General features: G+C 38.4%; 3 protein-coding genes across 3 annotated transcripts; all 3 read left to right on the forward strand.

Annotated features, from left to right (window-relative positions):
• Positions 1-48,491: 48,491 nt before the first annotated feature.
• On the forward strand, positions 48,492-118,594 carry RGS17 (regulator of G protein signaling 17). Its single transcript, XM_083856180.1, has 5 exons — positions 48,492-48,588; positions 89,891-90,034; positions 111,738-111,827; positions 113,667-113,901; positions 118,006-118,594. Exons 2-5 carry the CDS (start codon positions 89,916-89,918, stop codon positions 118,192-118,194), a joined length of 633 nt encoding a protein of 210 aa, XP_083712306.1. The 5' UTR covers positions 48,492-48,588; positions 89,891-89,915; the 3' UTR covers positions 118,195-118,594.
• Positions 118,595-124,835: 6,241 nt separating this feature from the next.
• On the forward strand, positions 124,836-135,960 carry MTRF1L (mitochondrial translation release factor 1 like; the record flags this gene model as incomplete). The annotated part of the gene is made up of 7 exons (XM_083858188.1): positions 124,836-125,118; positions 126,462-126,541; positions 127,745-127,928; positions 131,242-131,405; positions 131,979-132,096; positions 133,888-134,024; positions 134,615-135,960. 7 exons carry the CDS (start codon positions 124,836-124,838, stop codon positions 134,828-134,830), a joined length of 1,182 nt encoding a protein of 393 aa, XP_083714314.1. The 3' UTR covers positions 134,831-135,960.
• Positions 135,961-139,040: 3,080 nt separating this feature from the next.
• Positions 139,041-143,046, forward strand: FBXO5 (F-box protein 5; the record flags this gene model as incomplete). Its single annotated transcript, XM_083858113.1, has 4 exons — positions 139,041-139,762; positions 140,062-140,152; positions 141,298-141,462; positions 142,758-143,046. The coding sequence occupies 4 exons, from the start codon at positions 139,041-139,043 to the stop codon at positions 143,007-143,009; spliced, it is 1,230 nt and encodes a 409-aa protein (XP_083714239.1). The 3' UTR covers positions 143,010-143,046.
• Between the last annotated feature and the right edge of the window lie 1,133 nt (positions 143,047-144,179).

The raw sequence follows: 144,179 nt of genomic DNA on the forward strand, positions 1-144,179 counted from the left end.
ATTTGTTTTGTATAGTTTGGATTGCTTTGTGATTTTTTAAGTTCTTGCCTTTTTTTTTTTTTTTTTTTTCCTGAAATGTGCTGGAAAATAAACATGCACAAAAGACAGCCACAGAAAATCTTGTTCCAAAATCATATAGTTTGACAAAAATTTTGACAGCAGGAAAGTTTGAACAAAAGAAGGGACGAAAACAAGATTAAAACCCCCTGCTTTTCATTAAAGCTGTGGAAACATTATGGGTTTGGGTTTTTTCAATATTTTAAATCAATTGAATTAAGTGGTTTTTTTCCCTCATAACACAGCTGACTTACTGCTAGTTTGAAATTGAGAGCATGGAACACACTCATCCCATTTCAACCTGTCATTACCTAAACACTGAGGGTTCTTCACATTCCACCAAAGGAGCCCTAACATTTAATCTATTCCTTTGCTGTTTGAATCTCTAGGGTTACATTTTAACATAAATTGTTATGCTTGCATTGGCTTTCTTCATTTGTCAGTTACAGTTTGTCTCTCTAGTTCTTGGCTGTGACATGCTTTGAAATATCTGATTCTTTTCCAATATTTATTGCAGAGGTTGTACAGAGTTCAGCACTGTGGGAGAAGTACTTCTGTTCAGTATGTACATCAATGAGATTGATCTGCTTTGGGAAGGAAGGAAGGAAGGAAGGAAGGAAGGAAGGAAGGAAGGAAGGAAGGAAGGAAGGAAGGAAGGAAGGAAGGAAGGAAATTATTTGAACTGTAAACTTATACCTGGATAATCTGAAACCCGTATGAATAATGCCTGGCTCTGTCACTCAGCTAACAGTACCAGCAATCATTGTTTTTTTTTCTAGTTAGTAATTAAATGTACTCTTACCCAAATGTGCCATATGTCCTTACACAAGAAATGCAAGTCAGATCTGTCAGTTCTAGAATATTGTCAATTCAAAATGAAGGTGTCCAGACATTCTGTCTTTGCAAATTAAAAGAACACAGTAAGAGAAGGAGACTGAGTTGAAAAGGAAATTTCAGATAATTTGATAAGATTAGTTGCACCTTCTTTCCATGATTAATTCTGCATTCCAAATAAGAAGAAAATTCACAAAACTACAGCAAGCTTACCCTCTCTTGTGGGAAGGTGTGCAGCACTGCTAGCAAAATGATCAGAAACAGTCCTCTGCATTTTTTTCTGTGCCTTTGCCACAGAAAAAAAGTGTAAGCATCATCAGGCAAACTCAGAGCACAAAACATAGTTCAGTAGCATGACAGATATACTGGTACACTCTGGTGATTTCCTCCTTCATGGAAAACACAAAAAGAAAACACTGGAATATTCATTGCAATGCCTTTGCTCATGCACACTCCCAAGGCTTAACAGCCTCCCCTCTACAGAATAACAATTTTAAAAAATTTAAGGGAATTTAAGATCACCTTTGTTCTCTCATTCCAAATTCAAGTTTAGTAATAAAGGAGAATCAGACAGAGGTCGGTATACCATAGCTTCTTCTTTAGAGTATAAAGAATCTACTGGTATTAAAGGATTGTCTGGGAGATAAAAGGTTTGGGCGTTCAATGTATTGTCATCACATTGTAAATAAATACCAGCTTTTGCAAGGATTTTACTCCAGATATTTCCAAACACCAGTCTGTATTGTTGCCTGGTGCAAGTCAGCAGTAGCTTATCACTGACTTCTGAATGATATCTCATGGTCATGAGCTCAGTTCTAAGTCAGTAACCATGACACAATATCATTAGTTACCACTGTATATATGTTTGTTTTATTATGTAGAATGTATTACTTCTGAATACAGCCATCGTGATCTACCTTTGGTTCATAATTGCAGACCATTTTTCTCTATGCTTCACAGATGAAAATGTTTTAAAAATATTATGAATTCTTAATATCAAATCTGAAGTTTATTTCTCTAAATTTTTATCAAAGCCATTTTTAAAAAAAATCTTTCCTTTTATTGCATATTTTTAGCATTTTTGTAATATCTATCATAAATGGTTTTTTCCCAGGTTTGACAACTGCACAGGGCCCCTTCCAAAAAATACTGTATTTCTCATTGACTTTCTCATTGCCAATTTGTAATGTCAAATTTTTTTTGTTGTTTTTACCTTGCTTTCACTTATTTTGTTGTTCGTTTTTGGATTTTTTTTTTTTAACTAAAAGAGTAGGTCTTTCATATTTTTCTGCATTTTTACAGTCTTGTCAAATTAACACAGGTCTTTGAGACTCCATACCTTGTTCTGATTCAAATGCCTTTTGTCACATATATAACTCCACAGGAAAATCCTTTCAGTGCAGAATATCTATATATATTTGTGACAGGTTTCACATATGTGACGATTGCTCTTTATACATCATTGCATTTAAACCTCTTTGGGTATTTTTTTGCTCATCACATGATCTGTGTTGAACAGCTGTTCAAAGTTGGCTGTAGTTGCATGAAAATGAAAAGAGAAAGGTCATTACTTATAATGAAATTGAAGGTGAAAAATGTAAAGAAATCCACGGGGCTTTATGTCTGAAGGTATTAAGTCTTGTAAAATACCTTGAGGACAGCTGGTACCACACCAGCTTGGTAGTATTTACACTGTCTAGGGAAATCCATGAAGAAAAATATTTCAATTATGATTTACTCAGCTGTTGCTAAAGTCTAACTTAAAAAAAGCAAACTTTCATGAATTATCTTGGCAGCGATTGTCCCAACTTTTTATCTACCACAGCACCTCCAAGAACTCTCAGAGGCTGAGCAAACTCCATTCCCACTGGACACTACAGGTACTGCCTCTCTCTAGAAATGAAGATGTGCCCTGTTGGAGTCTTCAGAGCCTTTGAGGAATCCAAAACTAGGTTAATGAAAAGGAACGTGGAAAGATCCTATTTTCAGAAGTAATGAATCAGAAGAGGAAAAAAGCATTTTAAGTTTTATTCTTTATTTTTAGTATTTCTTCAGTCTCTTCAATAGAGTATGCAGTCTCAGTAGAAAAGGAAAAACTAAGGTACCTTCCCAGTATTGTCAAAGAGCTGGACTAGCATGAGAATTCAAGGAAAAACCAAAATTAGTGTAGAGATTTGAAGTTCAGGACTTCTACAAGGGCATTTGTAGGATATAAGGATAACAAGGAACTTCTGCACTGGGACAATATGAGTCCTGCTGTGTCTTTTTAAGCATACAAGAGTCTCTCAAAAAATGAGAACTGGATATTAATGATTGGCAGGAGAGAACAGAATATTTTTCATAGTTTTATTTCCATTAAAAAAAAATGAAGGAGGAGCAGATAGACCAAGTAATGCTCAAGAGCAATGGTGTCCCTTTGGGGAGCAGGTGACATTACATAAGAGCATTCATGAAGTCAGAATAAGGAAATGGATGACAAATTGTGACAAAAGCAAGTCCCCAGATTCACCTTTTATTCCTATCCTAGTTTTGATGCATGTAACAATGCACTGAGCTGGAAACCACAGTGGTCAACAGATTCACAAACTCACCAAAAGCCTGTGTTGAGCTTAATAAATATATAGTGTATTCACTTGAGCACCTTTTCTCTTTTTAAAATTGTCTTAATTTATTGATATCAGTTGATCTTTTATTGTTCTTGTTGTGATTTTTCTTCCTATGGGAAGTTCAGCAATTTTGAAAGCCAGGCCACAATTTTTCAGTCTTTTTCCTTAACATCAGTGAGAGTTCTTAGGATAGCAAATAATTTTGTTGACATTTATACACATCCATGTGTATAAATGTTCATCCATGTACATTAATTTTCTATCTACTGACTTCTAGTGCCTTTCAGAATCCCGAGATACCATGGCTGGCCTGCCATGTGGCTCCGTAGAAGCCAAATTTTCTTGTGGTTGAATCTGGCAGCTCTGTGCTGATATCTTGAGTATCCAAAGATGCTGCATTGGTTTTGGCCGGGATAGCATTAAATTTTTTTTATAGTAGTTAACATGGGACTATGGTTTGAATTTGTAGCTAAAATAGTGTGGATAACACAGGGTTTGTGGGGGTTTTTTTGTCATTACTGAGCAGTGCTTGAGCCCTTTTTTTTTTTTTTCAAGAGTCTGATTTATTTCCATTAGTTAATAACTCTTTTGTTATTATTCATCACTTATGAATTCCAATTTTAGTTCAGTGCAGTCATCCATGGAATATCTAAAACATGTTTTATTTTGTTTTGTTAAACTAACAAACAAGAATAACAAAACAAAACAAAGCTTAAAGTAGTTTTAGAAATAAACCACTCACAGAAAAATACCTTTATCTTCATTCACATTTTTAAAACTTCATTAGAGGTATCAATTTTCAATTTTTCACAGTTATTTCCATTCTATCAGGAACTAGATTAGCATTGCTTCATATCCTTTCAGATTACCCTTAACATCAGCAGTTGCAGCCTTTGTGCCCTCGTAGTTCATAGCAGTTTGTTCCTAATGATTTCTTACTTCCTCAAGCTTCAAATTTTCACATGCTGATAAATAATGCATTTCTTTTCATTTCATTTTTTGGGTGCTGTAGTTGATAATTGACATTTTTCTAATAAAATAGGTTCTCTCTCCATTCTCACAATTTCCATTGCAGAGACAAGTGAGATACTGTCAGACTACAGAGAATGAAAGGAGGATGCCCACCCTTTTAGACAGAGCAGAACTTTTAAAACAGAAGCTATTCAGTTAAGAGTTTGTAATGAGCTTCCTGGAGCTGGACTTTCCTCACCTTTGGCTGCATGAAATTGCTTTGGACATTGTTTCTTGGTGTAGGGATGTGTCCTACAGTTAGATCCTAAGCAAGTGAGGTCATCTGTAAGTGAGCCCAAACTAAGCCAAAATACCAGATAAATCTGAACTTCAAGAATAAGAGAAAGATGGTCTCTAAAACCTTTGCATTTATCTAGAGCCTCTGATAGAGCATGAAAGCCATACCCGTTGCCTGAGGGGAAAAAAATCCTTTCTGTAAAGAACAGAACTAGAACTGAAGCCAGTTGATTCAATTCCAAACTTGCCCTCAAGGGCTTGTAAACATATATAGATGATGGATGTCTTAATGAAAGTGCTTTATAACTCCATGTTTCAGAGTAACTTTGCATCAAATTATTTCACAACCGAAATATATTGAGATTACACAATAAATCATAATAGCAGCACAAAATAGGGTAAAGGTGAGCCACCCAAAAGATGCATCCTATACTCCAATTGTGACAAGCAAGGAAGAGCACTGATTTGCCTTGTTCTTCCTGTTCTCTCTGTATGGGCAGGAAAAATAATTGTCACTGAAGCTGCACTGCCTCTCTAATAGGTCTTACAGTTTGGTTTTCTGGAAGTAAATTGAGGTAATAAAGAAAGACTAGATATGTTAACAGCTCTGCACAAACCACCATTGCTATTCCTTCATTTTGTTTTCATGTCAAGAATGCAATGACTCATGATTTTGGCTTGACCCCAGTATCACTTGACATCTCCTTGTCTTTGATATAGTACTTTACATGAAGTATAGAGAGCTATGTCCTAAAAGGGGACGTGCTGCCTTTGTTCAATAAGCTGAATTTTTCAAACAGGAAAGACTAAAGGGTTTTTTCCACCCACCTTGTTGCGCATTGAGAAATAGAACACGAAAGAAGCTTAAACAACCCTCCATTACAGTGAGTCAGTGAGCACAAAGTTTCTTGGTGTCACTCTGTACAAAGTATATATCTTTCTGAAATTAAAAGCATCTCTGCTTTTGAATGACTTTCAAAAAATACTGTTCTGTATCTGTCAAGCATTTATCAAAAAACTGAACTGAAAGAGAAGACTGTATTTGTAGGTCAGAAGTTCAGCTCCTGCCTCTGCAGGTGACAAAGCTCCAGGTCCAAATGAATATTTGTACATGTACACTGAGTTTAGACAGAATCTTAACACTAAATTTGAATTTTCAATGCTCAAATACATCTAGTATCTCTACTCTGTAAGGCCAGTGCTAAAGTTCCCAGGAACCTTAAGATGTGTATCTTTTTGGGTTTGAAGTGCAGACATCTCTTGACAACTTTTCAACTCCTCAGTCCCACCAAGAATCATGATGCTCTTCACAATATTTCCGCAGGATTCAGGTTGAAGCTAGCACTCCTGAGGAATATCTCATGAGTCAACTACAATACACAGCAGCATCTTTCTTTTGGTGCAGCACTTGATGGACTGACAGAAGGGCCATAGGGCAGACTGGCTTTCAGCCTCATTTACAGCTTCAAGGTGACTCTCACTGCCAAGGGGATAACTTAATGGTGCATTTATTTAATTGTTTGTGGGGTGCGAAATTCTTCTGTCCAAATGTTTCTTCAAATGTACGGCATCAGACCATCACAAAATAAAGTATTGGACCACTGAAATCCCAAAGAGTTTCAAATAACTGAGGTTTGAGTGAACGACTGGCAATTGCTCTAATTTGGAGCAAACTATAGACTAGTTCTTGTGGAATTTTCATGGGAGGTAGGCCTCAGTCAACCTGCAAGGGTAGCAAGGGCCAAGTGAACCCCAAACTCCCCTGTGTTTGAAAACAGGACTGTCCCTCTCCTTCATGTATACTGAATTTGGGCTCTTGGAATTGGGTTGGGTTTTTCTGAATGAAAGGATCAGGTCTATAACAGCCTGAAAAGTGTCTGTAAACCTAAGGATTAAACTGATATCCACTCCTTCTCCCCAAGGCAGCTGCTGGTTGATTTAGCATCCCCCTCTGGAAGTTTTCTGGATTCCCTGCAGGATTTTTTCCCTGGCTTTGGGAGAGGGTGGTGAAGCAGGACATTCTATTTCACAGAGGGAGCCCAGGCCTCCTCTGGTAACACCTGGCAGCACCTGATGAAGGGGCAGCACTTTCACTATGTTATTGATGTAGGGCAGAAAGCTGTCCAGTATCACACCCCCAGTGAGAGGGAGGCCACTTGTGGCTTCTGAAATGCAAAGTATCAAGCATCAAGTTTTTAGAGGAATTAGCACAGACATCTGGCATCTGTCCACACACACAAAAAAAGCAGGGCCCTGAGAGAGAGGGGCCTAAGGACAAAGCATTCAGGATGATTGAACATGCAGTCTGACATTTTATTTCATTTATGACTGTTTCTATGAAAAAATGTATGAAACTCATGGTGACATTGGTTTCAAAAGGATTATCAACATGATTATACTGACTGGAGAATTAATTAATCACTGACATTTGTCAAAAAAGTCATTGAAATTCTATTACTCCATTATTAGCATAATGAAGAGATTGTGTTTGCCCTCTCTGGCAATCAATCAAGCATCTGGGATGCACTCCAGAGTCAAGGAACTAAATGTAAAACCAGAAAGTATTTGATTTTGAAAAGGGGTTATTTTGCTTGTTTGATGGATGCCACATACTATTTTTCAACAGCTAAGCATTTATTTTTGTCTTTTAGATGATAACTGGTAAAAGTCAGAGATCACAGATAACAAACTGAAATGGTTTACCTACATTAAGGGAGTCATTTGAACTAGAGATATATAGGGTAAAACTAGCAATTTCCTCCATGACTTTCTATCAGTAGGTCTCAGGGTGTTTTATTACAAAGATCAGGATCCTCTCTGTTTATCAGTAGTAAAAGTGACAAGAGAAGTGAAATGATGTGCCCTTAGATAAATAACAAAATCAAGACCTGAAATCAGCACTCCTGAGTTCACTGCTCTGTCATCCGAGTAAATCGAGTTAATGCCATTTTCAAAAAAAAGGGATGAATTTGTCCCTCACTCATTACTGAGGCAAAAAGGTATTTATCACAACACACAGCAACAGAAGCATAGAAACCAGTATCTCATAAACGTGCTGCTTGGCTGCCAGCTAAGCTAAATACCTTCAGTCAGAAGCAAGACAGGATCATCAGGGTAATTTGTCCTCTTGTTGTCTGGATGCAGACACAGTTACCATCTGCTGCTAACGCTCTGCTTGAATCACAATGCCACATGTACTTAAGGCATAGCCAGGCAGCAAATCCTGCAACTCGAGGTCAGGAGTTGTTGCTGAATAGCAAAGGCCCAAATGAGCCTGTTCAACAGCATTCCCTGAACATTCAATTGAAGCTCTTTTCCAAATATCAAGGGTTCAGCAGGACCTTATAATTTTTCATACAGCAGTAAGATGTAATTTATTTTTCTGGTCCCTCAAACACGTGGAAATCAGGAAAACTTGAACAAAAAATAGCAAGAAGTCTCTGGCTAATACGAGTCTCACTCGTATTAGTTATAGGACTGGTGGCTATTTTCTCATTCTGTGCTGGCTGCGATGGCAGCGAAGATTTATAGTTTATATATCTTTTTGCTTCAAATGTTATATTGAGGTGTAATTCAGGTAGTGGATAGGATGACAAAACTCATCTCACCAATAAAGGAAGATAAAACAGATAGAATGCTAGACATGGCTCAATTTTTTGCTTAAAATTAGTAACTTATGACTCAGCATGACTAAAAATGACAAACTCTCAGATTTCTTTTAGAGCGTAAGAGTAACCATCTTCTAGTACTGACAGGGTCCACAGGTCTCAAAGTTAATTTTTGAGCTATTTATTCATATCTATGTAGATAAATAGAGAGAGAGAGAGAGATATTAGATAGATAGATAGATAGATAGATAGATAGATAGATAGATAATGTGTATGTACATTATGTAAGACAGAAAGAAAAAGTATAGTTATATCATTAAGAGGAATCTTGGTTTTTTCTCCCTAAGGTATATTTGTAAATATATAGATAAAGATATGGAGATAGAGAGTCTTCTCCTAAGACATTTGCAAAGATTTCTGGGGCTTTTTGAATGTAGCAAAAATACCCATGGCCTCCTGGATGACTTTGAACAACTAATTTTTTTTCCTGTTTTTCCCATTTTAAAGTAGGGGAAATAATACTGCCTATGTTTGCAAAACATATGTGTGTACATCCACTAAGTGGGAAGGTATTTTGTATCACTGGGATAACTTGCTGAGCCATAGCTCTACCAGCTCTGGGTAACACAGCAGTTGCTGTCTCACACTGGCAGAAGCCTACCACACTGTGCTAACAGTACTGAACAAAAGTCTGCAGGAAGGGATTATGATGATGGCATGGTTGAGCAGGAAACACTGGAACAAATCCTCTATGATGGCCACGTAAACATTCAGTCAGAAACAGAAGCCAGACAGCAATCATGGGATTTCAAGGTCCATTTCAGCAGTTCCTGGTAGTAAAGATCTTCAGGCAGCTTGGATAGGTGTCAGAGCTGCTTCTCTCTGAGGTGGGGTCACAGCTGCTACAGCACCCATAGCTGAGCACAGCCCTGGAGCAGGGCATTAGCCAGCTGGACCAGCAGTGTGGGCAGCAGGTACAGCAGCCAGTGTGGCTTATCCCAGAGCAAAGCTTGCAGTTCAGGGCAGACCAGCAAATTATGGCTGTCAGCGGGATGTGTTTGCTACTGCAGAGTGATGTGCTGGATACTTACCAGTCCCCATTACTTGTGTTGCCTCTCTGCTGACTCTCACTTGTGCTTATTCTGCCTCTTGGCATGACATCTGATGCAGGTTGTCCCTTCTCCTTACAATCTTTTTGTTCTTTTTCTCCTTATGATCTTTTTGTTCTTTTTCTTCTATTCTCACAGGCAGGGCTTAACCCTTGACTGAGTTTTGCAGGTTGCTTTAGTATGGTTTTCAATTTTGCAATTTCATGACATAGGTCCCTGTAGCCTGGTGGTGAAGAGGATTCTTACTACATTTTACCATTGCGCAGTTCCATCAGCAAAAAGAACTCTGCACCACAGAAAGAGACATGAGGAAAGGATGAGGTGGAGACCTAGTACAAGTTAATTATGGTGTTAGAGTAAATATTATTTAAGTGTTCCACATTTTCTTAAGCCTTTCCTTTGAATTTTAACTTTGCACTTCAATTTCAAGCCATGAAAATATAATTTTTGTAGTGCATTCAAAAGCAAATAAGTAATTAAGCTTTGAAGTAATGAAGGCAGGAAAAAAATAACCTCATCGTATTTCCAACTTCTCAGGGTAAATTGATCACTTCCTATTCAAAACTCCAAGTTTTATAGCTTTTCATTTTTACAAAATTAAATGCCACTTCTTAAAAAATACATTCCAAAATGTATTCCAAAAGAGAGTGATCATAATAGTGATGAAAGTGAAGGGGGAATGTTACACATAATACAGCCCAAAGTTAACTACACACTTACTAGAAGCTGAGCAAATTTTCTTGTGGACAGCTGTAGTTACACTGTGGTTCTTGTTATGAGTGCAATCCAACGTCCTTATTTAACCCCATCTACCCACATTGCCAAATGGTCTGTGATATGGATAAACTTGAACTATGAAGACCAATGCTATTTTTGGAGGAGATTTTATCTGTGTCTGCAGAGACTCAAAGGCTCTCCTTGTGAGCCTCTTCCCCTATTCCCATAAATGGTTATCAAAATTATACTTCATACGCTTCTTTAAAAAAAAAAAAAAGCATATTTATGTACTATTTTTATTTGGTTTCACTGTTATTGATACTTCCTACTGCAGGATATATATTTTATAAAACCCTTGGAAAGATACTGCTGCCATCAGCAGTGGGTACAAGATATGGTTTCCTGGGCAAGACTTAGCTTGCTGATGGATCCCTGACACCAGTCTTCAGTTCCTGTTTGGTTTGGGAGTTTGGCTGTTTCACACATAAGTCCCCAGATCACCTGTGAAACCCAATCATTCCCACTACAACCCTGGCTACCACATCTGCTGGCTCCTCACATTTCTGCCTGCTATGTCTGGCAGCCTCTACCATCATGTTTGGTAGTTTAGTGTCCTCCTTTCTCAGCTCAGCCTCTGGCAGGGGCCCACAGGCCCCACATTCCATCCCTGGTGGAGCATTATCCATACCATTAGTCTGAGTGGCCTGGCTTGCCAGCTGCTGTACATTGCCATGCTCACCAGTCACCTGAGGGACACAGGCACTGGTTAGCCCATCAGTCAGAGTTGTTTTCTGCAGGCAGCCCTTCCAAACTTGTCATTGGAAAATTTGGCTCCTGTACCCAAATTCATAGAGATGCAGAAGTAGAATGAGGTATCTGAGTTTCATTAACCCATTCTTCTTGCTATTCACTTCTTATTTTGATTTTCTACTTAACCCAGTATTTATTCTTCTTTATTCAGAAATAAGGAAATGTTGTTGTCTTATATTCTATACTATCAGTCTTGAAATAATTACAGGTTATCCAGCTTCTGGCACTGGAATGCCTCCGGTGAGATATTTCTGAAGATAAGTTAGGGTTACCCTGAAACTCAGAGGTATTTTCCTTGTCTACTCCCAGCAAGATATTCAAAGACTCAGATTTAAAAGATGATAGAATAATAATAATAAAAAAATCTTTATTTCTGTGCTTGTTATTCCCTCTGATAATTTTCCCTGTTTCTGCATTATTTTTCCACATCTCATTAAACTTTTTCTAAGCCTTTATTTTGCTTTGTGAGCAATCACAAAGTCACAAATTCTCAAAGCTGTTACTAAGAAAACTATGCTCTTTAGCTTCCTTCAACTTCTCTCTTATTTTTTTTTTTTTTTTTTTTTTTTTTTTTTTTTTTTTTTTTTTTTTTTTTTTTTTTTTTTTTTTTTTTTTTTTTTTTTATGGCTTGGGGTCTTATTCACACCTATGTAGAGTTTAAAAAATTAACCTAGACCTCATTCCATGCTCCAAAACTTGAGACAAACGTAGTTAATTTTGTATCAATGCAGCCTTTTTTTTTTTTTTTTTTTTCTCTTAAAATATGAGCTTCTTTCTGGAAAAAAATAAGCACCAACCCTGTAAAAGAAAGATTTGCCAAAAATAAAAACTGACCTAATACATATGACTTTTTCTTTTTTCTATATACTCTGAAGGATCATTTTAATGTCACCGTATACCTCCAAATTAGTCTTTACTAAATGAGACATTGGTTTTCAAATCTAAGTCTTTGATGTATCAGTGACATTTAGGCTTTGTTCATATAAATAATATTCTAAGTCTACAATTCAGAAAATTATCTGCTATTCTAGAAATAAATAGGGGCCATTTCACCCATCTCTAAATTCTTATCCTATTTATCTCTATTTTTTTTTTTTTTGCTATGTATATATTTTCTCCCATTGCTAGATAAAGATAAAGCTCTTTGACTTTTTTTATATTGAGAAGAAAAAGATAAAGCGGTTTTTTAGGCCAAGAGTACATTTGGTATTTCCATAATTTTCTTATACCAGGAGGTTGAGTGCTCAGCTCTTTCCAGGGTACATATTTTCCCCCCAAGAAATGCTTAAAAATCACAAAATGATAGAATCATTTAGGATAAAAACACCTCTAAAGTCACTGAGTCCCATGGTTGAGCCAGGACTCTGAGTCCACTGCTAAAACCAGAAGTGTCATAAGTGTCACACCTACATATCTTTTAAATACCTTCAGGGATGGGGACTCCACCACTTCCCTGGGCAGCCTGTTCCACTGCTTAACAGCCCCTTTTCATGGAGATGCTTTTCCTAATATCCAATGTAAACCTCCTCTGGTACAACTTGAGGCCATTTTCTCTTCTCCTATTGCTTATTAGTAACAAGAAAAGAACTATTCTGGCTGTATCCTCCTTTCGGGCCATTGTTGAGAATGATAAGGTGAGTCCCTGAGCCTCCTTTTCTGCAGTCTAAATAACCCGAGTTCCCTCAGCTGCTCCTCATCACACTCGTGCTCCAGACCCTTCACCAGTTCTGTTGCCCTTCTCTGGACATGCTCCAGCACCTCAATGTCCTTCTGGAATGAGTGGCCCAGAACTGAACACAGGATTCAAGGTGCAGAGTAAAGACAGAGTGCTGAGTACAGGGACTGATCACTGCTCTGGTCCTGCTGGCCACAGTACTGCTAAAAGGCAGTATGCCTTTGGCCCTCTTGACTACACTGATGGCTTTGTTTCCACCAGGCAGATTTTCAAATCCTCTTCCCCAAGCCTGAAGTACTGCCTGTTGTTCTTATGACCCAAAAGGATCCAGCACTTTGTCTTGTTGAACCTCATAAATTTTGCTTCAGCCCATTGATCCAGCATGTCCAAATCCCTTTGAAGAGCATTTCTACTCTCCAGCAGATAAACATCCCCACTCAGTTTGGTGTCATCTGCAAACTGACTGAGGGTGCACTCAATCTCTTCGTTCATAAAGATGTTCTAAAGATCCACAAAGATCCCCTCATGGATAAAGCTGTTAAACAGGACTGGCCAAGACACTGAGCCTTGGGGAACACTACCTATGATCGGACTATGATGGCTCCCTGGGCCCAGCCATCCAGTCAATTTTTCACTGAGCAAACACTACACCTGTCTAAGCCATGAGCAGCCAGTAGAATGCTGTGACAGTGACAAATGCTTTTATAAAGTCTAGGTATCAAAAAATGCTGAAGAAGTTCATGTCTGTGGGAGCCAGAGAAATGAAGTGATGTTTATGAACTACATACAGAAGTTGTTGGGAAGACTTTATTATGTGTATTTCATCTTTTCAGGTGTTTTGGGAAAGATCACAATGAAACATGATTTCCATCTACCACAGGACAAAAAGATCTCAGAACTGTTGGAAGAAAAACATATTTTCTAGGGGTTTTTTTTTATCAACCAGAACAGAAAAGTAAATACAGCACAGTAGCACTCAAGTGATGTACCTTGGCAAGGCTGCTTTGACATATTGCAACTGTCTGTAAAGTCTCCATCGGCTCAACACAGAAACACCTGGGATTTCTGAATCTTTGTCAGAGGGTTGTGACCAAGAGCTGGGCTTTGGGAAATCATAGTGATTTATCTGATTGTTTTATCAGTTTGTGAAGAGGCTTGAAAGTCCCAAATCTCCATTATCCCCTCTGCTGTATGCAATGAGATAAAGCTCCTTTCAACAAGAACCATTGCACCTTCCTTTTCTTTTTGAAGAATCCAGTGCATTTTTGAATGCTGTAGAAACTGTAGCAGACCAGCCACTTAGAGATATTATCTTCTCCTTAGTTGCTTGCCAATCTTGTAGAGCAATCATGTCTCTGAAGATTAATGTCTGAAATTGAAATACTTCTCAGTAATTTTGGTCTAGACAAGTCCTTACTTTGTTAGACTCTTTGGTTTCAAATTTCTAGATTATCACCTCTCCAGGCTCCATACAGTTATTTTATTTGCTTGATTTATTATAGGGACAGAATACACACTGAATTCAGGCTGAGAACAAATTTTTCTATAAATGTAATTTCATATTTTCATTTAGTTTTCTGCTTCATCTTTTCTGTTTCTCAGCTGTGGTTTTAAAAATAAGAGCTTGTAAGCTCCCCAGTAGTCATTCAATGAAATCATAAGCCTTTCTTCTGTCAGAAGTCTGCTGCTGAGACAGAACTTAAGCACTGCCTTTTGCTGCACAGGTGAAAGGCAAGAACAGGACCTTGAAAATAGAACTCAAAAGATACTACAAACACCAATGATCTTTATAAAAGGTAAAGGGAATAAAAAACCAAAAATAGACACCTAGTAAAACAATAAAGATATGCTATGGATTTAAACTTGACCTATCCCTTAAAGACAGAAATCTCTGCAAATTACAAAAAAGGATTTATTTTTCAGTCACCTAGGGAAGGAATATCCATCTAAAAGATGGAGTTTATTGACTCTCCAGTCATAAACAAGTGGTACCTTCAGTTTCTCAGAGAAGATGTAGAGCTGGACAGCATAAAGAAGTTCTATTTTGCAAGCATTTTTCTCCATAGCCCTGTGTGGGTAACTACACTGGAATTAAAATACAAATGAACAAACAAATTAAAAGTTAACTATTTCCTGGTAAAGATTTGTAGAACAGAATGAAATGTGGTCTTTTTTCTTTATAGCATTTGGATCCTTATATATTTATAATTTATAGTTATATATGTGTTAAGAGCTTTTTTCTCTTTATAGCCTTTGCAGAGCAAAAGTTGTGAGTACTCCTCAGTTGCTGGTCTGACTAAAAAATGCTGGTCTTTGTTGAACTCCAGCAGAAGCTTTATCAGGCATTTAAGTTTTCAAGTCCAAAATGTGTCCTTGACAATAAAAATATATTTCATGGACTCAGTCTTTTTTTCTTTTTTCTGTCTTTTTCAATAGATCCATTAATCCATTTACCCATTCAAATTACAGAACTCTCATTTCTATTCCTATTGATTTGAGCAGTAATTTTCCCATCAGATTTAATGGTGCAGTACAAGACTACAGATTCTCATCAGAATTAAGTCCCCTGATGCAACAGCTTTTATAAATTTATATGGGATAAGTATAGCAGGCACAACACAGGGAAGTTACCAGGGTCACAGATTCTCTTTCTAATGAAGCTGCATTTTTTGTCTTCTTCTTCTCAAAATTGTTCTACATATGTAATTCACACAGTTTTACTGTGAGCACATTTTGCTCTCTTTTCAGGCCCTGAGTTACTTTAGAAATGACAAAATAAACAAACATCATAATTACATTCACAAAGAGTTTTTCTCAAAATCTCCAATATGTGAATTGTAGCATTTAAAACATACCTAAGCATCAAATAATTGGCTGGAGAGCAGCGAGCATTTGTTTTCAGTGTGTTTAGTGTGAAATATATATTCCTTCAAGCATTCTGTATACCTTATTCTATATACCCTTTCTAATATATATCTCAGTATTTGGGCATGGTATACAAGATTGCCTAATTAAGTCTATCAATTGCATTATATCACCATGCTGATGGCACCATTGATTTTCAAAGAATCTCCAAATTGAAATTATATATATTAATTATATAGATTCATGTATGTAGATATTCTTGATATTTTTGATGGCTGTTTATGATGATCTTGCACATCTCTGGGCATTTTTTAGAGTCTTCCTTTTAGTCTGAGAAATTAAGTTGTCACATGTCTATTCATGTCTCATTTTGTAGATATTATTACTATGTTTTTACAAACATTATTCTCTAACTCAACAAAAGGCAGAGAAGCAGCAGGTTTGAAAGGCCCACATCATCCAGAAAACATGTACATACCTAGAAGTATCTAAAAAACATAGTGAATTGAGCAATTTGCTTCAGGAATTCAGTGTTCAGTAGTTAAGGGGCTGCAACTCTGATTTTGCTAAAACCAATTCTTAAAAAAACCCCAAACACTAAAAACTTTTAAAACAATCCTTGAAAGAGAAATACATTTCTAGGATGCTTGAAGTTATACATTTCAAAACAACAACAACAAAAAAGAAACAAAAAACCCACACAGAAAATATTTTGAGAAAGAAACCCTTGGTATCTTATGCCAATATCAAAGATTAGTTATTGATAATTGGCATCAATCTGTCATTGTCTTCAATTTGGATATAAATTCCCAAGGAACAAGTTTCTCCATAGTGAAACAGAGAAATATATTGTCTTCTGTCTCCTGGAGCATCACATACTGGAAACCTTCAGGGAAAGACAAAAGACTCGGTAGATCAAGCTGATCTAATATCATAGCTTCTGAACCAGTATTGGAATCGTAGCTTGATGTCTGATAGTGAAATTTACAGAATAAATTGACTTTGCAATTTAAGAGGGTGCTGTCCTTCTCCTCCTTCTCCCAGTCACTGAAGTCTTGTCCTCACTCCCATTCAATACCCTGTACTGAACAATTGATTTTGCAGGCCATTCAAGTAGCACCCAATTTACATCTGATTTTTTAGAGGACTGCACAAAATTAATTTCTGAATCTAATATAACTTTTCAAATTTATAGACTAGTATATCTTTGAAAGTGCCTATGAATTTCATCTTGTCCAATTCCCTACCCATGTAAGTTATTCTGGAAGAGTTCATGCTGCTACACATTGTCTGGAGAGATGTTGGATTTAGTACTACTGAGAGCTCCTACCTCTTTGAAAAATTTTCCCTGTCAAGTTCATGTGGTGCATTCCCTTTTCTTGAAGAGCTGATGCAGAAAGAACATTAGTCTGAAATACTTCCCACATGTTCAGAGAATTTCTTGTGTTTTCAAAGTCAGAGCTCTGTGAGCAAATTTCCTTCAAAGTTTTCTGCCACTTGTACTGAGTTCACTAGATAGAGCATGAGATTGATTTCATCCCCACATGCCTTGAGCACCAGCACGGTAGCAAAGCCAAGTAAGATTTCTATTGTTATGTCTCCTTTTTCTTCTTTAAAAAAAAATAGCCCATGCTTGTCCCATGATTAAATATCTGAAATACTTTCTGCAAGCTTGTCAACATAAATTACGTTGCTTTGATGGGAATCTCATTAGCACCTGCTGCCCTTTGAAGTGCTAACACTTAGAAATCGTGGCCATCAAAACAATACAGAACCATTATTTCCCCACTGTTCTGCATCTCATATGCATTAGCGTAAAGTAAATGCAATATGAAATCAAATGCTACCACTGGTTTCATCCCCTTAAGCTCATCCAGATAGATTGCTTTGCTTCATCTTGCTGTGACTCTTCTTGGTTTATGGGGAGCATAACAGCATAAGACTTTGACCAAAGATGTTCTTGCTGGATAAATTAGTATCTCAAGGCCATATCCTCATACTGTTTGTATAAATAGAAATCCAAAATTATCCTATGAGTGTGAGATTGAAATATGCTGCTTCTTTTTTGCCTCACTTTCTTCTGTGTATTTAATTCTAAAACATCTTCATAATATGCAATAAAAGAATCACTCTGTTGTGTTCTTTTCCAGGCTCCATACCATTGCTTCAATTTTCATGGCAGTAGATGTTTTTTTTCCTTTTGATTATCCAACTAATTGTCTGTTTCACCAGGGAAAGAGGCCCAGGGACAGCTGCCTGCAGCTGAGCTTTTCTCATGGATCTACATGGAAAACCTGCACTTCCAAACACAGCAGCACACTGAGGGATGCTTCCACAAATGTAAATGAGAACTAAATGCATGATGCACTGAATAATAGCTTAAACAACACTTTGTTCTTTGCTGTTAGCTTGTGCAGTGTGTCTGTCTAGAGGAACATCAGCAGCAAACGCCTGTTAGACTGATGGATGAAGAACTGTAGTGTTTTAGTGCCTTCTTGTGCTGATGCCTAGAAGTGCAGGTAAGTGAAACAGGATGAATTTCGTTCTGCTCAGACATAATAAAGGAACAAACTGCTGCTGCATTTTTCAGGTCTTTGCTAATAATACCCAATAACCTAAAATTTCTCAGATAAATAGTTTTTCTCTTCAGTGGCAGAAAAGCATTTTAACTCGGTCAGAAGCCACTGTAATAGGTGGCTTGAAGAACCCAAAAACCAATTTTATACTAAAAATGTCTGTGCTGAAAAAAGGTGTTTCCTGGAAAGGTGTGATGCTACAGGAATTGCTCTTACTCCTTCAGACTCCACAAGTGTCTTGCTCAGAGTTGTACCCAGATGAAGTCAATCACATGGAAAAGCCTCCCTTTGTTGTGAGCTGGATATTCAGGTCAGTGATGTTCATGAATAGAATTCAGGCAAGCTTCATAACCACATAATCATGTGAGAGGAAAGAGTTGGAAGAGAGTTAGAAGAACTAAGGAAAGGGGAGCTGAACTGAATACACAGTGTCATCACATTGCTCCTGAAAAAGCAAAGGGCAGCACCATTTTCCTCAGTAGGCTCAGGATGCAGCACTTCATCCTCTCCTTTGGTCATAACCATGACAACTCCCAGCCTAGCTCTCTGCTTCCAGAGAAAGAACACAAACATCCAAATCCTTCTGGCTTCACCTTCTTTTTTCCTGTCCACTTGACTGGGAAATGCAGAGAAGTTAGAGTTATGCAGATTCATGCTTTCTTTGCAATATGAGAGCAAATGAGTCCTTCCCTCAAGTCCCTACCTTCTGGGCTCAGTATCCAGTCAGGTTTCACAAGAAGGTACAGTCTAAAGGCTTAAGAAGCAGATGGCATGTAAGATTACCAAATCCATTCTCTTTGTAACTTATTTTGAAATTTTCAGGCCACACATCAAGTGTCAACAGTGCCACTGTTTGAGAATTGTTTTATAGTCTGCAAAAGTACTTTTCTACCTTAGTTATTATGGAATTTTCCTTTTTCTCCTGACATATTTTGTAGGGAGAAACAGTGGTGTTAAGGTAATATATCTTTCTGAGGTATAAGTCTGCTACATACTGCATAAAATATAATGAACTGAATAATAGAAAAGAAAATATATACAGAATCTGGAAACATGGATCAAGCGCAAGGTCTGTTTATCTCTGGAACTTGCTCAAAGAAAATCCCAGAGGAAATTCCAAATCTTGAATCATTTCAAATGCAGCGGCATTTCAAAAAGCAGCTTGGTAACACATTGAAGATTGCTGAGGCTCAATTACTTCACAGGCTTCTATTCTTAAGATGTCCCTGACAGCTGTCAGCCCTGAACACTCAGCCTGAGAACTAAGGTACAGGCTTGATTATTTCCACTTTGCACATTGTCACCAGCAATGAAAATTGTCCCATGTGAATTATGTCCCCAGAGATACCTATGTCAATTCTGTGGCTTTGCACAGGTGCAGTTAATGAAAGCATTGGAAATATTTCTTCTTCTGAGCCACAAGAATTAATGGGTCCTACAGATCAACTTCCCTCCATATAGCATCCCAGGATCACAAGAAACAAACAAACAAACAAAACCAGGAACACAGGGTCAGGGGTTTTGGTTTGGGAAGGGTTCATTAATTATTTCAGTTAGCCAAGAAAACATCTATCTTTTCAAAACAGTAAAAGGAATGAACTGCATTTCTGTGCGGTAAAATGAAACTATTTTTACAGAGCCACCAAAAAATTACTCTAAATTAAATATCCTGACATTTTCCTGCACAGGAAATAGTAATTTGCTCACAGAAGATAGACATGAAAGACTTAATGCACATTTCCAAATCTAATTACTATTAAGTTCTCTACCCGTTTAGGATGGCTTTCCAAAGAAGTTTATAAAAAACCTTATTTTTAAAGGCTGCACTTATTTCATTGAGAGTATTCTGTCACTAGTTTTCCATCAGGCCTCCAGCAGGCTAATCAATTAAAGCCTCTTAGGAACAACAACAACAAAAAGTACCAATCCATTTGGGTCACTGTGTGAAATAAAAATGTCATTACTGTGGGAGTGCCTTTGTTCAAATGCAGAAATATGCCTCAGCCTGGAGCCAGTTTTCTGCAGGTCAAGACATCAGCTGATGTCAGTTTGAACCAAGTCATTTTATTTTGCAGTAAAATGGAAAGAGGAGATGCCAGTCCTCTTAACACAATGATTCTCTTCTTGCTCCAAATAAAGCCCCAGCTACTGGCAATGTACTTCACTACTAATATTCTTACCTTTTTCTTCAGCTCTGTTTTGCACCATGATAAGAAGTGGTTTCAAAACCAGGACTCAATCAATCACATTTTAACAAGTTTCAATGGAAGAAGTTCCTTTGCAATTTTGATTTTCAACAAGTTTATACTACTTTGAGGGTAACAAAGATAAATTAAGAACTTACCATTTCAGATGTATCTTTACACAAGATTATAGAAAAAATCAGAAGAGAAATAACATGTTTCCTACTATTGATCAAGATCATCCTTAGAAAAGTCTGCAGTAGTTTGCACATCTTATTTATATAAATATATATAATTATAGAAAGGACTAGCTATTGACCAGGTATGAGAGCTCTGTTAAATCTTGCATTCCAACCCAGTAGAGGGCATTGTAAGTATGCACTCAAAAGCCATTCTATTATGCAAAGCCAGAGATTTCCTACATCATCATTTGAGCTGCTAATTCCTTAGAAAGAACAAGCAATATTCTCCCTTCTATGAAAGAAAGAGGCAGGCTATGGAGAAGAGGGACATGCACCATTCTCCCTGTGTGTTGTAGTTAGAGCAATAAGTATTGGGTGCAAATTAAAGCAAAGTAAATCATTCTTGAGCATAATAAAATGTCTTCTAAGTGCAAGGACAGTTCAGCATCAGCGTAGACTTCCTCAATGTGGAATGTTTATCACTGGAGGTCTCTAAGAACTGATTAGGCAGATGTCTGTAATGAATGGGTTAGGGATCCCCCTTGGGGAACAGCATGGAATAAGCAAGCTCTTGATGTCCCTTACAGCCCTGTTTCCTATGACTGGTTCCAGTACTAAGGAGTTCCTCAGTCATACCATAAATATTTCCTAAATAGGCTATCGAAATTAGGGTACAAAAGCCCTAAACAACCTCTACTCCTGGTTTTGGAAGAGGAATGCTGTCACATAATAACAGAATGAATATTATATTATAGAGACATCCCTATATAGGTGAAGAACAGTACCTGTTTCAGAAATGGCATTTGATCTCTGTGCACACTTAGGTCAATAGGGTCACATTAAATTTATGGTTACATTTGGCAATCAAAAAATGATTGCTAAGGAAAACAGAAAAGTACACAGCTAGGAAATATAGTAAAATTGCTTTCATCAAAGGTTTTTCTGTTTAATCTTTTTTCTGTAAAGTTCAAATTATACTTGACTGATTAAAAATTTTGAAAGGAGACAAGAAAAAGAATGTCTTATTAATATTCTTTCTTTCAACCTGTACTTCTCTGTGGGATTGACCCAACCAAGGTGAAGGACCTTGCAAATCTGAAAAAAAGAAGTTATTCCGTGCAAAATAATCTTAAAAAATCTTCTGGAAGTATCACAATCAAACATCCAAAGCTGAAACTTAGCAAAGGGGAATGGTAATCAAAAGAGATATAAAACTGTATATGCTATACTTTAATCATTGAGTGAGTCTACACTCCTAAAGCAGAACTGGAAAGAATAGAGGAAAAATATGTTTTGCATTTACACCTGGGTAAAGTCCATTCTTCGATTTTGTGTTATTTTTTGCTTGTTGATATTCAGAGAGCCACAAATGCAGGCACAGTGGCAAAACAGGAGGAGACCTGAGGTTCAGATTAAGAGAAAATGAACAAGTGGATCTGAGAAAGCAAAGGGAAAAGGAAGAAAACAGCAGGAGATGGAAAGCACAGGAAAGTATCTGGGCTCACTTTAATTTATTCCATTCTAGAAGGTGTTCAAGCCTCTGAGGGAAACAGTAAAAGGGATTCATTGTAACAGGTATAGTTTATTAATCTAGCCTTGGAAGAAAAATTGATTTTTCTTAAAGAGGAAGGAAAAAGTGGTTTACAGAAACATATCTCCATGGAATACAATTCACACATGGAAATTATTGCTGCAGGCTATTCTATTGGAAAACTGTGCATGGAAAAAAAAAAAAGTTCTGTTGAAAAGATCAGCTTTGAAGCTTAATCTGGTATAGACAACACTGTGATAGTTACCTGTGTTTTTCTTCAGCCGGCAAAGCATATAATAATTATCAGCTATGTTTTTGTAGAAAATTTTATATCATGTGACACAATTATATACAAAATATTTGTGTTTCACATATCTGGAGCTTCCCTCCACCAGGGGAAGATAATATCAGATTTAGAGGAACCTGGAACTGGAGTAGTAGTAATAAGGTTTTTGCAAATTTATTTTTTTTATTATTGTTGAATCACAGAATTTTTAGCCTTGGAAGGGACCCTGAAGTTCTGACCCACTTCCCATGGCTGGCAACACCCTTCAATAGACTGCAGGGCCCAAAGCCCCCTGCAGCCTCACAAAGAACACTTCCAGGGATGGGGCATTCACAGCCTCTCTGGGCAGCCTGCTTCAGTGTCTGGGGATCTGTACAGCAGAAAGTGATGTTTATAATATATAAACAGCTTCATTATTTGGGTGTGACCCTTTGCTGTTCAGGCCATTCAAGGCAGTTATAGCTCTGATTTTTAGACATATATATGTAGGAAACTAGTCTGAATTAGTTTTGGTACTCAGACCAGCCCTGGGAAAGAGATAGGCAGAGATGCTCTTTCTAAAACTGGTAGCTAAAATACAAGCAATGCCTTTCAGGAGATGCCTGAATTACTCCCAGGATTATAGGGAGAGCCATAAGCATTTTAGATCAGATAACTTTAGGCAGTTAGAGAACCACAAAATCGAAGAATGGCAAGGTTGGAGGGGACCATGGTGGGTCATCTGGTCTAACCTCCCTAGTCAAGCAGGGTCATCCTAGCACACATGGCACAGGATTGTGTTCACACAGTTCTTGACTATCTCCAGTGGGGAAGATTCCACAACACTCTCTGGACAATCTTTTCCAGTGCTCAGTCACCCACACAGTAAAGTTCTTCTAAAGCAGTGAATCCATACTGACTGCTCCTGATCACCTTCTTGTTCTTCAAATGGTTAGAGACAGCCTCCAGAATGAGGCACTCCATCACCTTTCCAGGGATTGAGCTGAGGCTGATTGACAGTAATTTTCTGGGTCCTCCTTCTTGCCCTCTTTGAAGAGCAGGGTGACATTTGCTTTCTTCCATTCCTCATGACTGCCATGACCTTTCAAAGATGATTATGAGTGGCCTCAGTATAGTGTCTACCAACGCTCTCAACAGTTCTAGATACATCTCATCAGGGCACACAAACTTGCGGATATCAGGTTTGGCTAGATGTTCTCTAACCCAATTATCCTGGACCAAGGAAATCTTCCTTCTGACATTCTTTTACCCTGGTTGTTTCGGTCAGAGATCCCTGAGAACTGGTATTGTCCATGAAGAACAATAAAAAGAAAGGCATTCAATAAATCTTCCTTCCCTGCATCCTCTGTCACCAGGGTCCCCCTCCATTTAGTAATGGGCCCATGTAATTCTTTGTTTTCCTCTTGTTAGTGATGTATTTTAAAAAGCCCTTCTTCTTGTCCTTGACATCCTTGGCCGAATTTAAATTCAGAGGGGCCTTGGCGTTTGTTGTCTCATTTCTACTTACTCCGACAGCCTCTCTGTATTCCTTCCAAGTGGCCTGACCTTGCTTCAATCTCCTGTCTGTTCTTTGCTTGTGCCTGGGTAATGACAGTACTTTATTCATCCTGTCCCCTTTGCCCGAGTTCTTGCTCATCAGGATGCAACATTCTTGAGCCTAAAGGAAGTGACTCTTGGATATCATACTCCCTTGGACCCTTCTTCCTTGCAGCGCCTGTTCCCATAGGATTCTTTCAAGGAAAATTAAATAATTAAATTAAATTAAATTTGATCTCCAATTAGATGAAGATTAATCAGTCCTTTAAGGTCACATCCTCCTTAGTAACTGAATTAAATTTGATATATATTTATTAAAATATATAATTCTATGTATCTAAACATAATATGTAAAACAGACGTACAGTTATACTATATATATATATACACTATATAGCAGCTCCATTAAGAGAGAGCTCCAACTCTAGCCCAGTGACATTTAATCTACTTTATAAAAATCAGAGAGGTTCAGGTGTTGAGGATGAAAAAACTGTTTCGTGTGGCTGTGCATGTGTGCACCAACACCCACTCGAGTTCTGTGCAGAAAACAAGGTGACCTTAACTGCTTTCCTTGCAAGGACACTTAGTTGAAGACGTTTTTTTTCTGCATTTTCACCATGACTCTTAACAGTGTGATAATCCAAATAAATAGAGGGAAAGGAATATTTGGACATCTACAGTTCATGTCATGACAATGACAAACAAAAGGATGACTTGTCCAGGGTGCTAAGTCCTAATGCGTGTGACAGTGGAGGCATTCAATAGACATGGTACTTCCAGAACTTCATTATGCTTCTGTCTGATTCTCAGTTCCCAAATGTGATCATGCAACATTTTGTTGCATCTGTGAATACTCCTACCTTATGATAATGATAGTAATATTCAGCCCTTCTGCCCTTTTGAAAGAGCCAAGTCACACTTGTCAAAGCACTTAAAATGTTTGCTGAAGATGTAGTTCAACTAATGCTTCCAAAAAGTTCCTGATATTCTACAGATGTCAAATGACCCCTATTCCATTCACTTTTGAACACAGTGTCCAACAAGATTACTTAAGCACAAAAGGAAGAGGGGTATAGAAAAAGGAGAGAGAAAGAATTAAATTAAGTTATGTCACAATTTTAATGTAGAACCGTCCTGGAAAAAAACTGGTCATTTAGTAATTTTTTTTTTTTAATCAAAAACCTTATCAAGCAGAATAACCATTGTAACCATACTTCTGTTTCTCTCAGGAGAATAAGGAATATCACATTGACTGAAATCTTTCCCTCTGTTTCAAGGATAACACCCACAGGAATATTTTATTAATTTTTAGTTAATTAACCAAAGTCCACTGAGGACCAGAAACCAAAAAAAAGGCCATTTATAATCTTTTATAATTTTGCTCATTTTGTATGAAAGACAACAAAGCACTATGAGAACAGCAGTATATAAGAGTGCATTACACCATTAGGAAAGGGGTTAATATATGAGCAGAATGAGAGGTAAAGTATTTTCAGCTGAGCCTACTTACTGATCCACTCAAAAAATTAGCTTTTAATGTTTTTGAGTTAATTTTCACTCAGCTTTAGTTGTAGCTTTGCTCAGCTTTGTAAGACACTTGAATAATTAGAGATAAATTTTATAAAAATATGCTTGCCTTCCTTGGAAAAATGTTGCTGCTGTTACTTGCAAGAACTTCTACATACTTAACTCCTCTTGAAAATCTCAGGAGGTGCATATCTGCATATTTTCATACTCAGATACTTGTGTGAACTTGCATCATAATTAAATTTTCTAATGCTGAAGGAACTTTTTTAAAAGGGACAAACCATGAGTATCAAGTGCTCAGCTTGAATTATTGCTTATTTTTATTTACTATCTTTTCCAGATCCTCCCATTCTTTTCTGCCTTCTGATTTAATATTTAAAAATTGTTAAGCAATTATTGTTGATTTAGAGGAGAGCAGGCTGGTACAATACTGATGACCCTTAGAAGATTTCATTCTAGAATACCATGAATTTTTGGCACTACATGTACATATTTCTATAAATGAGAGTTATACACAGGTAATTCGTAGGTCCCTACCATAGTGTCTCATGTGACCCAAAAGAAAATCTTTTAAATTCTGGACATTACAACAGCTAATTCAAGAGCCAAATAAGTATGTTGTACTTGGTGAAGTAAGCTGATTTTCATGGTCTTAATATAGAAGGAATTCTTCTGTGTGACCCATTAAAAAAACTTTTCCAATATTTAGGAGTATCAGAGGGAGATCATGTCAAGAGCACTTAGAAATCTTGATGCATCACTGTAAGGCAACTAGGGCTGGATTTAAACAGCATCTTCATTGTGTTTATAGCTGAGGACTTGCTGAGATCATCAGAGCATTATAAGTACTCTATGGTATAGTTTTATAGCATGGTAAACACTCTATGAAATAGCTTTATTTGACACATTCCTTTACTTAAACATACTCAGTTAGAAGTGATCATGTTGTAACTTCTAAGAAACATTTTCTAACCAGAAAACTCTTCAGTGTTGTTAAAAATATGATGTACAGCTGATCCTATCTGCCTCAACTTTGGCTAAGAAACTGTAGCTTTAGTCTGAAATATTTTCTTTTAAAATGGTAATAAACTAGGAAGTCTTATGTGTCTGTGGCAATTGTTAATTATTGTGAATATGTTGTATTACACAGTTTAGTGTTAAATTGGGCATGAGTTTTGTTAAATGTGTGAGTCAATATCTCAGGTTCGATTTTCTTTTCTTTTCTAAAATGTATATTTTAGGTTTGTTTTGCTTTTTAACAGATAAATTTCCACTTATTTCTGTGGCTAAGTGCTTCATGTATTGAAATATTCAGTCATTTTCATAATTCTGGTGGCATTAACATCACTACTTGAGGCAATACATTTCAGAAAGCAGCTTGAAAGTGATGAATTTCCACTAAACAATTATTTTTCTAGAATTTTAAAATAAACTTATTGCAAGAACTTATCTGCTTGTCTGATGATAGCATTTAAGTCAATATGACTCACATCAGAAAAAAACAGTTTATAATTCTTAACAGTAATGGCCTGAAACTCTAGAGAGAGACATTTTCCCACTTAGCATGGAACTATAATATAGTATAACAGTAGGCTTAAAATTTCTTAAAGATCTGGCCCAGAACTTTGATAACTATAAATGCTGATTTTTCAGTAGGTCTTAGAAGAAAAGCAAATTACAAAGATTTGGAAGAAAAAGAATGCTGTTCGAATAACTGGGAAGTATAAATAGAAATTTTCTGCCTAGTGATGGGCCTTTCAATCCAATTTTGTTCATGTAAATGAAACTGAACTTTTCAATCTGGACTCAGTTAATTAAAAAGGTCAGCAGATCAATTAATGTGGTTCATTAAAAAAATTACAAAGTTTTATTATGTCAGTTAACTTCCAAGAAAAGGAGTTAGAACTAGAAATCTTATCTCTGTCTTTAGTAATGGTGTGGTTTAAATTCAGTTACTGTCCTCATTTTTTGACAGTTGCACTGCAAGGAAAGAATATTGCTACATTGGGAGAAATTTATAAAAGATCCACAAAGATGGTTAAAGGATTGTGAAACAAACATTTTTACCAAGGATTAAGAAAAGATAGAACTAGGAGAGGTAATATTATCACAGAGTAAAATTATCTATAGGCATTTAATAATACTGTCTTTAAAAACTGGCAATAAATACTTGTAATAGCAGAATGGGATATAGCAAAACTTGGTGATTGGGTGAAGAGAGAAGCTAGAGAAATTTACAAATGGGCAATAAAGAAAGTAACAAAGAAATCTTTGAGCAGTTGTATTCTATTAATCATCACAGTAATTTATCCATAAAAGATATCTGTTCTGGTTGAAAACCTATTTATTTCAGTATATACATTGATTTCATCTTATGAAAGGCAGCACCATATTGTGGCTTTATCAACTAAGTCAACGAGAGTTCCAAAGTGTCTCAGCTCTCTGTCTTGCAATTAATTTTCAAGATTCTCAGTGGTAAAAACCTCAAATGAGATCCCTCAACTCCGTTTGGAGATACTCCTGTTCACCTGAAAATACTTCATTAGAACCATTAGATTTGCCATGTGTTTATTTTTCCTCATCTGCTTCCGTAAAATAGCCTGCTTTGGTTGGAAGTGACTGACAAATACAAATGAACTGGGTTTGTGGTTGTAATGATTTCACCACAGATGGCAACTAAAAACTGTGTAGTTGCTTACTCACACTCCCCAGGTGGGATGGGGAGAACAGCTGGGAAAAAAAAAAAGATAAAACCCATGGGTTGAGACAACAGCAGTATAAGAACTGAAATAAAATAAAATAAAATAAAATAAAATGTAATTATAATATGAGTGGGTAATCAAGCTTAGGTCATACACATATTCAAAATTAACACACATAGCCTCAGATTGTTGAAAATACGTAGCAATATATGTATAGTAATTTGCAGTAATAATTTGGTTAAAAGGTGAAATTCAATTTAAAATGAAGATATTTGAAAATATATTTAGGTTGCTTTTGTCAGAAGAAGTCAACTTTCAGGAAAGTTGGATCTTTCGGCAAGAAAAAAATTTGATCTGAAATTTCTGCTTCACAGAAATCAAATTAATGCCTATTATTTATTTCTCTCATCCTATGTAATGTCATTACCACTATCTTTTCTATTGCATTGGTAAAATCTTTCTAGTAAACTGATAATTTTCCACGCTATTCTGAACAACTATAAAAGAATGCGTGATCAACCTTTATACTGAATTGATCGGAAATTCATAATATAAATAATTGGATTTTAATTAGTTCTTTCAATAGTCTATTTCTGAAATTTGCTACAGATAATCAGCCACTATACTAATGTAGACCAGAAATAATTAACATTCAGCTTTCTGGCACTAATTGCCAGAACCATGGCTTGCTTCCTAGTATTTAGGGCAGTCCTTGAAAATAATGTGATAAAGCACTCACGAGTGTTCCCCCAATTAGTGTGCTTGGATGAGTGAGCTTTCCAAGCCTTCTGATTTTAAAAGTGGGTGCCTCATGCTGTGGAATATTGTCTCTGCTGAATTTCCAAAAGACTGTTCCACTAAATAAGGGGGCTGGAGAAGAAAACTGGAATCAGAATATATTAACCTGAAATGAAATTCTGCTAGCTGGTCAAAAGAAATGGATGCCACTTTAAAAAAAAAAAAAAAAAAAAAAAAAAAAAAAAAAAAAAAAAAAAAAAAAAAAGTAGTGCCTGGCAGGAAAGGGTCTAGTTGTACTTATGATTTTTTCATCCCATTCCAAAAGCCAGATTTGCATTATGATAGCAAGCATATAATGCAAACTATTGGTAGGTAAACTATAGTTATGTTAGTATGAGAATTAACCTTTCAGAATATTTTGTGGAATCAAAAGGGTTACACTCTCTATGTTGCTTTCCTTATGATTTAAGACATTCAGTAGTCTCCGAATGTCATGTTCTTCTTAACATTTATTAAAAGGCTCACATTTCATTGAAAAAAAACATTCCATAAGTTTCAGGAAAAATGCCAACTTGTTCACAGGATCTAAAAGCAGGTAAAAATTCCTTCTGGTTAATACATGCCACTAAATAAACAAATTAGCTGTGTTTTCTGTGTCAGCTAAATTTGCAAACAGCACTCTAAAAATATATATCTATTATGCAAAGCCATGTTGTTAATCAAAACCTGCAAATTATGACCTGCTTATAATCAGGTAGTTTTTTATCTAATGTACTAGCCAAGTGTCTGATCTATACATTTGGGTTTGTTAAGTTTATAATCTACTAATAACATAGTACTTAGCAATTTTAGAAATTTTTTTCCCAAAGTGCCCATAAATTGTTAATCTCTGCTTTAATAGGAGGAAATGAGTTCTATAGTATATTATTAGAAAAAATTGAGCAATTTTAATCTAGACAATAGAAAAAATTCATTTATGTCTATGTTTTCTATGTGACATCTTAATTAGCTGTATGCAACTGTGAACTGCATTAAGTCCCACCCATACTCACACGCCTTCATTTTCATGTAAAGAAAATGTAACTACATGCTAGGGAGGGGACTCATTCATGGAACACATTAACCATTACATCTGAATACAAGCCTGTAGGCCCATCCATGGAGAGCAATTTCTTTTCCTCTATGTTGACAAGTGAGAAATTTCTAATAATATTGTGGCGAAAAGCTCCAATACACTTGTTCCATTTTCAGTGTTAGTTGCTCTGACCAGCAGTATTTCTTTCTGCCCCGAGTACGACATCTAAATTGCAAGGACTGTGTTTAAAGTTATGCAAGAGTCTGTTGGACTGGCTTCATCTTGTGGGAATCACATCATATACAAGCCCAGAATGCCTAAATTATATTCTCCAAATGCATACACAAAGCTGAGTACTGATAGTTCTCACTATGACTGTCATGTCCACCACTGAATTGAATTGGCTGCACATTTTTCTTTAAAAACAAAATAAACCCAAACAAGCAAACAAACAAAAAACAAAACTCAGAAAATGCACACCAAAAAACAAAACCAAAACAAAACCAAACAAAAAAACCCAACAACAAAAAAGTGTTAAAAATTGATTGGGAGAAATGACTGTGAGGAGCTAGTATGTGAGATGTCTACATAGAATTCTTTCGATAGATTTTGTCTTTCGGAGATGGGGAAGGTCACTTCTAGCTCCAAAAATAGCTTCTCAGTAGCTGCTGTGAAAAATAATAGAGATTAAAATGTCAAGGAACTCCCTGAGATGTAGAAGATCAAGAAAAATTTGCTGAACATTTCCCATGTTCTGAAGACTAAATCTTGCAAAAAGATATCACACAACAAATGGTAGGCAGCAATGTGAAGAAACATTAAAAAAAACCCAAACCCAGCAAACCAACCAACCAACCGATCAACCAAATGAACAAAAATTCAACAAAAAATAATCTCTTTCCAAGAACTATAGAAGAAAATCTCATTAGGAGATGTGTAAAGCTAAAGCTTTCTGCAGGAATTCTAGCTTTCTGGAATATGCTGTGATTTGTCACACACCTCCTCATCAAAGAAATCCAAACCAAGATTTCTACCTGGAGGTATTAGCCCAGTCCTCCTGCCTTCATTATGATCCATGTGGCAAATCTTTTTCTGCTTTTGAAAATGGAATGGATTGGTTTAGGATGTGCATGCTTCTCATTCTGAGCCCTTTTTGTGCTCACAGTCCTGCAGACCAAGGGGAGAAGGTGGTATGATGCTTCCTAAGCTCCTAACATAGTTCTCATTAATTTCTGTCCCTTGTATGCACTTGTGAAAAAGAGAAACACATGGGTCTCCTTTCCTACTTTAATCATCCCAATCAAGTCATTCCTTTGATCAACATCACAAATCGCAGTGCGTTGCATATTCTAGAGCAAATAGGAGAAAGGTGTGCTGTAGATTGATATTCAAATGGCACATAAAAGATCTGGCACACAGATCAAAGAGAAGAATGTTGTGTTTGGGCTTGTTGGTTGTGTTTTACTGCATTACTTATGTCTTTGGTTGACAAGGGTTCTGAAAACAGGCTGACTCAATGAGCTTCTAGGGGAAAACTCACTTTTTGTTGGCTATTCAGAGAGCTATCATGAAAAACTTTTATTGACTCTGTTTTCTAATTTGATTACAAAACAGCTGAAGAGGGATGAAAATATGTATCCACACAAGGAATATCTAAAACCTTTACTGTGCTTTGGGTCACACAACATCATTTTTCAGCCCATTAAGTCCTTATATACTGCTTCCATTATCATGCTCTCTCTGGCGAGACATGAAAATTCTGCTATCCCCTTCACAGATGGGTGAAGGACCTGAGTATCAAAAGATTAAGATCAACACTGAGCTTCTTTTGCCCAATTTTGTCTACAAGTTATGCTATGCCCTGCAAGCACTTCACATCAGCTTCCATTCTGCACTCCAAACACACACATCAGCAAGTCTGTTCTTATCATTGGTTGTCAGTTAGCAATTAGTCCTTTTTTATCTCTCAGAAAATCAATAACATGGTCTTATTGTTCAGTTCTGCTTCTTCCAAAGCACTTCAAGTCTTAATTTATGCATGTGAGTACTGAGGTTTTTTGCGTTGGTTTTGTTTTACTTTAAATTATTACTATTGTTGTGGCAGGGGTGACATAAGCATTATTTTTTTTGTTTGTTTTTCCTTAATAAACACAGAATCACAGAATGGGTGAGACTGAAAGGGACCACAGTGGGTCATCTGGTCCAACCTTCCTAGTCAAGCAGGATCACCCTAGTGCACATGGCACAGGATTGTGTCCAGATGGCTCCTGAGTATCTCCAGTGAGGAAGATTCCACAACGTCTCTATACAATCTGTTCCAGTGCTTAGTCACCCATACAGTAAAGTTCCTCTAAAGTGTTACCTATTGTCCTGTTGCTTGCCAGCACCAAGAGGAGCCTGGAAACATCATCTTGACACCATTCTTGCAGATATTTATAGACACTGGTGAATTCTTTTCTCGGTTTTCTCTTCTCCAGGCTGAACAGGCCCAGCTCCCTCAGCCTTTCCTTGTAGGAGAGGTACTTCAGCCCCTTCATCATCTTCACTGCCCTCTGATGCACATGCTCCAAGGACTCCATGTCTCTCTTGTGCTCAGGAGCCCAGAACTGGGCTGGACAGAAGCTCTTCACCTGTGGCCTCACCAGGATTGAGCAGAGGAACAGGATCACCTCCCTCAATCTGCTGGCAGTGTTCTTCCTAATGTGCCCCAGGATGCCTTTGGCCTTCTTGGCCACCAGGACCCACTGCTGGCTCATGGACAGTTTGTTGTCCACCAGTTCCCCCAGGTCCTTCTCTGCAGAGCTGCTCCCAGCAGGTCAGTCCCCAGCCTGTGCTGGTGCCTGGGGTTGTTCTTCCTCAGGGGCAGGACCCTGCATTTACCTTTGCTGAACTTCAGATATTTCTTCTCTGCCCCTCTCTCCAGCCTGTCAAGGCCCTTCTGAAGGGGTGCACAGACCTCTGGGGTATCAACCATCCTCACAGCTTTGTGTCATCAGCAAACTTCCAAGGAGGCATCTGTTCCTTTTTTCAAGTTACTGATGAATAAGTTAAGCAATCATGTGCACAGCACTGAATCTTGGGGAACACCACTAGCGACAAGCCTCCAAGCAGACCCTCTGCCACTGACTGTAACCCTCTGAGATTTGCTGTGTTTTATTTCTCAGAAATTCTATGCTTTCTTCCTCTTCTGTATATTTTAAAATTTACTGTCACAGATTGCCTACTGATATATGTAAAGTTCACTAATGAAATAGCCTATTTGCCTAAAAGTAAACACTAGCATATCTGTTCACAGAATCATGGCTTCAGTGTGCACATCATGGATCTGGAGAGGGCTGCCTGTGGCTCCAACTGGGCAGCTATACAAATGACTGGCAAATAAGGAGCCATCAGACACTTCCCTTTCCTTGTTTTTTAGGAGTGGTCTACATCCCAAGGCATATGCCTATTTAGTAAAAGAGAAATGCAGGCACTTCTTCCTGTGCTTCTATTTCTCAGATTGAGGTTTGGGAACGCTTACAGTGGGACAAGTAACTTGTGCCAAGTCACAGTGGTTATTTGCATTGGGATCATTCAGGGTGCAAGGGAGGACTGGATGGTGATTCTCAGAATTAAACACTCTCCTTTTCTTGGAGTACTCAGTAATGAATGAATAGCTAATTAGCAATTTGCCTTGGTGTTGTATGGTCAATGTAACTACTCTCGGGTTTGTCATTTCACTCAGTTGGCAAATAATGGGCCAGAAAGCCTTACTGGGGTGTTTTTTTGGGTTTTTTTGTTTTTCTTCCCTAATCCATTTCAAAGCCTTGAGCTCTTATACAGAGCCTTTTGGCATATCTGAATGCCTTTGTCTGGTTAGCTCTCAGAGAATGATTTCATGGGGGCATCCTTTTTACTGGGGTTCACAGTGACTTCATGCGCTGGTAACAAGATGCATCATTATTAAGCTTTGTATCTGCTGATGAATGAGTAAATGTTTGTGAAGGTGGTATACCAGCATGCTCCTCACCTTTTACTAAGCATATTTCCATATTTCTCTAAGGCTTTGTAAGTACTTGGTACAGAAACAGCTCTGTTTATTGGAGGTGCTTGTTCCCCAACCTCCTGGGACTGTGCCCAGTTGCAATCACAGCAGTGTTATAGCAGTTCCTTCCTGTCTCTTTGATGTAGCATTTGCTTTTTAAATCCCTGCTGCTTTCACTCATTTTTCTTAGTCTGCTTTTTGGCTTGATTTCTGAAGGTACTGGGGCTCTTTCAGGGACAAGGCTTTAATAGGGAGCGCATGTTTCTCCCACCTCACTGTTTTGTTAATTCATAGTGTTAAACCTTGATCTATTTAATACCTCAAACAACCTCTACGAGGACTGCAGAGAACTGCAAGGACTACATCAAATACAGCATCTACTACATAATGCTTAGAAGAAGTCAGCTCTAATAACCAAGAAACTGAACCCTGCTTATTTCCCAGTTTCTCTCTGTACTCCCTCAAATTACTTCAGGGGTTTAAAAAGTTTAAAGGGCTCTAGAGGAGGCACTTGGTGCTTGCAGGATGAAACTGTTACAAGTCAATTGCCTTGCAACAAAAAGTGTAAGAACATCACTATTAGAAAAACTGAATGGACTCTTGTATTCACTTTCACTGTCCAAGAAGACTAAGGTGCAGATGGCAAATCTGACATTAACACCAAATCTAAGTAGGTTATAAAATGTTTTGATTTAGACTGTCCAAGGTGTTTTATATAGTTATAAGGCTTGTTTTTACAATTTCTCATCATAAAATTGGCAGAGGTCTTACAGCTCAACACATCGTTGTTAGAGAAAAACTGGCACTTTTTTTTCTGTATACGGAAGGAGAAAGAAGATATAAAACCCTAAGTGAAAGCATTGAATCTAGTATTTTTTTTCCTACCGTTAGTGTGGCTAAATTCTAGCAAAATATGTACTCCAAGTATACCTGAAGTGATTTGTTTTCCTTTACACAATTCTTTTAAACCATATAATTTCCTTTAAAAAAAAAAAAAAAAAAAACAAAAAAAAAAAAAAAAAAAAACAAAAAAAAAAAAAAAACCAAAAAAAAAAAAAAAAAAAAACAAAAAAAAAAAAAAAACAACAAAAAAAAACCAAAAAAAAAAAACATGCGAGAGCTCAGGATTTCACAAATACACATACTATGAATTAACAGTGGGATTAAAATAAAGTGTAAATGGTGTATAATGGACTCAGTGTTCTTATTTTTCTTTATGTGAGCAGTGTTATCTCCTCATTCTTGTTTAAGAAACTTACCTTAATATTTTTAAAATGGAAACAACACTCATTTTCTTCCAACACATCCTACCTTCATAGGATAAAGGTCACAGTCCTCCTTCAATGAAGTCTAGAAGGAGAGGGATCCAAGTGAATTTTAGGAACTGTCAGAGAAATTTTGCCCTCAGTTAGACCCTATGGACTTCTGTGGGAGTAAGAGGGTGGCACAAGAAGCAGAATTACTGTGTTGTCCTCTCCTATTCATACTGTGCCAATCATCACAGCATCTGAACGCTTCCCCCAATTAAGACTAAACAAAGAAAACTAATGTCTGTGATGGGAAATTTCCTCTCTGTTCCTCCCCCACACAGAAAAGTTATGTGAATGCTGTGTAGGAGAGATGTTGTGATGATCACATAAACAAAAAAGATAAATGTGTATTATAAAAACAAAGGGAAAAACAGTAGACATGATTATTTACTGCTTGAAAGAAAAGCTTATATAAATGAGCTTTATAATTGAACCAGAAAGGCTTCTAGTTTATTGACATGCTGTTCTCTGAAACAGATTTTCAAATCCCAGACCTAGTTTTCACTCATGGTAAACTTTCAGTAATGAACACTGGGGTCAAAATGGGAATTCTACCAATGTGGACCTACAGTAAGTATCATTATTATACACTGAAGAGAACAATATAAATGTAAAGGACATCTTTTAATAACTTGAGTTATTCATGAAAATGTACAGTGATAATGTTTATATTTATTTAGTAGATTACAAAAGATAATCAGTGATCCATAGTATGGGGAAACTGCAGGATCTGTTCATTTTGGGGGCCACCAATATCAATGCAGATGAAAATCTTGTCAGTAATATTTCAAGCCATCCATCCCAATATTTGGACTTCCATAACCTTAGGTCCAAAATTTCTGCTGATATTAATTAACTCTGTGTTAATTAATCCCATGATTTCAATGTCCCTGTGAATCCATTGATTGATATCATGGTTGCATAGAGAGTTTGGTTTGCAGGATTGTAGAAATTTTGTGGGTTCAAGGGATAACATCCCACAATAAGGAGAAGACAATGCAGAGACCAGGACATACTCCAGGCCCATAGACATAACCAATCAGATTGCTGCACTAAACATGGAAAATGTTGGAACATTTAAATAGGATCTGGGCTAACATCTAATCGTACTGAAATAGCATTGTCTTAGCTAGGCAGAAAGCAGGGATGCTACAAAGTTCTGAGAGAATGAAAGCAGCCCTTTCCCTTTCCCTAAACTCTGCACTCTGCCTGGTTTCTGTGACCACACTTCCCACTGAACTGCTGAGTGCTGGATGTCCTGATTTCAGCAATAACAGCTCTTTCTCCATAAGACAAGCTCTGATGTTCACAGCTTTCAGTCCTGATGGTCTATGCTGGTTGTTCCTTGTGCTGATTTCAGATGGAATAGAGTTAATTTTCTTCATAGCATGATTTGGACTTTTGCTGAACACAGACTGCTAATAATATGGAGATGTTTCAGTTATGGCTGAGCAGGGTTTACCCAGAGCCAAGGCCTTTTCTGCTTTCCATACTGCCACACTGGTGAGGAGGCTGGGGGTGTGTGGGAGGTTGGAAGGAGAAACAGTGGGGACAGGTGACCCCAACTGACCAAAGAGGTATTCCAGACTGTATTACATCATCCTCAGAATACAGATTGGAGGGAAGAAGGATGAAGGGTGGGACCTTTGGAGTGATGGTGCTTGTCCTGACAAGTCACCATTGTGTGTAATGTGAGTCGGTTCTCCTGGAGATGGCTGAACACCTGCCTGTCCATGGGAAGCAGGGAATTAATGTCTTGTTTTCCTCTGCTTGTGTGAGTGGCTTTAGCTTTCCCTATTAAACTGTCCTTATTTCAGCTAGCTTTTAGCCCCCTGATTCTTTCCCTGATAGTGCTGATGGGGATCCGAGTGAGGGGCTGCCTGGGGATTGGCTCCTGTCTGGGGTTAAACCATGACAATACTTTATACAGAAATGTCTAGCTCTCTGCCATCAGCAAAGCTTGTCCTCAGCTTTTTTCCTCTCATTTTCTCGTCTCATCAGCAAAATTATCCCACTCCTACAATTCTGTTTCTTGTGTGTTGATCAGGTTGTTATTCTCTTAAATTGGATGTTCTCAACTCCTGCACTTTTATTTACTTTGAAAGGCAAACTTCATTTCCAATTCCAACACAATAGTTCTACAGAAAAACCCAGGGGAGCTCTGAGTGGGTAAAGAATAAAACACCAGATTCACTTTAGACATATATATTTTATAAAGAAATCACATACAATAGCCTTTGGTTTCACAGTCAGGATTTCTTTATATTCTCCTATATTTAGACTTGCTTCATCCCTGGAGTTGCTCGAGGCCAGGTTCCATGGGCTCTAAACAATCCAATCTAGTGAAGTGTGTCATTGCCCATGGCAAGGGAATTGGAACTAGATGATCTTTAAGGTCCCTTCCAGCTCACAATTCTATGATTTGACTCACAGAAAATTGACAAATGAGGCCAGGGCTTGAAAGTTTGGTAATTAAATTACTTCCCTGCCACTTTCTGTATGCACAAAGAGATTACATGGTGATGCACAGATTCTTACGAATTATAGTCCAGTTGTCAGCATCACCAGAAAAGTCAGACACCTTGCCTTTCATTAAGTTTCTTAATAGGCTATGATCTAAAAACCTCTAAAAGATGCTGTTGAAGAAATTGCTCCTAAGCCTGGTCGGAGCTGGGGAGGTAGGGTTTATTGAAAATTAGATGAGGTCTGGGAGGCACACATGAGCAAATCCCAGGCACAAAACCAGACTTATAAAAGCAGTTTGCTCAGTCCTGTGTAACTGAACTACATCTTCATCTTCTTGGTTGTGAAGCAGAATTGAGTTTGGCAACTGACTCCCAGATTGAGCTTGTAAAACTGAAAGGACAACTTTATCCAAGATCTGAATTTATAAAGGGCTATTAAAAGAGTGACCTGGATAGTTGCTTGAGTAATTTTTTTTTTATCAAAATGTCTTCACAGAAAGCCCACAGCACCAAAGGCATTGTGTCTGTGCATGCATGTGCAATACCATTTGTATTATATTCTCCTACAGCCAGTGATTATGTATGTCTCTCAGAGGTTGCTACTGCATGTAACACTGCGACAAACAGAGCAGAAATCATTTTTAAAATACACAGGCACTGCTTATACTCCTTTCTTACTCTTATTGCTCGTTATTGGCAATATCAATCCTCTACTAAAAAATAAGGATTTTATAGTTCATTGTTGGTTTTGTTGTTCTGTTTTGTTTTGTTTTTTAAGGTCGTATACCAAAGGGCCTTTTCTTGGGTTATGTTCTTATCCATTAGGGATTTATATGAAAAAGAAATGTTTCCATATTACTGACTATGGGACCTAAATGTCCTGTGAACTTCATCTCAATCCAAATTAAAATAACACCACTGTTCAATGAATTTTATTAAATATGGTGGTGTGATGTTTTTGGCTTTGTTTTTTTGGGTGTTTTTTTTTTGTTTTGTTTTGTTTTGTTTTTTAATTTATAGCCTTTTAACTGAGATCAAGCTATGACCACGATTTTTTATAAAACAGTAAGTGATTTAGAGGAACCAATTTAAGATGTTTCTAGAAGGTCAGCATTACAGAAACTCAAGAGCAAACAATGCTTCTTCCTTGTCCTCTCTCTAAACATGAGAGGCTTTGTGGTGTCTCAGGTTGTTGAGACAAAATAACGAATAGTTTCTGAAATATGATTATTTTTAATTTTGGCTATGTTATCTACCTGCTTTTGACAACATATCAGCCATGAGAAATACCTGGATCTCATAAATAACAGCTGGTCAGTATAAAAAAAGGCCTAGAGTTTAAGGTGCTTTGATGTAATTTCATTTTATGTTCTTGGATTTGATTCATGAAGTGGTGGTTAGGAATTCTTTGTAGTATTCTTTAGCTCAACTACATTTCCAGATGCTTTCCCTCCACTGTAGCTCTGATTATATCTTGGGAACAGTCTCTTTTTGATTAGAGGGTGCCAGTTTAAAACCTCCACTTTTCAGGCATAGTTTGCTGTTCAGGTTCTGGTCTGCTGCCTTCTGGGATGCGACAAAAATTGCTCTCCAAAAAAAAAAAATAATTCTCAAAAATACTTCCTTTTCTCTTGTTTCTTGTGTCTCAAGTATTTTATTGGGCAATATCAGCCACATGTAATTTTTTGAAATATTAGACTTCAGAGGGATTTACCAAACAAAGGATTGATCTTAAAAAGCTAGATTTTTATACTTGCAAACAGTGATGCTATCCACAGCATGTTTATAGATCTACCTTCTTAGTTCTGAGACAAACTAGAGTTGAAAAGATGTTGGTTTTCATTGTGGAGAAGAAGAAGAAACTTGGTGAGCAGATTTTGACTGCATACAAATTTCCCAGAGTTAATCAATTATCTTTTACTGCAGAAGATATAATGAAACTTAATTTACCACCCTATCATTCTGGATTATGTTAAATTAACAGTTTCTAAAGATTTACAGTAATATGCCTTAGATTAGATTCTACAATTTCAAAAGGGAGAGAAGGTGGTCACTGATTTCATTTTAGGAGCTTGCAGTGATTTTTCCTGAAAAAAAAAAAAGAGTGCAAGTTCACATTTCCCTGTACAATGTTATTGGGTCATGTTTATAGATTAGGTTTATCAAACTGCACAGTATTAAACAACTGATACAACAGCAAGCTCTTTCTCTTTTTTAAAGTGCTGTATGCATATGTTAGAAAGTAAAGATGGAGTCCTGCTTAAGAAAAATGACATGTGAATTCAAAACAAGGGTGACAGAAGAAGAAAATAAATACAGGAAATTTTTCAGGGAGGGAGGCTAAAAATTAAATAATGAGGTGATCTGGCTGTCTGGTTTTAACTTCAGAATTGCTTTATCATTTTTAAATAAATAAAGATCTGTCTAAAAGTCTTTAAATAAATAAAGACTAATACAAGGGTCTACTTAGGGAAGTGAGATTTGACAGATACATAATAACTATATATGAGAAATAAGCATATATGAGAGTAACCCCATGAAGCCTGTTGGCTTCCAGTCAGGTGCTCAGCTCATTGAAACACAATGACAAATTTGGGTGACAAATTTACAAGTCTTCTTATAATTTGGATGGATGTAATTCTGATATATTCAAATACAAATGCTTTCGGTTCTGCAAGTAAGGCAAATAACTTTTTTCTTTACCCTCTAAATGAACCATAGGTTTAGGACACAAAATACTACTTTAAAATTTAAGAATGAAGTCTTCAGGACTTTGTATCATTAAAAATGATACATAGCTGGAATAAAGGACCACTTCCTTTTCTTGTTAGTGAGAGTGTGCAGTTTCCACTCCTCCAGAGTCATAAAGCCAGAGGTCCATAAGATTGCAAGAGTAATAACAAAAATGAAAAGCTAAACAAGTCCAAATGGAGCCATAAAAATGCCATTTTGCACAAACCAGCATATTTTCAAATTAATTCTTTACAAATCACTGGATTTACACCCACTCCCTATTTTTCACCTGTAGATTTCCAAAAGCATTAGGGATGCTGTTGGTCCAAACCTGATGCAGTTTACATCAGTGATGCTGGGCAATGAAAGCTTGGTGTAAGTCACTACTTACCAGCCTGGGATTGCCACACAAACTGACTCTAGAAAAAGAAGAAATGGAACGCATCTTACATACCCTAACACCTGCAATTGAGAGAAGAAACTAAATTGGGAAAAGGAAGCTACATAAAAGTATTCAGAATTTATGCTAATTTTGGGCTGAGTGCGGCAAAACTGCGCAGGCACTGGGATGTTTCAAAAAATTCTCAATGGTCTTTAAGAGGAAAGTTTGAGAAGAACCATTCTCTGATCAGCTGCATATGTCACTTGCAGGTCAACACTATTCTATTGTTCTGTGAGAAGGACGTTGAGGTAAAAAAATGTCCTGATCTCTTAGCCTTTGGATAAAGCCATTTCTTTGCAGACTAAACAGCAAATTTATCATGCTAAAAAATTCATCAAGGAGACTGTCTCTTGATTTTCAGCAGAGTATTTCAGAAGTCAGGAAATTGCCACTAAGTTTCCAGTATCCTGCAGAGGACTTAAATTGGAAGAAAAAAAAAAGTTATTTTAGTAGAGATTTGACAAAAGCTGCTTTGTATTGGTTTTACTACCAGTTATTCTCAGTCAAAGCAAAAAGAAGAAAAAGGTGGCTGAGGAGGAACAAAACCCACAAAAAATACAGGTCCAAATTTTTTAGCTGATAACTGGAATTAAAGCCATAGTACTTGCACACGACATTCCCTTTCTGTGAGGAGGATTAAACTTACAGAAACAATTCTTGCTCCAGTAGGTGGAAAACATATTTCTGTTCTACCTGTGACTTCTCACCAAGTCAAATCCATGACCATCTACAAAGTCTGTTGTTGGCCAGCTGACCTATGGGTTGTATCTTAAGGTCAATTAAGTAATTGATTTTTAAAGACTTATGTAGTTTGCTTTCACAGCTTTTATTAAAAGGTTATTTTCAAATAGAAAATGTTATGCAAATTCAAAGTTGTTATGCAAATTCAAAGCTGTCTGGCTAGGGCAGTACCCAGTTCATTGTTCTTGCATCATATACAAATTTTGACATGGCACTGATTTTCAAATATTCAGATAAGTGATCAGAGAGAGTCAAAAGCAATTAGTTAAAAAAATGACACAAGAAGAACTCTAAATTTTCTTGTGGCAGTCAGACTAAATAAGCCCTTGTAGTACATTTTGAGGCCATTTGTTCTGGTTTTATAAAAAAATGCTCCAATCACTTTTGTCAGCCTTTGTTGACAAGTTCTTAAAACACACTGCATTATCTGAAAGTATTTGTATAAGTGCTTACAAGACAGAGGATTAAGTTCATATTTCCATTTATTATTGGCTTGAAGTAGGGATACCCTAAAAGGATATGTTACAGAATACATGAGGCATCATCCACAAGGACAATTTAATGATATTTGCCTTTTCTCTTGAGTACATCTGCTAACATTACCTACCTAACTCACTCTTTGTGGACTCTCTGTGACTAACACATTACTTCAAAAAAGCTTCAACTTATACAGAACAAAGAGGAAAAAGCAAGCATCCACCAGAGAACAGTGTCTACATGGTAGTCTGTGTGCAAATAAAAACACCATTAGGAAGATCTGACATCCTCTAAAGAGGAGTGTTTGAAGTAATCTACTGTATGGAATCACATAATTAAATTATTTGCCCCCACACAAAGGGCTTTAAGAGCACAAGGTAGAGTACAGTGGCCAGGCCCGGAGAGGGAGAGCTCTGCCTCCATCTCTTGGTGATCAAGAGGAAGGGCAGCCAGAGGAGACTTCATCTGGATTCTTCATTGACCCCAAAGCCATATGAACAGATGCTTGAAGAGAGAGGGCAGCTGTGCTGTGACACACAGGGAAGCACGACTAGAGACTCATTCATGTAAGCTTGTCCCCCAGGGTCTTCCCACCACTGCTGTGGGACCCACCATAACTGCAGTCAGAGGCTGTAGTGCTGATCCAAGAACTGAGGAAGAAGGTGTCTAGTTTGCAGAAAGGAATCTTTTCAAATTACTATCAGATGCTCATTCCTAACCATTAAAACCCATATGAATTTGGCAGGATTAGTTGATATGCAGTGACAAAGAGGGAATCAAGAACAGAGAAATGCCTTTGCAATGGGATATGGCATTTACTGCTGAAGCCAACTAGGTTGGCAGTAGAAGGACCAAGGCTGAATCATGGTTGCAGAGCTAAGGGGTGCAGCTGCAGATGATAAGCACAGGAGACTTCCCAGCTGCCTGGAACCAAGGCTACCACATGTGTCTGTAGATGGTGGGAACACACAAACCCTTGGCAGCAGCTTGTGACTGGCACCAGAGCCAGTGGGAAAGTTGCCTCCCTGATGGCAGCTGGCTCTGGGCTGAGTTAAAAAACTCCTGTCAAACCTAGTGGGGATGAATGACAGAGTGATACACCATCCATATCTCAGGAAGCTGCTCACCCTGCTCCTTTGAGTGTATAATAAAACTTCTGAGGCTGAGAGCTGTAAAGCTTTCCTTTACAGGGTGCTGAGGAAAGTCTCAGCCACAGATCAGACTCTCACCACCATGCCACCAGCTGCATAGCATAGGCAGAAATATACAGGATTAAAACCACATGAATTTCAAGAGCTTCATGTTAAACAACTTTTAAAGATATATCGTGACCCTTTATTTCCATAACATAAATTGTTGCTAGGGTATATCATGGCTTTTCTCCTTGAAAAAAACTTCTTGATTCTCTCAGAAACTCCAGGTGGTCACCTATATGTTCTCCAAATCCCAAGTCTTGCTGCTGCTACCAACTTTAGAAGAGGAATTAAATACATTTCAAAAGTAAAAATTAAAAGAAATGGGCTCAATTACTAGACATAAAATTCATTTCTTCACATTATACTAAGCACATTGCCTGTACTTATAATAGAGAACAGATACCACCCAAACTCATAAATAAGATAACCAATTTTATTGCAACACATCTACCTTGTTCTATATTTAGTTATAAATCTTCGCCAGAAATATTTGCCTCTTTTAAGAGGTGGCTTGTATTCACCCATATTTTTTGGTTTCAAATACTCAGAGGTTTTAAGTCAAACCATACCATATTGAATTTCAGCAGTATTAGCTCCTATAGGCACTCTTGTGCTATGAGGTGGAGGGGATTTGGGATTTTGTAACTACTATTATTTACATCTGACCTTTAGCTTCAGCTGAACTAAGATTTTAATGGAAGTATATAGTAGACCAATTAAGTAAAAATAATATATAAAGTGCAAGTCTTTGCGAATTCATTTTACCTTCACAAAAATATATGACATTATAAACTAAGTAAAACACAATGAAAATTACTAACTTCTACTCAAGAAAGCAACCAATGTGATATTTTTACAAAATTTTCTAAGTATGGAATTACTGCTAAATCTCTATATAAGTCTCATTTACTGAGAACAAGCATGTGCTTAAGGCTTTCTTGACTCAGGATCAATTTTTAAAAGTAATTATTTACTGATAAAAACCAAAATTTTGGGAACATCATTTTACAATAATCTCATGGCTTTTAAGGGTAGGAATGACACTGTGGACGTCAAAATTAAAAAGAAACATTAAAGATTTCTTGGATCAGCAAGCTAAGCAAAAACTAGCATGTCATTGTTTAACCTTAATCTTGATAATTTATTGTGAATTGGTCAAGATTCATAACCATGGGATTACCAATCACTAGAAACAGACATGTTCCAAATACTTCCAAATGTCATTTCTTGAGAGATACAAGTGAGGTTTATGACTCCTAGTCTTAAAATCTTACTATTGGTCCTTTCTGTTCAGTGCCACTTAATGACCAGAAAAGTTTTGCTGCAGAGTGCAAAGATCAACTGGTTACTGAAGCAAATCTCCATCTCCTGCTTCCGTGCAATGAAACATTATAAAATCTATTCACTCTAGCTGCTAAAGAAGAGGAATGAAATACATTTAGCTCTAGGAATCTTTGCCTAGCTTGCAATAGAAGAATATATTTGGTAAAATGGTAAAATGATACTTCATTACTGAGCTGTGATCAAGAGACCACCAGGGCAGCTCAAGCCCAAATGAAGCCATCTCAAGTATTAGAGATATAGTTCAGTTTGGTTTAGTAGCAGTGACATTTTTCTTCTGAGTCAACAGACTTTTGGAGTTTGGTGGCTTTTGGCACATAATACCAGCCTTTGAAACACTGATTGCTCAGCCAAAGTTAACAGAAACAGCTGCAAAACAAGATGCCATTATCTCTGGGTCTTGCTCTGAGTAAGCTACAAGAGCACTGCCATCTGTAAAGAGCAGTTCTTTAATAAGGAGACTTCTGAAGCCTTTGTTTCTCTATACAAACAAGCCAAATTATAAATGTCACTTGGGGAAATCTGAAAGTGGACTCTCAGAGACAGACTTTGTGTTTGCTCAATTTGCTGCTACTGAGGAAAATAAAAATGTCCCTACCACTGAGATACTGTAGCTCTAATCACATTTACAAGCAAGCTTTCTATCAAAAAAGCCAACTGAAGATGATAGTTTTTTTCAACTCACTTGCTTTGGGACAAAGAAGAGTTAAGTGTGGGGGTTGGTGGTGGTTCAGTTTCGGGGTTTTTTAATTTTCATGGTTTTATGTATAGCAGCACAGAAAGGTCCATTTAATGCTTTAAATATGTCTTAATAGCGTCAAGTAACTTTAGACAGCCTGATAGTTATAAAAAAACCCCCATGGCTGAAAAAGAACCACTGTATTGCACAGACATAGATAAGAAAGATTCAAGATTCATTATTTTGCATGAAGTAGACCATAAATACATCTCTGTAATGGCAGGACATTTTTCTTGCCCATTTCCCAGCTGATACTACAAACATAAGTGTCTTTAAGCTGCTACACTACTGCTGCTTACAGAGAAAAAATATGTATCTGATCTGTGTTTCAAACACATTCTAAATATTTCATTTTGTATCACATTGAAGTCATGCTGGGGCCAAAAAAGAAGACAATGAATTTATGATCAATATTAGGTCTTCAACTACTGAGTTGTTTTAGCATTAGCCTTTGATTTCTTTTATGTTGAAAATATGCAGGGAATATTATTAATACTATATATTGCATAAATACTCTTAACTGACTGTAATCTTGAAGAATTCATGACCCCCAAGTTTTAAATGCCTGGATTTCTACAGGTAGAATATGAAGTTGAATTATATAGTCAACTAACAATAATGTAGACTTCATACTGGAAAATAAGGAACCTAGCTTCACTCCCATTAAATTTTATAGGAATTCTAAATACATTTAACCTTACATTGTTGAAGTAAAATGACTTTATCAGATTTATTTGAACTCTTTGTTCCAGAAGACCTTCTCAAGGATATGTTAGAAATTTTCACAAGTTCTTTTATAATAAATTTCTCCATCCATTTCCTTTTTTTTCAAAAGACAGTGACAATTCTTTGGAAAAACGGTGCAAACAGGTTTTAATTAATAAAAAAAAAGAAGAAAAAAAAAAAGAAAGAAAATGGTAATAAGGAAACCATTTGGATTAAGAAATGCAAAGAAGCATGGAACAAAACCCATAAACCTTGGAGAGAGGCTAGAAAGGTCTGGAAGAAAAAGTCATTGAGAGCAATTGCAGGGCTCTAAAATAGGCACAAGGATTTAGGCAGTGGCCAGAACAGGGCAGCTGAACAGCTATTGAAAGGAAGTGGGTTTATAAACAGGAGTTCAAGCAAAAACAAGGAATGGCTTCAGTGCAAGAAACTATGGTAAATAGGAATTGCTAGGCTTGTTCAGAGCTGTGGGAAACATCAAGAGAGTAATAAAAAGCAGAAGTCTTTTGTTCATTTCAACATTTTAAGCATAGCATCTTCAAACTTGTAGAATTTGGTTTTACTGATGTATGGATAAAATTATTTTCCTTCAATCCTGCTCATTACCCAGTCTCCCATTACTGTCTCCCTTTTAAGCTGAACATCTCCATGTAGCTACTAAATCTATTAAAGATGCTTGCTTTGAATGGCTTCATAGTTTTTGACAGAATGGAGCTGTCTTCTTAATCCTAAGCAGGTATGGAGGCTCACAGTCTTTACTGTGAAGTATTTAACCTTCAACATATGAGTGTAAAGTTACATCTTGAGATTATTTCCTAAATACGGAGGTTTTTCCTAATCGAGGCCTTAGAATAGCATTGGTGTTCTTTAAAGCTGTCCAAAGATACTCAAGAAATATTTCAATCATTGCAATTAACTAATAAAAACACTGTTAATGCTTCAGAGATACATTTTATCCTTTATAATACTCTTGAGCACTGTTTCTAGAGATAGGGAATATAACTTAGATTTCCATAAAGACTACCAAATTGCCATGCCAATAACCTTTGGTAATCAGGCAGAGTTGGGGCTTCCAGTTCAAGGACTTTTTTCTCCACAAGGATCAAGATTAGAAGAAAAGAGAAGTCATGGTTTTATGGGAAGAGACTTTCAAGGAGATTAACACTGACTTTAGTCTTTGTGAGATCCAGAATTTGAAGCTTCTATCCCAGAAGACAAAAAGTAAGCCAGACAACCATGGCTGCTACTGTCATGTTTTAAATTAGTCGTGTTTTGAATGCAGATTCCCCAGAGCTGAGCTGGTTTTGATGTGCCTATCTATGCTCTTACAGCTCTCATGCAAGCTAACCCTTCTGGACTGCTTTCAATCCTTTTCATTTCAGCCCTAACACTAATAGATGTGCGATTTTGGCTTCAGTGTTTGTAGCCCTGCACTTTGGGCTCTGGATGGGAAGCAAAGGTGTGCTGACGGCTTTTGCAAAGGGAATTGATACAGGCTGATGGCAAACCACAGAACCACCTTAATGCAGCCTTATGCCTTGTAGTGCCATCTTGCCAGACTGTTTTAGTGAAGTGGGAAATGCAGCGTGTCCTCTCCTGAGATTAACATTTCTGGATTTGTGGCATGATTTAACAGGATCCAGGTGTCAAATATGTACTTTTCCAGTGCTGTTACCTGGAGGTGTATCAGGCTCCAGATTTCCAAGGTGCAGAAGGAAAGATAAACGACGTTCTCTATCGAGCCAAATTTTGGACACTGGAGTTTGGAGGTGGGACAAAATAAGTGGCAAGACCTGGCGGGATTCAGGATTCACAGTCGGGTTTTCAGAGCGTCCTGGTTGGATTCCCATGACAGATCCACACGGATCCACTCGGGTCCTGTATCAGAAATTCTGCTTCAGGTGCCAGACATCAAAAAGTTACTTGGCCACCAAACCCCCGCCTCTCCCTTGGCTTCAGAGGAGAACGAAGCGCTGGATGGTGGCTTACGGAAAATCCACTCGGACACACCGATGTGGGGACCAAGGTAAAAACAGAACCGCAGCGCGGCACCTCCAGCGCTTCCCTCCTGGGCACGGCGGCGCGTCTCTCCCGGCCCACGGGCGGGGATGCTGCCGGCCCGGCCCCGGCTGCCGGGGGTGTCCCTGAGCTGTGGTGGGGCCGGGCCGAGCGGGCCGGGCCGGGGCGGGCGAGCGGCGGGGCCGGGCCGGGCCGTGACTCACCCGCGGGGCCGAGCGGGGGAACTCCCGCCGCCGCCGGCACCGCGCATGTGCGGGGGCTCCCGGCTCCGCGCCTCGCACCCTCCCGCCCTTCCTCCATCCATCCCTCCCTCTCTCTCTCCCTCTCTCTCTCTCTGCCCCCCTCCCTCCCTTCCTCCCTCCCTGCCTGCTGCCCGCCTCCCTCCCTCCCTCTCCCCGCCGGCTGGTGCTGAAGTTGGGCGGATGGCAGCGAGGCAGCTGCGCTAGAGGGACCAGCCGCACCAGCCCTTGCCGGGATCGCTCAGCGCCAACCGCACGCAGCCGGGCGGGGGTGGGTAAGGCGCTCCTTTCAGCCTCAACCGTGATAAACCGCACCAAAATGTCTGCTTTATAGTGATGCGAAGGGTGTGTGTGTGTGGGGAAAACCACGCCAAGCACAGGGAGGGATGAGGCGGGGGGGAAGAGGAAAAGGAAGGAGGGAAACCCAGAGGGAGGATGGATGGATGGATGGATGGATGGATGGATGGATGGATGGATGGCAGGCAGTAGAGTGCAACAGAAGATGTATTCAGCGGGGGACAGGCAGTGTGTAAGCGTGCCCCTGTGTGTGTGTGTGTAACAACGGGCGGCTTCGGCGCCGAGGATCCAAGGTGGAGTGTGTGTGTGTGTGTGTGTGTGTGTGTGTGTGCGCGTGTGTGTGTGTGTCCTGCCCGCCATGCACAAAGGGGTGGGGAGAGGTGTCTCCGGGATCTCCCCGCGCCCCCCGGCCCCCGGTGTGTGCTGGGGGTGCCCCGGGGCGATGCCGCCCAGCCCGGGCACGGCGGGGATGGGGCCGGCCCCGGGAAGCCGGGGCCACTGCTGGCGGTGTGACAGCCGCCACATCGGAGGCGAGGCAGCGCTCCTCCTGCCTTTCCTCTTGACCTTCCCCTGCCTGGAACGTTGCTCTGCTTGGCGCGAGCAGAGGTGGTGTAATTTTTATTCATATTATTGCCGCTGTTGTTGTTATTTCAAATCCGAGCAGCCGGCGGAAGGTGAGGGTGAACAAGCCAGTCGTTGCTCTAAGATCAGGAGTTGCTTTCCCATCTCTCCCTCCCTCCCTGCGCCCCCTTTCCCGGCTGCCGGAGCGGGGCCGGGGAGCCCCGGGCGGCACCAGCCCAGCCTCCCCCGCCCGCCCTACCCTGCGGCACCGCCATCCCTCTGCCCCGGCCTCCTGCCCGCCCCTCCCCTGCAAATGTCGGCGGGAGGCGGGCGGGGGCCGCGGGAGGAGCAGGTGGCCGGACGCGCCCGGCGGGGCAGGGATGCTCCCGGTGGGGCAGGGATGCTCCTGGCGGGGCAGGGATGCTCCTGGCGGGGCAGGGATGCGGCCGGCGGGGCAGGGATGCGGCCGGCGGGGCAGGGATGCGGCCGGCGGGGCAGGGATGCTCCCGGCGGGGCAGGGATGCTCCCGGGGCGCCGTGCCCGGCCCCGGGCGGAGCGGGGATCTCTGCGCGCCGGGGAAACACCCGCGGTGCGGCGGGGAGCGCGCCCAGAGCCCGGTACCCGCCGTGTGCTGCTCCTGCGGGGCTGCGCCTCTCCTCGGGATCAAACCGCCCGCAATTAGGAATGCCGAGGTTGCCTCGCTCGCTCGGCTGCCGAACTGACATTCATCTCCAGCTCTTCTTGTTGATTTAGAAGGAAACCTTATTGGTGCTGTCAGGCTTAGAAGCAGGAGGGGTGAAATTTATGGGGTTTGGTATTGGTTTCTTCATTTCTGTATCTGGATTTTCACCAACGTGTGCCATAGGTTTGCAGCCAGATGCTTTTGCAAAATGGATGAAATCTGAAATACCCTTCTAGGTGAATATAAATAAGTTACATATTGGCTGGCAATGCTATCATGGGTAACAGGTGAAAAATAGCTTCCTACAAATATAATATATTCATGCATTACAAATGTGGGGAGCTCTATAAAGGAAGGTGATTCTTTTTCACATCACTGGACGCTAGTGTCATCATCCTTACATAAATCACTGGGAAATTTACCTGCGGCACAAGCCATTTGGGCAAACAAACTATCTCACCTTTACAGAGAAACAGTGTTGCACACTGTTATCACTGTTATCAAATACATATTTTTATTCTAGCTCATACCCAGAAAAAGCAAAGTCCTAATAAAAGATGAGTGAGCCCCACCCCAGTAAGTTTATGGCCTAAGACGCAAATGCTGTGATACACACAAGTACTTGCCTCCCTGAAATAACGTGAGCATTAAAGCATTTAAATGCCTTTCTCCATCAAGGTCTTAGAGCCTTTTAAGAAGCCAAAATAAGAACATAATTTAATTAAAAGAACACGATCAAATAAATTGCTATAGTGAGTTCACCATCTAGTCCAATATCCTGGCTCTGACTACAGTCATTAGCAGATGCTGAAGGGAGAAAAACGTAAGAAACAGGACTGGTATACAGGCATCTTTTCCTGGCATATCCTTTCAAGTTTCAGCAACACATAAAACATGGATTTCTTAAACTGGAGTTTGCTCTCAGACCATCATATTTAGTAAATTTTGAGTTTCCCTACTCCCTTTTTAAATATCTGTTTATGCTTTGGTCTCAATCCCGTTCTGTGGCAATGAGCACCACAATTTAATTACAATTTGTGTGAAAAAGCACTTCCTTTTGTTTGCTATGAACCTGCTGCCTGATAATTTCACTCCTTAGCTTTCACATGTGGCAAGGAGCACATACTGTGTCTATGTAAGGTGCCAGGAGTGTCCTCTCAAACCAGAGCAGGTACAGCACTGGCAGGTCAGGTCTCTTCATTTTCACTATCAGCAAGCTGAGGGGCCTGCCTAGGAGTGTAAAGCTATACTCAGCCCTTGGTCTTTCTCTTGAAACCTACAGATAAGAATAGTTATTCTTCTTTTTGTTATGCAACATGGACGCTTATGCACAAAGAATTGCCCTGAACCCATTAACTACTTTTAAGAAGGCTACTGAAATCTGTCTGTTGAAAAATACTCCCTGCACTATTGATTTGAATTGAAATCTGACTGACAGCTTGGTGAAAAATGCCCTATCCCAATGCAGGTTTTGCAGTTTTCTACTTACCCTGAAAAGAAGATGAAATATTTTATTCTTAACTGCAATTCTTATTTTTTAGCAACTATATTAAATACAAAATGCAAACTATATGTCAAGGGATATATATATATGAACTCTGTACATTTGAAGTAGCATCATTTTTTTATTGTTCTGTGTAATGCTCTTTATAAAGATGTGCATATTGAACAACATGTGCAGTTTCAAAAGGAAATTTTAAATGTCCTATAAAATGTAGCTGATTTGTAAGGAGCTATAACATAAATTCTTCTTCAGACAAGTCCTCCTGAGTTCAGTCCTGCTTGAGGAGGTATTGATCAGACCAACATTACAGAATACTTCCCTGATCTCAGTGGTAGCCCATCTTTGATTTTGTCATAAGAATAATAAAGGAATAAGAGACCAGGGAACTACAAAAGCACAGCCTGGGCCCAAAGACACAGAAGTTCTCACAGTTTTAATTCACCAGCAGACACAACCTAGAGCAACACAATCCACAGCAGAATGTGGTGAAGTAAAGACAGGTAGAAACCCATGAGTTGTGAAATTCTTCACAAAAAACAAAATGCTGGAAACCTCAGATGCGTTAATCCTCATTTCCCAAAAGACTAAAAGAAAGAGAGGCTGAGTGGTATTGTTATGGGGACAGAATAGGAGGAATGTCAGCCAGCCTCAGACTTAAGCCAGTCTCAGACATGATTTTCCACTTACAAGTGGCAAATATGTGTCTGTGTGTGTATATGAAGCAAAACATATATATATGTATACACACACATATATATATGGTATGTGCATTTTTGTTCACTAAAAATACATTATCTTAAATAAATTTTACAATCCTAGTACTTTTAAATAGCACTTTCTTACTTGTATGCTTCACATGCATGCCTTTACGTATGAACATATGGAGATTTTTATGAATAGAAGTGGACTAAGTGAAATGGTATTAGCTCTTACAGAGATGTTCATTACAGTTCCATTAGCTCCCTCCTGATCATGTCTTCGTGATGTCAGGGATTTATTTTGCACTCATACCAAGATTTCAGCTTTTTTTAGTGAAAAATATAACCCTACCATACTAGTAGTGCTTATTCTGTGATAAGCTTTCTAAGAACATAAAATTCATGTGTAATTGGCTTGAGCTAAAATTTGCTAAAAAACTAAATCCTTCACAAAAGTTAGCATTTTTGTTGACATACCCTTTTTTCTGAGTAGTTTTTATAATGAAATAATACAATCAAACTTTCCATACCATTAATTAATTAAAAGCTTGTGCATGGGGTATAAAAACAAATGAATAGATTAAGTTGTAATTAAGTTTATCTATTCGCCGTTATAACTAATGTAAGTAGACTTGTGGGAATAGCTGTGCTGCTGACTCCTGGGGATCCACTGAACCCCCCAAAGAAGCCCAGCCCTTCAGCTTGGCACCTCTGCAGGTCTTGGCTACAGAGGGTCTCAGGAAATGAGCTGTATGCATGTCTCACCCTGATTCTCTGGAAGTTTAACCATTTCAGAGAAGTCTTTTCTACAGAGATTTTGTGTCTCTGCTTGAAGTCAGGTATTTGCTCTCAAAAGGTTTTCCTTGGCATTGCTGTTGTCTCTAGCGTGCACAGAGGAAGCAGCCAAGCAGTGTGACTGTGGCAGGGACCTTGGGGAATGCTCAAAGCACACAAACAGATGAACTCAGGGTCTCCTCTGCCCCTCCTGCCCAGCCACCATGTAACCTGTGCCTCGACCAAACCGACATAAGGGCTTGATTCCCTAGTGTGCTTTCTCTGATTTGCACTGGTCCAGTGATGCAAAATAGGTGTAAACTCAATTTAAATTACTTTTGTGCTTTGAAAATTTTTTTGTTGTTCTGGTATAATAATGAATCTGGACTTAAATAAAAGTAATTTAATCAATTTAAGGTTGATTCTATCAAACCATCATAAAAATTTTGAACCATAGCTTATTCTTTAAGTTCTTTGCTTATAAAATATAAATGCATCTAAATGCATCTTAACTTCCATACAATAGAAATTTTCATACATTATTTACTTTGTAAGCAAATGGCAGCAAGTTCTTAGAAATCAGTGAATATCTAAATAGAATGTATGTGGAAAATTACAGGGAGATAAAACAGAAAGAAAATTTAATAAAATCTTAAATCCAGCAGCTGAGCATTAAAAACATGCACACACCTTAAACACTACATCTGTGCTGCATAATCTTTCTCCATACAAAACTAGTATATGTCTAGCTTAGGTTCTTCAGTGAAAAAGGGGTAAATTAGACAGAGATGCATTAACACTTCTATGGTAGGGTGCTACCAAAGCAGCTTCATTTAAAGCAGTTTGGCTGCTCTCATCTCTCCAGTGATGCCAGCTCTGTGCTTGCTGAAATATGAGAGATCACAAGCTGAACCACTGTATATAGCCCACCTCTGTACATACAGGCTAGCAGAGAGAATGTCACAGTAGCGCTGCCTTTAAAGGACACAGCCACTCTGTCTCAGATCCCTGATTAATGGGTTATGCCACTTTGCTAAGTTCAAGTCCAAACAAGACTTGTGGGGGTTTTTTTTGGGTTTTTTTGTTTGTTTTTTCAAGGAAAGCTGAGTACGGTTTGGGTGGTTTTGCTGTATTATGTTTTTACTGCATTATGTGTTGCTGTGCTGTGGTATGCTGTAACAATGTCTTCATTTATCAGCCAGTTAAAGTAAAATAATCCTGTGAGAGAAAGCAATTAAACCCCAGGGAGCATGGATGAAGGCTGTCATGGTATCCTTAGCCCAGCACTTTTATACCTACTTCCAAGACCAGGTTGGATATGGCTTTCAGCAACCTGGCAGGGGGGTTGAAACTAGATGATATTTAAGGTTTGTTCCATCCTGAGCCACTCCGTGATTCTGTGATTCTCTGATTCTGTACTTCAGACAGCTCTCAAGAGAGGGACTCAGAACAATGAGCACCCTTAGAGCAGCGTGTCCTGGGCACATTGCAGCTGTGGCAAGGAGCTGCAGGAAGTTCTGACATTTCTCACAGTACCACTGCCTGATTAGTATCGCCATATGTATGCTGGTCTCATAGAAGCTTAAATTGGAGGGAAGTCATAGAATGTCTGGACTGGAAGGGCCGCTATATATATATATATATTAGTTGCAATTCCCCTTTCCATGGACTGGGACACTTTCCACTAGACTGAGTTGCTCAAAGGCCCATCCAACCTTGAACACTTCCAAGGATGGGGCACCCCCAGCTTCTCAGGGCAACCTGTTCCAGTGCCTCACTAGCCTCATAGTGAAGAAATGCTTAGTAAATTTTTAATACCATTGTTATTTATGGTTTATCGTTTGCGTAATGGGAACAACCTTCTGAAGTAAGGAATTTCTTATCCAATCTGCCTTGACAGTACTGCAGGCAGCACATGCTCTCTGATATTCACATTGCACCAGACCTTTGGGTAGTGTAGATTCTGCTCTCTCAATGATTTGCATCATATGAAAATTGAGAACAGTGAATAATAACTTCCTGTACAAGAGCTTCACAAGTAGCCTTGATTTAATGAATGTAGGTGGGAAGTGTCATCCTAATTACTCAGTGTCCAAAAGGTACTTTTATTTCCAAGTCTTATTATCTTCAGAAATTACAAAGTCCTGAAATATTAATCAGATGCTTCATAGCTTTCAAGATGGGTTTGGGAAGAGTGAGATGCAAAAGTTATTTTTTTATCATTCATGTAGAATGGTTTAAAATATATATATATACTGTGTTTTAATGCAGTTGTCTTATAATGGTCTAATAATCTAACTGATACAGCTTGATGTATCTGATAACCTTGTAACTGGAATCTAATGTGTAGAATTTTTTCACTCTTATATGTATTACGTTTGTCCAAGTATTTTTATAAACGCTTACTGACCCTTACAATGTAAAAACCCCAGATGATGTTAATAAACAAAATCTCAGCTGTATGATAAGCATTATGCTGACCATAATAGACAAGACTGTTTTCAAATTTCTGATTATTTGATATGTAAAATTAAGTCACAGAGCAGCCACAAAAGAAATAAGTACTCTTGTGGTGAGAATCTTGAAAGGATAGAGGGAATACCTATACCCAGTGAATGCAGCCACTTCATAAACTATCAAGTTATGAAGACAGCAGCTTTGAGCTAGTATCTCATGTAGGACTGGGCACTGGTCAGTGATTCAGAATACAGAAATATGAGTGTTTATTGGATTTGTCCTCAGCTCTCTCTGCAGAACTATCACATATCCAGCATCTGTCTCAAAGCCTGTGCCTACACTGCTAACTGCAGTCTAGGATAGATAGCTGACAAAGTTCAGACACTCGAAAAATCTAGTTAAAGCAGCACTAACAAGAAAGTTACCTTATTTTACCTCTACTATCAGTATGTGATTTTGCATCCTGCAGTACAGACTACTCAGAAACCGAGAAATACAGTCCTGAAATTTTTCTATTTTTAACCTAAATGGCTTCTGGAGACATTTACCACCAATTATGTTCCATACTCCTTCAACCATTGTCTTAGCTCTACTTAACCTGCTTCAGTTAGTCACTAACCATCTAAGGAAATCGCAACTGTTGTTTCAATAGTAGTCAGTGCTAAAATACAGAAGTAACATGGCATTTATTGGCTAAGATTTCAGCTTTATCTAGCCGAGGTATCACAACTCCTGTAGGTGCAGGATTGCACTGAGCACTTCCTTTAGTTGCCAAGACTCTCAGTTTTTGTTTCAGAGTCCTGTGTTTTTTCTCTGCAAACTTACAAACAGAAGCCTGAGCTTTTGCACCAGAACTTGATTGTCTATGTATTGAGTTCTTAGAATGGAAGCAGACCTGACTGGAAAGTTACCACATTCCAGGGATCATTCCCAATCATACACTAATATGAGGCTGTCCTGTTACACAGAGCAGGTCACTCTAATTGTATGAATGAAACTAAATTGGCCATTTAGCCTTAGAGCCAGAGAACAAGCCCAGGAACTGTTTCGTTCCAGCACAGGCACATCACATCTCTTCAGAAAGGCCTCTGCCTTTGGCCTGCATTCTTTCTTCTCAGGAATATAGTATTAACCAAAGGGAACTGTGTTTGCTGAGATTTACTTCATGATGGATCCAGATCATCTCAAGTCAGTGACTTGTTTTTGTTAGCTTAAGTTGTTCCCTTGATACTCGCCTACCACAAACAAGAACACTGCAGGTTTTTATGGTTCCTTCTATTATGTTCACATCAGAGGGGTAGGTTGTCAGGTTTTGTAAATGAACATGTGCTTGAAGGATGCAGTTAGTAACACGCCACTTAATATTCTAATTTCAGACCAATATTTATCGGCTTTTAATAGATTTAATGTTTGTCATGTTGACTTTTGCCATGTTTATTCTAGAATTTCAATGTTGTATTCACTAACAGAAGTCAACATATTTATATTGACAATACCATCAATTTGGCAATCTGATATAAAATATTAATATAACCATCTCAAACCCATCTCAAATATATATGGTTTTTAAAGTTACATTTAACATAACTCATATTGAATGGCTTTAGCTATACTGAATTCACTCGAGTCCATGTATTTATTACCATTAATATTCTATCAAACTTGTGGGACAAAGAGGTTATGATTTATGTTCAATATTATTTTTTTTTCATACATAACAGGAGAGAGAATTGTTTGGACATATTTTTTAAGAACATGTAAAATTTAGGAAAGGTGAGTGGCTCATATCTGTATGTGCATGAGGTAATAGGAAAATTATATATCTTGTATGACCTTCTGCTGAGCATTTTTCTTTCTCAGGTATATAATGCTGTGGCAAATACAGTGTCCTGGTTTCATACAATGTGGCATTACAGGAACTTCTAAGAAAATAGAGAATCCGGAAAGATGAAAATAGTAAAAGAGGAGGTGACTACTCATCATATTATTATTATTCTGAGAATCTAGCAATTTAGCAAGCACTAAGAATAAATAAAGAAAACATTATGAAAAGACTATTCCTGTCATTCCAGATTTTTGGGATTTAGACCTAATAAGTGCTTTTTAATCGTTCCATCATGCTGTCTTTTCTACAAGCTCACTTTTCAATCAACTACTAAATTACCTTTGCATGTTAAGACAACAGCACTGCTTTTCACAGAATAGAAATGCAGATACATATCAATTAAGCAATTAGAGAATCACGCAGTAAAATAGTGGCAGATGCAGTAATTAAACATACTGGGCAAAATTTTTGTTGATTTCAAGGGTTAAAATCTAACATTAAGACTCTGTCTTACTCCAGCTTCCCTATTACTAAAGTAATGCTCATATATAAACATCAGAGAGAGCTTGAGATCCATAAAGTCCCCAGATTCAGAAAATCTTCAGGGCAAAATTGGGAATTTGCAGCTGACTGAGAAGTTAGTCTTTCTGATCAAGTATTCTTGCTCATTTGAAGATGACCAGAGTAAAACTTCTCCTGTATGCTCCAGTGAATATGTAATCTGAATATCAATCTGAAAAATACTAATTAGGGTCATGTTAGAAAAAAAAAATTGTGCTCAGTGAGCAAAACACTGCAAAACATGAAGTCTTTGGATGGTTGAGCAATGTAGACCTGCATTTGGAAAATGAAAAAGAGAGAATGGAAGCATTTGGCAAGTAGCATGGGATACCTTCTGCATATATGTATCCCATAATTTTCAGCTCATCAGTTCTTTATAAAGATATGGGATTTTGGGGATCCATTAAGCCACTACCTCTAGATCTGTCATTCTCAAAAAATGACTTAACTCCAGTATAGTCAACTCAGTCCTGTTCATAACAGAATAGCACCTGTTCTAGCTTTACCAAATTATGTGTTAAAAAATGTATGCACATTTCTTTTAGCTTGATTGTTTTTGTGACATAGGTTCCTGTAATATCACAGTTATAGTACAATAAAATATTTTTACAGGTTGCAAAGGGGAGTGGACTAACTAGTAAATGCATACCTAATTCTAATAATGAAGGCAGCACACTTATAATTACTCTGAATTTTAACATTTCAACCTTGATTGCAATCAGAACTAGGGGAGATACTTTACTCAGTCCATATCAGCATATACTTTATATATACTTATCAGCATATACTTTATATATACTTGTATATATAAAATATATGTATATTTCTTTGTAATTTAGCCTCAGATACTTCAAATTAATTGCCTTCTGGTTATCACTGTGAGATGATGCACCCATGGACTGTGGCATGAGTTACCATCAATCAGTTGCTCCAGCAAATTTCCCATTTCCCATCAGAAGTATGCTGATGGCCCAAGTAAATGCAATCTACTTTATTTTGTAAAGAAAATAAATAAGTTACTGTACGCCCCTTGAAAGATGGGGGAGAGGTCTCATTGAATTAAAGAAAATATGGTCTAAAAGAGCTTTAGTGTAAGAAGACTAAATTTATTGGGAAGCATAATTTATTGCAGATCCAGCTACAGATGGGAGACAGTTCATGGGGGGTTTAAGACTCCAAATCATTGAATTGCTATTAATGTTCAAGACATTTTCCATTAAATTGAATGGACTTCTATGGCAGAAACTATTCTTACACGCAATGCTAGTCATCATTCACATTTCAAACATAGAATTGTAAGGCTCTGTTTAGGCTCTGTCAAGTAGAAATTTTCTGATGGACAGTGGGATCATACACAACAGGGGCACTGAATGCCAGAGAGACCCTCATTTTAAACTGCTAATATTTGGTGAGGTATCTATCTGGAATAATCTGAAGACAGTATTTTATGTTTTAAAACTAAGTTGAGTACTATTCATACAGCAGACTGACTTTTTTTGTTGGTTTGTTTCTGCATTAAACCCTGAGCTACTTGGGTGAGATACTGTTTTAAATTGTGCTACAGTCCTGTCCTCTGAAGTGCAGAGTGTATCCAGCAGGGTGCCAAGGAAATCGGCTGCTGTTGAACCAGGCAGGCAGTGTGTGCTCAGCAGCACTCTGGGTTAGGCTGCTGTTAGGCATGGCTGATTCCAGCAGGTGCCACAGTAGCAACTTTAGGAATATTGGAAGATAGGAACAGATTCTGAGGGAAAAACCCTGGCTAATTTAATCCCAAACTCTGTCTGTTTCCATCAACCAGTTATTAATTTTTCTTTCCTTCTCTTGATCAAGTTGGTATTAAGAGTGGGAAGTCTGTTTTGTTTTGTTTTGCTTTGTTGTTGGTTTGAGTTTGTGGATTTTTTACATTTTTTCTAATTTCATTTGGTTTGGTAGTTTTCTTCTTTGTTTGTTTGGGGTTTTTTTACATCTATTTTTACCAAGAGGCTGTTCCAGATCTCCTGTTGAAAACCTTTTTCTCATTTCCAGCCACCTTCACTCAAAGACTGCTTATTCTCCATTTGCCCTTGTGCAATGGTCCATTTTAGATTGTTCTTCCTCCCTTCCGTTTTTTCACCTGACACATTCATATCGCTCCCCTTTAAACATTTGTCCCAGAAACTCTCTTTAGATCTTTAGGACATGAAAAAATGAAGAGAACACTCAGAATGCAGAATCCATTCCCCTTGTGGAACAAAGGGGCTCAAATGTCCTGGCAACAGCTCTCCTCCCAGTCACAAAACCCCTCCTTCCAGCCTTTTCCCTTCATAACTCACCTGTGGAGCTCCCTGGAGTAGGAAGACAATAAAGCCTGTGTGACTGGTCCATGAACATTCTCTCCTGCTTATGTAAGGGGGATCCCTTGGTAAGGAGTATTCAAGGTGAAGCTTACACATGAAGAAATCTTAGAAGTGTGCTGCTTGAATTTCAGTGCTGGGTGACTCAGTGGGATCCTCGCTGTGAATAGTGGCAGCAAAACACATAAGGTCACGTGTATAAGTAAAGATTCACCTACATGCCTACATAAACTTTGGAGCAACCTAAAGGATCTTTTTTTTTTTTTTTTTTTTTTTTTTGGTCCCTCATCAAAATAACATTTCCGTGTTGATTTGGTTACAAAATAGTTTCAGTATTAGTAAAATTTCTCTTCTCAGACAAAAAGATTCTTTCAGGAAACTCTTCTGTATGTCACTTAAAAGTGCTTCTCAGTTTTGGTATCCTGTGGAACTAGATAAAGATGCAAAATTTTAGTGTAGACATGTACTAGTCTAGAAGAGAAGGATTCCAGCAATAGCAACTGTGTTGCAAATGCATTGATTCACCTACATGAGATTGCACAGGACAAACAAAAATGTCATCATTTTGATTTGTTGTGCATGACTCACCTTCTAAAGAAAAGTCAGATCACAAGAGAAAATTAAACATTTGTCAAGGAAATGAAGAATCCGGGCCACTAAGATGAATTGGTGATTGCTGATGATTGTTCTCAGACTTTTGTTATGTTGACCCACTTGCAGACTTGAATGGAAACTGATCATTCTTCTTTATGAGGGTTTCAGAGTCACATCTAAAAAGTTGTTTTTTGAGCCAAGGAGAGGTTTGAAGTGACAATAACCATACTATATCCTTTATTCCACTTGTTAACATCCTACCTGTTATGCACTGTGAAAAATAGCACTATCTCAGGGCAGGCACTTCACTAGGAAAAAAAAATTGTCTGCACCCAAGCCCTTGGTGGCTGAATAAGGATCAAATGTTTAATGTGATCAGCAGGCAGTTCTGCCTCCCACACTCTCCAGCAATTATAACATTCAGTTTACTTTTTCTATTTAAAAATAATTGTACTATTCAAACAAAAAATAAAACCATTCAGAAAATGGCTAAATTTGGCTTTCAGACTCAGATTTTGAATGCCTGGTCACTGCTTCTGAGTGATGTATAATGGAAATAGAAAGGTCAGTGCTATTAGCACATTGCAAACATTTCCATCCACATCTCCTTCCTGAGATGTTGTATGGATGAAATATCAGCAGGCAACATGTGTCACGTGTATTATGTCTGTGTGTCAGAAAGCTGTTTCTTGATCAGAAGGAGCAGCCACTCCTACGTCGTAGGTATGCACACACTTTTTAATAAAGGCAGTGTGGAGCTCAGAGACTCCCAACAAGCCTGAGATGGCCTGGCCACCCAAGATTAGCACTTATCTTTTGAGGACCAGGGGATGGCCCTCCATCAGGCACTGCATATCCCACTTGAGTGCATGAGCCTCCCTGGCCCTGCTGCTGTTGTGATGCCACACACAGGCACAACTAATCTTGTCATCTTGTTCCCCAGAGAGCAAAAGGTTCCTCAGCACATGCTTATTCTTTCTAGGACTCCAATCTGCAACTCCTCAAAAAGAAATTTCACGTGTGTATTTAAACAGAATACTGTTGGCAAGGATATCTAACCTGTGTCAGTCTTTTCTCCAGAAGTTATGGGTCATAGCACAATTATAGCAATAAGGCTGTAAGTTAAAGCCAAGTGAAGCCAGAGAAAGAAACTTCCAGGAGTTTTGAGACATTTAGATTGTCTTTGAGAAGCATTTAAAAATATTGCCCATTAAAGAATCACAATACTTGCCCACAAGTCTGCCCCAGTGAGGAAATATGTTTGTCCAAGTGAGTAATTGCCAGGCAAAACTCCTTTCTGCATTTCCCCCCAGTGAAATATGAACACAGGCATTCAGCCTAGCAGAAAAATCTGCAAAATCTTACTTTTTGACCAGACATGCAGGTGGTTCAATTTAATTCTCACTAGTTCTTTCCACAAAGTTAAAAAAAAAAAAAATCCCTGAAGGAACAAGTGCTTGAGTCAGCTCCACAGAGAACAGAAGTTTATCCTATTCACTAACTGGGATGAATCTTCTATTGAGATGCTAAGTGTTGTTTCATTGCTTTCCATACAGCTTTTCCATAAGATCTAAAGAACTTTTTATGCCACATTTATATTCATTGTGAGTTTTTTGCCCCTGGCTCTCCAGCTGTTTCCTTGCTTACATCCTGAGGCAAGAACTGCTGAACTTGGGGAGCAGGAAGACTGAATTATTGACAGGGACAGACAATTTTGGAGTGTGTACACCTCAGAATTGGCTATCCAGATGTCCCAGGTGAAGGGACAAATCTCAAGAGCAGAAGTTATAACAGCAAAGACTGAAAGAACACAGAGAAGTTGAAAAGAACCTTTAAAGTCTGAAGGGGCAAAAAACAGACAGTGAGACTGAAATCTCAGTAGATAGCAGTGAAGGGTACCGAGTGTAACATGGATCTGGATGCCAGTTAGTGAATTAAAAGACTACAGTGATAAAGTCTGGAAGTATGGAATAGCAGAGACGGACACTGAAAAATAAATGTATTAGGGTCACTTTTTAAAATATAAGCTGATTTCCAATAGCTTTTGATTATTAGAGGATGTCTGTAGTATTTGAGGAATTCAGTCTTACAAGGACAAGTTTGTTCAGCCTGATTATTAAGAAGCATATAACAGAAATCCTGCCTTTTAAAAAGTGCTAAAAATTAAAATAATTCCTTTATGTGCAATAAATAATGGCATATGGGCAACAACAAAAGACCCACACTAAATCCAGGGTTTTTCTATTCCTATCTACAACTAGAATTTGCTCCTGAAACACTCAAAACTATGCTGTTCAACTAAAGTTCCTTGATCTAGGGACAACAGGAGATAAGAGCCAACAATTAGATGATGCTTCTATTCCTGCTCCTCCTTTCTGATCCTATACCATGGTCACAATGAGTAAAATGCCTCTGACTAAGCAAGAGCAGAGGATCTTGAAAAGAAAGGAGATCATTTTCCAAACACTGAGCATTCATTGGATCTGGAGAGGAGAGGAAAGAAGGCAGAAAGCTTTTGATGGTAATGAGAGGTCACACTATTTGCTGCATGTAGCAAATCTACTGGAGGCCTTTCTTACCTGCAGCACACTTTCTAATACAAGACTGTGTTCCTAATGAGGAAGGTACTGTTGAGTCAACTGCAAGTCTCCAGAAGATTTTATTGCTGTTACAGATAATTTGAAATTTCCTTGTATCCTGTTCAGTACCCTTAGCATTTAAAAACTAATTTTAACTGGTTTTGTCTTTTTTTAAAGAAGAGGCAATTTTCCACTATCCAAAATTTTCTTAAAATTATTTTCAGCAATTCTGTTTATGGGAGAAGCATAAATATTAGAGTAGCATACTTATTGGCACCACTCGTGTCTATTAAACAGAAAGTGGCCATTTCAGTAATGCCATAAATATATATTCAGGGATCAAATCTAAGAATTCCATAATTCAGAGGATACAGGCATTTCTGATAGCCATCTTCTTGAGGAAAGCACTGGGCTTAGATGAGAATTAAAAAATGCAATTAAAATGTTTCTCTTAATTTAAACATTTTCCGTAGCTCCTTCTTCCATGCAGCCTTCTAGGGTGAGGTATTTGTACACGGGTGGAACTGGCCTAGCATAGAGATGGACAAGGAGGAATTTATCTTCTTTACTGGGATGACAATAGCTGCTGTATGCACCTCTACCCCAAACTGCTACATATTCCAGGCGTCCAAACTAGGACTGAGTTGGCTTTCAGTCCTCTAAGAGGACACTGAGCTTTTAAGAACACACAATATCCCATTCCCCTCTCACCCTTAGGTACCCAAATTTCCCCAGTCAAGTGCATATAACTCATGCTTGAAACCACATCCTGCTAACTAGGTCACAACCAGCTCTCAGCAGGACATGTTGTCTGCCAGAGATCTCAGAGTAGCTTGGTCCAGAAGACATGCTGAGAGTGTACTTCTCATTTTCTAAAAGAGCTGAACTCATCACAAAACACTAGATGCAAATGAACTGTCATTCCAAAGCACCACCAGAGAATGAGGCTGGTCAGATGCAAGGGGTTATTTCATCCCTCCTGCCCTCACCAAAAATCTTGCCATTTTCTCAGTTTTTCTTTCATAAAATAGAGGAGGAGGGTAAGGTTCACCCAGGGTGTGATACGCCTGGGTTCATCCAGTTTGAAGCTGAGGGAATTCAGACCTTCCCCTCCCCACCACAAGAAGTCTGCCCTAATCACCAGTTTTGAAGATAGCCCAAGGCAGAAACATTGACTACCATTGACTCTATGCTGTTTTACAAAAAAAACCTACCCAAACCCCCATCAAAAAATTAAAGAGAAATTAGCCAGGGAGACAGCAGAGCATCCACCATTACAGTGTTCACCGATGAGTATGAACACCTTGGTTTCTGCCTTTTTCTAAGCACTAAAGAGTGTAGGAGCCACATTATTTAATCTTCGCAATATTAAATAAAAGCAAGAAAGCACATCCACCATCTCATTTTACAAAGCATGTTCTAGTCCATAATGTGTTTTTTTCTAATGAATGACTCAGGGTCCTAAATCTAGGTGAGAGCCATGCCTGCAAATCTCAGTCATTCTGCAATCCAGGCTGAGTTTCTCCATCCTGGGGAGGGACAAGGGCAAAGCACTCTCTTGATCACCAATCTTTGCTCCAAGTTGTGCAGCATTTTTTGCCGGTCTAAGCCAGAACTGCTGCCCCTCTCTCCCTGCCACATATAAATGACTGCAGTGAATCAATTTGGAGAGTTAATCCTTGTGACAGCTAATCATTGCTGCTAACAGAGTTAGTTTTCTGCCACAAAACCTACTTGATTCATGTTACCACATGGTAGAAACACATCAACCAAAAAACAGGAGTTGAAGGACTGATGGCTTGAACTTAATTTGACCAAAGTTGCCAAGGAATCTCATGCTTGGGAATGCTGCTTTTTGGAATTTATTCTGAGGTGTCTCATATTATCAAGGTATTGCAAGATGCCCAGGTACTTTACACAAGGCTGTTCTCTTCTACAAGAGGGAAAAAAATACAAATCCAGCAAACAACCTACAAAAATATACACACACATGTACACACCCACCTCCAAACTCACAAAAACCACTCTAAAAACAAATAGCTCATAGCCTCTCTGCACCCAGGGCTGTCTGCTCTGAGTGGGAACAGCTTTGGGGAGCCCAGAACTCCGCACAATGCGCACTAGAAGCAGAAGGAGCGTCACACTGGTTTTCTTATTTCCTCATTTTGGTAAAAGTGCACACGTAAACTGATTTTTTTTTTCTTCAGGTGTTTTATTTATTGAGCTCCAGTTATAAATTTCACAGTTATACTTGTGTTTAATATTTTTTTATCTTAAAAAAATATGATCATATGGAATAAGACTAACATAATAAATAACTGACTCAAAAGCTAAAAAAGGTGATCAACTTACTAAATGTTGTTCAAATAAATAGAAAAATGTAATTAGGGTGCACATTAAAACCAGTACAGTCTAGCTGCCTACATAGGACAAAGACTAAACCTACAGCAAATGTTGCTTAGAACAGACAGACTGCCAAGTTCTCTTCAAAGAACTGGACATCCTAAAAGGTGTTTATCCTTGCCTAGAAGTTTGGCAGCTCAGTGGTTTCCTAAACTTGTTATCCCATAGCTTCTTTCTCTTTTCTGTTTACTAGCTATGCTATAATTATATTAAACTTCACCTGGGTGAAAATACTCACCAAACCTGGATGCTGGGTGAAATGAAGGCAGACCTTTTCTAAGCATTTCATCTAACACAGCTTTTGGTGAGGGCAAAGATGAGCTCTTCTGAGAGTTGTGTCAGACAATTCTTAAATTGTTGCTTTCTGTAAAAAAAAATATTTTAAAAAAAAAATCTTTCAAGTGTCATTAGAACATCAAACAAAAGTGTAAGGAAATCACTTCCTGGGGTCAGGACCCATGCTGATGGAAGCAGAGTGTGGATGAATTTAGAAAACTCCACTTAACATTTCTGAATTATCTGTCAGTCCCTGGTTCCAGAGACCTGTGGATAAGAGAATGTTCCCCTAGTCCATGAAATAATCAGTATGACAGGTGTCATATGTGGGAGATAAAAGCTGTTGTTTAAAAGCAATTGTAGGACTGAAACAAATAATGTACATTAGTTTTGGTAATTCCAGGCAGGGCTTCCTTAATACAGACAGGTTCCTCCCACACAGCAGCTTAGAGAAATGCTAATAGTAAACTTTTACAAGTTAAAGTTTTTCTCTTGCCATTTACATTTCTTTTGTATCTGTCATTATCATCTTGTCCAAGTGCCTCAGAATCTTAAAGATCTTTGCTCAAGTCCAAGATGAACTTTTTGACTATCTAATCAAAAAGAAAAACTCTTCTCATCATCAGTCACTGATTCTTCCACTTGGTTTTAGAAAGCAAGGTTCATGATGAGCAGAAAAGGTACTTAGACCTACATCTCTTGCATCTTCTGTTAGCTTTGTATCTGCTACAGCCCCTTTGATGCAACCTGCACACAAGGGAGAAGTCTGGAGCCACTCACTTCAAACCTGGAAAAATTTTTTAAATCATATATATGTTTCATGAAATGGAAAAGTTAAGTTTCACGAGAATACATTAAATACATGATTTCATAACCTCTAGTATCCAACTCTTTTTGAAAGAAATAGCTTACTAAAAGACAATAAGCAACAATTTAGTTATGTTTCTTAAATTCTTGGATAGTCCTCAGCTACTGGATAATCTTTCCTCTCTCGTGTGTTGACTATCTCTGATCAATGGGCTTGCTACAGGCACAAGTGGAACTTCCTGTGTTAGCTATTAAAGTTGTGAATGGCCAGCTGTTCTAGAAAGTTTGATGCTTATGTTCTTTAGCAGAATCTGAACACTTGCTCTTGAAATGCCTCTGGCTTATCTACTGAGACACTGCCAGATGTGAAGGGTTGCAAAAGCTGAGAAAGTGTTCACGTCTCCATAACCAGATTTTCTATTTAGTTAACGTAAACATTAACTCTATGCTGTTGGATTTTTTTTTTTTTCCTTGAAGCAATGTTTTGTTTATACACTGCCAAATTTTAGGATGTGAAAGAGCAGTGAAGATGAACACTGAAAGACAAATCAAGTAAAGAACTGTGTGGTTTGTTAGGGGAATGCAACAGCAGAGAACGCTGCTAAAACCAAAGTGCAATAAGTGAGAGGGTTTTTTATGCTAAATTAAACTTTAATTATAAGGATTGCACCAGGAGCTCAGAATTTATTTCTTCAGTTAAAAAGCATGCAAGCATCTTTGTATGAATCTAAGAAGCAGACTGACCAATTTTTTAAAGGTTCTCATGGAAGTGACACAAATGGACAGAAATGGGAATAAATGAATAAATGAGGAAGCAATATTTCTATCCATTGCTACGATAACTTAGATGGAAAAGGACACACCATTAAAAGTGAAAGAGTGATAAAAGCAAATCTCTAGACCACTAAGTTTGCCTTGCACTTTGTTGTAAAAGCTAGGGATCATCAGTCTGAATGTTCTGAAAGCTTCTCCATTCATCAGGATTCAAAAAAAGCAGTTCCTACATTTTGTTATGAGTCAAGCCAGCAAAATGTTTTTAATGGGCTTTCAGGCTTGATTTTGGAATTATCATAGTGTCACTTATGGTAAAACTAGAAGAAATAATAGCATCTGTCTTGAATATAGCCATCTCAGCCCCATTACACCATAGCAATGCCATTAGAAGCAAACTGGTTTTCCTGTCTTCTCTGCCTATTAAATTATCTTCCCAAGTGATAGCATTCTTACCAGGAAAATTTGCCAAGCATGTCTAAAGAATGATTAACTGTTTATATATTACTTCAATTTCTCCATCTGTTGCAGTTTCTGATTTCCTTTCATTTATATCTTGAACATCACATCTAAAAAGTAATTTGTTGCCCCCATTTGATAAAAAATACCCTCTGTATCTGAAGGAAACCAGAGTTCAGCTTGCATCTAGGTTAGTATAAGATAGTTGGGAGATTATGGATCAGCAAATCCAAATTTAAAGAAATTCATCTTTTCAAGAAACTGTGGTATGTGAAGTATGTTACTGGACTTGGAGTTGGGGTTTTGGTGTTAGGGTTTATTTTAAACATCATCCTTCAACCTTTCCCAAAGGAAGCATACTGAAGTAACCCATGTAAACTGCAAGTGTGCCCACAGGGTAATTAACATCAGCTGTCACTGAAGAAAATGTTCAAGTGCACAATGGTGTACACCATTTAGCATGGGATGGAAAACTCTGAATCTCTTTCATATAATTTTGAGGACCAAATAATGACATGGTGCTGAAGAACAAAGTACTGTTCTCTTGAATTGAGTATTTTTCTCTGCAGCTCACCCTTCATAAACTCACTTGAACTAATGGACTTTGATAGCTAAACTACCAGAAAGGCATTGCTTCAGCAGAACACCAGACTGAGATTATTCCTGAAATCTGAGGTCAGTCTGTTGTGACTACATGGCTGCTGAACTCACTGACTCAAATCAGTTTCCTGACACGGTAAGGCATAAACCATCTTTCTTTTTGCCAAGTGGCTGTGAGCTGCTCACTAGAGCCTCTCAGTAGATATCTCTGTGACTGGAGCATAAGCACTCACTGGGAGGACAAAGAACAGAGAAAGGGATCTGAAAAAGCTGAGACAGCTGGCAGAACTGCTTTTGTAAAGGAAAACAAGGGGAGCACCTGCAAACCCCTGCATCATGGCATATGTCATTCTCTTGAGCAAGAGTGGGGAGTAAACTGTTCTCTGCACTCGCCCAGGAGTAATCCTGAGTCATTTAGGAGACTCAGTGTATCCAAGCTATTGCTTGGCTTTTGGTAGAAGTAATAGTTACTTTGAAGTAACTTTGCTTCTACTTGTTCTATAGCAATTTGATATCTTGTTATCAACCTTCTCGACTGTCAAGAAAATAACTCAAAAATGTGAGTCCTATACCATTTGCTCATTCTTTGTGGGAATAAAAAGTGCAAGTAAAATATCCATTCTGATTTAAGAACCTTGTCCCTCATTCCCCTAAACATAAAAAGAGAAGAAAAGAAGGAAAAAAACACCAAAATTTTAATTGTATTCAATATGAAATATATTAAATTCTATCTGGAGACCTTTGGGGGATTCAAGAAAACCTTGTGTTCTGAATACTTACTCAGTTATTTCCTGTATAACTCTGCAAAATATCCTACCAAACCCTTATGCACTTGCTTTTATGTTTAGATGGACAGTTACAGGAAACCAAAATTCCACTTCTTTCTAGGGTTATTTGGGAACCTGATGTGTATCTCATGTGGTTGGAATCTGATTGAAATTCTATGCAAATGCATAAACCTGTTTTCTTACCAAAATGTGTCTTTGCAATGGCTAAGATGGAGTTAAACCGGAAATACATCTGGGCAGCTTTATTGGGTCACTGGTTGAAATGATTATTCTTTGATCTACACTACAGCTGCTCTTTAAATTATGCTTCTCCAACAGCTCATGTAAAGCTTTTGCTCACTGTTCACTTTCTCATTTTAAAATACCAATTTATATAGCTTTTCCAGTTTATAAGTAAATGGATGGTAAATGGTACTTAATAATTTCTAGATGTATTTATGATTCAGCAACACTAAAAAAACAGCTATGCAAATAACAGAGAGAAATACCAGGGTAATGTCATAATCTTTGACCCAGAACTTTTCAGATACCAGTCAATTTGTATCATTCAGTTTTGCATCTCTGATACATTCAGTTGTCCAGAGAAGAAACCTTTCACCCAGTTCAAGTGCTGAGTTGCAATCAGGATGAAATATCTTGTCATAACATGCAGTAAATGTGATTGTGAGAGTGATTGTGGTCACTCTGTTACTTTATGCATGAAGACAAGTAATTTTTGTTATCACACATACAATCACATGATTTCTTTTTGCACAGGTTTACCATAAACATCAGATATTATAATTATTATAATATATCTGATATTATATTATTATTTCTTTACATCTTGACTATTCGACACTACCTGACTGTGTGAAGCTCTAGCTTTTCCTCTCCATTATGCTCAAAGTGTCCCATTCCTTCAGATCAATCATCTACTGGTGCACTCAGAAGGAATTGAGCTAACTAGCAGAGGTAGCCTAGATGTCTGTAACAGAAGAGATTCAATTGCCAGAAAGTTCAAAGTATTGTCTTTTTTTTTTCTTTCTTTTTGTGAGATACTCAGAATAACCAATTTGCTTCTAGCTGGCATTGCCTTTGTACATACTGTTGCTATTCAAGTAGAATTGCTTTATTAAGTGGAAAACTTATTTGCAACCTAAAAACCTTTCATTAGTATTCATTCTAAGCTAAATACTAAGCTTGCTATGGGGGAACACTTTTCTCCAGGAAAATAACCAGGTATACCCAACTGAATCAGTAGCAATCAGTTGATTAGAGACAAAATTAAGGTATTTATCTACATCATAAAAAGCAAGCAAATACAGTTTGGGTACAAGAAGAATTCTCAATGTATTCACTAAGTATTGGTTTAGCTTTTTTTCTTAACCAATAATTTATGAATTCTGTAGCTTGAGCTTTGCTTTCTCCTCTGAATTGTTAGCCCATTTTTAGCTATACTGCAGCCATTTTCAAAATTCATGTGGAAGCACTCAGGGTGTTTTCAGCACAACTGCTTGAAAACACAATAAATTGGATTTCAGAGGAGAATGAAACTTTTAGATCTAGAAAATTAGTGGTTTATAGGCAAACAGGAAATGGATATTATCATAAACATTTTGTATTCTACTGCTCACTTGCTGGCTTCTCTAGGAATGTGTTGACACAGAGTCCTGAACTATTCCAGTCTAGAGCCAGAAAGATTTGGCCTGTCCCATGAGCATATTAATATTTTCAAAACTATTTCTGCCCTGAATAGTGAAAAAAGTCTTAAATATAACCACCCTTCATTCATGGGAAAATGTGGGTATTTGGCTGGACTTATTAAAACAAGGATTTATCATTCATTTATTTCAATTCACAGTATAAATTGATTTCTTTAAATTAAAAACTGCTCTTCATTAATACAAAACAAAACTAACTAAACCCTTTCAGTTGATATTCTGGCAACTTCCAAACTTACTATAAAAGATTTTTTTTTTAAGACAACATCTGTAAAAAACAATTGTTTCAGCAGTCAGTTTTGATTTTGACAATTGTAGGTTTTTTTCTAATAAATATTTAATTGAACAGTTCCTGGCCATATCTCTCCTAGATTGATGTGAAAGTTGGCTAGAAGTTGGCACTGTGCAAAAGGAATATGATATTTGTGTAACGCAAGGAAGAAAAGAAAGCTGGGGAGTGAGGGCATAAAAATTATATTTTCTCAGGCAAATTCTTCCCCAGAAAAATCTCGTAGGGAGCAGAAAGCATTACTGATTTTGTTTGCTGTGACTGCAAGGGGAAGTAGCATGGCCAAACTGGAAATGCTTAATGCCCTGGCTATTTCCCTGCCCTGGAAAGCATCTGCACACCTCTACAAGACCTAGTACATCAACATGCACAGTGCCAGGAATTAGAAGTTGAAGTTTCACAGGAAACTGGTGTCATCAGTATCTCTTTTTGATGAAAAAAAAATTAAAATCTAGATTTTCCTTTACTCTGTGGAATAATCTTTTGACAGTGATGCTCAACAAAATGTTTATGTTCTGGTAATTGCAGGGCTACAGAAAACTCTGTACATGGACAGAGTTGCAGAGCTTCCTATTCCTCTTGATATACCTTAATAGAATAATTACCTTACAAATTACAAATTAGCCCTGCTTGTAAAACATCCCCCCATTTCTAGGCGGAATTTTCAATGAAAAAAAATGGGGTTGTTCTTTGCTGCTGTTGCACCTCCTACCAGATTTATTACTGCTGCCTGAGCAGAGGCAGTGGTAAGAGGCACTGCCACAGACAGCAGGAGCTGTACCTGTGGAGGTGGAAAAGTTGCCATCATAAGAACAGTATCAAAAGAGTTGAGTGCATGTAGGATGAGTTGGAATTTCTGCATTCCTAGGAAGAGGAAATGAGATGCTGGAGACATTTCAAGCATTTTTATTCCTCCAAATCCTCTTTTTTTTTCCTTCTTCTTTATTCTTCTAGAGTACAGCAGGAGAATAGTGATTACAGTCTCCCTGTGCAATTCCATCATTCTAGCCACAGACATTTGGGGGGCAGATATAATTAATCTTTTTCTTGTGCACTTGAGAATGCCTTGGGATATTCTCCAAGTCTCATCTTCAGCAGACACCTTTGTTCCCCAGGGGGAATTTATTCACTGCCACAAATCACTCACTTTGAACATCCTAATCGATATGTTTCAAGAGAGTTTGAATAAATTATGCTGGGAATCTCTGGTGAATAATTCTTCATCTAAAAGAAAACAAACTCTCCTTGAGAAGGTGTGCATTGTGTGTAATTCCAGAGGAGAACTGAAAAAAATCACAGAGATACCTGGATACCTGGTTCACTACAGCAGCTGCTCTACAGTGTGAATTTTAGGCAACAATGAAAAAAAAAAAAAAAAAGAGAGAGATAGAAGATCCTCAGGGGTCTAGTGTAATGGCAGAGGTTGTTTCAACCATAACAGCAAAAGTAGTCTCATTTGCATAAGCCTTGCTGACATTAGAGCTCTGGATGCACCAAGAGTATAATAGATCACTTTCTCAGCCTCAATTGGTAATGAAACAAATCCTGCAGTCCTGAACTGCTGAGTGAGATGTGGGTGGGGACAGAGATGGGATCATTAGAAGTGCCAAAGTGGCTGAAATTCCTGCTCAGTGCAAGAACACCCAGGCTCACCACACCTCTTCAGAGGAAGAACATCTACAAGAGATTCAACAGAATAGTTGCATTTACCACTAAACAAGAAGATAATAATTTGGCCTTTTGTCACTAAAATGTCACTTCATTAATAAAAATAATAGTTTTAATACAGGCAATTAAAATAATAAGTGGTGAGGATAGGAAAGGATTCACTCCAGTAAAATTATTATTCTGGATTAATTTGAATTTGAAAAGAACACAAAGCTGATTGAAGTGAAATGGACTTTTTGAGCATGTTTTCTGTCTCTATAATATAAATTAACTTACACAAAAATTAGAATTTCAATCCAGCAGTAATCTGCCTTGCTTAAATATTTGTGTTCATTTCAGATAATTGAAATAACTTTTCCAAAACTTCTGACCTTTAATTATAACAACTCCAGTCAAAGTATTTCAGGCATTACTTGCAGAATAGCACCTTTCCATTGCACCAAGATCTTCTCTAGCTGCTGTTTCCTATGAGGCACTTCCAGTAATGGGACTTCAATGATACATTATGGAGTTTAGGCAGTGAGGGAAAAGCAGCACATCAGAGGAGATAAATCTAGCAAATGCTCCCAGCATTGGGGAAGTTGATTAATTATGGCATCAGTGGCAGAAGCAGTCTAATGTTGAACTGAACAAATCTGAGAGGAGGCAGGGAGAGGGGAGAATTCCCCCAACCAGAAACTTAGAACTTAACTAGCAAAATCTTTTCACCACTACCACACTACTGGAAACCTTTAGTGTTGCAAAAATTCTGTTTTCCAGCAGTCACAGGGAAACTTTGATTTGTCCTTGGCAGAACAACATTACATGTTGTTCAGTAATTTGCAGCAAGACACAACTTGCGTTGGCTTCTGCAGAATCTTTTGTATTTTTTGAACTACATAACTCAAATATCTCTCAAAAAGTTTGCCTAATATCTACTATGGGCAGCAACACTTAATTGAGTCCGTCCTTTTTCTGGGAAAAATGTGCAGTCATAGTTGTGAATATTGTTGAGTAATTCACAAGTGTTTCAGGATAGAGCAGGTCATTTTGAAGTTTTTTTTTTATGGATAAATAAATCACAAGTAAGATCCCTGGTGAGTTCAGAAGAACCTGAGCAAGAGTGTCCAGCAATGTCATCTAAATAATTTTTCATAGGCCATTTTTCGGTTCAGCTGAATTAGCTTTCCTGTCAGAGTACATGTTACTAATGGAGTACACAACTTCCAGGTTCTCATCATTTTCATCAACTAGATTCAGATTATCTACAATGCTTAATCAGCTTGAAAAGAACTGCCTGCAACATGCCTTTAACCACTTCCTGCTTGTGACTGAAAGCCCTGTCTTGACATGGGAGGGAAGGGTGGCAAATGTATTTACGTAAAAATAGGAAAAAAAAAATCTCCCTCATGTTGTCAGGTTCCTGCCTCCTGCAGTAAGAATTGCTTGTGGACTTGTCTCAGCCCATTCTGGGGGACCTTATTCCTGCAGTTCCCTCTATGGAACAGCATTCTTCTGTGTTCTGAAAGCAAGGATGGAGCCACATGATGTGTTTAGAGGAGGGAGGACACGGAGGGACTTCTCAAGAGATATTGACCTCAGCCAGGCACCAGTCCTGAGATGACAAAGCAGTAATGGAAACTGTCACCCCAGCCTTAGGGGAAGAAAGGAGCAGATCATCCTCCTCTGAGAGCTAGAAAATCTGGAAATGGGAAAGCCTAATAGAGAAGTTTTAGATATTCTTTTATTTTGACAGGAGTCAGTGCTATTTGAAAAGGTAGCTGGACAGGAGCATTATGTTTCCAAAAATAGATGGTAGCAAAGAATCTGTTGGGTTTTGTTATTTTTAAAACTCAAGTAGAGGTGGCTAATGAGCTATGGTATGCTCAAACTAGGAGCAAGGCACAAAAATGAGCCCCAGAAATAAAAAAATTTATAACAAGATATTACATGCAAATAAAAATGGAGTTAAGGACTGGTCTAGATTTCAAAGGTAACTTGGGGAGGGTGAATTTAGATACAAAACCCCACTAGGACTGCAGTTTGAGACAAATCCCTTGGATCCCTTGGAAAGATCTGTTGACTCTTATGAATATGTTTAATAGGCAAAGGAAGTTTTGAATGATAACAGGACTGTGACTTCTGAATCCCATTCTACTCCAGGTCTATTTCCAAATGCATTTTATTTATGTCCTGATTTTCCACAATGTCAAAGTTCACCATGGGCAGCACCCCACAAACAACATGAGCATGCCTGGCCAGTGCAGAAAAACCAAAGGAACTGTGTTGGCTTTTGCCCTTAGGATGACTCTGCAAATTTTAGGAAATGCAATGAGCAGAAGAGTGCTTTGTTACAGTGCAGGACAGCCCTGAAATAAATTAACTGATTCTTAACTGCAGATGTATGGAGTACTCAGTTATCCAACATTGAATGCTGATGCAGTATTGAATGCTGACAGTATTTCAGAGAGAAAAGCAGTAGATAGTAACAAGTAGCCAGAAACAGAGTGGTCCAGGTGACCTTTCCTCCTCAAGAGGACAGCAAGATAACGAACAGAAGAGATAACTAAAACCTGCAGTACTGGGGGAAGTATTCCTGTTAGGGCCTATATCTGTTATATCTGGTGGAGTTTTTTGCAGGGAGAGTTTGGGTTTTTTTGTCTGTGAGCTGTGCTCCCTTCAGAAGAAGCTTCAGATGGCCTCCAATGGAATGGCAGTCCAGAGCCCTCTGCCCCCACATACTCTGTGGGTATCAGATGTGCCTGCCATATCAGCCCCACTTGTCCCACATCTGTGAGCTCCTCTCTACAGCACAGGGCAATTCTTCTCCATCACTTGTCTCCAAGCATAACCGAGTAGTTCCACTGGGATTTTTTTATTCTTCTTGTGTGTAATGTGGAATGAAGCCACTCTAAGAGACGTGTATTAGAACTAGCAAGGAGTGGCACTGTGGCATTAGGCATTCTGACCTGTGTCAAGTGTGCTGGGAAGAAATGCTGAGTTTTTCTCTTTCAGTTGTGCATTCACTGAATGTACTAAAACTTTGCAAGAGGCATGAGTCAAATACAAAACATAACAGAGAAGAACAATTTTGTTTGAGAGCTCTTGAAACAAAGCAGTGGTTTCTTTATTGAGAAATACTGTGTTTAATGTCCTCCTCTGTTCTTACTTGTCATTGCACTTAGTTGCACACCATTCAGATATCAACAAGGAAAGACATCAAGTAGAACTCTGAGGCTGCACAGTTGTGTTAAATATTCATCTTTTGTCTCAAAGGATAAGGATTTATTTAGCTGTAGCAAATGTACTGGTTTTTTGCTTCGTGAAAAACTGCAATGTCGGAGGAATCTCTGCTGAAACCTTAGAAAGCACTACTATAAAACAACCTTAAGTCTAATTCTTAAAACACAGATAGCTTTGCAGTAAATAAAATTCATTTCATGCAGTTTTCTCTGATTTTTTATTTTTTTAGGTTCTTTTTCTAAAATTTTTTATACCTAAGGTTTTAGAGTATCATCAGAGATTTTGCCTTCTTCAGAGTGAAAGCCTCATCTTCATTTTGCTTCAAATTAGGGAATTTTTTACAAGCTGATTCAGTACAGAAAGTACTACAATAATATGGATGGTTTTTAAAGTCCTGTCATACAGAACATGTTGTATTTTTCAAAAGAGGAAAGATAAGTCTTAGTCCATAACAAGCTCTGCTTGCTACAGTGCCCTAATTTCCAGTTTGCTCCCGCACCAAAAACTTTATTATTCTTTTATTGTAAAGGGTTTTGGAATAAAAAATACAAGAAATTGCTATGGTAGAGATTTTAAAGCAACTGATTCCATATTGCATATAAATATGGAGTATATGCTACCTTTTGACTCCAAAGAATCAGCTGAGGCGAATTAAAACATAACAGAAGAATTTTGACCTGAAATGAGAGCTAGGTGAGGCCCTTCAGATGGAAAACTTTAAATTTTTATGTCTTATGTGACTAAAAAAAGAAGTCTAAAGAAACATTTTTTCCTAATCTTTGCTTTTTTAAAAAAGAGAGTTAGGTAGTTTCTAATATTAAACTTCCTCCTTAGCCTTCTGCAAAGCTTGGTAGCTTCAGCCATATTTTCTAGTTTTATTGCATAGCTTGCGTAATTAAAATACACAATTGACAGGACTGAATGTAGCCTAAATAAACTCCTGACATAGGGAAATAAAACCAGAGAGGGGTTTAGCTCTGTTAAACTCAATGTAGCTGGGCTAGAGAGTGAGCCCTGGTCTTCTTCCACATCCTTTTCCAGCAACAGCCTTCCGTCTTTGCCTCCATGACTGAAGGTAGCTCCTGGGTCACAGCTGAGGCTGGGAAAAACAGAAATATATTATTTGGTGGTGGGCTATCCAGAGCTCAAAACTTTTCACCATACATCTCCTTTCTGACTTTTCAGGTTGGTTTCCCAACAGATGATCCTTGCTGTGTCTGCCTCTCTCTCTCTCTCCACTAATTTCTTGTATGTCATTCAGTTTCAACCAAATAACAGGTCACACTTTCAAAGACAATCTCAAAGGCAGAAGATTAAGCCAAGTGGCTGGAAAAAAATCAAACAACCGAGTAAAGGAGAGTACTGCAGCTTTTGTGGAGAGAATCACAGCTGAGTATCTGGGAGAGGGCAAAATGTGGGGAAGGTGGAGTTGCAGATAGCTGGGTGGGCCAGATCTGCCATACCCATAGTTCTTTTTAATCCACTTAATGCTGTGCTGAAACATACAATTAGCAGGCTTCCCAGAGCTCCTCTTGCACACTTCTTTTAAATGAAAACAGTACCTTGTTCTCTTATCATTGTAGACATATTTTTTCTAAAATTCAGCAAAATCCCCATACCTAAGTGTATTTCACTGGCTAGAGGATATATTTCTCTTTCTGCAAAGCTCTGTGTTTTCTTTTTGTTGTTGTTGTTCTTTATGTTATGAAATATTGGGTAAAAGGATGCCTCTGAAGTTCCCTTGTGAAATCTGTCATCTGTGTAGCAGCAAACAAGGGCACTGCCAGTGAGCAGAGCTTTTATGGGAGGAGGGATGCTAGACCAGAGATTCACATCAAGCTCCACTCAGTCCTGTGACAGCACTGTTTCAGGAGGTCTTCTCTTCTGATCTTCAAAAATCTATTTTTAAGTCAATTCACTCTATCTCATTGCATACTCTGGTGGAAGAGCTACTGTAATGCCTTGCTGTGCAGTAACATAGGTAGTGATTGCAGTCTGTGCTAATGCTCAGCATAAGAGCAGAGAGCCTGTAAATGTATGGATATGACTATAGAAGAGAAACTTTCCTACAAAATTTACATGTTTCCAGAGATTTTGAAGGTTTTAAGTTTTCACAGCATGTTTTCTGTCCCTTGTGGTTTAGCAGATATTTTTTTTTACATTGGTATAATAAAAAGATTATGAAAAAATCATGATCTTCATATTATGAGAGAGTAGTTTTAAGTTCCAGCCTTTAAACTTTATAAAAACAAAGCGTTAAAAGTAGAGCTTATATATAAAACCCTTTTGTAAGTTGCTTATAAGTGATATTCAAAAGGTTTTCTGTGTTTGGATGTATTTTGTTCTTTTCTGGTCATCAAATAATTTTCAATTCTTTTTCTCTTCTTAAGCTTTGAAAAAATGCAGTAGGATCACAGCCTTCCCTAGGCACACATTGCTTCAAGTAAACATCATAGAAAGAAAAGGGGGAACAAATTAAATTCTGGAATATAACTTACTATTGTTGTTTGTCCTCCAAAGTAAAATATCGTTTCTGAGAGGGAAAAAATGATGGATTCTTCCTATCAGTTTTTTTATTTAGCATTTATAGAAATTATAGAAAAAATAACTCACATGCTTGGTAGGGTAAAAAATGAGAAAAATAAGGAATAAAAACTCCTATATTGTTTTGTAATATTGAGATTTCCATACAGCAATAACTGTCAGGTTCTGCAGGAAGACGTAATTTTTCTTTACTGTTGGTGAATATGAAAATTCATGCACAGCTTGCTATAAAAAATTTGTTTACTGGGATGGTTGGCATTTTGTATTTTCAAACTGACACATTAAAAAATGACCATGGGAAGAGAAAAGAGAGGAGAAGAAATAATTGGGTTTGTTTTCTTTCTCTGAACCTCCATAAGTCCCCTCCAACACACAACATGCTAAATAATTTTCCACAGTAGTTTCAGAGCATCTTAATCTCTCTGCCTCAGTGTAGTACTTTGGAAATTTCTATGAAGTGAGAGATACCACTTAGACTGGTAGGTATTTTGTGTGTAATTTAGATTTTATGTCTTTTTACTTCACACTTGCACCACACCTCTATGCGTAGGGGAGGGAGACTGTGCTACAAGTGTTCACCAGTGAGTAATTCTGAAGAAACCCATTCTTCCAGGCACACTAACAAAGAAGACTCTAGTGAGGATTCAGGCAGCTGAGGCAGATGCTCAGGTGATGAGGCACATAAAGGAGGTTGCAGATTTCTGCACCGGAATCCTTCCAGCAAGAGAAGGGATAAAACAAGAACAAGAGAAAGGAAACTTGCTTTCTCTCACTGAACAGTAAGTTCTCAAATGCTCTTATAATAGCAAGGAGATTTAACCTGGAAGTCTGCTTTTGTTTTTTTCTCCACAAATCTGTTCTTATTTTCTGTGCTGCCTAGTGAGTTGTTGTGAGTCTTGCTGCAGCAGCATTAGACACACATCTGCCTTGCTCTGCAGGTTATCAGTTTCACAGCAGAGCTGGCAGACACCTTAGCCAGGTAAAGAACATGACCTCAGAAGAGGGAAGGAGGCCATGGGAAAGGAGCTGAGCTAGGACACTGGTACAAATCAGTAGGAGGCAGTTGGTCCCCTGAAAGCCTGTCACTCTGCTATTGGCTGACTGCATCCTGTACCACTGCCCTGGGTTGTTGCAGGTAAGTACAAATCAAAGCACAGTGTCATAGTTTTTAAAAACCCTGTGATTATTTTTTCTGCTGTTGGAGAACCTTCTATGCAAACAGCTTCAGGGCCTAGACTGGTGGCTTCCAGCACACAGAGATGTTTCATGCTTGGGACATAGCTTGTCTTTTTCATGAGATCTAGGCAGAATTTTTATATATTTGACCACAGCAATGTTGTTGCTGGAATGTTCACTTTGTTGACATGTAAATATAGTTTAAGACACACAGTAGCTGAAAGCTGTGTGCCTGTTCTATATATTGAAAAAGCCTCCCATTAAAAGGTTGGCTTTTCAAGCCAGATAGTTTGTGTTGTCCCAGACTTCCACTCTAATTTCTTGCTTCAAAATGGTTCTAACCCAAGATTTAGTCAGGTAAATTCATGGGGTTTTTTTTCTTCCATCCTTTTTTTTTTTTATTGTCTTCCTGTTTTCCCACTCTAGTCAGCTGCCCTTTTTTTTCATGCCAGTTTTTCCTGGTAACTTGCAGAATAGCAGAAAGAGATAAAAGAGCCCTTGATAGCTCCTCCCAGTGACTGTCCTGTGCTGGTGGCTGTGATTAGTCTACCAGCTCTCTCTGCACTGATGAAGCCCCAGCCATGTTCCAAAACCAGCTGTAAGGGACACAGAGCCTGGGGAAGGGAGAGCACCAATTAGAGTATGTAACAAAGCCTTGAGGAAGTTATGTGTCCACAGCACTCACTCCAGCACATCCATACATCCATGCTTCTGCTACTAAAGAAAAACATTCTTTTTTTAAGTGTGAAGTCCTCACATGTGATAGACCATAAAGGTTGTGATGCTTTCTATCAGCAGATGGAAAAATGAATGTTCCTATATACAACATGCAGGTAAACTATACAGCATTCAACACAGAACAAGCAAATATGGTGAAAAATTCAGGCAGTAAAAATATAGGGTTTCACACAGTAAAAAAAACCCTCCAAACATGGTAACAATAGCTGGTTCTAATAGCGTGTGCCAGCATGGTGAAAAAGAGCATGTCCCTTAGAGTAGAACTGGTCTCTTCTCACTTCCTCACAGCAAGCATCAGCACTGTCTATAAAAGCACAAGTACCAGGAGCTTTCTTGAGTTTAAGAGAAGTAGCACAGCTTGTGGGAGGGAAGTGGAGATTCATTACAGGGGGGTATGCACCAACTTGGCCACTCTCTGCCAAGGGTAAATATTTCTTTAGTTCTATGGTTGTGAAGTTCATAGAAACTGTAATGTGAGCAGAACATGGCGCCTTGACAAGCTCTCCCTGCCTTTCATGCTGGAAGCAGCCTATCTGAATGTAATGCTTGCAGTCACCTTCTCCCACTGTCCCAAGCCATCAGAAAGACTTTAAGACTTCATGCCACCTTCTGCTCCTCCCCCTCAGTTATACTGTATTAACCAAATACTTTCTCTACACCGTAATTATCTCTTAATTTTGTTTATACTTATTACTGTATTTTATTTTTTTTCCTTTTGAGGATGGCTGAGGAAAGGAGGGCTGGAACACATGTCAGAAGATATCTCAGAAGTCAGTCAGTGTAACTAAAATCAGCATGACTACCAAATATTGAATCATTTTGAAAAGCCTATAGTCAGAAAGTCTTTTTGAAGCTCCTTCTGTTTAAATTTGAGACTTTCATTTTGAAAAGGAAATTGAAAAAATAAAGGGCCTTTGAAGTAGAGGACACAAGTCTTCACCTTACAGTGAAAATGTGGATTCTGTCATTTCAGAGACTAGAACCATGTCCAATGTGGTTTTCAGAAAAGCTCTTCTCACATTAAAACAATTTTCCTAATCCTTTCAGCCCTTAGTAGCACATGCACTGTAAACAAAAGTTATGTGCATTTATTTGATTAAAAGCTGCCATTTCTGAAGGTGAAAATTTTCCAGAATGGTCTTATCTGCAGAAAAAGTAGCTCACCAACAATAAACCTTGTTCAACATTTGGATCACACCTAAATCTGTTTAGCCTATATTGACCACAAATTCTTGTGCTATGCCTATGACTTTTTTCTTAAATTTCTGCTGAAATTTGTACAGAATCTTTATAGTTCACATAACCCCCAATGACAGCTGGCTTTTTATACAGCAAAAAGGCTTTGAGCACAGGAAAACTTACTTAGAAATTACAATGCTAATGCATAAAATAAAGCTCTCTGGGTTCTCAAGTCTCTTCTTAGTGTCCTCTTTATGCAGAATGTCAGAGACACTTGTTTTCAGCAATATGTCAAGGTCTTAATTTCCCCACTGTAAGGAAATTATCTTCTCAGCTTTCTAAAGTGTACTGGCTTCATGTGTGCAAGTCAATGGAAGTCATGCTAGCTATAATGAATAGGTATATCGAGGTCATGTAAACAGAATTCTTAGATGTTTTTCAAACACATATGAATGAAAACAATACACTTAAAAATAAATAAAAGGTTTCCTGATGAGTTTTATGTTTTGCTTTTAATAAAATGTTCCTGAAGGCGCTCTTAATCATAATTTTAGTGCAGCTTCTTAAAAACCACATGGAGCCATCTCAAACTTTTCAATAATGCATTACTGTTAGGTTTAATGTTTTGTAACAGAACAGGAATGTCTGATTCAAAAGCACAAATGTATATCTACTTGATGATGCGAAGATTTAAGCAAGGCTTCTTCAAGATACCAAGTTCACCATAACATAATAAAAAGAAATCTCGGACACCCTCTTATGAGTACAGAAAGTGTCTGGCAAAGCCATAAAAAGAATATTACTGTACAAAAGACAAAGATTGCATAGTCTTCAGCCAAATTGCACAGTTTCAATTTACAAGAACATTTGCATAGGAATGTTCTGCCCTAAATAAAACATACAATGTCTGAACACTTTCTGCCAGTTTTTCACTAGATTTTTTTTTCTTTTTTTTCCTATCCTATAATGGATAGAATGTCCACTTTATGACCTTCTCAGAGCTTGCTGTGAAAGACTTTAGAGAGTGCTACATCTCCAGGTCAAAAGACCTGACAGGAGATGTCTGTATGGCAGTAGTAGATCATGTGTCTTGAATTGTTTTTTTTCTGAGTTTCGGTAGGTAATAGAAGAGCAAGATATTTTGCTGTAGACATTCAAGTCCTCAGTTCTCCAAAAGCAAAAGTCAGTAAGTGCAATAACCTGTTCTCTGAGCCAACAGGTATTCAAAACCTATGATACAAAAAGTTCAAGATAACTCCATTGCCCTTCTTCTGGTAGATTTCTTCTCCATTACTTTGTATGAATTTATTTGTGAAGTACTGAATTACTTTCAGGATTTAGGAGCAAAAAGAGAAGATGCCCATGTTGAGATTTCTCTTGTGCAGAGTGAGTAGTATGAATGCCATTGCTGTATGGTGGCTGTTAAGTGGTCAGCAGCACTTAAATGGGTGCCCATAACCATACTGCTGTCTTGATCTTGCATCTCACTCAGCATTCCAAGGGGTGCATGGAAATCTTTGTAGCTCAGAGACATCTGGTAAAATCTTGTGGTCTGTCTTCATTTAGATTGTGGTACCTTTAAAACACTCCTCCAAATGAATGAAGACAGCACAAATAAAAAAATCAATGTTGTGTTAAGGCTGTCTTTGCATTGCAAGTGCAACACATGCATCAGTGACATTATTTAACTGGCAGCTGTATCCAGACTGTTGCGTGGCTCTGTTACTCTAGAATGTCTGTTCTTAAAAAACCCCGTAGATTTAAAACAGATAGCATATCACACTGGTTTTAAAACAATTAGCACATTGCAGTTTATTAGATTTGTCACATTGCAGCATTCTCTGAGGATTTTTGCTTAGTGTTTCAAGTTAAAAAGTGGTCTATACATCAAGAATTATCTGACTGCTGAAAAAAACCTGACTATTTGAAAAAAAAAAAATGCAACAGTATTTCAGGGTTATCTTTGCCACCCTCCTGCTGACTATTTTAGGAAACTAAAACCCAAGCAACCAATCAAAATCTTGTAAAAGCCATCCAATTATCCCCAAACAACTCATTAAAAAAATCAAGGAACTGTTCTAATAAACTTTGAGTTTTTCCAAATATATGGAATATATTATAAAATTGTAGTTTGGAGTCTTGAGTCCACAGGATTCAAAGCTTTCCTTACTCTACATTTTGGTTCTTACAGTGAAGCCTGGATGGCGTCTTAAATGGATATTATCTACCTTAATTCTTGAGTTTTAAAGGCTTTCAAAATCTCTAAACTTAAAAACAATCCTGGTTAGGAATCAAGTGAATGCCAGTAAAGACAGTGAGAACAAGTGTGGTTAAGAGATTGATTGAGTCACATCTGGGTCTGAAATAAACTGGTATAAGGTATGAATTTATTAAAAACTACACAGTTGAAGTTTTGGCCCTTTATTTTCAAAATCAAAAGAAGTAAAGCAATGCAGGAGAACTGATGTGATAGATCACAAAAAAAAGAGATATTTTAAGGGCTAAGTTTCTTGCCTGCAGAGTAAATCACCCTCTATATCCTTAAGTCATTGTCTGCACCTTTCTTTTGCAAGGTGATCTTTCTTGCCTATTGTGAAGTTTGAAAAAGGACAGATTGCTCTAGCTGATTCTGCACCAATTCTTTCCCAAAATCTTAGCCATAATGTGTCCTACCTGCAACAAAGACAAAATGCCTTTGTATAAAATGGTGTGTGTTTATCCTTACCCTTATATGATTTCTCTCTTTCAAAATGGCTGTTAGATAATGGTTCCAGAAGATAGAATAGAAACTCTTCTCAATGCCCTATGGAGTTTCAAGATTTTTCTCTGATTTCGTAGCATGGGAGCTTCTCCAGGGAATGCCTTCATGATGCTAAGAGGCGGACAGGAATTTTTACAGGGGGTCATGTGCAAGGGGAGGCTCCAAAACAAGCAAAGAGGGCCAGATGGGACAGTGCTAAAAGTTCAAAAAATTGCAGTACTGTAATGACAGCCTTTTGAGGCCGGGGGAAAAAAAAAATTAAAATCTCTTCATCAGAAGAGAGACATCAAGTTAAATTATTGAAATTATGCAGCCTGTGTTTTTTACCATATCCAACACCTTGGGAATCTCTGGGGAAAACACTTTAAAACCTATCTAAAACTTTACACAAATTCTACAGGAGGCAGAGAGTCAGGGAAGTGCAACAATTCAGAAATTGCCTTCTTTTCATTTTTTAGAGGTACTCTGTGGAATTTGAAGGGACTGCAGTCTGTATTCAATAGGGCTTCCCAGGTATAAATGTAATAAACTAAATAATTCTTCCATAAGTTATTTCTTTTGAGCAGTCTTCCCAAGACAGTGCTCTGTGCACAAGGGAATTTCTGTAATAATTACTCTTGGGAACTCAGTGGAATAAGTAGTAATTACACTATCTAAACACAGAAATAGATCCTTGTGCAATTGGTTCCAGAACTAATAGGAAACCTTAGTCCAAATTACTAAGGGCTTTTTAGTATTCGTAATCTTCCAGCACTGCAAGATTGAAGATAACACATAGGCTTGCACAGACTTTCTTGCTCTGCAGCTTTTAAGAGTCACCTGTCTCATAACTGGTATAATAAACAATTGCTGTACCCTTGGGTTTCTTTCCTCAGCTACAGAGTAGGGCCAGCAGATGTTCTGCAAAATGAAGTCCTCCATGATTATGTGATTGCTCAAAGGGCCATAATACCCACTCACCCCCAAGAGAATGAGTCAGTCAAGCAAGCTCAAATACTATTCCTGTTTCCTATCAGTACAAATGGAAATCATAACACAGTTAGTAAACCATGCCACCAAATGGAGGCAAAGAACCAGATGCAAAACTAGCAGAAGAAATTAATACATGTGATGTGATGATGTGATGATGTAATGTGATGGGATGGGATGTGATGTGATGGTCTGAGAGATCATATGTAGTGTACCAAGGAGAAAAACTGTTCCATTGGACAAAAGGCCCACTTTCACCACCTTTTGCCAAGCTAGAGGGTCTCAGGAAGAATGAAAATGGTGGAAAAGCTAAAAGGCAAAACTGAGATCTTGGAGACAGTGTGTACTATTCATATTATTAGTCTAGAAGGTCTACTCAGAATCAGATCACAACATTCTAGCCCTTCACAATTATGTACTAACTTTCACACTTCCGAAAAATTGTTCATCTCAGCAGTGTGACTTGCTGAATCAAAGATTCTAAATTTCTTTTTTATGCCTTGGACCAAAGCACCAAATATAAACCTTCTGTCTACTCAGTCTCTAAATATAGTCAGGAATTAAGATATTCCTGCTTCTGCATCCTAAATAATCTAATGGAATCAATTACTGTTTTGCGTAGATGGCATCTGGTATTTGCAAATAAAAATGAAACATGAAATCCAACCAAAATAAGCATGAAACTAAAGTTTCCACCCATCCAAGTACATCCTCAGTAAATGTAATAGGTTTGCATCACAGAATGGGTTTTTCATATTTCTTACAGACTTCATCTTAAAGCTTTCTGAGAGAAAATAACACAGTTGAACAGGGCTGATGACTTTGACTTCAGCCACTGGTTAAGCCGGTGAACACTTCATGTATTCACTGAGAACACTGTCCCATTGCTTGGAGTTTTAGCCTCATGCTTTTATTGGGCAGAGGAGCAGTCATGCCAAGCAAAATCACTTTCTTTGTACCAGGAGACACAGCAAGGTTCAGAGTGAACACCAATGTCAGCCATGGAAAGGAGAGAATCTGAAATGGATTAAAGGCAACTTTTTCTCACTGTTCCAGTAAGATCTTTGCCCATTATATTTGGAAGATAAAGATAGTCCCACTGTATATTATCTTTGTGTTTAAAACCCACTTCAAAATACATCCCATTGCAGCACTTTGCTGGCTTTGCAATTAGTGCTTTATTGTGCTAGAGCCAGAATCTCCTTGGATGTACATACAGAATTTGGGAATGTTGTTCACTCTTTCTTGCTCTCTTCCTTCCTTAGAAAGAAAAATCTTTACTGTGAGAGGAAAAATATCTTTACTGTGAGAGTGGTGAGGCACTGGAAAAGGTTGCAAAGAGAAGTTCTGGCGATGTTCAAGGTCATGTTGATGAGGCATTGAACAACCTGGTCAAGTGGAATGTGTTCCTGCTCATAGCAGGGAGATTGGAATATAACTTTACCTGCAATCAAGGACTGCCCTCTTCCTTCACCAAATAATTCATGGCCAGAAAGGGGATGGGTTATGTGACTCCCCATAGTCCAGAGCTGTTAAAACATAGCAAAGCAAGCAGCTCTGCTCTAAAGTTTGGCTAGACTGGCTCTCCTGAAATTATCTACAATGAAGAGCCATATTTCCTCCCAATTCTGTGTCCTGCCAGACTTGCAAAGCTCTGAAACAGTTGGCCATGGTAGTTCATACCGAAAGATGAATGCTGGAGACTTTTCAGTGGTTGAGGTTGCTGGGCAGGATTAAAGGTGTTAACTATTCCTGTGAAACCCCACTTATGACTGTCCCTCTCTGCCATATTCTGTGTGTTGGGAACTGCAATTTCAGATTTTACCTTTCTGCAGCTGCATAATTCCCACCCATTTCACCACCACTTGCTGACAGTGTGAGCAGAAATGGAAGAAAGTGGTCCCCACATTCTCCTTGCCTGCCTGATGTTCAGTTTTCTCCCTGGCTCTGTCCAAGTGCTCACATCTTCCCAAGGTAAATGAGAAAGTCACTTGAAGCAAGTTAAAGCTATTTTTTTGTTTTCCCTCTAGACTAAATTTCAATCATGCCTATTCTTTTATCAAATTCACCAGATACCTGTACAAATGCTGCTGCCAACACAGAGAAGAGGGAGAGCTCAGGTGAGGGAATGAGTGACCATGCCTTGTGCAGGAGAAAAGAGAGAGGGATTTTTTTTAGTGGTAGCAGCATCTTGTGGTGTGGCAAAATTTTTGTGAAACTACAGAAAAGTCACCAACTGTCATCATTATGTCTGAATACATAACCTTCACCCTGTCCCCTTTATTTATAGTGCCACATATTCTTGTCAAAGTGTGTTTTTTTATATATAGCTAAAATGGTGAAAAAAAATCTTGACTTCAGGTACACAGGTGGAATGAATGGGATTACAGCCCAACAAATGCCTAAGTATGGGTAACTTACTGGCTTCTGAAAAGAATAATTTTTGTTTGGTTTTGGTTTTTTTGTTTTGGTTTTTTGGTGGGGTTTTTTTGTACAAATATTTCTAGAATCACTATCTTACTTAAAAGAATCAAAAATTCCATTCGAAAATAACTGGCTTTGATTCTCTTGCCTATAGTCATTGCATTTGCTGAAAAAAATACCAATTCACAGCATGACACAGCTATCTATGAAATAATTTAACTGCATCATGCACAGTCAGCAGAAGTTCTGCTCTGTAATTTGGAGAAAGAGACTTCATGTTGTGACTCTCTGAGCTACATATAATGCTTCAACAATTTTCCTTCCTATCTATTGAAAAAAATAGGGGAAGTTATCCAGTTACACCAGAGCATCCCTTGTTATCAGCAGAGGTTTGCATCTGACATGAAAAAAGAGGTGTGGGTTTTGTTTGCATGTTGTTTTAATTTTCAAGAGCAGCTATAAACCATAAGTAATGTCAATAGCATAAGCAGGCACTCCTACCAGTGATAGTTAAATCATTGTTTGATTTGACCTAACACTTCAGAAATTACTTGATTCTACTCAGGGACAGTATACATGGAAGAGGTAGCTATGCAAGAAGCCAAAATAACCACCAACCTTGAGTTTTAGAGCACGAGTGTGAGTTCTGAAGCTTAGTATCCTTGCTGTGTGTGGTTGTGTGTAAGCTGTCTGGAAGAACACCATTGCAGAATAAAAACCTCGGGAGTTTTAGCAACCATGTAAATGAAAACTCTCACAGCTGCTGCTCGAGTGCATGTAGAAGAAGTGGCATGTCTCTTGTTTGTCTGTGCATGGTGTACCCAAGTGGCAAATCAATCCGATTTTGCCTTTCCCCAGCACTCCTGGTTGAAGCAGGATGCCCTGGGAGTGTGGAGCACAGTGCATGCTGCTCACACCAGGCCCTCTCTACCTGCTTCTGTTTCAAACCAAGCTCCTCCACACAGTAATCTGTTAGTACTTTTTCAAAGTCAAAAGGACTAAATTTTGCTCTAATTTATGTGTTTGTACCAGCCATTACTCTGAAAAACTTAGAGTTGTTGTACAACTGTACAGTTGTGAGTTGTTAGAAGGACCCTGACATCTAAACCTTCCTAAATAATGTAACAGCAGTAAATGTTTAACTTCTTTTGAAGACTAGATAATGCATGGTATACTACTTCCAGCTGCATATTTTAAGTCACTAGGAGGAAAAAAATCTTGGCCTAATAAAACCTAGGAAAAACTGGCAATGAGCAAAGAAGATCTGTGATCAGAAAATAGTCTCAAAGGTGGAAAAGTGTTTTATGAGTTATTTTATGGAGAAGTATTTTATACATAGTTATTATTAATTTTATTTACCAAGAATAGCTCTTAAGTAGCAAGCCTCTCAGTTATGACATGTACAAATCTTGGCCCTTACCAGACAGCTGCCTTTGATATAATATCCCTTACATCAATTTCATTGGTCCAGCATAGGCTAAAGAAGTCAAAAAGTAAAAAAAGTCAGTTTCCAACTCATTTTTAAGGTGAATAATCACCATGCTGTATTTTAAGGTTTATATTTAATACAATGGAAACAGCTGTGATAGTCCTATGGTAAGGGACAAGGCAGTCTCTCCCAAGTGCTGCAAAAGCTATATGGCTTGCTGTTAAAATCACTGATGATAAAACAGCTCTCTGAGTCCACCCAAAGCAGTAAGGATGGGCATGATCCAGCAGCACAGGAGTGTAAGCCTGTCACACATGTGGTCTTCTGGAAACTGTTTTTAACACAATGGAACTATTTCTTGGCTGGCTCAGTTGATGGTAAAGTGCTTTTGTTGCCATGAGCTGTGAGAACCAGTTGCATCAGATGTTGCTGTAGAAATGTGAATTTAATTTATGACAGCCTGTAGTAATTCTGTACATCTCTTATGTCTGTGTTCTTATAGCCACTTGGGCACTGAAGTAGCTGAAATGAGAAAGAGGCAGCAGTCACAAAATGAAGGAACATCAGCTGTGTCTCAAGCACCTGGAAACCAAAGGCCCAACAACACATGTTGCTTTTGTTGGTGCTGTTGCTGCAGCTGTTCATGGTATGTCCTGTAGTATATTTGCTTCCATATCCACCACAGGTAAACTATGAGAATGGAAAGCACTGGGAACATGTTAATTTCTGGGAGAGGAGACACAATTTATCTTTTCACTTAAAAATTTGATTTAAATATTCCCTAGTTTGGTTGGGTATCTTGTGATGGGGAAGAGGAAAGAATAGTAAATTCAAGCTATGTTTATCCTACTTAAACCTTAACTAAATGAGGAAATTTCAGGTGTAAAACTTGTTTTTGTGAGTGAGAAGCTCAATAATGAGTATTTTATAGATTGCATTCAAAACTTTTTTTTCTGCTTGTACTTCTGATAGCGCAGTTCTCTGCATTCAGGAGAATAAAAGGGAGATGGTCATAAATGTGAATATACAGTGTCCTGTTATATTACTAATATAAATTCTATAAATAAATTCCAATTTATCTTTTAAATGGAGTGGGGTAATTTTAGTGGCTGCCTGTCCCTTTCCTCAACAAAGAGTTCATTTGTAAAGTCAAAGATTTAAAGTCAGGTTCAGAAATAGCTTTAAATTCTCAGTGTCTTGAAATGTATCAGATCTTTATTTCTTATTTTTATGAACACGGTATTGAAATATAAGGTAAATGAAATGCAGTATGGTTCAGAGCCTCTGCATCATATTAACCAGACAGTTCAGCTTTTTTGGAGTGACCATTCCTCTGTGTATCTGTGTTATTTTCACTTCAATCAGCCATCTGGCCCCAGTCTAAAACCTGAGGCTATTTGCTTCAGTATATTTGAAAATACATACCAGCATATATATGCACTAGGTACCAAATAAGAGGTTTTTTTCCAAGATACTGCCACATTCTGGAGGCAGCAGCAGGGTGGACCTGCCTTGGCTGTTACTTCCTGTTTCACCTGAAAGCAGAGTATATTTGGAGCAAGGATGAGCCAGAGCTCAAGCTTAACCAAATTACTTTTCAGTATGACTAATCCATTTTGAGAAGTAGGTGCAGGTGTATTAAACAGGAAGTAAAGAGAGGGTGTTTTGTCACTTTTCTCTCTGCTCTGGGACAAGGGCACAATATCAGCTATACTGTTACAGGCCAGAGATTCATTTTCCTCAATATCCTATTTCAGGAAGTGACCTTTATCAGATACCACAAGACAAGGATAAAACAAGTAGATATGCACTTCCTCAAACAACCCACGGTAAAACCCCTCACAACTATTGACAATCTGTAACTTAGGGATTTCCTGGCCCAGAGTTCCTTTCTGTGTGGTTTATAGACCTTGGTGGAATTTTCTTTCCTTAATTTGTCAAACCATTTCTTGAAGCAACTTCCTGAATTCATCTAAAGTTTTGGCATCCAGAGTTTCCTCTAGCAAGAAATTCTACAATGGGCCTGTGCACTCCATGAAGTATTACACCCTTTTATTTGTGCTAACCTACTGGAAACTAATTTCATTTGATGCTTCCTTGTTCTTATGTGAAGAACAGTGACTAATCACTCCCAGGATGGTCAAGATTTCACAGAGCACTCTCATATCTCCCTTCAGCGGTTTTTTCTTTCACCGCCTTCTATTTTAATCTCTGTGATACAGAAACTGACCCAGACCATGATTTACCCTTATCTGTCCTATTTACTCACCTGCCTTGTGTCTCTCTTGTCACCTCTCTTGTGCACCTTTCCAATTCTACTGTTTCCTGTCTGAGATGTGTGACTAGATCTGCTTTTGTGGTTGAGACATGGGTGCACCATGTTTTGTGTTTGTTCTTGAGTTCTGTTACTAATTCCTAGCACTCTGCTTATTTTTTAACAACCCCAGAGATGATGTTTTCAAGGAATTATCCACCCCAAATATGACATCTCTTTCCTGAATGAAAATAAAGCCCATCATTGTGCATGTACAGCTAGGGTTGGCTATTGCCTTGCATAATAGAATATTAATAATATTCATATAATATCAATAGTGTTCAATAAAACATCATTCTAATTCCTAAAACTTAATGGCAACTGATTTAATTTTTTAAGCATGCTGCAACTCAAAAAATCTCAAATTTGGCAATGATACTCTATTTTAAAGCTCTTGTGACCCTTGGAGTGCCTCCAGTCCTTAGAAGGCAATACCATTATATATGTAAAGAGCTTATGCATATTAAACCTAAATTAGAGTAATTATTGATTTAAAACATAGAATGTACCTTCAGCTGCTCTAATAATTGTTTTTTACTGTCTTTCAGGGTTTTTCAGGGATTGAAGTTGGGAAATTTTTTTTTGCAAAGTAGATTAGACAGAGCATGGAGAAATCCTGTTAGCTAGTTTTCAAGATTAAGTCAAATAAGTGATCAAAGGAATAGTTATATCACTCATGTTTGCTAAAATCAAAAAGACAGAAAGAAAAGGTGATGTAATAAGTATTTTCCAGCTTTAACTTTTATGATTCTGTAGTGGAAACTCCTTTAGAAGAAAGATGGGACAAAACTTTGAAAAATGCAGTATGAAATGTTTCAGAATCTCAGTTAAAATGAAGTTACTGATTGTAATGTCTAGGAAGAGTACATGTTACTATTCTTGCCTCAGTTGTCTACACCAAAAACTTACAAAAATGATAATAGTTTTTTTAAAGTAACAAACTTTATTATTCTCTCATATGATAGGGGATTCTAGCTAATTAATTCTCTAGAGTAGTTCTCTGTAATAGAAAATCCTAATCAACAATAGTAACAAGTTCTCTGAACCTAATGGAATTACATACTTTCCCTAGTTCCACAGATCTTTGTATTTCAGTAACATGAATTTCTCAAGAAACACCTTTCTGGAAATCTTGTTGGATTCATTAATGGGGAAGGCAATGTTCTAAGATTAGAATTTTCTTCAGTTTTTCCACCTATGTGTGACTGATGATAGCTCTTACATCACTAACCACTTATTCCCTCAACTCTTCACCATTGGCAGAAATGGGAGCATGTGCAGATTTTAGTAAAAAAATTCCCTTTTTACTGTTCAAAAAGTTAGTTCAATAGTTCCTACATCCAAATAAATCGTTAGAATTCTGAAAATATCTTTTGTGAATCATATGCTGCTTGTTTTCTTCTGTTCTACCCTATGTTAAAATCAAAGTAGGCATTAAGTCTTCTGTTTGCACAAGAGCACAGGCAAATATTCACACCTTTGTTTGGGGAAATAGTATCTTGCCTAATAGACACTTGTTAAGAGCGAAAAATTAAAGAAATTATTCTGTACATCTTATTAAAAACTTTCTTTTTCTTGTTTGCTTTTCTCTAATATATCTTCCTTAAAGATAGCAACTATTTGGAGGACTTGTCTACTGTTATGGGATAGTCCTTGTAGGCAGCTCAGCCCTAAGCAGATGCTTACTCCTTACTAGCAGGATGGACAAGAAAATCAGAAAAAGTAAAAGAGACAAAACTCTTTCATTGAGATATAGAGTTTATTTGACAAAGCAAAGCTGTGTACACAAGTAAAGCAAAACAAAAAATCCATTCACAACTTCCCATCAGTTCAGCCATGTCCTGGAAAGCCATGGTCCATCACATGTTACAGTGACTTGGGAAAACAAATGCTACAGCTCTCAACCTCCATCCTTCCTTTTTCTTCTGCAGCTTCTATTGCTGAGCACAATATCATATGGTATGGAATATCCCTTTGGTCAGTTGTGGTCAGCTGTGTCAGCTGTGTCCCCTCACAGCTTCTTATGCACCCTCAGCCAGTCCACAGAAAAGGCAATGTGAGAAACAGAGAAATCCTTGATGCTGTGCAGTGACTGCTCAGCAGCAGCTACATTAATGTGTTATCAACACTGTTTTGGTCAAAAATCCAAAACATAGTGCCATAAGGATTCCTATGAAGAAAATGAACTCCATCTCAGCCAGACTCAGTACATCTATTGGCACTGATAATCATCAGGACAGTAAATGGCTCAGTTTACAGGGACAAAGCAACTTATTACCAAGGTCTGCTCAGACTGAAAAAGAGTGGAGATTAACAGGACTATTAAGATGGCTATTTTATTTTAATAGGTATGCTCATGGTGTTGCCCAACTAGTTTAAGCTCTGAACTTGTTTCTGAGTACAAAGTAGTGAAGGAAACACTAGTCCTCCTCAGTGGAAAAAAATAAAGTGCTTCTGAAGTTCCCAACAGGAAGTGCTTGTCCTCCTACAGCAGTAGCAGATGATACATCCCTGTGAAGACCTTCTCTAGACCTTCCTCTCTTCACTGACCAGACATAGACCTTAGGCACTCCTTTCAGGAAGACTGCTAAATTAGAGTAGGTAACAACAAGTACCAGTCATGTACCTATGGTCCTGGACTGAATCACCCAATTTCTTAATAAGCTTCTCCAAAGCTCCATTTCAATAGAGGACGGAAGAATGTGCTTCCTTACAAGGCATAATTGCAATGCCTTGGGTAGCCTGAGACTTGCAAAATTTGCAGTAAGTCTTCTAACACGATAGTCCATAATTTCCACAATTACGCTTTCTCCAGAGAGTTGCCCATTTAGCACTTAGAGCTGTGTCTTTATAGGTGTGACCTCAGTTTGGCAAGGTCAGAGGAGTAAGCATGCTATTTCATCCTCCCAACCCTATTTAGCAATCCATTACTCCAGCTTCCTGAGCACATAAAAAACTAGTTGTTCTCTTGCAAACACTTACAAATTAGATTTGTCAAAAAACTCTTCAGGCACTACCACAGAGAGGTTGGCTTTTCTGCCAACTTTATTTTGCTTTTTCAATTGTCTCCTACCCAGAGCACGAGTCATATCTTTTTATCCCCTTTTCCTTTCATAAGGTGCTCAGTGAATTTGAAAACTGTGGGACGCACTGATGCCTGATATTGTCTCCTTTTACTGTACACAGAAGGCTCAGAGGGATCTGACATCTTCCCTGCAAGAGACCTTAGCAGCATGGCAGTCTGGGGGATGTGACAAGGCTTCCAGGGGATAAGTGAAGATGATCACTTAGCTTCATATGTAGCTAGACTGAAGTGAGTGAGCTGAAAGGCCTTTACCCAAAAATGTAGCCATTAAAACTGCTGAAGACTTGTGGAAGAGAGTTTCCCACACACAAGAGATTCCAGGGAAGATAGGGTATTTGCCATCTTGGCAGTAAACAAGAGTTGCTCTTGGCAAGAAACCTCTCTCCTCAGTTCCTGTAACTTGTCTATGACTGCTGTGAGTTACTCTGAAACTTCTTTCTGATGACGTTGCTATACAAATATTTTTCTTTATTAAAGGGAACATTTTCCTTGCAAGAGTGTCACAGTTTACTTGGGCCTACAAGAAAATATTTCTGTCACTTGTGCCATGAATATGAAATGGCAGACACAGTTCTAAGAACAATTTTAAATTGCATTTATATTTGTTCTCTATGGGGTTCAGTGTTATCCTCCTAACAAACAGTGTGCTCTAAGTGGAAAAAAAACAAAACAACAACAAAAACCCCAACTTTTTTCTTTTCTCTCTCTCTTTTTTTTTTTTTTTTCTTTTTTTTTTTTTTCCACTTCCCACCTTTCCAGTACTTTGAGAAGAATAACATTTTCCTGGCATACTCAATGTTAGCTTGCTATCAAAAAATTGTGTCAAGGCTTTGCCTAAGTCTATACAAGATATTTTCTGGGGACTACAGTCATGGCTGCTTTATTTTATTTAACAGTGGTAGAAAGTTTGAAAGACAGAGAAACAAAGAAAGGATGGAAACAAAAAACAATTTAATGCAATAAATTATAGTCACATATCCATAAGTATGTCAAAAACAAAACTCATATCCTTCCTCCCATGCCTATCTGCAGCAGAACTTTTAGACTAGGAGCAGACTAGAGGTGGACTGGTACAAAAAAGTCACCCAAGCTCCAGGACTTTGTTAAAGCTTCTCACAAGAAAAGAAAATCTTTATCTTTGAAACAAAAGCACTGCTTTTGAAAAATGTATTTTGTCTTTTAATTTTGTTTTTAATTCTTCTTTTCCTCCCTGAACACATAGGACAACATGTCTAAAGCAGATGTACTCAATTCTCTGTGTTTTACCTTTTCAAAACATCCCATCTGTGAAAAAGGGAATATGGAAAAGTGCATCAGGAATTTTTTTATTCTAGTGCAGAATACAGAGGTGCAGGCCTACTGTACTCTATTTTACTGAAATAGAAGGTGATACTTTAAAAAATATTTAATGGGAATAGATGTTCCAATCTGAGCCTTTTTGTACTTTAAAATATCACAGAACATCCTTATATTTTTGCCACTTGCTATTGCAGAGGTCAAAGATGAAAACATTCCATCTCTTTCCTGGAGAATAATTTATTCTGAGGGAGAGAAGGCTTAGGAACTCATGCTTTGTACAACTATGGGACAGCATCATCTGATTGTCAGACTTCAATGGGCAGCACTGATGCTTTCTTAGGGAAGTAGCACTAGTTCTTTGATGGGTAATATTTAAAGCTGGTTAAAATCCATTATCTGGCTTGTCACAGAAGCTACTGAACATGATATTCATGAAAATCAGTCTTAAATCACCTTGTCTTTAAATCCACATATGCTCAGTGCTGAGTCCATGAGAGAAAGCTGGCAGATATTCCTGTTGTCGATGGAATGCACCATGGGGTGAGTGTGGACTGAGGACTCAAGTATCTAGTCCTCAGAAATTGGCCTCTCAAGGTTCCCTGAGCTATTTAAAATAAAAGAATTAAATTATCAGCATTTGGAAAAATAATCAGAATACAGAATACACACTAAAAATAAATAGCTTGTCAAGCTGGTTTTTCTCATACTTCTCTAAGTTAACAGTGCTTATTAAATACTGCCCAAGTAAAGCATTTCTTTTCCCTTTAAAGCAAAAGAAAAGGATGATCTCTAAACTGAAAAAAAAAATCAGAGCAGGGAATCAGCTTTTCCTAATAAGTATGAAATTTAATAAGCTTTTTCTCCTTTACAATTAAGACAGGGGAAGTGATTTTGCTGGAAATTTATGGAAGTTTAGGTCCTTAGGGCAGGCTGGAGACAGGTGGCTCTGTGCATCTTGTTTACACAACTCTCCTAGGGCAACACAGCCTGACTTGCCAACCTCTGGGCTTGTACCCTTCTGTGACACTGGGCCAGATTGTCAGTGTCAGCTTAATAATTCCTGGAAGTCTGCTCTCTCCTTGAGCCAGACCACAAATTTACCTCATATGTGATTCAATACACAGCTTATCCCAAAGCTCCAGAGCTGGCGAGTAAACACAGCTTTGACCACTTCTTGCACTGTGAAGCAGATGTGAAATGCTTCCTTTTCAAAAGAGGGGGGCATATTTCTTTGCCACAAGGTGTAAAGGCAGGTGGGCTCACAGGTAAGCTAACTGCTCCTGACTAGTCTATATTTTTTCCTGCATCTGCTTCTAGAGAGTAAGATGTGAATGCAGGAAAACAAGATGTTACTGGCAAACCAAAAGGACTTTAGAAATAACATTTACAGAAAACAAAAAGTTAGTGTAAAAATAACTAAATAACCCTAAAGTTAACCTAATGAATCTCATGAGAACTTGTCTTGGTCACTGTGGAGCCCTCTCCTAAATTAATGAAATATATCTCACCTCCCCTCATCAAATAGCAATAAGGAATCCCTTAATCCAAGCTAATGCACCACCTTTTCCTTTTCACCACCTGTCTTGTTTTCTTCTTCTCAGCCTCTTGCCACCTACCTTCAAATTCCTGTGGGAGCACAAGCTCTTGCACAGCCTTGGAGTAGGGGCAAGGACAGTGAGCCACCAGCTCCCCCAGCAGAAAGGGGTTTCCACAGGAAATTTGCCAAGAAGTAGATTTGATGCAGGCCATTGCTTTCTGGGACATGTAAAGTAAATTAAAATCATGTCCTTCTCTGGGAGAAAGCTGTAAGCTATACACTGCATTTACTTTGGCAAATGGTGCAAAGCAGTAATCACTAAGACCCTGCCAGTCTACCATGAAATCATGGTGGAAGCAGAAAGATACACAAGACACTACACAGATGTTCAGCATATATAAATAATTCTAAATTAATTTCCAACCAAGAAGCCTGGTTTAAAAAAACTTTTAGCACTGTAAACTGAGTCTAAGTCCACGCAAACTGATGTTTCTATTTTCAAAGGTATGAAGAAAACTTGTTTCTCCCCGTAATAAAATAATAAAAATAGAAGGCTAATGTGAACAGTGGAGCAACAGCTTCTTCTGCAGCTGGTTCGTTAACTTTCATCACAAGCCACTGGTAGAATCCTCACTGACATCAAAACCAGCCGTGGGCTCTCTGTGCCAAGCTTTCCTACTAGCAGGATTTTATTCTTAATAATTTAAACTTTGAAAGTTCATTTCATTTTGAGGAACAGATGGAGGGTCATGTGCTTACTGATATTTTTCCCCGTCTGTGATAACACAAACAGGTTAGAGAATGAGTAGATTGTAAACATAATAGATTAGCACATTTTAAATAAATGTTCCTGAAGATTCACAAATTAAATGCAGATTCCTTTGTGTGTAGTACTACTAAGATACAAACCCCTGATCATTTCTAACTGCAGAAAATAGTCCTATTTCCAGCAAACATTTCTGTAAAGAAAATTACAGTAAAAAAAAAATCAGAACTGCAGTTCTAAATTGAAGAACAAATACATGCTCAGAGGGGATTTGGGATTACGCAAGGCTTATTCTAATTCACTGGTACAAAAGATACCAACAGTAGCTCCTTAGAAGGAGAGAGCAGACTAAATCTAGTTAACTAGAAAATGATCTTGATTCTGTCCTGGCAGAGAACACAAGGGTGTATTCAGGGACAGCTGCTCTTGAGGAGACTGGAGGGAGAGAAAGCAGTGGCAGAATCCCTTCACTGGTGAAAAGCAGCTTGATGCCTCCTCTGAGACTCTTTAAGAGATGGATTGCTTCAGAGCATCAGCATCTTGGCTCTCCTTCACCCCTCACACCCGTTTCCCACCTGCATGCACCAAAATGCTGTTCAGCTTGGTGTCTGTGGAACGCTGGCTGGGGAAAGACTTGTAATGTCATGACAGATTTTCTGTCACCAGAGCACAGCTTGACTGTTGCTGTGGAGAAAAGAAAAAAAAATAAGGAGTGCTGAGAATGCCTGAGTCCATCTTATGCTGTGATTTACAGATACTAGGAGTTTGGTGCCTTTGAAATCTTCCCTGACAGGGTTTAGGCTGCTTTTGGTTTTCGTATGACACATCAGCATTTAGATATTTACACGAAGGTGCATTAACTCAGAAGTCCATGGGAAACCCCATAAACAGAGAAGCACGGGAAAGGTCACAATGGGTGACCTGAGATCAAAATATCACCTGAAGTAAGGTATGTTGATAGATGGTGACATTTTAAAGGTACCAAAGGTCCCCGTGCAAACCCTCTGAACTTTATTCATTGTGTAATAATAAAAACTTTTATATTCAACATGCAAAAACAATAACAAAACACCCTTATCCAAATTAAACACACTGACAGTGTCTATACCACTAAGCAAACTAAGCAGGGCCAGGGTCTAATGGGCTACAGTCAGCCTGTACAGTAAATTGTTAGCAAGTGTTAACTCCTTGGCAGAGATTTGACCAGTGCCAAAGTGCAATGCCAGACTGTGGCAAGTGCAGAAGTCCTGTTTTGAGTATGGGCTTTAGTGGACTGGAGCTATATGGTGCCAGTCAACCTCAGGACTCTCCTAGACCATTTTATCTGCAAGAATAAATACAGCCCATAGTTCCAAACCAAAAGGGGAAAAAAAAATAGGCTACTAAGATCTGTAAGTAACAGAATTTCCATCTTGCATAGGTTTATTTTTTAACTGTGCATAATTCCTAATCGGATTAAAATGCCAGTTAAAATAGGAATAAATGCCTAGCACTTTAAAGAGAAAAAATGAGAATATTTCATGGAAGTGAGTCTGGACTCCTAGTAGGAAGCACCTATTAGATGGAGATCCTCTCACTAGAAAAGCGGGTCAGACATTCATTATGTGAGTCAGAAAGGCAAAGAAAATATGAGTCTTATCTAATCATCCTTAATAATTCCATAGCACATATATTTGTCTAGATGGCAGCTCTGGTTCCTCTGAAATACCAGGCTGAGCACTGGATACTGGCGGATGTGAGCACTCATTATGAAGGGATGGGTAATTCAGTCCTTGTTGACATCCATGCTGAAAGTGCTTCCCAGCTGAGGGTCTTGTCTAACAAAATTTGGAAACCAGCACCAACAAAACAGATGTCTGTAATATACACAGACTGACATGGAGGATCTCAGTCCTGTTTGTTATCTGGAAGAATGTAAAGTGGGACAGCCCCCATTTTACTTGACTGTGATGTGGATAAATGTAAACTAGTTTAGTCCGGCTTCATTTCACAAAATATGGTGTTCATAAACATCATAGTAAGAACTATCCTTTGAAATTTCCTAAAGCTCTCTTTAACTTGATTACTTTGCAACACCTTATGAAAATAAAATTGTGAATTTAGTGTTAATGTTCGAAGGCATCCCTTCCCACTTGGAAACTATATCTAAACCTATGGAATCTATCTACATTACCAAAGTAGTGACACTATTCAAGCTCAATTTTTTACTGCTGCTCCAACCTTAATATCTGAAAACCAAGAATAATAAAGAAAAAACCACTACAGAAACTAAGACTAGGCTTATCTATCAGAATTAGTTGAGACCATGGGGCTTGCTTACTAGTGATTGGAGGGCTTTTATTCATCTAGCTACCCTTTGAAGGGATACAATTTCCATTTCTTTGAACAGTACGGAACTGTCACTTTTAATTGTCTCAGATATATGAAGGAATTGCTTGCAAAATAGCTGTAGCCAGGAGTAAGGACACTGCAGATTGTATAGTAATTAAATGTATCCATCATACAAGATGAAATATGAATGGTAATATTATACAATATTATACTGAAGGAAGGAATGCAGCTGACAGACAGACTAATGATCTGTTGGGTGACCTGACAAGAGAAATACATCCTTGAGTTGAATATTGCCTGAAGCAGAAACCATCTCTAAACTAATGGGAGAAAGCTAGAGTAACCCCACTAGAAATCATTGGTAAGCAAAATTTGGCAAGCCTTGGGCTTCTTACCTGTACAGAAATTACATTCCACATGTGAGAACAAAAATCTCAAAAAAAAAAAATCCTTGAAAGGAGTAACAGCTTACAAAAGTTGTAATTACTTTTGTTGTGTCTATCATTATGTAAAAGTAATGTAATCTCTTTAAGGTAAAATCCAGCAGAAAGTATATTTTCTTATAGCTTTTCAGAAGAACAAAATATTGTAAGTAAAAAAGAGTTTAGGAAAGTCAGATTGCTTTAAACCACTAGTTCTTTCCTCTCTTGCACAGGTACAAATTTTGCTTTGTGCTATTCTAAGTTAGAGGGAGATACTGTCCTTTATTTTAGAAGTTCAAGTACAGTGCACACTGGTAGTTTCCATCTGCCTTTGAGCTCCTGCTGAGCTGCAATATCTGCAGGTAGGAAGATTAAATAAGTCACACAAGAGCAGAGGAAGAAAACAACACGTTCAGCAAGGCTGTCCATTAAAAGGGCCAGTGTTCTTTCACATAACATTTAACCTGCACTGACCTTGAGAACAGTTCTCTCCTTCAATCTGAAGTCATCCTGAAATGTAAATATAATTTAATTTTTTTAAGTATTCCTTGATTGCAGTCTCTTTTTAAATATGTTGTTTGTGGCACTACTGGCCATGCCTGGAGCACCATATCCAGTTCTGGGCTCTTCATCCAAGAGTCCTGGCTGTACTGGAGATTCCAGCAAGGGGCCTCTAAAATGATTAAAGGACTGGAGCTCCTCTCCTGTGAGGAAAGGCTGAGACACCTGACATGGTTCCACCTGGAGAAGAGAAGGCTCAGAAGGATCTTATCAATATGTATAAATACTTGAAGTGAGTGAACAAAGAAGGTGGAGCCAGGGTGTTTTCAGTGGTGACAGGACAGCGGAGGCAAGGAAAACAAGCTGTAACAAAGGAGGTTTCCTCTCAACATAAAGAAACACTGAACTCAGTTTTAAGATTGAAACTCAGATCTTAAATGTTTGGAAAATATTTCTGGGTTTTTTTGTAAATATTTTAGGAGACCATCCCTTTTAGCAAGGGTTTTCCAGCATGTTAGTTTTTCCATTACCAATACACTTCTGAACATTTTCTAAAATACAAAAGAATCAATATAAAAATTACATGAAAGATCTCATTGCAAATATCAATCTATGATGGAAGATGTATTGAAATGTGGATTTTTAATTCTACAAGGCTTTGCTTTCAAATTTTTCATGGAGTCCAAAAGGAAAATGTAGTTTGGACAAATTTGACAATTTGTCTTTCAAACATACACGATTTTCAACTTTGATGGAAAATACATAAGGAAAATATAACCCTGGCTTTATAAAGAGATTGTTAATCTGACTGCCCCTTATGAAGAGAAAAGGTTACCAGATTTTATATCTATTCCATTTTTAAATATTAAATGTACAGGAAAGGGAAGCGAGTGAAACACTGAAGATTTGCTAAAACCTTTTAAGTATTTGCTTTACCGAGCACATCCCTCTATGACTTACTTTAGTTTAGCACTCATATTTCAGTAAGGACTATCTATCTTCACAGTGCCATGTAGGATACAAATTAATAAGCTTATATAATGATCTTACATAAACTCCAAAATCTTGGCCAAGACTTCCTATTAACAAAGGGATGATTATACTCTTAAGCAGTAGATCATTTGGGTTCAATTCTGCTTCTATAGCACAACATAATAGTATCAGGACATCTTAACTGACTAGACCTTAATAACCTGAGGTGTTCCAGATATCTTAAACTGTGATTTCCATCAATCTCCTTTTTCTTTTATGGTTTATAGTTGAATCTATATTGACTTTTGACCAGTTGGGCTGAATGCTGCACAGTATTAAGAAAGCACAGCAATTGAAAACCAGTAAGAAATCTAACTCATTCTCCCCCATGTTCAAAGTATGGCAGAAAGACACAATCTCAAATGAACTGACAAGTTTTTTATTTTTCATGGGAAAGTTCACAGTTCTCAACATAAATGATCTGGCCTTATCATAAACCTTTGAACAAAAGAACTCACAGAACTTAGTCCAGGTTTGCACAAGAAACAAAGTTTGGACCCTATTAATCTGTAGTATTTTTAAGTGTATTTCCTTCTGAACTCTTAAATGTCTCACAGGGCTAAAAGCTATTCCTTCACACAGAAAAGTTGAAATAGCACTGCAAGAGCAGTACTAACAAACTAGAACAAACACAGGAGAATGTGTTTGTTCAAACACAGAGACAGTGCTCCTTTCAGTCACCATGGATTGCTGCTACAGCATTGCTGTCAGTAATAAGTCACTGAACAGGCCAAGATACCCATCTGTAGGCACAAGGGGTTTTGACTTCATCTCTGTTCCTGTGTCCACACACTCCACAGCCATACCATCAATGCTACTCTTCTAGAAATCAAAAGACTGTTTTAGAGAAGCAAAGGTATTTTAAATACAAAAGACAAATGCAGTTTTTGCTGTGCATTGCAATTTTAATGCTGTAAGGCATAGTTCTTCACACTTCTCTCCACAGGTCTTAGTATAAACATGAAAAATGAGAGTGAAAAATTGAGATGCTGTTTGCAGGACTCTGAGAGATGAGGCTTTAACAAATACTCCATGTATCATGAAATTAGGAGTTACAGCTGCTGGATTTCCTGATGAGCTGTTTTCTTAATCGAAAGTCTCTTCTCTTGTAATCAGAAAGCCTTCTGGAAAAGAAATCTGCTATGGCAGAACATAATTTTTCAAAAGACCTTCTTAAAGTTAGGCACAATATTTCATTTAAGTCTATTATTTTATTACATTAACTAGAATTACTCACAAAAGAGTAGTAAGAATAGTGGTAACTAACAATGAATAAAACCAAGACAACCGATTATTTAATTTTAAACTGTAATGATAATTATTTTTGGAACTATCAAAAGCAGTTAGGAAATATCATTAAACTTTTCCATAAATACTGTTTTGTTAGAAACCCAATTCAGAAGTAAATTAATTGTAACTGTCAAATCTGTACAAAACACAAACTCAGTTCCGTTCAGCTGCATTCTCCATAAAACCCTGGTGGAAGGGCCTGTGAAACAGCTTCTGTATCCATCCTGGGTAGGAAAAATCAGACCAGAAAATTTACACCTTGCACTCCTGCTTGGCCCACAGGATTTAAGGTATGCAGAGATGGGGGCCAGAAATCTGCCTGCATTTAACATTACTGGAGCCTGAGCAGAGGATCCTAAGCTTTTTCATTGAAAGCACATTCACAGCACATAGAAGTGCCCAGCTGTCTGTTACAGACTGGTTCTCAGCTGTGCACTCTTCAAACAGAGATGAAAAAAGGGGAAAAATATGAACTACAACACTACACACACTATAACACAAACTGAATTGAGGGGGAAAATACAATGAAGAAAAATTGGAAAGGAAAAAATTGTAGGTTTTCTAGCCATTGAAAGAGACAAACTACTTATTTTATTTTATCTTACTTTTTGTCACCTATGAGAAAAAAAATAGGCCAGTTACTACTGTAGCTCTTGTAGTTAAAGTCTAAAACTACAAGACCTCACTGTAAGCTGAACAAAGAGCTGGGAGGTTTGTGACTCCACAAACCTCACCTGATGCTTTGAAATATTGGAGGAGTTGTAGCTGTAAGACAAAATCTCTAGGATGGTGAAATTGCAAATATTTGCATTGTTAAAAAAATAAAAAAATGTTTGGGCTTTTTAGTTACATGAGGTAAGACTCACAGAATCAGATGTCAAGTTTATAAATTCAAATTGCAAACACATATTTTTTTCTACTCTAAAACAGCTGAGTCCAACTTGGAGTCTACGCTTGTTTGTTTTTCCCTTTTAAAAACAATTTGGATCATACATGCTTCTTGCACCATCTTATCACCTAAGGCAAATGTAACTCTGGCACTCAGAAAACACAGCACCACAGGTACCTGGACTTTTTGAAAGGATTTTATAGTTTCAGTGGACACTGCCAAGTGGGCTGATTATAGCCTTATGGTAATTGTTGGCTTTCCCCCAACAGACTGCTTTCCTATGTCAGTCTGCTAAACACAATCTCATTTTGTTTTAAGGACAAGACAATTAATTTTTTACTCAGAGTAGGATGTAGCCATTTTTTCATAAATTTCTAACTTGTTCTCAATATAAAATTTTATATCCTACATTTCTTTATTGAATTCAGTAGAGAGCTGTAAATCATTATCTTGTTAAAGAACTAGGATCGACACAGATGACAAAGAAACTTTCACTTTTTTTTAATCTGTTTCTTAAGTGTAAAATAATTATTATATTCTGCTGACTGAGTTAAGACCATATTCTGACCAGTTTAAGCAAATTATTCCATAGGCTTTTGACTACTATTTCCCTTCTAAGTGTCTCACAGACTACCAAGGCAGACATATGGGAATAACAAGTTTGCTACATGTCACTTATGTTTGCCTTGCAGACCTCCAGGCATCCATGCAAGCCTCCACTCTAGAATTCATTTATTGCCACAGTTTTGGCTGATGTTTTGAATATACTGGTGTTATTAGAAGGGTTGTAGAGCTTTTGTCTGTCTTGCTATTCTTACAAGGACATAATCTCAGAGTCAGATAAGAGATGGGTCCTCTTTCTCTCTAATACAGCCAGGGACTTGAAGGATATACTGCAAGTTTATCTCAGCTGTGAAAATGTCTAGTACAAGGCATCACCTCTTCATAAAAATAATGATTCCAGGTCCAGTTTTTCTCAGAATAATCATTCTGGATATTATTCACTAACTGTAACGAAAAAAGTGAAGTCTTTTCTTAACTTTCATAGGAGCAAGTTTTTTACCCTTTACTCAGCTTGTAAAAAAAGAGCTATCCTTGGATAATATGGTTCATGTAACATTGAGTTCTCATTGATACTTATTTTTGTGACATTAAAAGGGAGACAAAAGACAATGATTTGAGATTAACATAGTTGTATTGTTCTTCATGAATGGATCACAATAATATTGCAGTTATTTTTCATTATTGCTTTGCACAGTGTCACAAAATCATCAGTCTCCTCTGTGCATAAACAAACACAGTCCTGATAGAATTCAGTGACATTGAGGTTAAATATTTCAGCTGTCAGAAAAAAATGAGGTGACAAAATGATTTTGAGTCATAAATTAAATCAGGTTTCATAAAAGAAATTAGAGAATCCCAGTATAGTTGTTTTTTCCATTACCATACAGCATATGGGATATTGGAACCACATCTATCTCTGACATCTAACAGCATGCCTCAGCTTTTAGGAGTGAGCTTCTGAATAGAATTGTGAAAATAATTGGTTTCTCAGTGAATGATCATTTGAACTACAGTATTGGAGACAGTGTGATCGGATTGAACTACAATCAAAAATAAAAAAGATGCTAGCATGCAGGGGTTTTGCATCTGAAATAAAACAAACAAACAAACAAAAGTATTTGTTCATATAGCATATTTTAAGCCAAGCCCTTGTAATAAAAGAAAAGAATCAGAGAGCATGGAGATCAGCAGGAGCACACCCTTTTTGAATTGAAGAGTGGAGGTATTTACCCAGCTGGCAAAAGATTGAGACAAAGATGGGCACCAATACTACGAGTTTTCAAAACTATCTTCCCCTCATTTCAGGAAAATGCACTGAACATATGTTCATGTTTTCATGTGCAGAAATTTGTTTGTTTAAAGGCTTTTTCTCTTCCACTCAGAAGAGAAAAGATATTTCCTATCTGAATCTATTTGGTAAATTGTGTTTTTCAAGACACTTAGTGAAAGGTCATTTTACATTATGTACCACTATAATTTTAAAATCATAATTAAATCTTGTCTTTTGTGGGGAGAAAGTTGTGGTAGGTTTTTTAAAAAGCTAAAAATATTATATCTCTTGATCTGATGATAATAAAAATTTCTAGGAGTAGGATAGGGTGAAGTGCAGTGCCAGTGAGATATATTCTTTCAAAGGGTTGATCGTTGAAGGAAACCTGTCAGAACATTGGTTATCTGGAGAATCTTATCTGAATATTGATTTTCATGTGAAAACAAAATTCTACCTTCAGATTATGTATGAGCAATTGACTTAACATGACCTTTGGCCTAGAATAAAGAAGATTTTTCTGTTACATTTGTGGCTTGAGGGCTCATGGACATAAACAGGTCCAGCATAAAATGCAGTCATTGCCCAGCAAACTACAAATTTCAGCCAAAAAAGAGGAACTGAGCACAGATCTCCTAAATGGCCAACCTGACAGCCTATGAAACTAGCTCACAGTGTCCCAGTTTGATTCCTACTCCTTTAAGGAAGTAGGAATCCTCCTTTAACACCATTAAGGCAAGAGGTTTTAATAGTCACATTGTCTTGTGTGCTGGACATATTCGCAAAATACTGTGATGATATACTGCATATGAGGCACATAACAGAGAAAACACCTGAATGAATAGTACCTGGTGTCAGCCATGCACGGGCAGAATATTAATCTTGGCACCTGTCACAATGGCATGGTTTTCTCGCCATAGTGAAAACAGTAATTTCACTGATTCACCAGATTTAGGCTACAGGAGAATGTGACTCTTGGGAAACAAATAAATTCCATTTGTTTACTGGATATACAGAGAATGAAACATCAGGTCCAAACTCGAAATTACCTTCAGTTTCTTAATGGCAGTAGAAGGTAAGTGCAGCAGTAGGGATGCAACTTACAAAAAGGATAAAACCATCAGCTGGAAACACCTGGAGGAAGAGTCAGTGAGATATTTACTCTTAAATTAGTTCAACTCTTGATGATTCTGTATAATCAGCTTGACTTTTTTATCTTCTTTTGCAACAGGGTGCTTCAATACTGATTTAGCTACATAATTACTCAACAGAACAATTACTTAATTGCTTAACTTGAACATTAACAGCCAAATAATAGCAGCTAAATAAATAAAGATTTGTTTTCTAAATCCCAGGATTACCCCCAAAAACTCATCAGCTAGAAATCTGGACACATTTATCCTTATTTGTGGTTTGTTCAGTATGTGTGCTTCTTCAAGTAGTCCCTGATCATTAACTTTTTTACTTATAAAGCATGTGAAGTTTCAAAATAGAAATACCTTCACTGCACACAGAAATTACTCATAATAATATTGTTGCAGTAGTTCAAGAAACTTACTGGTTTTGTAGCAGTCAGGAACCTGAGATATATTTGAAAGGTACATTGAGCTCAGGCCACTGAAGTATTTTTTACTGCACTCTCCAGAGCAATGAAATCAGCATAGAAGTGAGCATAACAAACCTTCTATACAGAGAACAAACTCATACTAGTGCTTTCCATTTAAACTCTGTCTTAGACATCCCAAACTCTCCCTCTTTAAGGCATTAGTAGTTTTGTTGTGCTTCTATCATAGGTAATTTGCATATCTAAATTTTAAAGATATCTACTGGGTGTATTCCAACTAATAAATAATAATAGCACCAAAGATGTCAGTTTGCATCAGATGTCTCTCTAGTGCACCTCCCTTTCATATAACTACTTTTTGATAAGGTGTCTCAGCAATTTCCTTTTCTTAAAGTCTTAACTAAGATTATTTTGTTACTCTTTAGCCTGTTACTTTTAGTCTGTTTAGTATTACACTATACAGCATAATCCTTCTGACACAATCAGCTAGATTCAATGATGAAATAATGTATCAAGGACATCACCTCCAGGTATGCATAACACCTTTGGTGCTGCAGACTTCTTGAATTCCACAGAGAAACGTGAACAGATAGGGTGTTTCCAGCTGAATATAGCAACATAGGAAAGAGCAGTGCAGCATTGTCATTTCAAGTTAAAAGGTAGCAATCTCTTATTGTGATCTGTTATTGTGATACTTAAAGGCTGCTTTTAAGCTGGCTTTGCAGTCAAAAATGCTTAAATATTTAATTCCTTTTCTAAGAGATCATGAACTAGTTCCTTGAGTGAAAACAGAACATGCCTGGATTGAGTGTACTTCAGTATAAAATTTACTGTTTCACTCACAGGAAAAAATACATCAAAAGTAACATATCTGATGGAACTCTAGCCTTGACAGATATAAATAAATAAAAGTTGAAATGTAGTGCTGGTTTTGTCACAGGAAACAGAATGCAGAATTTAGGCCAAAATGCATTACAAGAATTCACAGTTTTAAATGCAATACCCAAACGTGTTCCAACCCAGTGTGACATTTCTGTCTTTGGAGTGTTCTCTGTTGTGCAGCCCTGACTAACTTCAGCCATTAAACTCCAGTTACGAAGGGTGAGATGAAGGAATCAGGGCCAAGTGTGTGTACCTTGCATTGTCACTGTGGTATAGATAACAGAAAACTGCACACTATGTACCAGGCCCACGATCTGAACTTTTTATTGTGTGTTTTGTTGCATTGAGGGTTTTTTTAGAATATAAAAGTGCATAGTGTTTATTAGTTATTCCTTTGATAAAAAACCATTGCAATGAAGTCAACATAGTCTTCTTGTTCCTATTCCTATTTACCTTATTCACCACTCACTACTGCACTATCCATTGTTTCCTCTTCATCAACCAAGTTTTTCCAAGTCTAGCAGAGATTTTGCATGAGAAAAGCAAACAGTATTTGATCGCAGAAAACAAATTAAATTAGAAGTGTATACTGACTTCTCTCAGATGAGTCACTTTCTACTTCCAGTAAGACTCTGCATCCATACCTTGAATGTCTAGTGCCTGACAAGTAAATTATCTCAGTCCAGCTTAGTTGCTGCTCATGTGATGGAGGAAGGACAACAGGCAGCTTCATTCTCTTTTAGACAGACTCAAATGAACATCCTAGTGCATTCACAACCTATACAAGCTGACTCCTCCTTCCATGGTGTTATTCTTCTGTGGAACCAAAGGACAATTTGCTCTCTGCATCCAGCAGAGAAGACAAATGCTGCTCTACTTATGGGCTGCAAAGGAGGGAGGGAGGAAGGAAGAGAGAGCTTTGTGCCTTCTCTGCTTCTCCCTCACTCCAACTTTGTGCTCTGGCCAGACACAAAGTGACCCTAAGAAGTTACATGTGTGGACTTAAAGATTACAAGAGAGAAAGGAAGTGGATGGTCTCTTTTTTTTCTCTCCTCCTGTATATGGAAATCCTTTCTGTATTTCCTGGGTGCTCCCTCTGTAGAATGACGAACAACAGGTCAGAGGAGATGGAAAGGCTTTTTACCTGCCAATCCCAGAGTTCAGGATGTGTTGTTTCTCCTGCAGCAGTTGATGACACCCTAACAACCTTAGCAGCACTGGAGCTGCATTCCTACGCTGTAACAGGGGAAGCAGAACCAAGGGCCTGAACTAAGGTCTTGGCAGGTAAGTGAAGGAGCAACCAGTATCAAAGAGCTTCGTTTGCAAGTGTACGTCTTTGTAATGTTTAAGTCTTAATATGTGCTCTGCTTTACCTGGGAGCTTAAACTTCCAGTTTTCAGAAGAGTATTTGAGAATACCTATTAGGTCTGCCAAATGCTTGAAAAAAAATGTTGAAGAAACTCATAAATGCAGAGAACCTATAAAGGAAGATTATTTGTGCTAAAGATGTCTCAGAGCTAGGATTTCTTCTTAGAGTTGAGCAGGAGTTATTTAGATCAGTGGGGGAGGGAGAAGCTTTATGCTACAAACATATTTTTATAGCAACACTTAGAGTGATAGCATCACTGTATGGTGAATACTTAATATTCAAAATACGAGCTCTTGAGATTGGAAGGGGGATTTTTTTGCTTGGTTGCTTGTTTTCTCTCAACCAGACACATAAGGAACACCTGATGAAAGAAAATTTCCATCTCTTTACTATATTCCACTTCTTAAGCTTAATTATCAGAACCAAGTTTTCCATATGAATATCTATATCACTCAAAACATACCTTATTTCAGTAGTTATCAGGGATTGTGAGTTTGCTGACAATACCATATTCAGAAGATTCACACAGAACACACACAGAGGAAGTCTTTACCACTACACCAAATCTGATTAAAAAGATATTTGCAGAAAAATAAGTGATTCTAGTTAGCAGTTAAAAAAAGAAGAAAAAAGAATTAAAAAAACCATCCTTGCATAAATGAAGTCTTTCTTTTCCTTGCTTGTGATAATATGAGGGTAATGGATGCCTTTCTTCTCAGAGGCCAGTATGTTTTACTTTTTGGAATGGAAAACAAATTTAGGTCAGAAGAGGAAATCATAAGGAGCTGCCACATGCTAAGTTCTGTATCTGAGCCATCTACTGCTACTGTATCTTGGAGAGAGAAAAGGGAACATTCATAAAGACTGAAAAACTATCCAGAACCTGTGGGGCATCAAAGCCCCATCAATATCCAGATCAGATATTCATCCCCCACTACTGTCGCTAGTATTCTCAGGTAACTAAGTGAAATTACTCCAAAAGTGACCTCTGAGTATTTCCCCATCTTTCAGTGGATAAACTGTGAGCTTCTAAAAAGCTGCATGTGCTAATAGTAAATTGATATTCATCACAGTTCAGGGGAAAAGTAATTATAAATTTTTTTCTCCAAAATTTTAGACACAAGAGTGTAAAATTATACCCTATATAGGTCTATATCTTTTTAAAGTTTGCATTACTATAGTCATTGTTTTAAATTAACTTTCTCTAGACAAAATAAAGTGTTGTACTACATTGCAGCCTCACTGTTAGGAATGAAGATAGAGGAGACAATGCAGGAAGACCAACACATACAACCAAACTGGAGAGCATCCAGGTCATAGAAGAATGGTAAGTTGGTCAAACTGTTACCTAAAAAGTGTTTTGTCTTTAACTAATATCGAGAATTGTCTTGGGTTTAATTCTTTGGGAATTTTTCAATTTTTTTTCAATTGCTTTTCCTCCAAAAATTCTATACAAAAGAAAGCAAAATCTGTCCTGGCAATGAAATGACAGCAAGTCAGGTTTATTTACAGTTTCTTATTTGTGGGGAGGGAACCACTGGGAGAGATGGAAGATACATGAACTGTTCCATAGGTGGGTCTCTATAAGAAGCCTCTGCTACCTGTCACAGCATTTTTTTCCTGTCTATCCAGACAAGAAGAAAAAGTCATAGTCAAAAGTGTACTTCATAACCAGATTTTTAACATGGCTACCTTTCATAAAACAGCTTGAACTATGGTTTCACTGGAATTAAACAAAAAACAATATCTTGCAACCTAGGTTAAACACACTGAAAGTTTGAGCTTTTACTTCTGTCTAAAGCTTGGGCCCATGTTTATTGTGTGGGAAAAAATGGTCATCTGTCAGGGGCCCTGAGTTCTCCAATCCCATAAGAAGGAAATTAAAACTTTAAAGGACATATATGATGGTAAAAACAACCCAAACAACTCATTGCCTTTATTACTAATCATTGTCTTTTATGAGAAGACAATACCATAAATTTCTACAAAATACAATAGTGAAGAGAGCTTCCCAATAGACAATAAGGGAGCCCAGGTTGTTTGTCAGCTCCATCCACCTCAGCGGGTTCTTTGCACTCTCTGCTGAGGAGAGTGCAAAGTCCTGAGAGGACTGTTCAACTTAAAAATCTGTGTTTAAACTTTTTGATTCAGTTTACAATTACTTCGCAGTTAAACAAATTGTGATTTATCATAACTAGCTTCCCATCATCCAGTCTGCCTTGCATGCAGAGTAGGAGTTGATAAATTGACTTGAACAGAAATTATATAGACAAATGTCACTTATTGTGCATCATGGTAACACAGAAGCTAATTACAAGATCTAGTAAAACTCTTGTGGATCAGGAAGGAGAGGGCAAGTGCTCAAAATTAAGTTTGAAACTATATTTAATTGTTGTTAAGTAATCTGGAGAATTACTTTCTTAAAGTATTCATTAGTACATTAATGAATTAGTGATGCCAGTAAGTCTTCTTCACTTACTGAGTGCATCCACTGGTAAAAGCTATAGTTTCCTTCAGGAAATGGAAATAAGAACTTTTCCCCATTTCTTCTCTTTTCAGTTTTGCCAGCAAAATCCATCACATCTCATGCCAAAAGATCATCATTCAGGTCAATAGCATGAAACAGAGGGAATCTTAGCAACCCTTAGGTACAAGCACAGAGAAATATGCTAATTTAAAATCTCTCTGAATTAGTACTTTGTTTGGCCTCATTAGTATGCTTTTGGCTGCCAAGAGCGTTTTGTTTTTCTTGTTCTTCCCAAACGAAATTGTGTACAGTCACCATCAGAGGCAGGCAGGGACATCAGGTGTCATCTGAACTCCTCACAAGATTCTATTTCCAGCTTCTTGGAACCTCCTCTAACTTCAGAGGCAGGAATTCAGTGCTGTTGTGGGATTTTTTATTTGAGCCACTTGGCTAAGAACACCAGCAGAAAGCACAAGTGTAAAGTCAAGTGCATGTCTCATAACATTAAACACATTTAGTGGGCTATTGGGATAATGAATGCACAAGAGCAAACAAAATTCCCCTGTTACTGCTGAAGCCTTGTTGCTTCCAGTTTTCACTTTGGAATAAAGTGCCGTTGAAAGGAGAACTTTCGGATGAATGCATGAAAACACTGTTACAAAAATAGAAGCATATTTGTAATGATATTTGCTTTTGCAGCCAAAATCCTACTGCAGATGAAATTTTGTCTTGGGCTCAGAATTTTGACAAGATGATGAAAACACCAGCTGGGAGGAACCTTTTCAGAGAGTTTCTCAGAACGGAGTATAGTGAGGAGAACCTGCTTTTCTGGCTTGCATGTGAAGATCTAAAGAAGGAACAAAACAAGAAAGTTATTGAAGAAAAAGCAAGACTTATATATGAAGATTACATTTCTATACTATCACCAAAAGAGGTAAAACTGTAAATGTTACATTTGCATTTTCTGTTGTCCCAGTGCAGAAATGTTATACGCTGGACTGCCAGGTGAGGGTCTGAAAGTCTGTCAGATGAAAGCCTTAGCATGAACATTAGTTCAAGAAAGGAAGGGACAGAAACAGTGAAGATGCAGGCACTGGGCCATTTAGCATTACCAGACACAACACATCTAAGTTCTCTGTCAGGCTCAAGATACTCCAGTAAAAGAAGGCTGAGAAATAGGCTTGCTTCTTTAGTAATGCTACATGTCTGACAGAGAGAGGAAGTAAGTAGTGCAAATAGATTTCTGGAGAAAGAGCACCAAAATTAAGGAGTTTAAATCAGAATCTTTATGGATTTATCTGCTGCTACAGTTATCGGGGAGAAAATCCAAATTTCCGCTGGTTATTCTTATGTGAGAGTCCAAGAATGAAGCTGACATATTTTATCTAACCAAATGTATAATATCTAGGGAACTATATAACATTTTATTCAACTCTTTAACTGAAATAGACAGATCTTGAAATTATCTTCACCTGTAGTAAAGAAAAAGCATCCCTATCAAACCATGTTTTGTAATACAAAGAGATATATAAATATATGAGCACTATAGAAGAGTTTCTCTTAGGCCACATCATGTACCTTTATCTTCGTTTCCTTGTCTTTGTGCATTACATTTGAATTTCTACTCAATGGCATTATGCTAATTTATGCTCACTCTGGACCTTGCTTCCTACATTTTACTTCTTCACTGCATTCAGTAATAATTTGCAACTTCATTCATATGAATGAAGCCAAGTGATTTATAGCTCCATTATCTTCTCTTGTGCCATAGTATCTACTTTTGCTTAGGAGTGAAATACAATTGCCAATACAGCAAGTTAATAATAAGTTTTTCTTCTAATACTGTATTTTTACTAGATAGGTATGTGATGAATGCTCAATTATCTTTTTAGGCTAAGAGCAATCAGCATTTAAAATCCAAACACTAACTAAGCATTGTCTGACTTAGAGTTTAACAAAACTATTCACAAACTTGGTGCACTGATGTGTACAGGTCTCATCAATCCTGTTGCTCCTGCCCATACTGGAAATCTCAGGAGGCAAAAAAGAACTGTTTGCAATGCATTAGAACAGCATGGGAACTGAAAATTTCATGTTCATCCAGGCATCCCTTTCCAGATGTTACCTTTTGGCATAAGAGCTGAAATATTTAGCATAACTCGTTCAGCAAAGAAGTTATTGAGGCAGAAGGTTTTAGTGTTCTAAACAGATACTTCATATTCATCTGTTTAGCAAGAAAATACCTTTAGTAATTCCAACTAGTTTTGCCATCTGGCATTAGTGAATCACTGAAGAAATACAATGCAAATTAACAGTTCCATAATTAATTTTGTTTTTTGCATTCTCTAAGTGCAATTAACTTTTATTATGCTCAGTGGCTCAAAACCCCACTATCCTGCCAAATTTGAGGGCTTTTTTATCCCAGCTATAATGTTTGATATTGAAGAACCAATTAGCTGCAAAAGCTGTTTTTTGTTGATATAAATGTGTGTGTCTGCATGTCAGGGGGAGAATTGCTTAAATCTTAGTGTGTCTTTTCTGTGCAGTAGAAATGCAATGGTCTGGGCTTGAAATCTATTCAAACACATTCTGAAGACACATGGCTGCAACACTACCACTCAAAACTACCATAGCACTGTACTCCTGCACACACTCACTGGCTGAGCAGCACCACTGGTCTCTCATAGTTGTGCCTTGTGACTGATAACCAAGTGACAACAAATATTGAAGGAGAAAGAGCTTGTCTGCTTTGTCAGTAGCATACTCCAATATGCCAACAAACCAACAATGCCAGATTCTACAGCTGGTATTGAAGATAGAATGCAATTGTATATTTACTTTTCAGTACTGTACCATACTATGCCACACCACACCAGCATATTTCAAAGACTTCATCATGTCTGAAAGCACAGGCTCACACATCCAAACATATTCTAAGTTTTCATCTTGGTTACCGTCCTTCATGTATCAAGGTATCTTAAAACATGAAGCTTTCCAGGGTTGAAGTCAATCCTTCAGACAGCAAGAATATCTTTGTATTGTTGCAGAGCAGTAGAGTCAGATTGCAACTTGGTGTAAATCTTAACTGATTCCTTCTTGGCATTTATCTACTCTGGATTTTAGCCCTTTTCTTCTTAGCTGAGTAAACCCTTGCTGGTCACAGTGGGCTTTGCTGCTACTGCCATTTCATTTAATCCAGAACACATTAATTTACTAGGTTTTACAGCATTTTGTGGATAAACTGTACATTAACTCAAATTTCTAAGGGACATTCTAAAATCATCTGGGCATTCATCCCAAGCATAATATGTCCAGCCAGCTACTAGTAGTGTCCTTCAGGGGTCTGTTCTGAGTTCAGTTCTGTTCAATATTTTTTATTGATGACATGAATGAGGGTATTGAGTCTTTCATTAGTAAGTTTGCAGATGACACTAAGTTGGGAGTGTGTGTCAATCTTTTGGAAGTTTGGAGGGCTCTGCAGAGAGACCTGGAACAGTTGGATGGATGGGCAGAGTCCAGTAGGAAAAACTTTAATAAGTCCAGGTGCCAAGTCCTGCACTTTGGCCACAATAACCCCCTGCAGCGTTACAGGCTGGGGATGGTGTGGCTGGACAGTGCCCAGGCAGAAAGGGACCTGGGGGTGCTGGTGACAGCAGCTGAACATGAGCCAGCTGTGCTCAGGTGGCCAAGAGGGCCAATGGCATCCTGGCCTGGATCAGGAATGGTGTGTCCAGCAGGAGCAGGGAGGTCATTCTTCCCCTGTACTGGGCACTGGTGAGGCCACACCTCAAGTGCTGTGCCCAGTTCTGGCCCCTCAGTTTAGGAAGGACATTGAGACACTTGAGTGTGTCCAGAGGAGGCAACAAGGCTGGAGAGGGGCTTGGAACACAAACTGTGTGAGGAATGGCTGAGGGTGCTGGGGTTGTTTAGCCTGGAGAAAAGGAAACTCAGAGGTGACCTTATCCCTCTCTACAACCTCCTGAAAGGTGCCTGTAGCCAGGTGGGAGTTGGTCTCTTTCTCCAGGCAGCAACTGACAGAATGAGAGGACAGTCTTAAGCTGCACCAAGGGAAATACAGGTTGGATATCAGGAAAACGTTTTTTACAGAAAGGGTAATAAAGTATTGGAATGGTCTGTTCAGGGAGGTGGTGGAGTCACCATCCCTGGATGTGTTTAAAAAAGACTGGATGTGGCACTTGGTGCCATGGTCTAGTTGAGGTGTTAGGGATGGGTTGGACTCGATGATCTTGAAGGTCTCTTCCAACTGATTCTGTGATTCTGTGGTTCTATGATTCTGTCCTTTTCTGCGTAGGCCCAGGAGTTCATCACAGAAGCTAAAACTGAAACTTGCTAACAACTTCAATATGGATATAGGATCTCCTGAAAGTATGAATTACCGAATATTAAAGAGTCCTGACAAGAAGAACAAATCTGAAATACTTCATATGAATGGGGAGATTAACACAATAAAAATGATAAAAATCCCTGGGTAATTTGTAAAGAACAAGTGTAGTGCCTGAAAAAAAAAAAAAAAACCAGAAGAAAAATTCCCTAGGACAGCCAAATAAGAATGATGAATAGAAATCTTCCAAAAGTTTAACCACAAATTCCCAGGGGAAAAAAAAAAAGAAAAAAAAAAAAAGAAAAGAAAAGAAAAAAAAAAAAAAAAAAAGGCAGCTGTCTGAATGGCAGTAATTCAACATACATTTCAGAGAAATAATTTTAAATACATATGAGTTATTTTTAAGGGAAAACAATATATTTTGGAAAACTGCAGTTGCACTGCATTTAATCTGCTATACAGCTGCATTTCCTTGTACAGATCTTAAGATGGATGCAAAGACCAGGCCAAAACTGAAAAAGAGTTGATGGTCTCAGTGCATTGCACAGTAATTGTGTGATGGTTCTGAAAGAAGCACAGAGCATTCTTTGAATAACTGATAAAATCAACAGGTTCAATGAAGCCCTGAGAAATAAAGATACATATTACAGCTTTTCCAATGTTGTTGTTTTATTATTCTGTGCTCATCTTCTTCAGGTTAGTCTTGATTCCCGGGTGAGAGAAGTGATCAACAGAAACTTGTTGGATCCCAGCCCTCACATGTATGAAGATGCTCAGCTCCAGATATACACCTTGATGCACAGAGACTCTTTTCCAAGGTTTTTGAACTCTCAGATTTATAAGTCTCTTGTTGAAAGTATTACAGGCGCTACTTCTGAAACTTAATTTTCAAACAAAATAACTTGGTGGTTTGGGTTTTTCTGGGGGGGGTTGGGGGTTTTTTTTGGTTGGTTTTTCTTTTTTTTCTTTTTTTTTCTTTTTTTTTTTTTTTTTTGGTGGGTGTGTGGGTGGGTGGGATGGAAGAAGAGTAGTTTAATAACATCTGGAGCTGGGTTCCTGGAGAACTACAGTTTAGCATTACTCAGGCTACTGTGAAGAAAAAAAATATATATTATGGTCTCTGTCTACATTTTTACCAAGGGCCTCCTTGCTCAAGATGGTGTGGGAAGGGATTCATGGATTTGCCAAAATACATTTGTTTCACACTTCTTTCACCCTACTGCAGTCAAGATTGCAATGATGTATTTGTAGTTTTATGAACAGTCTCCTTGTGTATCCTCACACTGCATGTGCAAGGTAAAACTGCTTCACTTACCACTTAGTTGTTGCAATATTTAATCCAATAACATAAATTATATCTGTATTTAAAAACTTTTTTTTGTGCAATACAGTCCTATGGTACATAGAAACAATTGCAGCAAACCAGAAGGAGGCTTGCATTTTTTAACATCACTAACTAAAAAGCCAATTTTTAAGGTGTAGCATTACTCTACATGCTCTACTGAGTACAATACACTGATTTTTTGAAGCCAATATTTCTGTACAGAGAAAAAGAGCTATTTATCACTGTTTATTTAAAATAAATCAAGCGGAGGATTCCTCTGGTTATTCACTGCCAAAACTGTGGCATTTTCATTACAGAGTTTGCAATGTCAAAGAAAAAGAAAAATAAAAGAAGAAAAAAAAAGCACAAATCACTTAAAGGGATCCATTTCTGGGTGACACAATCTATGCGCTGATATTGTTTAATTGTTGAAAGAACAAAGATTTTCAATGTACATTTCAGATGTCAGATACTGTAATTGATTTATTAAAGACTGGATATCCAGTTCTAACACTGTTGTATAATGTTATGTACTTCAGAAAAAAAAAAAAACTAAAAAAAACAAGAAACAACACAAAAAGCTTGATAATTTAGTTTTTTGAATAAAGAAATTTAATAAAGATTGCCTACATGTAGCATTTTAGAGCATTTTAGAACATTTTGATGAACTGCATTTGTTCTGTAAGTTTTTTTTTTTTTTTTGGAAAGCTAAATCCAGTAAAAAATGTTTTTAAATGAAGTAATGTTTCATGAGGTGGTGGGTTAAAGAAGACTTAGCTTCTAGCCTCATTGATTTTGAACAACTCCTTGAAAACAAGGGGTTTGGAGAGTAATATTAAACCAAACTTCAAGGGCTTCTATACCCACAGATCTTACCCAAGCAAAATGCCTACAGAAACAAAATGGGTTTTTTTCCTGGGTAAAGATTCCTGTACTGAGCCCTTAATCTGAGCTAAGGCAGCACAGTACTCTCATCACTAGGCTGCTATGGTGTTTTTAATAAGTGTTTGCTTGGCCTTTTTATCAAAGAATGTCCAGTTTCAGGACACATTTTGATGTTTAAAGAGATAGTGACTTGGAACTTAAAAAAAGCCCATCTTCATACCTACCATATACAAGCAAAATGAGTGTTAGCATCCCTCATAAACTGCTAAAGATATACCAAGAAATTACTCTGAATACTTGTTAAATATATATATATGTGTGTGTGTGTATATATATATTTAATACTGACAACCATATTAAGACTTGACAGGCGAGGTTCTTCTCACTTACACAGGACTACACACGGCACAAGCCCACGGCTTTCGAGTGGCCTGAAAGGTCTGGCAGTTGTGTCCTTGAGTGGAATCTGGCCTGCAGACAGCTGGCTCCAACCCCTCAGTTACTTCCTGCAGGCAGCCTCCGGTGCCGGCTTTGGCGGGAGCTGCTGCTGCCAAGGCAGCTCTGCTGTGACACCGTAACTGGGAGGATGCAGGTCTTAGTTTATCTTCTGGGGCTTATTTTTTTTCCCTTTGTTTTACTACCTCTCATTTTCTTAATTTATTGAACATGCTTCAGATAGCAGGTTTGGGGAATTTTTTAGTCATTCTTTTTACTTGAAACCTGTGTGCTTTTTTTGGATATATATATATATGAACAATTTAACAAACTGTTTCTTAAACTCATTTGGTTTTGTAATTTATATAGAATTCAGGAGATGATTAAAAGGGCTATTCTCTATTCCCTATGCAAATATTTTAACTGTTGTAGTGTTTGACAAAATGGGATCTAAATCAAAAATCTGCAAAGTGGAAAAACAAATCTGTTTACAGTGGCATTGCTGACTATCCTACCATATTCAGCACTTTTAAATATTGTTATTTATGAAAATGTAGTTTAAAATGCAAGACAAAATATTTATAAATGTTTCTTTTAATAAATACCTGTTTTGTCTGAAAGTGCTACCGTGTTATGACAACTTTATTCATGTTGGTTAGCTACTTACCATTATGAATAAAATATTCAATTATTATACTGATAGAATATGAGCTACGATGTTTACAAAACCTGAGGGGGGAAAATTCAGTGAGAAAGGACTGCCTCCTTCTACTGTGAAATGCTGTTAGGAAAAAAAAAATAATTTTTCTCGCTTTTTTTCTTAATTGGAATTTAACTATGGTCCTACATATGTCTAGTATCATTTGACTAGTTATATTTACTTGGTACTAAACATATACAGTATCATATATGTATATATTTACATAGTGTAATTTCAAATTGTTGGTGTTTGAGGCACAACACATTTAGTGCACACATCTAAGCAATGTGTAAGAGACAAAACTGCATGCATAAGTCTTGAAAAATGTAGACTTGAATATTCTTAATGTTACTATTTGATGGTGACCTGCTAATCATAAGCTATCTTTATAAGATATTTCACACAGGTAGAAGTTCTTGTCAACACAGACAAGTCATCCTTTCAAGACAGTTTTAAAGCTAGATGTGCAGGCCCTAAAATATTACCTTGATTTCTAGCATAAGATTCCAAAATCTGTATTTGGAAACTGTGACATCATTTTGAAAAATATTACACCAATCTTCAGTGTAATACTGCAATGAAATCACGTTCTAAATTTATTGTCTAAAATCCTCTATTGAGAGGGATTTACAAATTTAACATAGAATGTAAAATTTATTTCTTGGAGCAGATGCTCATACTAAAACATTTAATATACATTTCATTTATCGGTTTGGGTTTCCCAAATTTTTTTATGACAAAAATGGATGTGGTCCAAATGGACAATAAGTAACATGATCTCATTGCCTATCATACAGTTTTTTGAACACAAATTGTAAAAAAATCAAGTTATTAAACTGATTTATTGTGCATGCAGTGTACAATACACTTTGAAAAACTGCCTAAATACACTTATTCTATAGCTTGGAATAAAATAATTATGTATTTAACTTGTATTTTAGTTTTTCATGAGAATATATATAGCAAATGCACTACAGAAAGTGAGTTATGCTTTTGTCACTTTTGCCCAGTGTTTTAAATTCCTGTCAAATAGAGCCTTATGCCAAAGAGCCAAAAATAAGCAGTGCACTTCTGTACCTTCCTGTCCCTTTAGGCTGCAAAGAAACTGAATCTATATCGTGTTACACGTGTTCAACTTAGCTGTTTACAGCCAACTCTCACAGAACTGAGCTTAAAGTATTTTGGGATACCCAGGATGAAGCAAAACATACAGACAGTATCATGAGCATTCAGATTAGCCTGAAGGCACATGTGGTATGAAGGAAACTGCAGGCTTGAAGGCAAATAGACAGGTTGGTGCCACAGGTGGCTGGGCTGCAGATTAAACAGCTACAGCACAGTACTATGGAAATGTGGTCACATCCAGGCCCAGTCAGTCCATAACTCACTTGAGTACCTGTGGAGCCCACATAGTCCATTTGCAGGACAACAGAAAGTGGACACAAACCAGACTTCAGCTAGCAATAGCTAGTTTTTAAATTAAAAGCATGCTGAAGTGCTGCTAGGCTGTGGTCTAAACCGAGCAAATAAAGGAGACCTACATTCTAGCTTCAGCAGCCAGGGTTTAAGATGTCATCTCATGCCAAATTGATTCCCTAGGCAGCAATTGCAAGGAGTATATGTCTGTGGAACCAATATCTAAAATCAGGAGGGGGGCTTTTTCAGTAAGAGCAGCTCTCTGGACTGACCATGCTGTGAGCCCACTCAGGAACTCACAACTTCCATTTGCAGGAAGTGGTTGCAAGAGCCATTTAGCAGAAGTATTCTGCAACACCAATTCAAAAGCAATCAAAGCTGATACAAGAAAGTCTCTAAGTTCAGCAACTCTCTACACCACAAGGAGTAAAGTCTATATTTGCAAAGTGTTTGTGGGCCTGTTCCTGGCATTGTGTTGACTCAGCCAGCAGAGCCTGAGCCCTTATCAAATCCAACAAAGCAAAAAATTAAGGTTGCGCACAGGCAGACAGCTGCAATGTCTCCTCCAAGTTGATCTGAATCATGTCTAACTATCAACTTCCAAATGGGGTTTTTCTCAGCCTATAATGCTGTTATTTTTAAGAGACCCAAGAGTAGTCCTGTAGCACATCCTGGGAGTCGGATACAAAGACAAAAGTCCCATCCTGTTCACCAACATGCTGAGTACATTTGCAGCAACAAAGCATCAGCCCTGTTCGAACATATCCTGAATACTTCTGCCACCAGTACAAGTGATGTTGGTGGGATGAAAGAACAGAGCAATAATAGTGCCAAAATCAGTTGGATGAAGACTAGACAGAAACAGTGTCTGCATATTATTTTAACTTTATATACCAAAAGCCTGATTTTGCCCCTTCTTTTATCCATGACTTCACCCTGTGGAAATCCACCCTTCTCATTTAAAATAGGGATATGATTCAGGTGATTCAAAGGCTGACCCACAGTCATTGACTCAGATTACTTTTCTTTTCTTTTTTTTTTTTTTTTTTTTCCTCCTCAAAAGCTTTATCTTAAATTGCCCCTTACTCTAAGTTTCCTGAGTTTTCCATAGGTCTCTTCACAAGCTGGGCTCACACAGCAGTTAAGACTCTCGTACATTGTTACAGAACATCAAAATATTTTGTCTGTTAAAGCATAAATAGGGTCATTTTTCCTCTATGCTTCTGGAAGAAGACTTCAAGGAGCTTCATGGGCAGGCAGTAGTGGGTGCAAAGGAAGCTTTTGGTGGGGGAGATTTCATAAGTGATGGCCTTGGGTTTTTATCAGTGCCAGACAACTCACACAGACTGTACATTCTCCACAAAGATCTTCCAGTGTGACTTTTACTTACAAATTATTGCTACACTGTATTTTTCCAATATACACCTTATTCAAAGTTGTGCACTATAAATCATAGAAAAACATTTTTATCTACCCATTAATTTTAGTGTTTAATATTTTGAACAGCTAATTTGCACACTGGCCTTTGGATTTCCATCATGAAACAAAAACTTCCAAGTTTTCCTTTCTGACTACCAAAACTACTTAGGTTTTCAAGAATTACTCTTGCTTTTGATATTACATTCATGAAAATTACAATTTACTAATGTTTCATAAGGAAGTAGCTGTTCTTCCAACAATGCAATTTAGTTGTAAGATATGATTGCCCAGTTCTGGTAAGACATGAAAAAGGACAGAAGGAAGGCAAGGACACAACTCTGACTCCTTCAATGATTGCAATATAAAATGCTGCCTAATAAAATTTTATGGATACTTGCACATCTTTATAATAAAATATACTCTTGAAACTGTTTCAAGTTTAGCCAAGAACCTCATTAATGATGTTATCTAAAACAAGGTAATATGCAATTATTCTGCATTTCAGGAGGGATTTGCCCAGATCATCCCACAACACACAGTTCCTAAATGGCTGCATCCTCACTGCCTTCTCACTTGAAACTTACATGTAAAACACTGTGGCCAGACCTCTACTTTGTAAATGGGTTGTCTTTTAACCTCACCGCTAATTTCTGATGTGAAGGCACTGTGAATTGCCCTTTTTTGTTCCTCTGACAATTCTTTTTCTCTAAATGCTTAATTTTGCACCTGCTTTCAGTGTGGGGCCATCCTTCCAGACTATTTGCATGTTTCTTCTCAGGGTACTTTAATTATTAAGATTTCTTCTGGATGGAGAAGGCCTGTAAAAGTAACCTGGATATCCAAAACCCCACCTCACACTTCCCACCAATCTCACTTTCACTTTTGCAGACTTTAAACCGCTCTGGTAGAAATCTCAATACCCCCGAGGCTCTTGCTCAGAAGTCCTGCTAAAAACCCGGGGTACGGAGGATTTGGTGCGGTTTGACGCTTTTTTGATTTCTTTTCCTTTTTGGTTCAGAGTGACTAAACCCCACCCCTCCGGGGCCTGCAGAGGGCGCTCGGGGCGCTGGGCCGGGCGCTGAGGCGAAACCCCGCCCCTCCAGCGCTGGCCAATCAGAGCCCGCCCGCCTCACCGCAGGGCAGCCCCATCGAGGGAAGCCGAACCCCTTCGGCCATTTCCGCCACTGGAGCTCCGATGATTTCCGACTGCGCCCAAAGTCAGCGCCGAGCCTTTTCGGCAACTTCCGGAAGTCCGGAAGAGAGGCTGCCGAGCGCGTTCGGGCGTCCCCCGCACGGCAGGGACGCCCGGGCGACGGGAGGGCGGCCGCGCTCCGGCCCCAGCCAAACATGCGGCTGCTCTCGCGGGCCCTCCGCGTGGCGCAAGGATGCCGAGCCGCCGCGCTGCCTCCTCGGAGCCTCCGGGCAGCGCCAGCGGGATGGCCGCTGCCGGCGCGGCGCGGGCTGAGCGCTCGGCCCGGCCTGGAACGGCTGTTCGCCGAGCCCTCCCTGCGCCGGCTGCTGGAGGCGCGGGCACGGGGCGAGGGCGGGGCGGCGCCGCAGCTGGCGGCGCGCGTGCGGAGGCTGCGCGACAAGGAGCGGGAGCTGCGCGACACGCGGGAGCTGGCGCGAGGTGCGGAACGGGCCGCGCGGCGGAGGTGTTCTGCTTACGTGACGTCATAGGGAGCGGCCCGCCGAGGGGGCGGGCGGATGGTGGTTCATTTGCATGCGCCGACGCGATTGGGCGAGCGGCCCCAGGGGGCGGGGCGGAGGCCGGCGCGTGGCGCCGCGCACCTGCCGCGGTGGCGGGGGCGCGCGCGGGGGGCGCGCCCTGGCGGCGGGACCGCGCGGGGGGTGCCGGGGACACACGTGTCACCTGCAGGAGCCCGGGGCGTCCTCCTCGGCACTTCCGGAGGGAAAGAAACAGCCCGAGCAGAGGTCGGGGAAGGAATGAGTGGGGAAAGTACTTCCGCCGGCTTGGAAGGGCTGATACTGGAACTTGTTTCATCTAAAACAAAGATAACTCATCGAGGATAGAAAAAATTTAAAGTTTTGATGGGGCTTTTTTTAAAATCCATATTTCCCTTGCTGCCAAGACAGCCCAGTCTGCCTGCCTGCCTCCGTTTTGGCAGTCATAGAAGTCAACATCTGTATCTGCTGTCTCCACACTGTGGTTTGACTTTCTTGTGAGACTTTTAGTTTTGCCAAATAATGGATTGGTTTTTTACCCAGAATCAAACTTCGTTTTGATGGCAGTTAGAAAACTAAAGTGTGGAAAAGGAGTACTTTAGGATCAGTAAATATTCATTAGATACTTAACTATTCCCTAGAACTGTAGTATTCAGATTTTTGCATACAGCAGTAGAAGTATCAGTCATTTAACGAGGCATACCAGTTTTAGAGCCACTGTGCTTTCTAAATCCTGTATGTTTTTGCCACACTGAAATACAGAAAATCGTTTTTTACAGCCACAGAATGTCAGGTGCAGGAAGGACCTTTGGACATCACCCAGTCCACCCTCCTGCTCAAGCACGGTCACCCACAAGTTGCTCAGGGCTTTGCCCAGTTGGGTTTTGAGTATCTCCATGGATGGAAATTCACAACCAATCTGAGCAACCTGTGCTGCTGTTTGACCACTGGCAAATCATTGTTTTTTTTATGGTTGGCTTGGATTTTGGTTTTAATGTTTTAGTGGAAATAGTTTTATTTCAGATTTTTTCTCATGTCATACACCTGCACAGGATTAGAAAACACTTAATATGTACTTAGAATCTTCTTTACAGATAATATTAGTAGTTTGATTTTCTAAGAGGTTTAGTGTTTTGAGAGAGGGAGAGTTTGTGTGGTAATTTGGTTTTGATTTGGGGTTTTTTTTTTTTTGGTAGAGTAATTTCTTCATGTGGTTATTTTTTCAGAAGTTTTTCTCAGAATGGCACTGATGTAAGTCTGAGGATTAACCATACTCAAACATTTCAGATGAGAATGAAGATTTCCGGAAGCTTGCAGAAACAGAAATTGCTTCCTATGAAGAAGAGATAGCTGAGCTGAAACATCAGGTTAGATCCCCTTATAAAGCCCCTCTTGCCTTACTATTCTTAAATTAACAAAGCCAAATTGTCTTCTTAGGGGTGTTGATACTAAGGTGATATTTAAGGCCCCTTCCAACCCAAACCATTCTATAATTCTCATCAAGATGTATGTGATAAGTTCTTCTCCTCTGTGCTAGTTATAGTCTTCAAATAGTGTCTGTTAGCTAAGAAAAATGAAAAAATAAGTTGCCAAAAATACATCCTGTAAGCAGGTGCCTATTTGTACCTGAAAATGTTTCAATCAAAGTATCTTTTTAAGTGGGTGCTATAGTTTGTCTTATCTGGGTGTACCTTTATGGATGTCCAACTCTTTAGCCTTTGGAAATGTTAAACTTACATAGTATCACTCACTGGTGGTTTTGAAAAAATTTAATACTATGTAACTACTTTAGGCTGCTACTGTATATAAATTTTACAGAGTATCTATGTTACTGAACCACAAAAATCTTTAGGTAAAGAGACTGTTTTAACTTAATATTACTGTAGAAGCTGCTATGCTCACATTCTTTATTCCTCCAACAACAATACAACAGTCACTTTATAAATATTTTTTGTAAATATTTATGATTCTGCCAAAAGAAGTCGTCATCTGTGGAAAGAAACATCGCCTAAAGCTAGTAAAGGAAGAGAATTTAAAAGCATTTGCAAATCATCCAGAATTGTGATCCAGCATGCAAAATTTTGATCGTTGTTTTGGTGTATCTTTCTTCTGCAAATCAGCATCTTCTTTTTAAAATAAATAAACAAATAATACATTTGTGTTGTTGTTGAAGGACTGTGCTCCTGAACATCCATACCTTCTTAGCTCTGCAGTTGAGATGGAATTAAAGAGGAATCTGATTAGAAGGGAGATATTCAGTTGTCCTGAAAGAACAACAAGCCGTGTGTCCTGTGGTTTATCTTCACAGTGCTCTTGATGGATTAAAAAGTTCTGTGACATTTTGTGGCTCTCAAGAGAAGCCTGTGTAGCTCCTGTGACTGTGAACAGACACAGAGAGCCTTCCTGCAATGCAGCATCACCCTCACACACCTTTGCCTGGCTGGAGCCTGTCCTCAGGGCAGGAGAACACAGCCTAGATCAGTTGCAGACTTGTGTGGTGTTTTACACTGTCTCAGGTGTGGACAGCAGTGTCAGAGAGGAGTCTTAGCTGGGTGCTTTTGTATTCACAGATAGTGTTGCTTTTGATTCCTTCAGAAGAAACAGATGAGAGTGATCTTGTCATGGAAGTAACTGCTGGAGTTGGAGGGCAGGAGGCCATGCTGTTCACCTCGGAGATATTTGATATGTATCAACGATATGCTGCTTATAAAAAGTGGAAATTTGAAGTATTAGAATACTTTCCCAGTGAACTAGGTCAGTAATGGAAATACTGTAACTTCTTAATTCAAGTTGAAACACTCATTCATATGACATTTTAATTTCCCAAGTAAAGGAAACTAATTTGCACTATCCTTATTTTAGATGGTGTAATGTTGTTTAAATGTCTGAGTACAGTTCTCCTTAGTTTCTGTGTTTGGGCATGAAACTCCATTTCAGAAAAACCATTAAAATACTAAAGTGCTACAAAGAAAACTTGTCTTTAAGTAATTTCATTTCTGCATTTTAAAACTATTGAAAGACAAGTGCTTGGCAGAAGGAAATTTAGAAAGTGATACAGACGTGTTAGTTTAGCTTTTTTTTCAATAAAGTTTACATAAACTTTATTTGGCAGCACTGTTCTACTTAGTTATCTAATGTTTTATTATTTATAGATTAGATTGATGGAAGATTGAAAAATCTAGCTTTTATTATGTATTTATTTGCATAAAGGAATCAATTTTATAAAACAATTCTTGAAGTTTAACCTAAAATATCTTAAATTTATCTGTAGTAGTGTTTCATCTGTAATATAAGGGAATGGGATATTTTGATATAGCTCATCGGTAACAGCTGTAAAAATCTTTATTAGAATTTCATTTTTAAAAGTGTTATTTTTGTAAACTGTTTGAATAACGTTCTTTAAGTATCTTAATTCAAATCGATGAACATGAACTCAGGCTCCCTTCTAGATTGGCTGTTAATGATTCAATTAATATACTTCTAAAATTTTATGACGCTTGAATTCCTTATTTTCTATTATCTAGATTTGTTACTATTAATAAACTTCTTGTATGGTTAAGAGCTCATATGCCAAATAAACTGTTTTTACAGTTTAAGTGATTAAGGAGGAGAAGCTTCATATTACAGTGCATCTTATTGCTGAAAGAGCAAAGTCATGTTCATCCCCATTCATGACCAGGCCAACACTTTCCCAGGAGCTGAACCAGTGCAGCCTTCAAAGCCAACAGAAATCTGCTTGCTTTCTTTTTTTTTTATTTTTTTTTTTTTTTAGTAAATGGAATAAACATTGTACAGGTTAGATGGGTGTAAACAGAAAAGAAGAAGGGTCTGGATCTTAATTATTCACATGCTAGGGGGAGAGGGGAGTTGCCCTTTCCCTTGATGCCAGACTCAGATTGGGTAGACCCCAGCAGTGTCATACACGTCACCTTCAGAGCACAGTTTCAGTCAGCTTAAGCAAGACCTGTCTCACCTTCCAGCCAGCTGTATGTTTTTTTTCTTTCTCAGCTCTAGCAGTTTTGAGGCCACCATGCTAATTTGATCAGTCCACTGATTTGGCTTAAAAGCCCTGTTATGAAATAGTTGTAAATCAGGTCTGACTCAGCTTACTGTCCTATGATTAGAAGAAGAAGGGAGTTGGCTTGGCTTTTGGTGAAAGCTCACTCCCTGGACAAGGAGCCCACACCCTCAGAGATATTCTCATTGATGCCTTAAATAGGAAATTGAACTAATATGTGAACCTAGTATGTATCTATCCATATTTTCTCTTTGAAAGGGCTAGGGGTTTTTTGATGGCTATATCTTTATTTTAAAGTCTGTTTTGATGAGGGTTTGTCTATGCACCAAAATTAACATTTAGGATGTAAATCTTGGGAAAAATAAGGGCAGCCCTAGCTCTTGTCAGCCTCTTGCAGGTTGTTTTTGATTTTGCATAACCACTTCATATCAAAACAGCTGCTGGAAATAAATTGAGAGGTAGGGGCACTATACACAGCACAACCAATGAAATGGATGTTTGAACCCTCAGGTTCAAAGTGTCTGGGCTGTGCTAAGTAAGAGTGGGGCCCTTAATAAGTTTCCTTATTTCAGAGAACTCCTGAATTTGAAATCTGAAAGTGAGCATGTGTGAACAAGGTGAATGTTAAATAAAGCTGCAATGAAATACAGGTTACAGTCCACTCTTAAATGACTTACTGACCAACCCCCATGGGATGCCATTGTGCAAAAATAACGTGTTGAAGATTCAGTGCACATGTTGAAGCCCAAACTCACATGTCAGTATTTATCCACTGCTTCTCAACCTGTAGTGGCAGGCAGAGACACAGATGGGGGACTTTTCCCCAGTCTAAGATGCTGCATAAAAAATGAGTGCAAACTCATACCCTTGTTCTGAGTAAATCATATATCAGGATAGATTGGGACATTTTATATGAAAGGGGCAAAGTTAACTATATTTGACAAGCCTACAACATGTCTGCCAGGGTAAAAGGTCTGTCAAAATTTCATTAGATTTGGCTGCAGTTCATAATAAACCTATGTTGGTAATAGTCAATTTGAAGCAGTATGATCTAAATATCTGTTATGTGAACCAGTTTCTTGGTCATCTTATTCTAAGCACTGTACAAAAATTATATGAAAGAGAAAGCCAGATGGCCTCTTCCCATCTTTCACAAACATGACCATAAAACAATACATATTTTAATAAAGTTATGAGTGAGCAAACATGTCCATGAACAACTTGGCCTGTGTTCTCATGGATGATTTTTTCCTGCTGTGCAGGTGTTTTCAGATTCCATATTGCCTTTGTTTTCCTTTTTTAAAGAGCTGTTTTCTTATCCCTGTGGCTGAGTTTCTTAGTCTGAGAGGTAGCCTAAACCAGTATTTCTGAGAAGTATGTGGCTCTTCCTTTCCTCAGCTGTGGTTTCGTATTGCAAGGCTTGAAGAGCAATACTCTTTCAAGGCCACCTGTGTCTTCTTCAGTCACTGCCTTGGCACACTATCCACTGTGCTGAGAATGGGATTTGGGAATTGAGCTGCATTAAAAACAAAAATGGGTGAAAAGTTATATTCATTTATAGTGCCATCACTTCTCTGCACACCAGCAAACAAGGAAGATCAAGAATGTCATGAGCTAGTAGAGCAACAAACTCTGTCCCAAAGCCATGATTTCTATGTGCTTGACTTCCAAGTTCCAAGCTGTTCAATGTTTGTAGGATCTTGCTGTCAACTGTTTTGCCGGAGGTATTAGTAAGAGGTGCAGAAACCTGTGTTCTGTTTGCTCCATTAAAAAATGTATGTAAGTGTATAGAAAATATATAAAAATTAAATTGGGCTCTATAAAAGAGAAATTGACAGTCCTTTCCTTTTTGAGGTAGTGTATGAGTACATATGTATGGCTTTAAGATTTTTCTTGGATTTTTGATGTAATTTTGCCCAAGTGTTTAAATGGTAAATTCATCATTTTAAGAAACAAATTCCAGTGGTGTGTAAATACACTATTTGAAGTATAACAGCATAGTACTGGCAGTTCTTAAAGGTTTACAGCTGTTTTTCTTCTCTATTTAAGGTGGCCTAAGACATGCAGTAGCCAGTATAGCAGGTGTTGAGGCTTACAAATACATGAAGTTTGAAGGAGGAGTGCATCGTGTTCAGCGGGTACCAAGGACCGAAAAACAAGGACGCATCCACACCAGCACAATGACTGTTGCCATATTACCTCAACCCACTGAGGTAATATTTATCTTTTAGTATAACAGATGTTACCAGGAGCAATGTTTTCTGCCTCTTTTGATACTGCCTTTTTAGTCTTAATTTTAAACTAGGTTATATTTGTTATTTTATTTTTTATCACAGAGATAATTGTCAAAGATGTTGCACCTTCCTGAATTTTCTTGAAATTTTCTTGCTCCTTCCTCACAGAGACTATTGCTCCACTCCAAAGCCAAAAAAGGGAATGTCTGCCATTTCATTTTAAAAACATCTTATCAAGCTCAAATATTGAATAACTCTGTTGGAAGAGGTTGCAGAGCTCTCAGAAGAGAGGAAAATTAGTGCTAAGCAATGGTTATGCATTAAGTTACTATTTGGCTGATTTTTGGGGTTCCATCATGATGCGTTCCAATCTGATTACCAAGATTTCTTAATATGTTTATAAGAGGATTTGAACTAATACCCATAAACATTAAGAAGTTTGATCTTGCATGAATGTGCCTTCTAAAATGAACTGACTGTGCATATTTGATGTCTGTCTAGAAAGAAATAACATAAAATACTTTTTTTCTCTTCTTCTGTCTCCCATGACAGATGAGGCTGCAAATTAGTCCAAAAGATCTACGGATAGAAACAAAGCGAGCCAGTGGAGCTGGAGGCCAGCATGTCAATACCACAGATAGTGCTGTACGGATAGTTCACATTCCAACAGGTGCTGCTTCATTCTTTCCTTAGTACAAAATCCTGCATTCCAAAATTGCTCTCAGAATTTCTTTTGAAACAATGGTTTTGTTTTTAAACCCAGACAACAGTAGAGTAGAGGCTTTATATAGTTTTCATGTCTATTCATACTACTCTAAATGCATCATTTATGCACACTCCAGTTTTTAACAGTGAAGACTACTGGCTTCAGTAGGTAAGGTATTAATTTTGCTATTAAACATGACACTGTAAAAGCATTCAGATCAGTTTATATCAAATATATCTATTTAAGCTTTCAAGTTATGAAAATGACACTGGAAAACAGAGTAGGCTGAAATCTAATGATTTGAATTTTCTTGACTAGTCTCCAAAAGAGAGATTGTGCTATTTCCGTATTAAAACATTACTTTTAATTGCAGAGTCTACTCAGGATGCCAGCTCCTATTTGTCTGCTGGCTTCTTTCCCGTAGATGACACACATAATTAGGAGGCCCATCCCTCTGGCTCAGGTTAGGGAACATAGCAGGGGTAAGATACACCCTCAAACACTACCTGATTTTAGCTGTTGTATGGGGGCTTTTTATTGCCATTCCTAAGCCTTTTACTTCCCTTTGAGCAATTCACAACAGCCTTCTTGACTTTCATTGCATTTTAACTTTTCCTCTTCTCTACCCCAAACATTAGTCAGGCTTTACAGGGTTTCAGGGTAATCCCAAGCACTGTTATCTTCATGTATCCAGATTTTTGCCACCCATTTCCTTGTTTAAAACATCAATCCATTCTGCGCTTGTTGCATCACCCTAGGAACGCAGAAGGCAAGCAGTGGAGAGGTTTAAATTCTGTTTATTATATATATGATGACAAAAAAGATAACCCAGATTAAAAATGTTTTGGATTGCCTGTATGTTTGGATAAAAATACAACAAACTGAAACCAGCAACTGATCTTAGTTTTTGCTGATGGCAGTTATTGGGGCAGCTTACAGAAATATTAAAGGGTATTGCAAATTTTTTGCTGTTATACATAGTTAACAGGGGAGTTCATACCTCACATTAGCTCATGACTTTTTCCTGTTCCACCTTCCCCTTCTTCATTCCTCTCATCCTTAAAATTGTCCTGTTACTCCTTCTATTTATCTCATCTTAAATCTTTTTATAAACCTTTAAACGATCCAAAGTGTTGTTTATAAATAAGTCTTTCAGAAAGTAATACTATGTAACCTTATAAAATCATCCTCTAATATTACCAGAGCTACTTAATAAATCCAAATAACAGGTTAGCTCGTACTGTATTTCTTCTCCCTGCTCCTTTTTTAGGCTTTTCGTTTCTTAGCTTTAATTGTGTGTTTTGGGATAAAAAAGCACACCCTTATATATTTATAAATAAAATAATGCCCACTTTTTAATATTCTAATCATATTCTAAGCACTCACTATCTTACATATTTTACTGTTCCTTAAATCCTATGTTTCCTGGAACTGTGGCCAAAATTTACAACTAATGAAGGTGTCTTTTATTACTCAGATCACATAATGTATCTTTTATTTCCTTATCCATCTGTTGCCCAGGTGAAATAAATTTCCACTGAATTAAACTTGTTGTCTGATGGCTTAAAACACTTGTACAATTCAGCCTACACTTCTCTCCCAAAATGTATCATTACTCATTAATAAACCTGGATTTCTACATTCCCAGTCCAAAGTAACAGCCTAATGTAACATATAAAAAAATCTTCCAGAAATTGTAGGGCTCTTTTAGTATGTGTTAATCTTAAGTGCTAAATGTCACGATATTTTTGACAGGGATTGTGTCTGAATGTCAGCAAGAAAGATCCCAAATTAGAAACAAAGAGAAGGCTATGCAAATGCTATATGCTAAACTGTACAGCGCCAAACTAGAAGAAGAAACTAAAAAGAGAAACAGTGCTCGAAAGATTCAAGTAAGTTTCATTTAGTTGTGTTATAATTCTGTACAAGCAGATGTTTTTAGGGTAACATCTTTGTTGAACAAGTAGTAAATGAAAATAAAGAGCAGCAGGAGCCCAGGAAGGACTTACATGAAGCAAAAAAAAAGTCATAGAGTCATAGAATGGTTTGGTTTGGCAGGGACCTTAAAAATAATCTAGCTCCAGCCCTTCATGGGAAGGGATGCCTTCTATTAGGCCACTCTGGAGAACAAAATTTGTGGAGTGCCCAAGCTCTCTAAACAACAATATTACATTTTACTTCAGTAATAAAGGTTGTATATTAGCCAGACTTGAAATTTCAGTAGTATGTAAATCCTAGAGATCCAGTGAAACAAACTGGATTGCAGCATGAGAATAGCATTAGAAAAAGATGCCAAAATTGTTCTTTTATATGTTTGAGAACAATTACTGCAGCTGTTGAAGTGATCTGAGTATTATGTAACTATAATAAATTTTGTATAATCATGTGAGGAAGAGAAACCTTTTGCTTTATATGCCTAATCAATATTTCATCATTTTTGTAAGATCATGATGGTGATAAACTGATTCTTCTTGTTCAATAGATTGGGACTAAAGGAAGATCAGAGAAGATCAGAACATACAACTTTCCACAGGACCGGATTACAGACCACAGAATAAGCAAATCAGTGCATCAGGTTGAGTCTTTCATGCTAGGGGAAGAAATGCTAGATGAAATGATACAAACTCTGAGAGAATATGCTGATTATGAATCTCTAATGGAAATTATTTCAGAAAATGAAAAAAATAATTCCTCCTGAATGTTGTTCTTTCTCAAGCCATTACAGCAGATGTAGGCCTTGGTCTGCAAAGAAGCTTCTTGGAGCACCACGGAGAAAATGGAACTTCTTTGAAGATCATGAAAAACATCACAGTTTGTTTCCTCATGATTATTAAACAGTTTTCTTACTTGCCAAGTAAAAGACTTTATTATCTTCATATAAGACATTATTGCTGCATTAGTCCTTTTGAAAAGTTAATTTGACTGCACCGAAAGTAACAGCAGTTTTTAACTTTTTTATGGAGAACTGATAGACCACTCTCAAAAGGCATGCATGCATTAAAAGGAGTTATTTCTAGTTCCAGTTTTCATTTAAACTATGGCTTAACCATCACGCAACAGTGTGAAATAGCTTCCTTGAGAGAACAAGAAAAATCCTATGTTGTTTGAGTGATTGGAAAAAAGTGATAAATAAATGATCCCACTCTACCTATCCACATATTAATCACTTATATGTGTCATGGGAAAAGGAGTCAAAGTGTGTCTCTGTCATGTTTTCAAGGCCTTCTCACGCCCTTATTTATAAACAAAACAACTTTAGGAATATCCCTTGTTCAAGAAAAAAAAGCCATGGAAGCTGAGTGATGAATCACTGGTTTTGGAACAAATGTTTCTGTTCTTGAGTCAGAAATGAAAATAATTGTTACACTATTGTTCAGTTGATAGTTTTGTATCCACTCCAGTTCAGTTTCTCCCTTACTGTTTCAATCGACTGTCCAAGTTATTGATCTAAAAGTTATGTGCTGTGACCAGCATGTAGTGGTTTTTTTCTGTTTATTTAACAGCATTTGAAAACATTTGATACCTTTATCAGCTTTTTTTTTTCCTAGTAAACACTGCATGGTAACTATGATTAAGTTCCAGGTCTTTTAATTTAAGATGCATACATTAGCTTCAGATGGAGGAATGTCTGTGTGCATAAGATGAGGCATACATATATCCTGTTGGTAAGCATGAGACCTAGGTCTGTATTTACTTGAAGTTTTGTAACTCCAAACTGGCACATAAAAAAGCAAAAAGAAACACTCATTTTTTTCTGTAAAATAATTAGATACCTATTGGAGCAGAAACTAGGACTGAAGTTCTTACCAGATCATTCATTCTGACCAGATCAGTATTGTAAGTGGAACACTAGAGAGCACTTGTGACAGTGCTACTGATGTGACTTAAAGCCAGGCCTTCTTATGCCAAGTGATAGATGGAGTTTGCTGTTCAGCTTCATAGTCTTCCAAACAAATAAGGGCCATTGACCAGGTCTGTGCACTGGGCTACTGCATGAAACTTAGATAATTGTTTAGGTCTTTGTCACCCTAGACCTTCCCTGATCTTCCAGCGTGTAGCCTGTCTGGCCAGATCCTGCCTCCCTGTTCCCATCTGGCTCTTGAACAAATGCTAAATGTGGTGTTGCCTTGCAAGTGACCAGGCTCTGAGAAAAAACAGACATCATGTAGTTCTGGCAGGAGGCTGAGGTATTTCAAACCTGGCATCTGACAGTGCTGTACAGAGGGGGACTTCATTGTCCTCCTTGGCCTGTCCTGGCAAGCTTTATGGTATAAAGACTTGAAGTCCCCCGCTTGCTCTGTGTTGATTTTAATGCAAGGGATGTTGTCTCTGCAAATGCAACTTCCTTGCAACTCCTTCCTTGTGAGCAGATTGCCTTTCCAGCAGTGGTGGAAATCCCTGCACTGGGGTCCACTCGGTGCTCCTGCTCACTCTGCAACCACGGGTAGCGGCCGTCATGATAAATATATAGAATACATGCGATTATTTTATGGGGAGGAACCCACATCCACCGCCAGACTCGAATCAGAGAATGGTCAGTTTGGAAGGTAGGTTGGAGCACATGGCACGGGATTGCATCCGGGCTGTTATTGAATATCTCCAGTGCGGGAGAGAATCATTCCCCGGCAGAGGAGCTTTGCACACTCGTGCCAGGGTGAGGGGAAGATCCCAGGCGCGTCCATTTAAACCAGCAGACGCAGATGGGCTCCAGGCTGCGCTGGGGCGCGGGTCAGTGCCGGAGGCGGGGGGTCTCGGGGCCGCTGGCGGCGCGGGGCGCGGGGCGGGAGGAAGGGGCGGGCGGGAGCGGCCGGCGCGCGGGAGCCGCGGCCGCGCCACTCGCGTCCCTCCCAGGCGGCCGAGGAGGGAAAGCGAGGGCCGGGCCGGCCCCGCCCTCCGCGCCCCGGATTGGCCCCCGGCCGCCCGCCCGCCGCTCATTGGCCGCGTCCGGCGCCCCGGCGCCTTCCCATTGGCTGTCGCGGTTTTGGATACCAAATTTAAAGTTTTTAAAAAGCGGCCGGCGCGAGCGGGACTCACTCCCTGCCCGCGGCGGCGGCGGCGCGGCTCTGCAGGTGAGCGCGGGCGGGCGGCGAGACCCGCCGGGACCCGCTCCGGGCTACACGGCCCCGGGGCCGGGGCCCCGCTGTCGGGCCGGCGCGGGGGCAGCGGGGCTCTGCGCTCAGGGCTCCGCTGTTAAAGCCCTTTGGGTGGAGTGGCGGGAGCTGCGGGCGGACGCGGTGGCGGGACCGTGCGGATGGGAGCGGCGCTGCGGCGGGACCGCACGGATGGGGATGGGGATTGCTGGCGGCCGCCCTGACCCACTGCTCTCCTAGTCTAGCCCCTCAGCTATCCCGCCGGCGGGACGGGAAGGGATGGGACGAAACGGCGGCGCATTGGCGGCCGGGGAGCGCCCCGATCCCGCCAAGGAGCCGCGTGTGGGATGCTGGCCGCCCTGGCGGGGCCGGGGTCGGGCCGGGGTGGGGACGGCAGCGCGGCTCCCGCCGGCGGGCAGAGGCGAGGGGGGAGGCGCCCCGCTCTCTCCCGCCCGCCGGCCACGCCGTCCGAAGGGCATCCCCCCGGCGCGCCCCTACCCTCCCCGCCACCACCGCTCTAGGGGCAATCCTCCATTGCGGGGGAAAGGGGAGGCCCCCGAAGGCGCGGGGTGAAGCTCTGGGGCCGTGGGGCCCGGTCCATCGGGCGGGCCGGGCCATTTGAGCGCCGGCGGGAGCAGCCTGACAGCGCCGCGGGGCCCCGCGGATCAGCCCGCTCTCCGGGGGTCCGGGCAGGCCCTGGTGCACCTAATCATGATCTGGAGACATTTTCCAAATCATCAGGGTTTCAGCCCAAAAGCCTCTCTGGTGGTTCTCAGGGAAGAGGGGAAGGGGAGGAGGAGGCTTGGAAAATGCTTGCATCTTTTCCCCAGCTCACACCATACAAAGCCATTAGCCCATTTGCTCCTTTCTCCCACCAAACGTAGGTACAAAGAAGGAACTTTTTCTCTAAGTCGTTCATAGAACATTTTTCTCGTGCTTTTTTCCAAAACTGCTGAAAGTGCTTAAATCCTTTAAAATGCTTATTTAAATCGGGGATTTTCTATTTGCTAGGGGGGTTGCAAAGCATGTTAAAACGTTTTTTCCCTTTAGATTTAACTGGGGAGAAATTACGTCCTTCCCCCCTCCAGCCCTGGCCCATCCCCCACAATTGTTAATATAGATAGCACCACATTTCGCGGGGGAGGGGAACGGAGCAGGGCAAGAAAAGCTCAATTCCCCTGTGATATCTATCGATCCCCCACCCTCTTTAAATCATGCCTGAACTTCTATTTCACTCCGACCATTGTTTAAAGGTGGCCGCTTTTCTTTGTATTTTACTCACACATGTGAGCACTCAAGCCTTTCCTGTGCCACCCAGCCTCCTCCCTTCTCAAAAATGCCAGATATCTGCCTGCAGCAGCCGCATTGCCTCTTAGATGCAAATTTCAGGCTTCTCAGGCCTGCACAGGTCTGTGGCCACCCATGGACCCTCTGCCACTGGTGTTGCTTGCAGGGACCTTAAGTGTCTTGGCCATGTTGCTACCTTTATGGTGGGAAGTGGAAGCACTGGTGTGTCTCATCTATGCTGGTGAAATGGTGACCAAGTAAACCACCCATTCAGTTTTCTTGCCCTAGTTCTATGCAGCATAAAACTAGTTTTTGGGAAGGTCTTACACAGATTTAATTAGTGGCTGTTCAAATCCTTAGTTCCCCTAGTTGCATTTTAGACACTAGATGGTGAGTCAGATGAAAGTGTAAAATCCATAATGCAGAATGGGAAGCATGGTAGAGTCTTTATGCTAAAAAGGAATCTGTGATCTAGTTTATATTGTGTTTTTAAACTGCCCTTGTTGTTTCTTGCAGAATACAAAGAAGAAAATGAAATCAAACCTTAACCGCTCTTGCAAAATGAAACGTGATTTTGATTGCACGTCTCTTCGTGCTGGGTTTGCGCCATTGAAATGTGCTGTGGAGAAAACAAGACTGGAAAAATCCTGCCCCTTGAATTATGAGGAAGGCTTTTGTAAAAGCTGTACAGAAGAACATCAGAAAATACTCCTTAGTGACTCATACCATGCAGCCACCACAAATCTAGACCTTGAAGATGGAAAAAGACCTGTACATAACAAAGAAAACAACCAAGTAACCCAGAGACTTGATGAAGGTATCTGTGAAATGGAGGCAATGGAAAGCCATAAACTTGATGAGGACAGTGGTTATTCCTCTTTGTTAAGTACTCACTATGCTGATGCAATAGAACATGAGGATAGTTTACCTTTGGCTGGGAATCTCTATGGTACACCAGAGCATTGTCTCATGAAGAACAGAAACCAAGAACAGTTCTCAAAGAAAACACTGTTGCCAGTAATCCATTATGAAAAAGTGATTTGCTCAACTTTGAAAAAAAGTGGTAAAAGAAGTCTCAAGTCTTGGGCTGCTATAGACAGAATTGTTTCTAGGGGAAAACTTGAACTTTGTAACTTAATTGGAAAGAAAATGGGGCTGGATAGAATAGACATTCTTGCTGAACTCTTCCAAAAGAACCTGAAACATATATTAGCAAGCATTTTAAGGCATCTCAGCGAGATGGATTTAGTAAAGTAAGTATACTGATGTCATTGTATTTTACTGAGAAAAGAAAAAACCTAATCAGATGCCTTAATGTTTTAGATATGGGGCTTGTGACAGTTACACAATGTTTAGTATTATGTGTTAATATATTAAAACATGAACTGACATTGTAAGCCATGATACTTATGGAGACTGTCTCTTCCCTAAAAGGCAAATTAAAGACTTAATATATTCTATCTTTACATAAAAGAAAATATTACAGTTATTCTTGCTATTTAATGAATCCCTTTCCTAGGAGGCAACTCACATGTTTGTATTGTTGTTTCAGTTTTGCCAAAGTCAGCACAACATGGCAGAAGATTCTACAAGAAGATGAACAGATTTTCCAAATGTATAGCAGAGCTGTGGAAAACCTTTCTGTAAGTTTGTGCCCAGAACCATCAGTGTTTTTCTGCTATTTCAGGTCTCCTCCTATGCTTAAGAGATCACTGAAAAGTTTCTTAGGTTGAAAACTGTCACTGGAGTATCTGAGTTTGTCCTGTTGGGATGCCTTGTCTCAAATATGGCTGGTTACATCAGTGACTTCGAGGTTGACTGAGAAGGTGACCCAAGGAGAGATGCAGGTGTTTTAAGAGCTGCCACAAGGTCCTGTTTTACAGAGAAAGGCATGAAGGAGAGAGTCATTGCCAGCACAGCCCACTAGGCAAGCCCTAGAGTTTCCTAGCAGAGGCTTGTTTGCTTCAGCATCCCCACTGATTCAGAAGGGAAGAAGACTGATAGAAAACACTCAGCTGTGTGAGGCAGGGGCTCTGTTTATAGCAGTAGTTTCTGAAGTCCACCATGCCTGCTACAGAAAACTGAAAAGCTTTGTGCACTATGAGCTATTCCTAATGCCTTTGTCCTATGAAATAAAAAATACTAGATCCATCCACACCAGACTAGTGTTTTATTAAGTCAAGACTCTCAAAACACTAGCAGTGTTTTTCCTTCTTGAGTGATGGAGAGACAGAACAAACAAAGGCTTAGGATCTGCCACAGGATAAGGTTATAACGAGTTTGAGTTTTATGTAGTATTTTACAATGCAGTCAGGGTAAAACGTTTGTACTGAATATTCATCCAAAAATTTTGATTTCTTCCATGCTATTTTATGCTTTTTTGTTAAACTTGAACTGGCAACTTGGAAAATTGGTGGGTGGAGTTTATTTTTCACAAAGAAAGCTTCAGGCACCCCTGGTTCACCATGAAGAATTGGAAAAACTGTTTTTTGCTTTAAAAAATTATGATGAATAGCCTCTGCCTAAATAACTGTGTTAATATGAAAGTAGGATTACATAATAGAACTTGGTTAGTTTTTGAACCAGAAACTAGGGAGCAGTTCTATGCATTTATAACAAAAGTGACTGTGAAAGTTATGGTAAAATCAGTAGTACTGCTTGGTGTGATGCTTTACTATATAAAACCAAGGGGAAGTATCTAAAATTATTTATTGATTTCTATTAAACAAAAAACCTCGTAAGGTAAGTTCTCTTTCCAAATTTAAGTCTTTGTTTTTCATTTCATTAGAATGTCACTAAGGCACCAGAGCATGCTACTGCAACAAGAGAGTATGTTCCCCACAGAATATCCCTAGCTTCCATTCAGAAAGCAGCCCCACCAAAAAACTTGAACAAAAAAAGCACCAGATCCAAAGCATCTAGGAATCACAGCAGGCTCACAGAGTTTTCTGAGGTAAGTGGTGGTTTCCACTAATCTTTCATTTCTCTCATGTTGTCTGGCAAACAACTACCCTATAAGGTTTATTTTTGAAAGTGGCATCTCCAATTTCAAGTGTTTGTAATTCTTTTTAGTATGGCTGCCAGATTTTGCTTAGTAAGACTATTTTGAGGCAATAGAAACTAAGTGGAGAATATTGATATACTGGGATGTCCAACATTCATTTTTTTTCCCCTTAAGAATTTCACTTAGTGATTTTTTTTTTTTTTTTTTTGCTTAAATTTCATCTTGTCAGATATTAAAAAATGTAGTCATTTCCTGTTATTTTCCATGGGTTTTTAATGAATCACATGTTTTCCACTTAAGCAATATCACAAAAACTGTCAAGTTTGCTTCAAAACTGATGGACAGCTAGGGAAAGAAAAAAAAAAAAAAAAAAAAAAACACAAAACAACAACACAAAAAAACACAACCACAAGAAGACCAAAGACTTAATTGATGTTATGTATTGCTAATTTTTTAAAAAATTGAAACTATTTCCTTTTATCATTCTATGTGTTTTTTTGCCAACTAATTACCTGGCATTAAAATGTTTAACTACATATTTATAGTGTGTCACACAGTCAGAGTTGCCAAGAACTGCCAACAGCCTGTTTCCCCTTCACCTTGTTTTTTTTTCTTAAGCTTTTTTTTCCACATACTTGCAATGTAGACCTGCACCTATATCTTACAAGACTTTAGAAAATGCTTATTATTGAAAGTTATTGTTTGTTAGTGAGCAAAAGATTTTCCTAACTAGAAAAAGGTTTTATGCTCAAGTCTTATTCTGCAAATTGATGCAAAAAGGGAAGATGATGGAATGTCACTGGAAAGTATAATCATGATGCTGTAATACTATTATATAGAACTTTGTAGCATTGGGAATGTAAAAGTACAAATGCTCATCAGCAGTCTTAAAATTTAATTCCTGATATATGTCTCTATACACAACTAAATCACCATCCTTGAAGGAGGTTTGGAAGATTCAGGAAGGCTGTTATCCTTACTGCTCTTGATTTCCTGTCCTTTAACTTTCAAATTTAAAGTGTTTTAAATTGGCTACCTCTATTCCAGCACAAAATACCTGCAATTATAGATTGATTACTCATGTTCAGTCTTCATCAGAATTTGATGCAAGAATTAGGCTAAATTTTTAGTTTGTCTCTCTGCATTAGGAGAAGTTATATTTTGTGGCAGTAAGATAACATCAGGAAGTGTTAAGAAAGTGTATTTACCTCTACTCATGACTTTGTGTGTGCTTTTTCCAACAGGCTGCCAGAAACTTGAAAAACACTGAAAGCCTTAAAGTCTGCCATCGCTGTGGCTCACCTGCCAAGTATGACTCCTACCTCCAAAGAGCAACGTGCAGTCGTGAAAGCTGTGGCTTTGACTTTTGCACTAAGTGCATGTGCAGCTACCACAGCTCCAGTGACTGTGTGAGCAGCAAACCAGTGAAACACAACTCTGTGCTAGGGCCGCTTCCTGGGACTAAGAAAAGCAAGCAGAATCTAAAGAGATTGTGATCCATCCCTCCCATTACAAATTGGCAAATGTCCCATAGAAGTTTTTTCAATTGTCCACAAAGAGAATGCTTTCTGATATTCCATATCCATAAAAATGGTTAATTCTGTTATTCCTCTGTACTATTTGTTCATCTTCCTCAGAAAGGTTTTAAAAACATTTCTAGTGCTGTCGAGTGAGGTGGGTGAAGCCCCTTTTAATATGAAAACGAGGGAGACTAGATTTTTATAGTTTTTCAAAGCTTTGCCTTTGATTTTAAAATGTGGGCATAATACCATTTTCTCTGATGGCTTCCCTTATGTGAATCTTAAATTGCTCTTCCTTTATTTCTTCTTTCCTTTCTTGAACTTTCTCCAAGTTAAAGAAAAAGTACTGTATGTTGGCTGTACTGCTAAAAAATACTTTGACTTTTTTGGAAATCCCAAGCTAATTTTAATATTTGTATATATTTGTAAATACTATTCGTATTTGTCTTGTAAATGTGAAAATAAATGATTATTCTCAACAACGTGGTTGGCAAATCTGGGCTTCCTATTTATCATCCTAAAACATTGCTTCTCATGCTCTTTTTGCAGGTTTTCAAGTATGTGCTTCCTTAAAATTGTTGATTTAGCAAAGGGGAAGTACTCCTGAGTTTGTGTAAAACCTACTGAGTGCATTGTCATGCTGTATTCCTGCATCTTACCTAAAGGCTCTTATCAGTAATTGCCTATAATGTCAGAAGTGCCAAGGCCTCCTTTCCATTTCAATGGAAATCTTTCTTTTGTCTAGATTTATGCTGCTGTTGCCAAACTAGCTCACTGTCAGCAAAATATTCCTGGTCCCACAGTAAAAAAAAAAGGCAAATTTTCAAGAAATAGACTAATAATTCCACAAAATTATCTGGGGTGGGTTTTCCCCCTTTGTTAAGTAAATAACAGGCTGGGAGGACCACACTGTAGGTCCTGCTTCTTGAAGTGTAGTGCATGTAGTGACAGGATAAGTGGGAATGGCTTCAACGTTAGGAGAAAGTAGTTTTAGACTAGATATGAGGAAAAAATTCTTTACTCTGAGGGCGGTGAGACACTGAAACAAGTTTCCTAGCAAAACTGTGGATTCCCAACTCCAGAAGTTCTTATGGATCTCTGAACAACCTGGCCTAATGAAAGATGCCCCTGCCTGCAGCAGGGGAG

This window comes from Zosterops lateralis (assembly GCF_965231275.1).
Source record: "Zosterops lateralis genome assembly, chromosome: 3".
Classification (NCBI taxonomy): domain Eukaryota; kingdom Metazoa; phylum Chordata; class Aves; order Passeriformes; family Zosteropidae; genus Zosterops; species Zosterops lateralis.

Coding starts and splice junctions, on each gene's coding strand:
- RGS17 (XM_083856180.1), top strand. CDS start 89,916: ATGAGAAAGAGGCAGCAGTCACAAAATGAAGGAACATCAGCTGTGTCT. Junction 90,035..111,737: donor TGTTGCTGCAGCTGTTCATG/GTATGTCCTGTA, acceptor ACTACATTGCAG/CCTCACTGTTAGGAATGAAG. Junction 111,828..113,666: donor ATCCAGGTCATAGAAGAATG/GTAAGTTGGTCA, acceptor TTGCTTTTGCAG/CCAAAATCCTACTGCAGATG.